A 144179-nucleotide genomic window follows, 5' to 3' on the forward strand; every position below is an offset into this window, starting at 1 on the left:
AACCTGATGCTCCATGGGACCCAATATATTCCTGACTATGTTTGTACAGAGTTGATAATTTCTATTCAAAGAACATTATTGGGTGGAATTAATTTTAGTCAGAATTTGTTTAATACTTACTGTATATACTCCAGTACTCTTCAACTCTAAGATATATGCTATCTCGGATGGGCACGGTGGCTCATGCCTGTAATCCTAGCACTTTGGGAGGCTGAGGTGGGTGGATCACAAGGTCAGGAGATTGAGACTATCCTGGCTAACATGGTGAAACCCCATCTCTACTAAAAATACAAAAAGTTCGCCGGGCATGGTGGTGGGCGCCTGTAGTCCTAGCCACTCAGGAGGCTGAGGCAGGAGAATGGCATAAACCTGGGAGGCGGAGCTTGCAGTGAGCCAAGATCATACCACTGCACTCCAGCCTGGGTGACAGAGTGAGACTCTGTCTCAAAAAAAAAAAAAAGTGTGTAGTATCTCCCCACTCTCTCTCTCCCTCTTGCTCTGGCCATGTGAAGTGTCTTACTTTCTCTTTGGCTTCTGCCATTATTGTAAGTTCTCAGGCCTCCCCAGAAGTAGATGCTGCCATGCTTCCTGTGCAGCCTGCAGGACTGTGAGCCAATTTAACCTCTCTCTCTCTCTTTTTTTTTTTTTTATAAATTACCCAGTCTCAGGTATTTATAGCAGTGCAAGAACTGACTAATACAGAAAATTAGTACCAAAGAATGGGGCATTGCTATAAATATACCTGAAAAATGTGGAAGCAACTTTGGAACTGGGTAACAGGTAGAGGCTGGAAGAGTGTGGAGGGCTAAGAAGACAGGAAGATGAAGAAAAGTTAGCAACTTCCTAGAGACTTGTTAAATTGTTGTTACTGAATGCTCATCATAACTGGCCATCAGAGAAATGCAAATCAAAACCACAATGAGATACCATCTCACACCAGTTAGAATGGCAATCATTAAAAAGTCAGGAAACAACAGGTGCTGGAGAGGATGTGGAGAAATAGGAACACTTTTATACTGTTGGTGGGATTGTAAACTAGTTCAACCATTGTGGAAAACAGTATGGCAATTCCTCAAGGATCTAGAACTGGAAGTACCATATGACCCAGCCATCCCATTACTGGGTATATACCCAAAGGATTACAAATCATGCTGCTATAAAGACACATGCACACGTATGTTTATTGCAGCACTATTCACAATAGCAAAGACTTGGAATCAACCCAAATGTCCATCAGTGACAGACTGGATTAAGAAAATGTGGCACATATACACCATGGAATACTATGCAGCCATAAAAAAGGATGAGTTCGTGTCCTTTGTAGGGACATGGATGCAGCTGGAAACCATCATTCTCAGCAAACTATCACAAGAACAGAAAACCAAACACTGCATGTTCTCACTCATAGGTGGGAACTGAACAATGAGATCACTTGGACTCGGGAAGGGGAACATCACACACCGGGGCCTATCACGGGGAGGGGGACGGGGGGAGGGATTGCATTGGGAGTTATACTTGATGTAAAGGACAAGTTGATGGGTGCTGACGAGTTGATGGGTGCAGCACACCAACATGGCACAAGTATACATATGTAACAAACCTGCATGTTATGCACATGTACCCTAGAACTTAAAGTATAACAACAACAAAAAAAGTGTTGTGACTGAAATGCTGATAATAATATGGACAGTGAAGGCCAGGCTGATAAGGTCTCAGATGGAAATGAGGAACTTACTGGGAATTGGAGCAAAGGTCACTTTTGGTATGCATTAACAAAGAGGTTGGGATTGTGCTCCTGCTCTAGGGATCTGTGGATCTTTGAACATGAGAGAAATAATTTAAATTATCCAGAAGAAGAAATTTCTAAGCAGCAAAGTGTTCAAGATGTAGCCTGGCTGCCTCTAACAACCTAAGCTAAGATGCATGAGCAAAAAACTGACCTGAAACTGGAACTTACATTTAAAAGGAAAGCAGAGTGTAAAAGTTTGGAAAACATGCAGCCCAGCCATGTGGTAGAAAAGAAAACCCATTTTCAGAGGAGGAATTCAAGCAGGCTGCACAAATTTGCGTAACTAAAAGGTAGGCATTTCAGAGAGGTAGTTCCTCCCATCATGGGTCAGAGGCCTAGGAAGGAAGAATGGTTTCATGGGCCAGATTCAGGGCCTCATTGGCCTTTGCAGCCTAGGGACATTGAACATCCCAGTTGCTCCAGCTTCAGCTGTGGCTAAAAGGGGCCCAGGTACAGCTTGGGCCACTGCTTCAGAGAGTGCAAGCCATTAGCTTTGGTGGCTTCCACATGGTAGCAAACCTGTGGGTGTGCAGAGTGCAAGGGTGAGGCTTGGTAGCCTCCAACTAGATTTCAGAAGATGCATGGAAAAGCCTGGAAGTCCAGGCATAATCCTACAGGAGAGGTGGAGCCCTCAAGGAGAACCTCTACCAAGGGAAGTGTGGAGGAGAAATGTGGGATTGGATCCCCAAACAGAGTCCCCATGAAGGCATCGCCTAGTGGATCTCTGAGAAGAGAGCTATCATCTCCAGACCCCAGAATGGTAGATCCACTGGCAGCTTGCAATCCATGCCTGGAAAAGTGATAGGTACTCAATGCCAACCCATGAGAGCAATTGTGGAGGCTGAACCCTGAAAAGCCACAGGAATGAAACTGCCCAAGACCTTGGGAGCCCACTCTTTGCATCAATGTGCCCTGGATGTGAGACATAGAGTCAAAAGAGATTATTTTGGAGTTTTAAGATTTAATGACTGTCTGCTGGATTTCAGACTTGCATGGACCCTGTTGCCCCTTTCTTTTGGTTGATTTCTCCCTTTTGGAATGGGCATATTTACCTAATGCCTCTACACCCATTGTATCTTGGAAGTAACTACTGTGTTTTTTATTTTATAGACTCATAGGTGAAAGGGACTAGGCTTGTCTCTGATGCAACTTTGGATTTTGGAACTTCGAGTTAATGCTGGAATGTGTTAAGTCTTTGGGAACTGTTGGGAAGACATGACTGTATTTCAAAATATGAGAAGGACATGATATTTGGGAGGGGCCAGGGCAGAATGATATATGGGTTGGATCTGTGTCTTTGCCCAAATCTCATGTTGAATTGTAATCTTCAGTGTTGGAGGTGGGGCTTGATGGAAGGTGATTACATGATGAGTGTGAATTTTTCCCTTTAACGCCATTCTCATAATAGAATTACAGTGAGATCTGATTGTCTAAAAGTGTGTAGTACATCCCCATTCTCTTTCCCTCCTGCTCTGGCCATGTGAAGTGCCTCACTTCCACTTTGCCTTCCATCATGACTGTAATTTCCCTGAGGCCTCCCCAGAAGCAAATGCCACCGTGCTTCCTGTCCAGTCTATGGAACCATGAGCCAATTAAACCTCTTTTTTAAGAAAATCAATTACCCAGTCTCAGGTATTTCTTTATAGCAGGGAAAGAACAGACTAATGCATATGTCTTTCTCAGGACTCACATAACTGGTAAAATTTGAAAGTATCCTATTCTATGATGACTAAGATCTTGAGTTTGTAGTCACATCGCTCTGGAATCAAACCTTGTTCTTACTTTTTACTGGGTTTATGATATTGGGCAGGACATTTCTCTGGGCCTTTGTTTCCTGGGCTATAACATGAAGATAATAGCAGCACCTACCTGTAGGGATTTGTAAGGATGCAATGGGATAAGTTATTAATATGTATAGCAATTAGCACAATGGTTGACATATAGTAAGCATTCAGTAAGTGCTATCTACAAGGACTGTAAGTAATTTATTTATTTCTCTATTGAATGCAGGAGGTTATATCAGAGGAGGGAATTCTTGCAAATCAGTGTGACAGTCAAAGTTTAGTAAAATTGGGATCTAGTGATAGTGGTGAAAGAAAAATAAAATGGGAAGAGTTTTGCTTATAAATTCTTTTGAAAAAATAACTCCCAAAATCCCAATATAACTTTCATGGGCTCTTTAAGAAAATAATACCAAACAGTCAGACTATATCTCATGTGATACAGTTCCTTTTGAGGAATTTGATTCTGAAAGGTAAACACCAGGAGGCTGTAATTGGTAAGTGGAAATATTTGAGCAGAAGCTCATGAGAATTACCAGTCTTGGCAAAGAGTACAGTAAAGTAGTTGAAAATTTGGCCTTTGGAATCAGATGCCAGTATTCTCTAATAGTTGTATGACCTTTGCTTATTTCCTCATCTTTAAAATAGAGGTTAAATTGTTGCATAACTCACAGAGTTGTTGGATGAGTAAATAAGGTCATTAGGCAAATCAAAACCACAATGAGATACCATCTCACACCAGTTAGAATGGCAATCATTAAAAAATCAGGAAACAACAGGTGCTGGAGAGGATGTGGAGAAATAGGAACACTTTTACACTGTTGGTGGGACTGTAAACTAATTTAACCAGTGTGGAAGACAGTGTGGCAAGTCCTCAAGGATCTAGAACTAGAAATACCATTTGACCCAGCGATCCCATTACTGGGTATATACCCAAAAGATTACAAATCATGCTGCTATAAAGACACATGCACGCGTATGTTTATTGCAGCACTATTCATAACAGCAAAGACTTGGAATCAACCCAAATGTCCATCAGTGACAGACTGGATTAAGAAAATGTGGCACATATACACCATGGAATACTATGCAGCCATAAAAAAGGATGAGTTTGTGTCCTTTGTAAGGACATGGATGCAGCTGGAAACCATCATTCTCAGCAAACTATCACAAGAACAGAAAACCAAATACTGCATGTTCTCACTCATAGGTGGGAATTGAACAATGAGATCACTTGGACACAGGAAGGGGAACATCACACACTGGGGCCTATTGTGGGGAGGGGACGGGGGGAGGGATCGCGTTAGGAGATATACCTAATGTAAATGACGAGTTAATGGGTACAGCACACCAACATGGCACATGTACACATATGTAACAAACCTGCATGTTGTGCACATGTACCCTAGAATTTAAAGTATAATAATAATAAAAAAATTAAAAAGAAAGAAAAATATAAGGTCACTAGTGGAGGCTCTCAGTACAGTGTCTGGTCCATAAGAAAGATTCAGCCAGTGTTAATTATGTTTAGAAACTGCCAAACTTTGACTTCTGTCTTCCAAACTCTTTTAAGAGGATGAAAATTGAGAAACATTTTCACTAGTTCTAGAATTTCTGTGTATTTATAGATAATCTCACTTGAGCTCCTGTAATGCAGATCATTACTTTCAACTAATAAAATTCACCTTGTATAAATCCACATTTGGTGCTCTTCTCTAGAAACTCTGCTAACTTTTCCAGAAATGCCTTACAGGGAAGAAATTGCCTGATTTTGTGAGCTTCTTACTTGAATATATTCTCTTTCTTTCTAAGCCTATAAACAAGGCAAGTTTCCTATTGTTACCTGAGCTTCTAAGGTAACAGGAAGAAGTGTATTTGTGTAAAGAGGTGGTTAATGCCCTGCCACTAATAAAATGCTCCAGATGTAATTACAGAGGAGGATGCAGTATTTTAAAGGAAAATTGAAAGATAGATTTTTTTTTTTTTGAGACAGCATCTCACTCTGTTGCCCAAGCTGGAGTGCAGTGGTGGTCACAGCTCCCTGCAGCCTTGAACTCCCAGTCTCAAGTAATTCTCCCACCTCAGCTTCCTGAGTAGCTGGAACTATGAGTGCATGCCACCAAACCTGGCTAATATTTTTAAGTTTTGTAGATACAGGGTCTCACTGTGTTGCCCAGGCTGGTCTTGAACTCATGGTCTCAAGTGAGCTTCCTGCCTCAGTTTCCCAAAGTGCTAGGATATTGGTTTGAGCCACCACACCCAACTAATTCTTGTAGTTTTAAAATTTCTTGAACAGATGTTGGTTTTCTTTGAATACAAGTTGATATACCTTTGCTATCTATGTCAGTGAAGACCCTATGAAGTAGATGTGCAGGTGTTTTAGATATTATTTACCATGAGTCGGGTGCTTATAAGGTAGTATAGACATTTATAAACATCTCTAAGCTAGAGACATTTATTTCTTCTGATAGCCCCATGAGATTGATTTTTGAATCTTTATTTTATAGTTAAGGACATTGCAGCTCAGAAAGGTGAAGGAACTGGCCCAAGATCAGTTTCCGGTGAGAGGTAGAGTATGGATACAAACACGTCTTTCTTATTAGGTACTCTTTGCTTTTTTTTTTTTTGCAATACCATAAGGCTTTCCAGTCAAGTAGACTAAATACATGGATTAAGCTATAATGCATGGTCTTGCCTTGATATATATATTTTTTAGATTATGCTAAAAAAATGCTAGTTCTTTTCCCTCCATGGGTGGAAAATATTATCTCCAGAGTAGCACACTGATATTTGCTGATGACCACAAAAAGAAAACTTGTTCTTTAGTTTCATATCACAAAAAATAATGAGCACCATCTCCAGCCCCATTATCCAATTTACCTTGGTTATTTTACCATGAAACATTCTGTGTAAATACTTATTTAGTGAAGCAATACCTTCAATTTTAACTGAAGTACCACTTTTATTTATTCATGTTGACAAAACATCTTCTATAACTGGGTAAAAGAGTTTAAGGCTCTGAACCTTTAAATTTCTTCTACCCTTTGTGATGTGGCTAAATGGAGCTGAATATTTCCTAGATGCCATGAGCTGGTAAAACAGGATGTTTACAGTTACATTGAGACATACAGAAGTAAACTTCATACAGTTTTCTACAACTTAAGTCTGCTTTCATGATGTCCTTATGGAAATTTGATTGCATCATTTATAAGGCTATAAAACTAGGTTTACCAAAATACCTGGGCCATGAAATTCAAGGTAGACATTTTCTATCGGAAGCCTTGTACAATCATATTTGTACTTCAAGGACTTAGTCTGAGACCCCATGCTATTCTTCCACAAAATACAAAGAATCCTGGGCATTATCCCTGTGATACAAACACAGATTGCAGACTTTTTCTCTTATTTGTTACTGTTCACCTTCACAAATACAAAGCCTTGACAAACATAACGTGATTATTTCAAATTCTCTTCACAAATAGTTTAGACCTTTGCATTGCCTGGCAGCCTGGTAAACTGCTCCTAGATTAGCCAACAAAGAAGATAAAAAAGAAAGAAAGAAAGGGGAAAAAAAACAGAGAGGAAAGGCCTGAAGTGCAGTGGCTCAGAGCTTCAATTCTCTGCAGTTTTGCTTTCAGTGTTCATAAAGGTTGGCTCACTCGACTCATCTTTCACTAAGAGAATTAACTTATTGTACCAAAAGATTAGGTTTGGATTTTTTTTCCACTGAGAAGCTCATTAGAGGTTCTAAATATGCCTCTCTTGAGTAGACTCAGTTTAAATTTTTCTGTTAACAAAGACACTTCATCAGTCTTGGCCACCTTTTGAACTCATTCAGTTCAAAACCTCCTCAGTTCAAAAGTACACAGAAGCTGATAATTAGAAATGCACGGTTTTTTTTTTTTTTTTTTGCACTTTCCAGGCATATTTCAGGTCTTTGTTTTCTATTTTTTTAATCATCATTGCCTTCGCATTTTCTTTTTCACTTTTATTTTGTTTTCTCTGCATTTTTTACATCTCTGCTCACCAAATTTTATTAAGAGTAGATAACATGTTGGCGGGGCTTAATGAAACACTGTGCAAAATCTATGGTCTTGTGTAAAATGTAAAGACAGGACTAGTCTGTTACAAGAAAGAGATGGAAATTTTTACAAACCCTAGGATCCCTGGTCTTCCTACAATGATCACAAAAGCTAGAGACAATATTTATTTTTGTTCCCACAGGGCTCACAATACAATGCTTTGTAATTCTTTCATATCTGGTCAATGCTTCCTCATTCTCCAACCTTCTACTGTGTAGATACTCCTTATTTTTAATGTTACCTTTGAACTCCTACTATGAAATACAGTGAGCACCATAAGATAGACTGAGAAATAAAGTATATAAATTGTTGCCTTGATTCCTTTTTTTATTTTGTAAATCACATCAGTCAGAGGAGCACATTGGTTTTACCTTTATAGTGTATCCTAAATCTGACCACCATTTTTGCTACTCATCTGCCTGCATTGGCAATCTAAGCCATCAGCTGTTTTTGCCTATACTACTGAATGTTTCAAATATCTAAATGATTTCCCTTCTTTCATTCCTATTTCCACCCCCATCTAACCAGAGTAAGCTTTTAAAATATAAATTAAATCATATTACTTCTTTGCTCAAAATTCCCCAATTGCTTCTCATTGAACTTGGGTTAAATCCATTCACCTCCACAATTATTCTTGAGGGATCTGTCCCTTGCCTACCACACTGACCATATTTCTTGTATTGAGGGATCTGTCTCTTGCCTACCACATTGACTGTAATTCTAACCATACTCTGACTTCTGTGCTTCAGCCACACTGGCCTGTTTTCTCTAAACATGACGTGCTTACCATTGTGGTTCCCTGTGGCTATAATTGTTCTTCCTGCCAGGGTTTGCTTGGCAGGCTTCCTTTCATTCAGTTCTTCACTTCTTAGAGAGCTTGTCTTAGTTACCTAATCTAAATAAGCTCTTCCTTTTTCCCATCTCTGTTGATTTTCCTTATTCTATTATCATTAATTTTCTTTATAACACTTACCTTCATCTGAAATTATGTATTAATTTATTTCCTTGTTTACTGTTTGCCATATTAAAAAAACAGAATTGTGGGTTTATTCAAGCATTGTACTCATTTGTCTTGTTGATTGCAGTATCCTGTGTCCTGAAAACAGTGCCTGGTACATTGTGCATGCACAATAAATGTTTGTTGCATGAATGAATATCCAAAGAGAGTCATGCATTGAGAAAAAAAAGAAGATATGTGGCATCTCCTACTTAGATCATGAGATCTTTATAAGTTAGCCACATCAGGAAGATACGTTTCAAACAAATCTATGTTATGAACATAAAGATATTTAAATAACTCATCCTCATGTCATTTCAGTAACCGAGAATTTACTGCAGCTTTTCAGCTGCTCAGTGAAATGATTCCCAGAGGCTAAATGTGTAACACATTAAAATAAACATTTTTAAAAAACACCTTGGATGTGTGTATGACAAAAACCACACAGGGCATCTATTTTTAGAGTAATATGTCATGTGATGCTTAATTATTATCTCTGCTTATGCCAGAGAACAAGAAATGTGTCATGACAGTCTCCTGGGTGTTTCCCCTAGGATTTCTTGTCTAAGCTGTAACTCAATTTGGCTTGCACAGCTTAATATGAAATATAAAATAATTGGTGGTTCTATACTTATGAGTCATTCAGGAAAATTAAATGGTAGAAAAGTTGGGGAGAGAAAGAGGAGAACTGAGGTAGAAAAGCTGAATGGTAATAAGTCAGTCACCCAGGAGGATGCCTGAAAATTTTTTGCCCACTTGAAAATTTTAAATGTCTAATTTTCTTTTGTGTGACAAACAGATATTCTATAGTTGTTTGAAAAAGCCTATTTTGCTAGCTGAGGAAGACAAAATCAATGATATAAACTATTTCTGGATCATTGGTTAGGAGTATTATAAGATTTTGCAAGTTATAAAGAATTATCATACTGGTAAAATTTAATTTCCACACCTTGAAAGTCCAGTGATGATTTCTCAGTTTTCAAATGGGGAAACTGAGTCTCAGACAGATAAAGAGATTTGCTTAAATTCAGCATGTAAGAGCCAAGGTGGAATGTGTAGCACACTTAGTTATGCCTGTATGTTTATATCTTATTGTCATTTCTCTTTGACCTCACTTATTAATAAAAGGTCTGATTAGAAGCATCTGTTGGAAGAAGTAATAGTATTTCAATTAGGCTGTATTAGTCTGTTCTCATGATGCTATAAAGAACTGCCCAAAACTAGGTAATTTATAGAGGAAAGAAGTTTAATTGACTCACAGTTCTGCATCACTGAGGGTGGGGGAGTTCAGGAAACTTACAATCATGGCAGAAGGGGAAGCAAACATGTCCTTCTTCACATGATGGTTGGAAGGAGAAGAATGAGAATCAAGCGAAGGGGGAAGCCCCCTTATAAAAACATCAGATCTCATGAGAACTTGCTCACTATCATGAGAATAGCATGGAGGAACTGCCTCCATGATTCAATTCCCTCCCACCGGGACCCTCCCATGAGACATGGGGATTATGGGAACTACAATTCAAGATAAGACTTGGGTGGGGATGCAGCCAAACCATATCATTCTACCACTGGTCCCTCCCAAATCTCATGTCCTCACTTTTCAAAACACAATCATGCCCTTCTAAATGTGTCCCAAAGTCTTAATTCATTCTAGTATTAACCCAAAAGTCCATGTTCAAATTCTTGTCTGAGACAAGGCAAGTCCCTTTTGCCTATGAACCTGTAAATTCAAAATCAAGTCAGTTGCTTCCAAGATACAATGGGGGCACAGGAATTAGGTAAATGTTTCCATTCCAAATGGGAGAAATTAGCCAAAACAAAAGGGCTACACGTTCCATGCAAGTCCAAAATCCAATAAGGCAGTCATTAAATCTTAAACTTCCACAGTGATCTTCTTTGACTCCATGTCTTTGACTCCAGGTCACGCTGATGCAAGAAGTGGACTCCCATGACCTTGTGCAGCTCCACCCCTGTGGCTTTGCAGGGTACAGCCCCCTCCTGGCTGCTTTCATGGGTGGTGTTGAGTGTCTGTGGCTTTTCCAGGCACAGAGTGCAAGCTGTTGGTGGATCTAGCATTCTAGCATCTGGAGGATGGTGGTCCTCTTCTAACAGCTCTACCAGGCAGTGACCCAGTGGGGACTCTGTGGGGGGGGGTCCAATCCCACATTTCCCTTCTGCACTGCCCTAGAAGAGGTTTTCCATGAGGGCTCTGCCCCTGCAGCAGACTTCTGGCTGGACATCCAGACATTTTCACACATCCAATGAAATCTAGGCAGAGGTTCCCAAACCTCAATTCTTGACTTCTGTTCATGCGCAAGCTCAACACCATGTGGAAGCTGCCAGGACTTGGGGCTTGCACCTTCCAAAGCCACAGCCTGAGCTATACCTTTGCCTCTTTTACCCACAGCTGGAGAGACTGGGATGCAGGGCACCAAGTCCTGAGACTACAGAAAGAAGCAAGGCCCTGGGCCTGGCCCAGGAAACCACTTTTTCCTCCTTTTATTAATAAATCAGACCTTTTATTAATAAGTGAGATCAAAGAGAAATGACAATAAGATATAAACATACAGGCATAACTAAGTGTGCTACACATTCCACCTTGGCTCTTACATGCTGAATTTAAGCAAATCTCTTTATCTGTCCAGGCCTGTAGTGGGAGGGGCTGTTGTGAAGGTCTCTGACATGCCACGGAGACTTTACTTTGTCTTGCTGATTAACATTTGACTCCTTCTCTATCGCATCACCAGGATGCACACTTTCCAAAGTTTTACACTCTGTCACCTCTTGAATGCTTTGCTGCTTAGAAATTTCTTCTGCCAGATACCCTAAATTATTTCTCTCAAATTCAAAGTTCCACAGATCTCCAGGGAAGGGGGAATATGCCACCAGTCTCATTGCATAGCAAGAGCTACCATTATTCCAGTTCCCAACAAGTTCCTCATCTCCATTTGAGACTACTTCAGCCTGGACTTCATTGTTCATATCACTATCAGCATTTTGGTCAAAGCCATTCAATAAGTCTCTAGGAAGTTCCAAACTTTTCCACATATTCCTGTCTTCTGAGCCCCCCACATCTCTAGGAAGTTTCAAACTTTCCCACATTTTGCTGTCTTCTTCTGAACCCTCCAAACTGTCCCAACCTCTGCCTGTTATCCAGTTCCAAAGTTGCTTCCACACTTCCAGGTATCTTTATAGCAGTGCCCCACTCTCTGTGGTACCAATTTACTGTGCTTGTCTGTTCTCACACTGCTATAAAGAACTGCCTGAGATTGGATAATTTCTAAAAGAAAGAGGTTTAGTTGATTCACAGTTCCACATGACGGGGGAAGAAGCCTCAGGAAACTTACAATCATGGCAGAAGAAAAAGCAAACATGTCCTTCTTCACATGATGGTTGGGAGGAGAAAAATGAGAGCTGAGCAAAGGGGGAAGCCTCTTATAAAACCATCAGATCTCATGAGAACTTGCTCACTATCACGAGAATAGTATGGGAGAATCCACCCCCAGTGATCAATTACCTCCCACCGGGCCTCTCTCATGACTTGTGGGGATTATGGGAACTACAATTCAAGATTAGATTTGGGTAAGGACACAACCAAACCATATCATAGGCTTTGTATTAAATATGATACCAGTAAACCTATTCTTTCCATAAGCCCTAATTTTTTTTAATCAATATTAAGAAGCAATAATAATGGCTTAGAGCTATACATTCATGTAGTAGAACATTAGTGTTGGAAGGGACTTCTGAGATTTTATTTAACCTCTAATACACAACAGAAGCATCTTCTAGAGTATTTCTATGAGATGGTGGTTCTGGATAGTCCATTTATAGTGTCCACCATTTATTCCCTCTTAAGAACTTCCTTCATATAGGTTGCAGTGTTTGCTGTCTTGTGATCCTAATGTTCTGGTCACAGCTGAGAGGATTATGGCTGGGTAGCTGCTACAAAGGCAACTATTTGGAGAAAGAAATTTGTAAGATGGCCTGGTGAGAGGAACTTAAGAGTGATGCACTGTATTCGATGTTGACAGGACAATTAAATAAGATTATCTAGTCTGGGTGTGGTGGTTCATGCCTGTAGTCCCAGTACTTTGGGAGGCTAAGGTGGGTGGATTGCTTGAGCTCAGTAGTTTGAGACCAGCCTGGGTAACATGGGAAAGCCCTGTTTCTACAAAAAATACAATAATTAGCAGGGTGTGGTGACATGCACTATGGTCCCAGCTACTCAAGAGGCTGAGATAGGAAGATCACTTGAACCTGGGATGTCAAGGCTGCAGTGAGCCTGCACTCCAGCCTGGGTGGCAGAGTGAGACTCTTTCTCAAGAAGCAAAAAAGATTATCTAGCAGGGCATTTTAAAGTAAATCATAGAGAAAAATCAGCAGATAGCAGAGATGTCAGAAGACAAAACACCATAGAAAAAAAAACTGGTGTGGAGAAGTCATGGGGCAGGAGAAGCCTAGAACAGGAGTAGCCATGAGAAGCAAAGACATCAGTTGCTTGTGGGGGAGTTACATTATTTAGAGCAGAAAAGAGAAGTCAGATCTCAAGCGTAGTTGATGCCATTCAGTCAAGACAGCAGTTCTTTGATGACCAAAGATGCTATTGAATTATGGACATCCATACATACACTTCCATTTCTTCTTTAAATTCATCTATGAGATTTCTAATATTTCCTTTTTTACTAATAAATTTTCAGGGTAAGTAAGGTAAGTTAGGTAACTGGACAATGCCTCTTTTCTGTGGCAAGTTCTAAGAAACTATTTAATTTGATTGGATTTTCACTAATTTTCATCAGCCTATTTTCTTCTGAGACAGCTTGTTGAAACATTTTATTTATGTTAAACCTAAACTTAATTCCTTATCATTTGTTAGTCCTCGTCCAGGACTCTAGAGAAATACCAATTAAGTCTACATCTTTATTTTAATGGCGATCTGTTAACTATAGGAACATAAGCATCACATCTTAGATACCCTTAACAATCCTAAACCAGCCATGTATTTATGTCAATTAAAATATTACTTCCAATTTCTCCAGTAATATTATATAACATCATTTCTACAACTTTCAACTTAATTGTCAATGTCTGTTCCTCCTTTTATTTGTCAACATTCTATTTAAAGGCTTAATTCAGAGCCAGACATAAACCTTAACCTCCCTTGATATAGACAGTACACTTCTATTAATTTAGCCTAAGATTTCATTAACCATCAGTTTCATCATCATCTTCTGACTCATGGTAGCCCACCTCCAGGGCATTTAAAAGGCACTCTTGGCCTGAGTTTTGTTCTTGAATAATGGGACTTTAAAAATATCAATGCTAGATTTAAATTTGTCTCTATTAAATTTAGCATTAGTGATTTGGCTCTATTATAGCTTTTTGCTGTCTTTCCAAATTGTGTTCTGTGGAAGATTCATGTCCACAAAGGTAGTAATTACACACACACATTTATACAACACACGCACACATACACATAGTTCCCACTATGTTATAAGTTTGATAAGTTTTAGGGTAAAGAAGGATTTAACAAGTTATATCTGTATAACCTTAGAGCCTAATCTCTAGCTGAGAGAAATAGTGTTGGCTGTTTCTCAAACATTTTATTATGGAACTATTTTGTTGAATGCCTACTAATATTTACAGGAACACAAATACCCTTTTGGCCTTAAACATGTTATTAATCTTCCTGAATCATAGCCTCCTAATCCATAACATGGGGATAATATTTGTCTCATAAGGTTACTGTGAATGTTAAAGGAGATGATGTATTTGAAGCACCTCTTTTAGTGCTTGAACCATATAAAGGGCTCAAACAATGTTTACTCTTATTACTATCTTTTAAGATTTTTATTTCACTATGTGATTTTTCTTGGTATATTTTTATATTTTGTCATCAAAATTTACAAAAAATGCTTATGTACATCTTCATTTTTAAATAAAATTACCAGACCTCTTCTGAATTATTTATTTATTCTTCATATTATGTACTTTTACGTAGAATTATCTTAGTCTCTTATTCAAATACCAAACTAAAATTCCAGTTTACCAGCTAGTTTTGATTAAGTTCAATTCAACAGCTGTTTCTTGAGAATTCTTGTCGTTCACACTGACTTTGGCTTTCTTTTACTATGCCTCATAAATCTTTCCTCTTTTCCATCCTTTTTCTCACTTCTCTCAGTGTCATCACATTGGGTCTAGGGGTTTTTAGATTTTATTGACTGTCTCAACCCAACCTCTAAATCAGACACACAGCTTTTGCCTACTGAGCCTATTGAGATGATGGCTGTTTATAATAGATACTCCAAATGAGAATTCAATCTCAAAATAATATTTTCTGATATTTGCAAATGTTTTTCAGGTTAAAAATTGTTTTGTCTCTTGCTATTTTGCCTGTGGCAGAAATTGAAAGAAGAATTAAAGAAATATATGAAAATGACACCAGGATTAGGAGCATATTTGTAACTTCTCTGTTTCGGTGTGCCCTTTCTTCATGCAAAATAGTAATGCCTCCCCTGTGTCTCTCCACTCAGATGTCTAGGGGTAGTCCCAGAGAATATCCCAGCTGCCTCTTTCACCTGTGATGTGAAGTGACCCAGAAATGGAAAAGACAGGGAAGAATGAGAGCTGGTGGGGGAAAAGATGTGGCTAAGACAGAACATTTGTTTTAGGCATCTGTGTCAGGAATTGGAGCCCATGGGGGACAGAGCTAATACTAAAGATGCTGAACAAATAGAGAGGGTAGAGAGAAAACTATGGCTTTTGCCTTTCTTGCTCTCTGTGTTCCAGCAAACCCCTATCTGTATAATTCAGCTGACATAGAAGCCTAGGAAATGCAGCCCCAAGTAATCCAGACCAGGGAAAGATGAATACATTTGAAGTCAAATAGGTTCAGGACTTAGCACAGAAGTCATTGGCAGGGTACATAGACCATGAGTCCTCAGGTTCCTCATCTATGAATTAGGAATAATAAAAGTACTCGCTCATGATTAAGTAATATTATATACAAAAAGGTTCTGAACAGATCGTGTAACCAGTAATGGTGATACAAATAATATAATAGAGTACCTAGAGCAGACTAAATTTTAATTTTTGTTGTATCAGGCTATTTGTTATTTTGCAGGCTTAATTTTATTAAAATTTGTTACTTGGGAGGTGAAAATGGAATCTTTGAGGCAGAAATTGCATTTATTCTAGGAAGGATTGCCATAGTGAGCCTGGCAGATGCAAGTCATGCATGCATCTACCCATTGCTTTGGGAAGACTGAGTCAGTGAAGTCATCTGAGTGCTGATGTATCACAGAAATGTTGAATCCTACTTAGTAATACAGATTGCATACATTTTAGCTTTATACCTAAAGACTTAGAGACACTCCTTTCCTAAGTCTTGATCTCTTCCACCTTTTGACTAAAATATTTGTTTGTTCTGTGGTGATATGTGGGTCTCTGCATTCAAGTCCTCAAGATTTGGAGGTGAGTCTGAGCACCATCTGAAAGATGTGTTGCTTACCATCTCTCTGTATCAATTCGAAGGTTAAAACAATCAAGTAAGCTAGATAAAGCTTGACGTAATACAGTGCGATGTAATACAACTAAATGTTTGGTACATCTCACATGATTGTTTAAGACTAAGACTGGGAAATGTGCTGTCATATATGATGATTTTCTTTTTGTCTGGCCATGGAGTAAAAAACGGACTGTAAATACAGATAGTGTGTGATTTTCTCTAAAGGAAATGGACATTCCCATTGTCAATGATCTTAAAGCAAGAAAGAAAGCAAGTCTGAAATTAGGATGTAGACTAACCTGCTTCTCTGTCTGAGACTTACAGAATTATGATCAGGACCCTATTATGGAGGGATGCCTGGATATTCCCACTTGTGGGGACAGAGTGGACTCCCTGTGACTTGGAACGTGCCAGATCCTAAGCCTGGAGAGGGAAGTTGGTGAAGATTGGTAGTTCTTTAAGAGTACTTATTTTTTTCTCAGGATACTAAGCTTCAAGCATTGTCAAGCTTTTAATAAATATAGCCCGGGGAATTAAGAACTGAGCCTCATTCCATGTTTTGAAGGCAGGACAGTGCAAACAGCATTTGTTTGAAGACTTCATTTACAAAATAGCAAAGTGAGACCAGTGGGAAAGCTTGAGTTGGGTCTGAAGGTGCTAATCAATCATACCACTCTCTGTGCCAATCTGTCCCAACTAAGAAACAGTCGCAGCAGTAAGACAGGCATGAGAAGATCTACTTCATTGTTATTATATAATGGAGAATGTGTCTTGAATCAAAGGCCAAATACGCTTCTTGCTACCTTCTCTTGAATTGAACTTATATACCTAGGCAGACGCAGAACAACTGGACAGCAGTAAATTTCCTCTAGTGACAGGAACAGAGAGAGAAGAGAGAGAGGTGTAAAGGAAGAAGGAGCTGGAAAGAAGAACATATTCAATCTGCAGGAAGGGAAGGTCCTGAAGTAAGAGAGGAGAAAGGCAAGAATAGATTGGGCTACACATGCTTAGTTTCATCTCCTCAGTGTCAACAAGAAAGGCATTCCTCCAGAGTGAGTCATGGTGGAGAAGAGAAGGCCATCCTCCCAAACTGCTTTCTCTTAGGAGAGGTATGGAAGTTTGTTCTCGATGGGAACTGAAGAGTGGTGGTAATAAGCTGTCCCACTAAACGATAATGATAGTGGGCTTTCTTTCTCCTTACTATTTTGTTGGTATTTCTGAAAACTGCATCCTAAGGACTTTTAGAACTTCACAAAAGCATTCTTGGGGTGGGAGAGCCTGTTGTGTTTTCTCCTAACACTTTGTTTGTTGGAAGAACTCAGGAAAATGTGGCACAAATGTAGAAAGAGGGTATGTTTCAGAGAGTAAACCGAAAAAGAATTTTGACTTACAGATACTATGAAGGAAGAAAACTTTGTTCAGAGACGTGAAGACAAAAATAATCTGGATATAAAATGAACATACTCTAGAGTGCCTCTACTGCAATAAGGAGATGCCAACACGCATTGCTGGTCAGAAAATTTCAGAATCACTGACTTCCGCCTGGAAGCTTTTTGCAGGCAGCCAATTATTCCAAACTTTGTTTTCCTCTAGATGGAATCTTGTCTTCTTTGAGCAAGCCAAAGGGATCATTGGATATTTCTCCACGGCCTGATTATACATACATGGGGGAAGTGATATTTGCGAGTGCTCAGGCTTATTACATTTCCAATTGCTGTTGGTCGGTGGGAGTGTTGTTAAAGAGCTCCAGGAGGTATGACTTTCTTGAACTGGATAAAAAAGCAACAGTCAAAAGTTAGTGGTAAAAACGAAACCACAGAAGGTAAATAGAAAAGCAGAATTTAAACAGCAGCTTAGGAGTCTGAATGACAGACCATTATAATTGGAAGCCCATTTTTTAAAATTGTTTCTGGAGAAGGAAAAAGGCATAGTATCCATCTTTCATTCTAATCATATATATATAAGCATACCTTGGAGATATTGTGGGTTTTGTTCAGGACCACCATGATAAAGCAAGTATCACAATAAAGTGAGTTGCACATTTTTTTTTTGTTTCCCAGAGCATATACAAGTTATATTTATACTTTACTGTAGTCTATTAAGCGTGCAAGAACATTATGTCTAAAAAATGTACTACCTTGATTCAAAAATACTTTATTGTTAAAATGCTAATTATCACATGCAACTTCAACCTGAGTTGTAATGTTCTTGCTGGTGCAGGGTGTTGCCTCAATGTTGATGGCCACTGAGTAATCAGGGTGGTGGTTGCTGAAGGTTGGTGTGGCAGTGGCAGTTTCTTAAAATAAGACAACAATGAAGTTTGCCGCATCAATTGACTCTTCCACTCATAAAAAATTTATCTTTAGCATGTGATGCTGTCTGGCAGCATTTCACCCACAGTAGAATTTCTTTCAAGATTGGAGTCAGGCCTCTCAAATCCTGCCACTGCTTTATCAACTAAATTTATGGAATATTCTAAATCTTCTGCTGTCATTTCAATGATGTTCACAGCATCCTCACCAGGAGTAAATTTCATCTCAAGAAACCACTTTCTTCACTTTTCTAAAAGAAGTAAGTCCTCATCTGTCAAAGTGTTATCATAAGATTGTAGCAATTCACTCTCAACTTCAGGATCCACTTCTAATTCTATTTCTTTTTCTATTTCCATCACATCTGCTGTGACTTCCTTCATTGAAATCTTGAATCCATCTGATATGGTTTGGCTGTGTCCCCACTCAAATCTCATCTTGAACTGTAGCACCCATAATTTCCACATGTTGTGGGAGGGACCCAGTGGAGATCATTGAATCATGGGGCAGTTTCCCCCATACTGTTCTCACAGTAGTGAATAAGTCTCACAAGATCTGGTGGTTTTATAAGGGGTCTCCCCTTTCACTTGGTTCTCATTCTCTCTTCCCTATCACCATGTAAGAAGGGCTTTTTGCTTTCTGTCTTTCTGATTATGACTCCTCCCCAGGCACATGGAACTGTGAGTCAGTTAAACCTCTTTTTCTTTATAAATTACTCAGTCTTGGGTATGGCTTTATCAGCAGTGTGAAAACGGACTGTTACACCATCTAAGTCACCCATGAGGGTTGAAATCAATTTATTTCTAAATCCTGGTCATGTCGACATTTTGACCTTCTCCCGTGAATCATGAATATTCTTAATGGCACCTGGAATAGCGACTCCTTTACAGAAGGTTTCCAATTTTCTTTGCCTAGATACATCAGAGGAATCACCATCTATGGTAGCAACAGCCTTATAAAATATATTTCTTAAATAATAAGACTGGATACTTTGGGAGGCCAAGGCTGGAGGATTGCTTGAGCCCAGGAGTTAAAGACCAGCCTGGGCAACATAGTGATGCCTTGTCTCTAGAAAAAAAAATTTAAATTAGCTCGGTGTGGTGGCAAATGCCTGTAGTTCCAGCGACTCAGAAGGCTGAGGAGAGAGGATAGCATGAGCCTAGGAGGTCAAGGCTGCAGGAGGTTGATAATAATACTTTCGAGTCAAAATTACTTCTTGATCCATAGGCTGCAGAGTGAATATTGTAGTAGCAGACATGGAAAGAACATAAAATTCCTTGTACATTTCCATTAGAGCTCTCGGGTGACCAGGTACATTGTCAAGCAGCAGTAATATTTTCAAAGGAATCTTTTCTTCTGAGCAGCAGATCTTAACAATGAGCTTAAAATATTCAGTAAATCGCTGGGTGCGGTGACTCACATCTGTAATGCCAGCACTTTGGGAGGCCGAGGTAGGCAGATCACCTGAGGCTGGGAGTTTGAGACCAGCCTTACCAACATAGAGAAACCCTGTCTCTACTAAAAATACAAAATTAGCCAGGCATGGTAGCACACACCTGTAATCGCAGCTACTTGGGAGGCTGAGGCACAAGAATCACTTGAACCCAGGAAACAGAGGTTGTGGTGAGCCAAGCTCGTTCCATTGCACTCCAGCCTGGGCAACAAGAGCAAAACTCCATCTCAAAAAAAAAAAAAATCAGTAAATTATGCTATAAACAAATGTGCTGTCATCCAGGCAATGTTGTTTTATTTATAGAGCACAAACAGAATAGATTTAGCAAAATTCTCAAGGGCCCTAGAATTTTTAGTATGGTAAGTGAATACTGGCTTCAAATTAAAGTTACCAACTGTATTAGCTCCAAATAAGAGAGTTGGCCAGTCTTTTGAAGCTTTGAAGCCAGACGCTAACTTCTCCTCTTTAGCTGTAAAGTCCTAGATGGCATCTTCTTCCAGTGAAAGTCTGTTTTACTTCCTTATCATTCATGTTTTGACTGGAGTAGTACTTTTAATTTTCTTCAAGGTATTTTCTTTTATATTTACTACTTGGCTAATTGTTTGGCACAAGATGCCTGGCATTTATCAATCTTGGCCTTCAACATGCCTTCCTCATTAAGCTTAAGTATTTCCTGCTTTTGATTTAAAGTGAGAGACTATTCCTTTCACTTGGACACTTAGAGACCGATGTAGGGTTAATTGGCTGAATTTTGATATTGTTGTGTCTTGGAAAATTGTGGATGCCCAAGGAACTGTTGTGGGAGGGGAGAAATGGCTGGTCAGTGGAGTAGTTAGAATACACACAACATTTATCAATTAAGTTCACCGTCTTACACAGGTACAGTTTGTTTGTGGCACCCCAAAACAATTACAATAGTAACATCAAAGATCAGTGATTGTCCAAGCATGGTGGTGCATACCCTGTGGTCCCAGTTACTCTGGAAGCTGAGGCAGGAGGATCATGTGAGCCCAGGCAGTTGAGGCTGCAGTGAGCCATGCTTGTGCCACTGCACTTCAGCCTGAGTGAGAGAGTGAGACCCTGTCTCAAATTCTCAAAAAAAAAAAAAAAAAGAAAGCAAACAGACAGTAAAAGAAGATCACTGATCACCATAACAGATATAATAATAAAGATAAACTTTGAAATATTGCAAAAGTACCAAAGTATGACACAGAGGCAAGATATAAAGTGAGCACAGTTGTTGTTAAAGAGATGCTGATAGACTCGCTCCATGCAGTTTCCCCAAACCTTCAATTTCTAAGAAATATCTGCAAAGAGCAATAAAGTGAGGAACAATAAAACAAGGTATGCTTGCATGAAGCAACAGCAGCAGCATTTGAATATTGGAGTTGTTTTATCATCAAAAGTTGCTGGAGATGATATTTAACAGCTGTTAAGAGTTGAGTATCTGATTGGACAGATGAGGAAGAATAGTGGCTTCCTAAAGCAAGTGATAAGCTGATATTAAAGACAAGTTAATATTTCGTTTACTATTGTCAAGCTTTCTTAATATTCGCTTTTTGAATAACACCATTATGGAGCTGGCTGGTATAGTAGAAAGAAATGGATTTTCCCATCCTACAGACTTGAATTTTAACCACACTCTGCCCTTCACTATTTCCATGACCTGGAGCAACTTATTTAACTTTCTAAGCTCAGGTTTCCTACTCCATATGATACAGTTAATAAGACCTATCTTATTGGGCTGCTGGGAGGATGATGGGAGAATTCACATATAAAGGGAAAATCAGGGCTTGGCTTTTCCCAGATTCCTTCCTGAGGGCAGATTAGATGGAAGACTGGTTGAATGTTTGAACCATCAGCTGGCAGTCAACCAGCCTGATATTCAAAAGTTTCAAAATCTAGGCTCCAATGGACCACCTAGCAACCCAGACAAATGTTAGAATTTTGGATTCTAGCCAATTGTGTATGTATATGTATGTGCTTGTCAGTCATCTGTGCTACTTTTTAATTAAGGACTTTAACACCAAGAGTCAGAGATAAAGGAAACGTATAGAACTAGTTGAGAGGATTACATAGATTTAGAGAAGATGCTAATCAAATGGAATTGGTGTGAGTTCTACAAACACAGCTTCAAGGGCAGAACATTTTAAATCTACTGTTAACTTGCCTACTTCTGCAGCCTCTTTAGATATTTTAATGGTAAATAATGTTTCTCATGAACACTGAAATATCTCACTCAAGAATTCTGGCAACATTTTGCATACTGTATTGGGCTTAGGACTTTGAACAACTTTCTTTGTGATCAGAAGGTAAAGATATTATTTTCCCCTTCCTATTAGTTATATAGAATGTAAGTTCTTCAGACATTAAAATGACAAGAACCCACAGGCAGAGAAAATGGATGTGGATAAGATCCTTGAAGAGAAAAGTCAAAAGGTCTGATCTCATGACTGTTGGTAAAGACTCTCTTTATAGGATGTGTGTTGTCATGGCACTGGAGAGCAGGGACTGAATTGGGAAGAAATTAAAGACATTACACTGTGGTAAAGGGATTTAGCATATATAAGCAATGGAGAAAAGTATATTTCCTTTATCTGGTCTTGCCATCATACAGCCAGCTTACAGGATGCTGGCAGACATTAGGGAAATGACAAATAGCTAAAGATTCTGTGATTCAGACTGGTCTCCACATTATCTCAGCTATAACTTCAGAGTTGAGAGGGAAATTGGGTGGAAATTGCCCTGGTAATGTTAACAGCTGGAGGTTCTTTGAGAAGAGCAGGGGAGGCACACATACATCAACCACAAACATTTTTGACACACCTAAATGTCAATTCAGCCCATTTGAATATTTACTTAGAAACACTTGTGCACTCAGCCTTCTAATAGATGCTGTAGAGCATATAAAGAAGGTAGATATTACCCCTAACCTAGAGGAAATAAAAGTCAGATATCAAATGCAAACTTTCTTTTTATAGTGAATCTTTTAAAACCTCTGTATGAGAAGCTTCGAGAATCATGCTTAGGAACCTGTAAAGCACAAATTTTTCAAAGACTTATTTTTTAATAATAATTAGTAAAAATATAACTTCATTGATAATAACAGGCAAATAGATTAAAAATATGTATATTACATTTAGAATGTTTCCTCAAACTTCCGTATACTAACTTTATAATTTTTGCCAAACTTCAAATCACCTGTAATACATTTACTTATTATTTAAAACAAGTTATTTCTTTTTATTTAAATTAATTCATTTGAAAAAGAAATGGGAGGCAAGAGAATCGCTTGAACTCAGGAGGTGGAGGTTGCAGTGAGCTGAGATCATGCCACTGCACTCCAGCCCAGGCAACAGTGCCAGACTCCGTCTCAAGAAAAAAAAAAAAGGGGAACTTGAAAAGAAATATTGTTTGCCATAATAAAATATAATTGTAAAAGTAAGTACAATTAAAACAAAATAATGTAATTCAATTCAAGAAAAATACTTCTGCCTGCTGAAGGAAGGCCTGTTACCTACTCTTCCTTTGCTTAAAAGGGAGAATAATAAGTGCTACAAAGTGTGAAAACATACTGGCACCAAATAAGGATTTTCCTTTTTACATAATTACAAGGATTAAAATAAAATTGAAGTAATTTTCATACCATGTGGTTTAATATTATTGAATGCATGTTCAATAGTCATCTGAAATCATCATGTGCCACACTTTGGTATTCACTGCCTTAAGGCTTCCAAGGTCAAGTGTATGTACTTAATTTTGTTTAGACTTACAAGAATAACAACATATTCATTTATTAATCCAGTTTTACAGATGAAGAGACAAAGGCACAAAGAGGTTAAAAGGCACCCATCTGTGTTTAATCAGTGGTAGATATGGACACAAACCCAGATTTTGGAGGAACAAAAGTTGTTTCCCATTATACAATGATTATATTATTATGTTATACACTATTATGTATTATATATTGTGCAGCTATTATTTCATACAACTTTATTATTAATGAACTCAAATAAGTGAGTAATAACAATTACTGAATTTTTTTTATCAAGCTATAGGGAGCTGATTCTTCCATATTTTAATACCCTGATGATAAGCATTTTATTAATTAGAGAAACACTCAGCCTCTGCTAATGGTGTGCTTTAAGAGGGATGTAGTTTGGTAAGTACATTTTATTCATCTGTTTTTGTATATTGTAATAGATATATGGAGAGGAAAGAGATGTGACCCTGGGTGGTAGTATAGAGAATGTACTCCAGTGACCTCAGATTTAGAGCAATGGAAATGGGGTCTCCTAATGTTGAAAAATACAAGGCAACTATAGAGGGAGAAGCAAAGAACTGAAGATAAGATTTAGAAAGACTAAAGATATAAAATGGGTTGCAACTTTTGATAAAGCCAATGATAACCAGAAGACCCTAGTTACATTAGGGTAAGAATCGGATCATCAAATGAATAAACTCAGTGCTGTGGTTTAGAGTGTAAAGTTTGATGGTTGAAGTAGGAGAGAACTCTTTAATCTCTATTTTGCTTTGTCTTTTCTCTTAAAGAGACTGATTTCAACACTAAGCTGTATAGAACAAACACTGATTGGGAGGAACAGAAGATGAAAATGGGATAAAATATTATAAGAGATAATCCTACTGCTAAAAATGAGTTCAAGTTTCATCCTGTGAGCAAATTTAACCCCAGAATATAATATTCTAGTGTGCAAATGAGGACAGTGATATGTGAAGGAGAAAGGGAAAATGGAAAAGAGGAAAATGTAAATGTAGATTCACATTTTAGAGGATAGAAAGATATATGCTGCTATTCAGGACTAGAGAGCTTTAAGTTAACCCTGGACAAGGTCCTAGAATGAACTATTAAAGATATGATTCATAAAAATCTAGAGGAGATCCAGTAAGAGATCACTAAGATTACTTCACAATGGAATAACATCATTTTGTTCTTTAGCAGGAAATAGGGACTGTTAAATGAGTGTATCTGATATTCCACAGGCATTTTGGGAACACTTTCACGATATTTCTGGAGAAATCATGAAGAATGGGTTTAATGCAATAATAAATACCCAGTTGGAAGATGGTTCCTATGTATCCGAACAAGGGCTGCTTAACAAAATGACAGCATTCAAAGAGGAGGTTCTTAATGTTGCTTCCCAGGATTTTTCCATGTTTAAAATTTGTTGCAGGCTAGATCTGCTGGTGATGAAGCTTAGTTTTTGTTTGTCTGAGAAAATCTTTATTTCCCCTTCTTTTATTTTTATTTTTATCTTTTTGAGATGACGTTTCACTCTTGTTGCCCAGGCTGGAGCCTGCCTCGGCCTCCTGAGTAGCTGGGATTACAGGCACCTGTCACCACATCCGGCTAGTTGTTGTATTTTTGGTAGAGATGGGGTTTCACCATATTGGTCAGGCTCGTCTTGAACTCCCAACCTTAGGAGATCCACCTGCCTTGTCCTCCCAAAGTGCTGGGATTACAGGCATAAGCCACCATGCCCTTTTATTTTTTTTTTTTAGATGGGGTCTTGCTCTGTCACCCAGGCTGGAGTTCAATGGCATGATCTTGGCTCACTGCAACCTTCGCCTCCTGGGTTCAAGCGATTCTCCTACCTCAGTCTCCTGAGTAGCTGGGACTACAAACATGTGCCACCATGCCTGGCTAATTTTTGTATTCTTAGTAGAAATGGGGTTTTGTCATGTTGGCCAGGCTGACCTAAACTCCTGACCTCAGGTGATCCGCCAGCCTCAGCCTCCTAAAGTGCTGAGATTACAGGTGTGAGCCACCACACCCGGCTCTCCTTCACTTTGGAAGGACTGTTTGACTGGATATAGAATTCAAGCTTGTTGGGTTTTTTTGCTTTCAAGACTAAATATTTTATGTGACTCTCCTTTTGTTTATATAGTTTCTGATAAGAAGTCTATTTTAATTGCTATGTTCATTCATCTAAGGCAAAGTTTTCTCTCCCTCTAGCTTCTTTCATAACATTCTCTTTATGTTTGGTTTTCTGCAGTTTGTTTTGTTTTTGGTATTTATCTGGCTTGATATTCTCTGATATTCCTGAATTTGTGATGTGGTGTCTGTCATTAATTTTGGAAAGTTTTTAACCATTACTACTTCAGCTATTTCTTTTTCTCTGTTCTCTTTAATTTTTTTCCTTCTGATATTCCAATTACATGTATGTTACACCTTTTAAAAGTGTCTATAGTTCTTAGAGAATACGTTATTTTTTAAAAATTCTTTTTTCTCTTTGCATTTCAGTTTGCTATTGATGATCTTCAGTCTCACTGGTTGTTTTTTCTCAGCTGTTTTTGTTTTTTATTTTGATCATCTGGTTTGCTTCTTAGAGTTTCCATCTCACTGCTTACATTACTCATCTCTTCTTGCATGTTGTCTACTTTTTCTACTAAAACCCTTGACATATTAATTATAGTTATGATATTGCAAATTCCATGTCTGATCATTTCATCATCTGTGTCATAGCTAAGCCTGATTCTCATGATTGCTTCATTTCCTTAGACTGCTTGTGTTTGTTTTTTCTTGGCATGCTTTGTAATTTTTTGTTCAAACCAGACAGGAAAATAGACAAATAGGCAAGTAGGCCTTTATTGTGAAGATTTATGTTAATCTAGCTAAGTGCTGGGCTATGTTTACTGTTTGCTATTGGTATAAGTGTCAGAAGCCTCAAATTCTTCCTTAATTTTGTCTCTCACTTTGACTTTAGGCTTCTCTAAGTACTTCTCAGAATCTCTGTTTTGCAGATTTTTCAACTGTAATCAACTGTCATACAGGAGCACTATTGCTGAGGTGAGAAGGTTCTGGGAGGGAGAAGCATTCCGTAATTTTGTTAAAACTCCATCTTTTGGGGGGCCCATGTTTCTTAACTGTCAGCTGCACAAGTGTTTCTCCAGTGTCATAGCTTTTTAATTTTTCCTTTAGAGGGTACTAGAAGGCTAGAGAAGACAGGAGAGAGAGGAATACCTTTCCTTTCCTTCCTTCTTCCTTCCTTCCTTCCTTCCTTCCTTCCTTCCTTCCTTCCTTCTTCCTTCCTTCCTTCCTTCTGGAATAAGGCCCTGGAAAAGTCCTTCCCCTGCAAAGTAGGCCTTTGTTATGGAGAATTCTCCAAGGGGATTTCATCCTCTTTTCCTGTCAAATCTAGGGGAGGATCTTTCTCACATCCTTACTATGAGAATTTGGTCATGTTCTTGGAGGTGAAGCTCACAAATGTGTGAGGGTACCCTTAGAACTGTGGCCCACCTGAACTTTTTTTCTCACATGAGTCCACACACAGCCTCCAGCAATTTGTCAATATTACCATGTAAGTGCTCCTAGCAATTTAAGGCTCCAGCACCTTCTTTTCCAGGTAAGGAGATCCCAACAGCTTCTTTCCCATGTAAGCAGATCCCAGCTGTGTGTCTCTAGATACACCTGACTCTCCAAATTTGGGCGTAGTGTTTTGCCCTGAAACTTCAGTTATTTGATGGGTCCAAGAAAAGTGATTGTTTTTGTTTATCTAGCTTGTTGTTCTTGTTGTTGTAGGAATGGAAGTGGTGACTTTTCATGTCATTACAGTTATGTGCATCCATGTGAAGAGACCACCACACAGGCTTTGTGTGAGCAATAAAGCTTTTTAATCACCTGTGTGCAGGTGGGCAGAATCCAAAAAAGGAGTCAGCAAAGGGAGATAGGAATCGGTCAGTTTTATGGGATTTGAGGAGGGAGTGGAAAATTAGAATTAAAGGGGGTTGTTCTCTTGCGGGCAGGGGTGGGGGTCACAAGGTGCTCTGTGGGGAACTCCTGAGACTCATTGTCCAGGAGAAGGAATGTCACAAGGTCAACTGATCAGTTAGGGTAGGGCAGGAACAAATCACAATGGTGGAATGTCATCAGTTAAGGTAGGAACTGCCTATTTTCACTTCTTTTGTGGTTCTTCATTTGCTTCAGGCCATCTGGATGTATACACGCAAGTTACAGGGGATATGATGGCTTAGCTTGGGCTCAGAGGCCTGACATTCCTGCCTTCTTATATTAATAAGAAAAACAAAACAAGATAGTGGTGAAGTGTTGGGGTGGCAAAAATTTTGGGGGATGGTATGGAGAGATAATGGGTGATGTTTCTCAGGGCTGCTTCAAGTGGGATTAGGGGCAGCATGGGAATGTAGAGGGGAGATATTAAACTGGAGAAAGATTTTGGGGTAAAGGGTGATATTTTGGGGTTTTAGAAGGAGCATTTGTTGTATAGAATGATTGGTGATGGCCTGGATTCAGTTTTGTATGAGCTGAGAAACTAAACAGAAGACACAAGATCTGAATAAGAGAAGGAGAAAAATAGGTATTAAAGGACTAAGAATTGGGAGGACTCAGGACATCCAATTAGAGAGTGCCCAAAGGGGTTTAGTATAAGTGTTTGCTTGGTTGGCGAGTTTTGGGGCTCTATCCTTGAGTTTTTTTTATGTTGTCATATACCAGGCCAGATTGATTTAGGTAAAAACAACACTCTTCATTTAAAAATATACAGAGTCCTCCTTTTTCAGCAATGAGTAAATCAAGGCCTCGGTGGTTCTGGAGGACAACTGCTGCTGAAGAGTCAACCAGGGCTTGGAGGACAGATAAAGTTTGTGATATATCTGTAATGCTAGCAGAGAAGTCATTATAGAGGCTGTGGAATCTTGTGACAGAGGTTGATATGCCTGGTATTCCAGTTCCAAGTGCAACAGTGGAGGAAGAAAGTCCTAGACCCACCAGTAAAGGGATTACTGGGATGACTTTTTTGTTATGTTGGTGTCATGAAGGGGACAGGCAGTTGTTCATTCCCATCTGCAAACTGGATTTTGGGGGTAAAGAAGACTAGAGTACATGTGCCCATCCAGTTGGCAGGTAGGCACATGTAGGTGGAAGAATCACATAAAAGAAGAGACTTTGTGTCAGGCAGAACTGGAAATGTAAAGTGAAAACGTGAGAGGGTGTACTGAAAGAGGAGTCCTGCACCCAAAGTGCTAGAGCTCCAGCAAGGACAGCAGCCATTACAGGTTGTAATGGGGATTGATGGTGCAGCTCATAGAGGGAGAGTTTTGGTTTTCATGGTGTATGAGAAAGCACATAGTGTCTATGAGTAACCTTTCACTGCTATTCATGGGGCAGGGTATAAGAAAGCAAGAGGAGGGGCTAGGAAGAGATTCAGACAAGCAGAGGGAGGGTAGCCAAGGATGGAGTGAGATGCAGGATAAGTGTCTTCCTAAGCAATAGTGACTGCCAATGTTTTTTAGTTTGTCAATAATGATAGAGGGCTTATCAGTAATGCAAAGTTAGAATACTCCCATCTGTTTGGTAATGTATGTGGCTGGGTTCTGGAGATAGAGTGAAGGAACATTTGGACGGTGGAAGGTTGTCTAAAGGGATTCCAGTAGGCTGATATTGGGAGATGCATAAAGGAGTAGCAACAGGAATAGTTGCTTGTGTCATGAGGGGTCCAAATATTGGGGGAGGGGGTGGAATTGACATAAGGAGAAAGCTGCCTTTCTTTCCTTTTGGAATAAGACTCTGTGACCTGCACATATACATCCAGATGACCTGAAGCAACTGAAGAACCACAAAAGAAGTGAAAATGTTCAGTTTTTGCCTCAACTGACATTCCACCATTGTGATTTGTTCCTGCCCCACCCAAACTGATCAATTGACCTTGTGACATTCCTTCTCCTGGACAAAGAATCTCAGGAGCTCCCCACCAAGCACCTTGTGACTCCCACCTCTGCCCGCAACAGAACAACCCCCTTTAACTCTAATTTTCCACTATCTACCCAAATCCTATAAAACTACCCCACCCCTATCTCCCTTTGCTGACTCCTTGTTTTGGATTCAGCCTGCCTGCACCCAGGTGATTAAAAAGCTTTATTGCTCACACAAAGCCTGTTTGGTAGTCTCTTCACATGGACATGCATAACATTTGGTGTTGAAGACCTGGGACAGGGGACTCCTTCAGGAGACTGGTCCCCTGTCCTTGCCCTCACCCCGTGAGGAGATCCACCTATGACCTCAGGTCCTCAGACCAGCCCAAGGAACATCTCACCAATTTTAAATCAGGTAAGCGGCCTCTTTTTATTCTCTTCTCTAACCTCTCTTGCTAGCCCTCCACCCTTCAAACTCTCCCTTCCTTAATTTTGGTTCCTTTCCCTTTATGGTAGAGACAGAGGAGACATGTTTTATCCATGAACTCAAAAATCTGGCGCTGGTCACGGACTCGGGAAGATAGTCTTCCCTTGGCATTTAATTACTGCGGGGACACCTGCCTTGATCCCTCATGTTGGTGGCAAGTACCACCTTCCCTGGGTGGCAAGTACCACCTCCCCATCCCCCGCCCCCTGCACCACCTCCCCACCCCGCACCATGTCTCTACCTCTCTTTTCTCTAAACTTACCTTTTAACTATGGGCAAACTTCCGCCCTCCATTCCTCTTTTTTCTCCCTTAGCCTGTGTTCTCAAGAATTTAAGACCTCTTCAACTCACACATGACCTAAAACCTAAATGCTTTATTTTCTTCTGCAATACTGCTTGGCCCCAATACAAACTTGACAGTGGTTCTAAATGACCAGAAAATGGCATTTTTGATTTCTCCATCCTATAAGATCCAAATAATTTTTGTCAAAAAATGGGCAAATAGTCTGAGGTGCTTGACGTCCAAGCATTCTTTTACACATTGGTCCCTCCCTAGTCTCTGCTCCCAATGTGACTTGTCCCAAATCTTTCTTCCTTCTCTCCTATCTGTTCCTTCAGTCTCCACCCCAAGCTCTGAGTCCTTTGAATTCTCCTGTTCTATGAACCCATCTGACCTGTCCCCTCCTCCCTAGCTGCTCCTCACCAGGCCAAGCCAGGTCCCAATTCTTCCTCAGCCTCTGCTCCCCCACACTATAATCCTTCTATTGCCTCCCTTCCTCACACCCATTCTGGCTTACAGTTTTGTTCTGCGACTAGCTCTCTCCCACCTGCCCAACAATTTCCTCTTAGCGAGGTGACTGGAGCTGAAGGCATAGTCAAGGTTAATGCTCCTTTTTCTTTATCCAACCTCTCCCAAATCAGTTAGCGTTTAGGCTGTTTTACATCAAGTATAAACACTTAGCCCAGTTCATGGCGTGTTTGGCAAGAACCCATAGGTGCTTTACCACCCTAGACCCAGAGGGGCCGGAAGGCCATCTTATTCTCAATATGCATTTTATTACGCATTCCACTCCTGATTTTAGAAAAAGCTCCAAAAATTAGATTCTGGCCCTCAAGCCCTACAACAGGACTTAATTAACCTCGCCTTCAAGGTGTACAATAATAGAGAAAAGGCAGCCAAGTGGCAATGTATTTCTGAGTTGGAATTACTTGCCTCCACTGTGAGGGAGAGAAACCCTAGCCACATCTCCATCACACAAGAACTTCCAAACACCTAAACTGCAGTGGCCAGGCATTCCTCCAGGACCTCCTTCCCCAGGATCTTGCTTCAAGTGCTGGAAATCTGGCCACTGGGCCAAGGAATGCCCAGCCTGGGATTCCTCTTAAGCTGTGTCCCATCTGTATGGGAACCCACTGGAAACTGGACTGTCTAACTCACCCAGCAGCCACTCCCAGAGCCCCTGGAACTCTGGCCCAAGGCTGTCTGACTGACTCCTTCCCAGATCTTCTCAGGTCAGTGGCTGAAGACTGATGCTGCCTGATCACCTCAGAAGCCTCCTGAATGATCGCAGATGCTTTGGGTAACTCTTACAGTGGATGGTAAGTCCATCTCCTTCTTAATCAATACAGAGGCTACCCATTCCACATTACCTTCTTTTTCAAGAGCCTGTTACCCTTGCCTCCATAACTGTTGTGGATACTGATGCCTAGGCTTCTAAGCCTCTTAAAACTCGCTGACTCTGGTGCCCTGGACAACATTCTTTTATGTACTCCTTTTCAGTTGTCCCCACTCACCCCGCTCCCTTATTAGGTCGAGGCATTTTAACTCAAGTATCTGCTTCCCTGACTATTCTTGGGTTTTGGCACCAAATGTCATGTCTGTCTGTGTGAAGAGAGTCTACCAACAGGCTTTGTGTTACTCTCTTCACATGGATGTGCATGACATTTACATATCAGACCTGAAACTGGAAGTCCTCAATTCTTCTATGTTTAACATTTATGAATTGTCTAGGTGAAGATGTAAAGAATTTGGTCAGCCAGTTGAAGATGAATTAAACCAATAAGAACAGTGACAATATAAGGTGGCAGGTTTGTGATACTATTAAACTGGGCAATGACATGAATTTAACCAAATGTATCATATGAAGGATAACTTTAAGTTCCTGCTTTGGTTTCAAAACATACCTTTCATGGATAGGAAAGAGGAGTGGATCCTTTTTTTTTTTTTTTTTTTTGAGACGGAGTCTGGCTCTGCCGCCCAGGCTGGAGTGCAGTGGCCAGCTCTCAGCTCACTGCAAGCTCCGCAGGAGTGGATCCTTAATGATGACATTCATGGAAACAATGTGGGGCTCTGAGTCATCATTTTTATTATCGTGAGTCAACAGTGGGGATCAGCTTCCAATATAATTAAAGCATCAGTTTGCCAAAGTGCTTGTGTCAGAGGTATGTGAACCAGAGCAACTGTATCTTAAATAGGAGCTGGGTAAAATGAGGCTGAAATTTACTGGGCTGCATTCCCAGACCTTTAGATCTTTAAGGCTTTCTAAGTCACAGGATAAGATAGGAGGTCAGCACAAAATACAGGTCATAAAGACCTTGCTGATAAAACAGGTTGCAGGAAAGGGGCTGGCCAAAACCCACCAAAAGTAAAATCGCTATGAGAATGACCTCTGGTCGTCTTCACTACTACACTCCCACCAGAGCCATGACAGTTTATAAATGCCACGGCAACATCAGGAAGTTACCCTATATGGTCTAAAAAGAGGAGGCATGAATAATCCACCCCTTGTTTAGCATATCATCAAGAAATAACCATAAAAATAGACAACCTGCAGCCCTCAGGGCTGCTTTGACTATGGAGCAACGTTGTTTTATTCCTTTACTTTCTTTTTTTTTTTTTTCTTTTTTGAGACAGAGTCTCGCTCTGTCGCCCAGGCTGGAGTGCAGTGGCCTGATCTCAGCTCACTGCAAGCTCCACCTCCTGGGTTCACGCCATTCTCCTGCCTCAGCCTCCCGAGTAGCTGGGACTACAGGCGCCCACCACACACCCGGCTAATTTTTTGTATTTTTAGTAGAGACAGGGTTTCACTGTGTTAGCCAGGATGGTCTCAATCTCCAGACCTCGTGATCTGCCCACCTCAGCCTTCCAAAGTGCTGGGATTACAGGTGTGAGCCACCGCGCCCAGCCTATTCCTTAACTTTCTTAATAAATGTGCTTTCACTTTGCCCTGAGGACTTGCCCTGAATTCTTTCTTGCGAGAAATTCAATAATCCTCTCTTAGGGTCTGGATTGGGACCCCTGTCCTGTAACACTTATAGGTATTAAACAAGAAAAAGACCCAATCTCAAATACACTGGGTTAAACTTCTTTCTTTAATGAAGAACTTCTTAGAAACTTTCATTGCTCAATTTCATCCATGCTTTTTCAAGTGAATAAAGAACCTGTATTATTTTTCAAATTTATTTGACCATAAATCTGTTTTGGAATTCTTGTTCTGGAATTTAACAATTGTGAAAACACTAGGCAAGACACTCTGAGGATCTTAGTTAGATTATTTATAGAGTAGAAATAATGATTCCTATTTCACAGTCTTGCTGTGAATATTAAATAAGGATAAGGTTAAAAACACGCCATAATGCTGGGCAAATAAGCAGTTCTGAGTAGATGTTGGTCGGTTTTTTTTTTTTAAGTTTTTTTTTCTATTGATTTCTGGACAAAATCTTTAAAAGGATATTTAGGAATGAGTCTGACTTATTTAGTAACTGGTATGATTTGGGCATTTACCAATGAAAAAGGACATTGATTCAGGAACAACCCCTTGGTTATTGGTCATAATGATGTCAGGAGGGTCCCAAGTGATGGGCACTTGGTGAGAGAATTAGAACTATGGCTTTTTATCAACTTTAGTAAAACCATTTCCATATTTTAATTCACATTATATCTATCCCAGTATATATCTGTCCACTATCAGCTTTGTATATAGGCAAATAAGAGTATGTTCAGAGAAGAATATTAAACAGGGTGAAGACACTCACTATAAAGTATATGAGGATCTGTTAAAGGAAGCAGAGATGTTTATTCCAGAAAGGAGAAGACTTGGGGGAAGGGGGTTGGCATGAAAGCTGTCTTCAAATATCTGTCTTCAAATATCTGATTGTCAGGTGGAAGACAGGCTAGACTCATTCTGTGTGTCTCCAAAGGGTTCAATCAAGAACAATCAACGTGTGAAAGCTTTAGAGCATGAAAGTTCAACTCTACACAAGTAAAAGTTTTCAGAACTCAGAGTAGTTCAAAGAATAGCTGCCCCCATCAAGTGCTGAATTCCCCATTACTTTAAGATGTTCAAAAAGGCAATAGTCAAATGCCTGGAATGGATGTTGTAGAGAAGATACAATTATCAGATAGTCAGTTTTATAGACTCAACTCAAAGATCCCTTAGTCCCTGAGCATCTTTGTTTCTATGACCAAAAGGTGGCGGTCCTTAGTGGTAATTCTCCCATTTCTGTAAACTGTATGCATTATGTTGAGTTTATTTGCATCTTTAGCCATAAAAAAGAGAGCTAAGAACTATATAAATTAACTAGCAAGACAAGCTGCTGGTAAATTAGAACACGAGTTGAGAACTTCTTCATTTGTCAGGGCTATTAATCCAAAGAGAGACAAATAAAAACAGTTCACTATCACAGAGGAGTACGCAACTCAAACCTGAGGTCAGTTTATTTTTTAAGGAGAGTTTTAAAATGCTGACATTTGCCTTAATTCTACACATAAACACATTTTAGTTACATATTAATACTAGTTACTTTAGTAAAGAAGGAACCAAAGTAGCATAAGAAAGACTCAGAGACATACAGAGAAAGAAGGATGAGAGAAACCTAGAAAAAGGAAGGAAGCAGGCAGAGGGAAGTTCTCTTTTATTTTCCTGACTCCCTTGACTAATCTTCTTGCCTTCACTGCTGCCTCATTAAATTTTCCACCTCTATGAAGTCTGGGTCTTTCATCTATAAAAGGAAGCAGATGGGTGTGATACTTTGTTTATTCATTCAACAAACATTTATGAAGTACAAACTTGGTAAGCAGGCACTGTCCTAGCTATCTATGTGTGATGAAAAGACACAGGTCTTTGCTCACCCTCAGCTTCTCTAAGCCCATGTCATGTCAATGACAAGACGTCTGTGATCCCGGGCTGCCAGGTGTTGCCTTTGAATAGCTCACGATTGCCTTCAGCCTGAAATGATTTGCTTCAATCATCGCAAATGAATGGCTGGTTGTGAAAGGGCTGTGAAACCTGGAACACGCCATCTGCATGCATATTATTATTATCCGAAAGTCTGTGCAGAAGGAGCATGGGGGCTTAGACATGGGAAAGAAAACAAATCACTTTTGAATTGCCACGAATTTTTTCTTAGGAATGACTGTGAGTTCTGATTCCTGCCATTCTCTTACTCCTTTTCCTCTTTTCCCTCAGGATTTTGGATGGAAAAAGTGGCAAGTTGCTCCTTAAAATTTGTTACAAAAGTCTGCCCTAGGCATGGATTTTATTCTTAGGTATAAAATCTCATGAGAACATAGCCTGGGAGATGCTACCCATTAAATGATATTTCTTATTGTAGATGGTAAAAATGAGCTGTAACCTTTAGGCTTTCTGCTGTATGTTATTAATTTCCCTCAAAACTGGCCTTTTATAGAGGTTGTGATAATATAAAAAAAGAAGCAGAGACCATCCTGATTCAGATTAACTAAAACAACACCACCCACACACACACACACACACACACACACACACACACACACACAATGGTAGAATGCATCAGAAAGAGAGTCAGTGACTGCCATATTAATTACCTTTTCTCCTGGGGCTACCACTAAACAGGAAAGCACTGTAGAAAACTTGGCCTCTTATATGGAAGAGGTCTATGTGATTTGGTGAGACAGTGAATTTTGCTATATTTTTAATGAAGTACAGATTTGTGTTTAGGAGCATAGGCTCTGAAGCTGGACTTCTTTGATTCAAATCCTGGCTTTGTCCATTTCTATATAGATGACTTAGGCAAGGTGCTCAAACTTTCTGTGCTTCAATTTTCTCATTTATAAAATGATGAGAATAAGAGTACATGCCTCAAAAAGTTGTTGTAAAGATTAAAGCGTTATTGTATGAAAAGCTCTTTGACCAACGCTTGAAATATAATAAGTGCTAGATGTGTGTGTTATTATTATTAGTTATTCCTAGTTTATTGTCACAAGGCTTTAAGTTCTTAAGTAATATGAATGAAAAAAGTTTTGTCTTCCAAGAGAGTTGCTTTCATTTATCTCTGTTTGGGTTGAAAATTGCAAACTATAGCATTGCTTATTAGGATTTGTACAAGAATCACCTAAGTGCTTATTTATAATGCACATTTTGGGCTGGGTGTAGTGGCTCAAGCCTGTAATCCCAGCACTTTGGGAGGCCGAGGCGGGCAGATCACGAGGTCAGGAGATGGAGACCATGTTGGCCAACACGGTGAAACCCTATCTCTACTAAAAATACAAAAGCATTAGCCGGGCATAGTGGCAGGCGCCTGTAGTCCCAGCTACTCGGAGGCTGAGGCAGGAGAATGGCGTGAACCCGGGAGGCGGAGCTTGGAGTGAGCCGAGATCGTGCCACTGCACTCCAGCCTGGGCGACAGAGCAAGACTCCGTCTCAAAAAAAAAAAAAAAAAAATGCACATTTTGGTCTGCAACAAAATCAAGAATATCTGGGAGGGTAATCTAGAAATGTGTATTTTAAATGAGGTGCCCAGAAGATCCTGAGGCAAATTGGAGTTTGAAGACAACGGAGTAAAGCAAGCATGGCCGGTATTAGCTTAATCACAGCAACAAGTCAATTTCTGGAGGGTATATTATACAACAGCCACTGGGCTCTTGGGATATAATCTTATTAAATCCTCACAAGAGGCCTCTGAGGGCAGATGCTATTATGAACTGAGTTTTTCAGATCAGAAATTGTGGCTTTCACAATATCTGGGTTAAATGATTTGCTCAAGATCTGCTGGTGAGGGGCGCATCAGGAATGGAATTGGGTTTACCTTTTCAGAATTGGTATTCCTAAACATTCTGAACATTTTACATCCTGTGTGAATCCAAGCTCCTCCTCTGTTGAGGCTTTCTGTTTTGGGGAACGTGACGCATAATATTCACCTCCCAGTTAGTCAAAGATGACACAGATCCACCTCCACATGAGTAATACATTAGCCAATGTATATCTTCCTGAGCAGGGGCTGTCCGCAAACAGCCAGGAGGGTGGGTGAAGAGCAAAGGCTGGGAGAACCATCTTCTGTTTGGTCGTGGTTTATTTCATTTTCTAACATCAACTCTGCCAGTAGGGGGCGTCTGCTAAATCCACATCCCAATTCTACACCGTAGGAAACTCGATCCTTAGACTCTGAATCCCTAATATATTTTTTTAAACAGATAGAAACAGATTTATACAGGAAGAATGGAAAAGAGGGCAAGGAATATGTTCAGATAAATGTACTGTCACACTATAATGCTGGAAACCTCTAATTATTGCCAACTCAAAGCATATTTATATAACATAAACCATGAACCAGGTGCTATGCTTGTCTACGCTGGAATGCAAGAATGAATCACACAAAGTCTGCAAAGACCTGACAACATATTAATAAGTAGTGCTGTTACTATTAGTCAGCTCTCACTAGGTGTCAGGCACTGTACCAGATGATCTACACATATTTTGTCATGCAATTTAATCCTTTTAAAAACTCCACAAGGTAGGCATTTTCCAGATGCCCTGAGGCTCTGAAATTTTTAAAAATTGCCTAAGTTCAGGTAGCTTTTCAGTGGCAGAACTGAGATTTAATTTGAGGTTTTTCTATTGCAATATAAGCTTTTCTGGTAACAAAGTAAGACAATTGCTTAAATAATAATGGAAGGCCAAATAATGAGTATCATTAAAACAACATAAAGATAAATTACTAAGAGGGCTCAAAGAAAAGTACAAGTAGAGCCTTTGGGTAAAAGTGTCATGAAGTACATAGTAGAGGTTGTAACGTATGAGCTGGGCCTTGAAATGTGGCCCTGGCTTTGGTAGAGACGGTGAGAAGGATCCTAGGTGATTGTGAGGAGGCAGATATTCCAGACATGAGGAAATAATAAGCCAAGACATGGAAATGGAAACCATGTTTGGAGATACAAAAGAGTTCACTGTGGCAAGAGTAGAATAAAGGGACTGGGCAATTTGGGTGATAAACCTAAATGGTAGTTAGATCCTGTTATAAGGAGTTTGTACTTAATATGACAAGCAATGGTGGAAAGGAAAAAGCTGAGTTTTTAAGTGTGTCTATGTGTGTGTGTGTGTGTGCGTGTGGTGGGGGGGAAATTTGGACAAGTAGAGAATCTTTAAAAAATTTGTTTTAATCAAACACTATGAACCAGATAATGTGCTATCAGATTTATGATAATATCTTAATTATTTTTTCTGCCCATGTTTAGAAACTTGCTGTCACAATATATGAATCTGGTGGTAGTGGGAATGATGGATGGAGGTGGGGAGAAGGGGATTAGAGATCGAAAGTGGGAGACCAGTTGGATGACTATTACAATGGTGCAGACGAGCAATTCTGAGAGCTTCCATTTCAGTTATTGGGTAGAACCCACTGAGTGTGCTGCTCTTCCCACGTTTCTCTGAGTGGCATGACTCCTGAAGAGCATTTCTTGTCTGGCTTCAAGTTCTTGGGGGTGAGTAAGCTAATTATGGAGCATAGGTTTAAAAATCATTGTTCTCCCATCCAAAATGTCAGTAGAATCTGCACAGCTGTCCAATGTTCCTTTCTTGGATTCAACACAAAAGCTTGACAAGAGATCCTGATATATCTGCATTTATTTCACTCAGGGAGAGTGTATGAATTTTTCCTACTTACCCTGAGACAAAGTTTACTCAGCTAAATTTTCAAAGATATCCTAGGAGAAATTGTATTTGTTCATAGTCACATTACTATCACTTTCTTACAAAGCAGGCTCACAGCAGACTTGCTTTCTCTTTTTTTTCCTTAAGGAAAAATGTGTTTAATTATTTTCTTGCCTTTCTCCTCTGAAAAACAACATGTTGCCTTAACTCCTAGTGACATTCAAAATAGTTTGGGAGGAATGACGCTGACAGTGATATCACTTTCCTACAGTTCTGCTTCCCCAGGCGGACTGAAAATGCTTTCAAACGACCAAAGAGCGTGTATGCATATATAATTCAAAATTCTCTTTCTGTGGTTTTATAAATACCCACACAAATTCCATTTCTATCTATTTAACACTTATGGAGTCTCCATGAATAGAGAAACCATTCTTTCTATTTAAAATGCATCAAGAAATATCCCATTGTAAGTAAAACAGAATTATAATTGCCTAGCTAAAAGCTATAGAGAGCCCAGTCCACTGGGGACACTCCTTTATCCATTTAGGATGATATACTCTTAATATTATGACCAAGAGAGTGAGATGATTTTATTTTATGGGAATTTAGCCTTTCTTACGTGTACAATTGCTCTGCAACAGTTTAAAATACAATTCATTCTCTACCTGCATGGATTCTTGTGAGAGACGGATCTATAGGTCAAGGTCTACGGAGTCACCCCACTATTTTATATTCTCGTAGGGTCAGTTGCTACCAAGTCCATGCATTGGGATGTTTGTGGTGGTCACAGGCCGGTGCTCACACACGAACCTCAATCAGAGATGAGAAGGTGAAGCCGTGTTACTTGCCTGGGTGTGTATTATTAGAGGGAATAGATGCCACTCGCCATTGTTTTCAGTGACCCCTGACCACAAGCCATTCTAAAGGGTGCCAGTGACTGAAGCTTTCCCCAGGACTACAGCAAGGAACAGGACTGAGATCATATTAGGTGTGAACTCCACATCAATGGGCCAGTGTTAGGAGCAGGCGCATCTCTGCAGCTACCCTGCTTCTTACTCAGTAAAAAGAGCTCTTAAGTAATCTAACCCTAGACCATCTCAGAATTCAAATTTTAGAATTTGGCTTGTAAAAAGATTCATGAATATGTAGATGAGACATGTGTATCTTATTCCTTCAGGAGACTTTCCTTCTCAAATAGCAATAAAAATAATATCATGTATCCACAGGTCTCTACCATCTGCCAGTCCTGTGCTAGGTACCTTGTGCCTATTAACTTTCATTGTTTTGCTGCAAGGCGTGTGTCATCAGCCCTTTGAAAAGAAGAAGAAATGAGTCAGGTGGGTAAAGTGACTTTCCAAAGTTACATGACTAGGAGTAATAATAATAGTAATTAACAGTAGTAGTAAGAATAACACAATCAAAACACATATTGAAAGAACACCTACTATGCCACATTGTGCTAAATGCTTTCCCTGGACTAATTCATTTCATTTTTACAGCGGTCCTAAGAAGTATATCATATTATTATCCACCTGTAACAGATGAGGGATCTGAGTTTGTTAATGTTGTGGGCATCTGCTTCCTTTCAGTTTGTTTATTTTGTTTGTTTGCCTTACAGTCTCTCATTTTCTATGCCCGTTTTCCTGCTCAGGGGTGGACACTGTCCTAGACCTGGACAACTGGAATATTCTATCCTTTGTAGTCACAGCATCTGGCACGGGGATTAACTCATATCCCAAACTAGCTCAGTCCAGGGACTTGGGCTGCAATTAATGAGAAAGAAAGGCTCCTTTCTTTTGAATCACTAGTTATCTTGATAATGTAAGCTTAGGGATGCCAGAGGAATATTTGCCATGACCTAGGGAGAACCTACTTGAGAAAAATCCAATATAAAAGAAAGTAGAACAATGAGAGTGGTGAGAGAGAAAGACAGACAGAGAAGGAGAAAGAGAGAGAACCTCCCAGAAGCCAGATTAAGTCCCATTTCTGTTTAATCTGTTTTGGATTAAATCTCTTTCACTGTCAACCAATGAAACATTGTGTGTGTATATATATATATATATAAAAGGGACACCAAGGATGGGATGCAGATTACAGACCCAAGGATGGGGCTGGCTCATTAGAGGCGCAATGGGAAGCGGTACAAATTCACCCATCCCTACTTCTGAAAGCTGACCGTAATTACTATAAACGGTCTTCGGGAATCTTGATTCAAACCACTTCCTACTGAAGGTTAAATTTTAGAGACTTGTTGGAAAAATATCAGGATGCTGGAGGGTTTGTGATTTTCTTATACCTTTTATAAACTGTTACAAGTAAGTTTCAGTCAAACCTGGACTGTCAGAAAGCTGAGAGAAAAAACACAACCTTGCAAAGAGAGGTGTTTTCAGTGAACAGAAAGCAATCCAAGATAGCTGAGATTCAAAAATACATATCCTGTAAAAGATTGGAAAAGCTAAATTTTCTGGCCTTTGCCAGTCCATGAAAATGAAGGCAGAGGCCAGGCAAGGTGGCTCACGCCTGTAATTCCAGCACTTTGGGAGGCCGGGACAGGCAGACCACAAGGACAGGAGTTTGAGACCAGCCTGACCAACATGGTGAAACCCTGTCTCTACTAAAAATACAAAAATTAGCTGGGTGTGGTGGTGTGCACATGTAATTTCAGCTACTCAGCAGGCTGAGAGGCAGGAGAACTGCTTGAACCTGGGAGGCAAAGGTTGCAGTGAGCCGAGATCGTGCCACTGCACTCCAGCCTGGGCGACAGAGTGTGACTCTGTCTCAAAAAAAAAAAAAAAAAAAAAAAAAAAAGAAAAGAAAAGAAAAGAAAATGAACGCAGAGAAGCTGGAAACCAGTAATTAGTTTCTTATTACTACTGTAACAAATTACCACAAATTTAGTGACTTAAAAGCAGTACCACCCCATTCAGTTCTGGAGGTGAGAAGTCTAAAATCGAGGTGTTGGCAGGGCTGCATGCCACACAGAGGTTTCAGAGGAGTACATTTCCTTGCCTTTTTCAGCTTCTAGAGCAAAGCTTGTCCAACTCATGGCCTGCAGGCTGCATGCAGCCCAGGACGACTTTGAATGTGACCCAACACAGATTCATAAATTTTCTTAAAACATAAAATTTTTCATGATTTTTTTTTCTCTATCTCATCAGCTAGCATTAGTGTATTTTATGTGTGCCCAAGACAATCTTTCTTCTTCCAATGTGTCCCAGGGAAGCCACAAGATTGGACACGCCTGTTCCAGAGGCTGCTCATATTTGTTAGCACATGACCACTTCTTGAATTACTACAGCATCTTGCTTCCGTGTCACATTTTCTACTACTGTCTTTGACCTTCCTGCCTCCCTCTTGTTAGAACTCTTATGATTATTACATTGGATCCCATCCTATAATCCAGGATAATCTCCCATCCTTAATTTAATTAATCCCATTTGCAAAGTCCCTTTTACCAGGTAAGGTAACAATTCACAGGTTCTGGGGACTAGGATGTGGACATCTTTGAGGGTGGTCATCATTTAGCCTATAAGTCAGCTAGAGCCATTAGGGACCCTCAGATCCACCCAGGTACCTCCTAAAATGCACTTTCTTTGTGATCAAAAAAGACCAGTTACCTGGTACATTGTTTAAATCTTTGTTTTTGTTTTGTTTTGAGATGGAGTCTCATTGTGTCACCCAGGCTGGAGTGCAGTGGCACAATCTCAGCTCACTGCAACCTCCATCTCCCAGGTTCAAGCGATTCTCTCCTCTCAGTCTCCTGAGTAGTTGGGACTACAGTCACATACCACCACGCCCAGCTGAATTTTGTATTTTTAGTAGAGGTGGGGTTTCACCATGTTGGCCAGGTTGGTCTTGAACTCCTGACCTCAGGTGATCCACACAGCTTGGCCTCCCAAACTGTTGGGATTACAGGTGTGAGCCATGGCACCTGGCCTTGTTTAAATCTTTGGATCCAAAAAAGTACAAAGCCACTTCTGAACTTACCAGTCAAATTAGCTATTGAGTTCAGAGTCTATGATTCTTTGAACTAAGTTTCTGTAATCTCTAACCCAAATGTGCCTGATTTGTATACTTGCCCAAGGTCATACAGGAGCAGGCTAAGACTCTCCTCTTTACCTTATGAGGGTCACTGATGAGAATGCTTGTTTGTCCACTATTCTTTTTTTTTTTGAGATGGAGTCTCGCTCTGTCACCCAGGCTGGAGTGCAGTGGCGGGATCTCAGCTCACTGCAAGCTCCGCCTCCCGGGTTCACGCCATTCTCCTGCCTCAGCCTCCCAAGTAGCTGGGACTACAGGCGCCCGCCACCTCGCCCGGCTAGTTTTTTATATTTTTAGTAGAGACGGGGTTTCACCGTGTTAGCCAGGATGATCTCGATCTCCTGACCTTGTGATCCGCCCGTCTCGGCCTCCCAAAGTGCTGGGATTACAGGCTTCAGCCACCGCGCCCGGCCGCGTTTGTCCACTATTCGAAGGGGACTCTTAACTGTCAATTAGTACTCTCCCTCCCAGTCTCCACTTCTGCTCCTCTTGGCCACAGGGTCCTATGTTCAGGACTATACTCTCCTCTTATCCTCACCAAATACTCAGCCTATTTATTTCAGTGCTTTTCTTTAAAATGGTATTCACTGGATCACTGGAAGGCCACGCTGCAGATGCTAGAACCACAGAGATATACCTTTCCTAAAGTATAAAAAATATTTTATCTTTAGAGGGAGAATAGATAATTCTCCCCTCCCCCGCCTCCAACATTGAAAAGCATGCTTCTTATAAGATGCAGTTAAATTTTGAAATTCTGTTACATTAAATCCTTAATACTCATGAGCTACCCATAGACTTCACTATTGGTTTCCTGGGATAAACCATTATTTACTTCAGGAATCTGTATAATCAGAATGGCAGTCATTATTCCACTCTTGGCATAAAAGTAAAAGCAAAGCATGAACATCGCACAGGATAATCAATTTAATCTGATTTATACCAGGTGGCAGGCAATTATTGTTTTGTGAAATAAAATATATGGCTGTTGATTGATTTTATTGTGTTATGATAGTCTGTATTTCTGTAGCAGTTCACTTTAGCTGGGATGTCCCTTCAATTTGGAATTTTAATCCATGAAGTGAACCAGTTGGGGTGATCCTGTCTCCTCAGGCTTGTTTAGGGTTGCACATTCCCTGGGGCTTTGCTCCATTCCTTATAGAAGATTCTGTGGGTTATTGGTAGGATTGTGACTGTTGCATGTCAGTCTGACTAGGCTAAACTACATTTCCTTGAATTTTCTTCCCTGAATGTTTCCTGAAAAAGACACGTGAGCCAAATGAACATTGTTCTGTGAACTTGGTGGGGCAGAAGTGAAGCAGCTATTTTGTAGCTGGCACACACTGCTGCCCGTCTGCTGTCTCACCTGGTGCATGGGCAGCAGCTGGGCCTGCAACTGTTCCACCTCCCTGGATCTTCCTCCAGCTTCTATGATTCCTGGGCCCAGCTTCTTTGGGAGGGCATTCCATTTGCTAAGGTCAGAGGCACTGAGAGCCGACACAGGTTTCAGTTTGCCCCTGTGTGTCCAGCTTACACCTGGGAATGCAGTTTATTCTTGCTCCCCACCTTTATGTTTCTATCCATCTTCCCTTCCCAACTTTCTGCCCTGCAGACTTCAGGCTCCAGCATCAGATGCAACAGCAAACATATAGAGGCAGCTTCACTGGCACCCACTATTGTGTAAAGTCAAATCCCTTCTGATTGATCAATCAGTTGATCGATTGATAGATGGATTGTTCCATCTCTTAGTGGTTCTACCTTTCTGTTTCAACCCTAATTGGAACAATACCCCTGTCCCAACTGTGTAAGTCAATGTTTGTATAAGATTGACTTCAAGCTGCCAGGATCAATGTTTTCCTTTTAAATGTATTTCTTGTTTTTATTCAGTACTCTGTGACCATGTCTTAGCCATAACATTAGTTTGTGGCTTTTCACATATGATTAAGATTAAAGATCAAGATTTTATGACTTTTCCCCAAATCCTGATTCTGGACCTAAGATAGCCTTAACACAAAGCATTTGGCGTTGGACAAAGGGAATGTGAATATTTACATAATTTTATTTTGATTCTTTACATTCTTATATGAAGATCTTTTCATTATCTTTTTTTGACTTTAGATTTAATAATGGCTACATTTGTACAATGTCCTTTAGCATTAAGAATAATAACTAGGGGCCAGATGTGGTGGCTCACACCTGTAATCCCAGCATTTTGGGAGGCCAAGGCAGGCGGTACACCTGAGGCCAGGAGTTTGAGATGAGCCTGACCAACATGGAGAAACCTCGTCTCTACTAAAAATACAAAAATTAGATAGGTGCCGTGGTGCACACCTGTAATCCCAGCTACTCAGGAGGCTGAGGCAGGAGAATCTCTTGAACCCAGGAGGTGGAGGTTGCAGTGAGCCGAAATCATGCCACTGTACTCCAGCCTGGGTGACAAGAGCAAAACTCCATCTCAAAAAAATAAAAAAAGGATAATAACTAAGGAAAAAGCCACATGATCCAGTAAACTACATAAAACAGTCATGTTTCATACAGTGAACATTCTGCAATTGTATTTGAAGTCAGGATCATAGGGCAAACTCTCACATACTTTCTAAGTCATAGGTTGTTACAAATAATGGGGGACAACTTACCTCGTTATGAACAAAATAGCCTATGTTTTATCTAGTAAATAGACTCATCTTGTTGCTAAATGTGTCTCATGTTGCCGTCTACTTGTAGGAAAAAATAATACACATTACAAACCATTTACCTGAACTCCGTTATTCCCTAGGGCAGCATAAGAACGTGTTTTTAAATAAAGGTAAACACACGGTTAGCCAAGGCTGACAGAACTCTGGATCATTTCTCTATCTTTCCAAATCTGAAATAATTTTAAGGCCATAAAAAATGTCAGAACATGGTTTTAGAAAGAAGGCAATCCAAAAATAAAGACACAAATTTCCATAAAAGCTAGGCTATAGGTATGAGGTGCGTGTTGCCATGGGGTGATAGAAGTCTAGGAGTAGGAGAGACTCTCTCCTGTGAATGAATCTGAACTCTCTCAACTTTGCTATGTCCCTGGATTGAGGTACTTGGCAGCCCCAAGGGAGTTGGGAGTGGTTGGAGGCATGTCCTTTGGAGCTAATGTATTTCTATACTTCTGTGTGTATTGCAGGGCATTTGGTTGAATTAGTGCCACTTCCTGCCCTAAGGATCTCACAATCTAGTATGTCCCTGTTTGTTCCTAGGCTTGGTCTTAGTTTCTGCATTCTCCCATATGATTCTACTCAAGATTTTCTCAGCAGTAAGTTTGCTACTTGAATTTCTTGGGAGGACACTCCCACAACAGGGTCCTCAGCAGCTGCAGTGTGTCTCTGGGGCAGGTCTTGAGACTGCCTTAGGCTCTCTGCTGCTCTCTCGTGGCCACAACTGCCTCTACTGCCAAGGTGCTAATGCTGAACTCCTGTGGGATCTCTGGTCCGAGGAAACATCTGCACACAGGCCAGGGATGGTGCTTAGCTTCATCTGTGCTGCAAGCTCTCATCAGTAGGCTTGCTGGCTCTGTGACCTTACTAGCTGAGCTCCTTAATCTCTCTGCACTTCATTTTTCTAGTCTATAAAATGGAGATAACAACAGCACCTACCTCGGAAGACTGTTATGAAGATTAAATGTATTACTGTTTATGAGTCAATTAGGACAGTAACTTGCACATAGTAAGTGTGATAGGAGTGTTTGTTAAAACAGTTAAACAATCAAACAAACATAGAATTCGTGTGCTGACTAGAGAAGGGTTGGTGATGACGAGGGAGGGAGATCTAGGATCTACTAGAGATGTCTTCCAAGGACAAGGGAGAGGGGATTATCCAAGAATGAGGGGTTGTCCCTGACATAGACCCCAGTGGACTCAGCCCTAGACACAATTTTAAAGGTGATACACTTATTACAACTCTCCAACACCTATTCTTTTTCTCTTTAAAAATGATCTGAAATTTATTCTCTTGGGGATAAAATTTATTATATATAATATATATAATTCTTGTTATATATGTGTATATATATAATTGTGTGTGTGTGTTTGTTTGTGTGTGTGTGTATATATATATAATTATTTTTATTGCGTGCTATTTTTTCAAGTCAGATGCCTAGAGCTGGGGACACATGTAAGCAAGTTAAAATGGCCCCTGGCCTGATGAAGCTTAGATTGTAGTTGGTAAAACAGACATTACAGAGATAATTGTGCAGTTGCTTATTTAGTTACAACCATGAAGAATACTCTGAAGGGCAAAGACAATGTGTAACAGAGTCCTGTCCTAATCCTGTGGGTTAGAGATAGTGTAAAGAGATGATATTTAAGCTTAAAAACAGAACTTAGGGGAGCTAGTTAGCCCAGGGGCTTGGGATTAAGGAAGAGAAGGGCATTTCACAGAGAAGGAGCTGTGTGGGCAAAGGCTCTGGAACCATTTTGTACTATGAGAAATCCAAAAAAGAAAAAGACTTAAAAAGGAAGGGGTGGTCAGTAGCAGTCATTTAACATAATCGCCTTTTTCTCCCAAGGGCAGATTGCATTGGCCCTCTACATTTTACCAGCATCATGCAATATCAATATGGAATAGAGAGAATTCTAATTCTGATTGGAGGAGGAGAAAACTTCATGGCGATAATTTTATTAGGGTTTTAAAGGATCGGTTGGGCTTCAGTGGACATAAACTAGAGGTCAAGAAGCTGTAGACTAAGTAAATGACTCTGAAATTATAAAACTTTTGGTATTAGCAAGTTGGTAGAATTTGTTTTTTTCTTAGGTCCCCTCTCCAGCCCGCTGAAAGCACACTGTGAAATCTGCAGCCAGAACCATTTACAGTAACGCTGTCCTGTTTATAGGTTTTTTGATAAGCTGTTTTTATTTTTTATTAAATAAAAAACGATGCCATTGTCCTTTACAAAATAGCTGAGGTTTTACTTGAACAAAATCTGTTTGGAAATGTTAAGCTGGTTACACAGAACTAATATGCCTCAAGGTGGTCATTCTCTCTGGATTAAAGCTGTGGGACAATTGTGGCTCCTGTTACAGGGAAAATTACAATGGGCCATTATGAAAAGGGACAAAAATCTCTGTTCCCAGAGGGGGACTGACAAGCTGAAAGTCCCTCTCTACATGCCAACACAAAAGCCTGATTGCTTCAGATTGTTTGTTTATGTAAATCAAAAGGGTGCCTTTAACTCTGCCAGGGGACTGGCAAGCAACAAAGAAGGTGGTGATTGGCTGGATTCTTGCTCATGGCTCCTGGCAGATCTCACAAATCCTCTTGCTTTTGCTCTAAGCTCTGTCTGGATACTTTTAGGAAAAGAACCGTGTTATTATGTACAAAAGTGAATAATTTGTGCTCTTAGAGTAGGGGTTGGAACTATAGGACTTGAAGGCAAGAGCAGATATCTTATCAAGGATCTACTCACTCAGTTTCCCTAAAACTCTCTCCAAATCAGATTCAACCGCACATCATGACAGATACATTTACCCAGGCTGAATGTAATGGGGATAAACCACCTGAATACGGTCAACAAACAATCACTAAAATTAGTGAGGAACTGACTGATGTGGACCGCCCCCTGCCACACTACAGGGTAGAACCCAGTCTCGAAGGTGCACCCAGCAAAGGAAATCAGGAGGAAAGAAGAAAATTACAAGGGAACATGCTGCTCAACTCATCCATGGAGGAGAAAATTCTAAAAGGTAAAGTATTTCCCTTCTCCTTAATTTTCTTGTTTTGACTTATACATTTGCCCTGGATTTTTTTTTTCTTGATAAACTATTATAAGAATGAGCTGGACACCCCAAAAATGTACCTTTTTTTCTACTATGCATAGCATAAGGACTAAACCTCTCCCTCTGGTGAAATCCAGGCTTGTCTATTTGACAGCTCTGTGACCCCAGACAACTTTCTGTCTCCCGAAGCCTGAGTTTTTTCGCTAGAAGAAGATAGAATACTAGTAATAATACCTACAAGTGTAGGGTAAGTATTGGCTAAATGTTCACTACTGTTATTTATTATGATAATGGGCAGCCCCACTATTATTTGAACAAAGAGAATTCAAAATTTTTAATTTTCCTCCTAAATATACCTGAAGTCTGAATTTATGGTTCTATATCTTATAGATATAAATATCTTACATAAATATTAAAGGAGAGATTACCAATCAATGAAGTGATCATTAAGTAAATAAATTGAATTGATAAAGAATGAATCTGAAGAGTCAAATAGTAATTTTTAGTGATCAGATTTAAGATTAAAGACATCTACCTAGAGTTTAAATTGATAACTTATTAACCATTGAACAGTAAATATTTTAAATGTTAAAATACTAATTTCATATTTTTTTCTAGAAAACTCAGAAGAGAAATTCTTTATTGTTCATAAGGCTATCACAGATCTTTCTCTCCAAGAAACAAGTGCTGATGAAATGACATTCAGAGAAGGTAACAAGAACTACAGTTTTGTACACAGAAATTGTTTGACTGAATATGGATGACAGTTTTTCCATGAAATGTTGCATGAGTGTGGCTTTGACAAAGCAATCCAGGCAATGACTTCAAATTTTCAAAGCTGCTGTAGGCAGATAAGAGAGTATAAACTTACCTGTGGGTTCCACCTTATAAAGCATTCCAGACTGTTCAAGGCTGAGGCTGCACAGATTGGCATAGCTGATTGGCATGCCAACGTGATGTCTATCTCTTAAGTTAGTCCACTGAGTCAACCCTACTTTTTGATTTGGTGTGTCCAAATCTGTGTGTGCACCTTGTGAAATGTAAATGTTTCAAAAACAGGTCTTTCCTAAAAGTCAACAATTAACATACAGGTTTATTTATTTATTTATTTATTGAGACAGAGTTTCACTCTTGTTGCCCAGACTGGAGTGTAATGGTGCAATCTCGGTTCACTGCAACCTCTGCCTCCCGGGTTCAAGGAATTCTCCTGCCTCAGCCTCCTGAGTAACTGGGATTACAGGTGCCCCCACCACGCCCAGCTAATTTTTTTTTTTTTGTATTTTTAGTAGACATGGAGTTTCACCATGTTGGCCAGGCTGGTCTTGAACTCCTGACCTCAGTTGATCCACCTGCCTTGGCCTCCCAAAGTGCTGGGGTTATAGGTGTGAGTCACTGTGCCCGACCAACATACAGTTTAAAGTAATCTCATGAAATGATTTACTTTATAGGCCTCTAATGTAAGTACAAAATTGTTAATTACTTCATGTCAAAGAAAAACAGGGTGATAATGTTAATTTTAATTGTGTTCTTTAAGATAATGGAAGAATAAAAGAAACACTAAAGTGCTTATGTTAAATTTTAAATAAACTTAATAGACTAAGAGACACAAAATCCTTTAGATTTTTCTTCTAAGAAGATACCTACATTTAAACAGTTTCCAAATAAAGTGTAGGATAAAATCTATTAATTAATCATTTCTTTCCTCTCTTGCAGCCATACACATCTTATGTCAAATTGAAGTCAGCTTGCTAAACCTAACCAATTTAGCTTTGTTAGGACTTTAACAGGCAAAATATTGAAGAGACTATTGGTTGAAATATTAGAACATCACATAAAATAGTAGACGTCAAGGAGGACAGGAATGTGATTGGCAATTTCCTACATCTGCTCCCTTTGCCTGAACACCTCTCATACTATGTCTGATTAGCAATGTATCACCACTTAAGGAAATATGTAGCAAGCAATAGCCAGTGTCAAGCTGTTACATTACCAGAGATAATTTGTAAGACTTAAGACTCCACAATGTGAACTAAATAACCTATTTGCCCTAATTTTTCTTCTTCCAATGTAACAAGCTCTCAGAGGAAGAATCTCAACCTTCTATCATCTAGAGCACCTTTCAAATGTTTGATCAGGAGTCCATTGCAGATAACAGTTGTCTAGATCTTTTATTTTCATCAAATGGAGAATGAAAGCAGTCTGTAGTTTTCAGCTAGATGGTCTTGCTGGTTAAGTTTTCCCTCAATGAATCCTTTGCGGTTTGACGGAGTATGTTTTTCCTCTATAATAGAGGCACAGATTTTGGTGTCTTTTATCTTCACAGTGGCAAACAGCTATAAAATCTTCAAAAAGAATGTTACTGGATTAAAACATATAAAGATGCTAAAAATATTGAGGAAAAACTATAAATTCAAGGAGTAATTTTATATGTGACAATCTCATGCCTGAGTCATGAATATAAACAAAATATCACTTACTTTGCTTCTTGTGGAAAACAAAATAAAACAAAACAAAGCATAAGATTATAGCAAACATTCTAATGTGTATTTATGGATAAAGTTAGGAACATTGACAGGACACTAGCGACCTGGGAGCAGCTGTGTGTAACAAATTAGGGTGATCACCCATTTTTACTTCTATCTCTGTAAGTTTACTATGTATTCCCTAGAGTGAGAAAACAACAAAAAAATAAAAAGAGAACTAAACACCTTGGATGAAAATGGACTTGTGAACATCTTTCAGAGAGAGTAGAATATTGTGGAGGAAAAAAACAAAGAGGAACATTGCCTCTCACCTTACTTATAGACTCTCATGGTGTCAAAAGAAAATGGTGAACTCGGGCCTGACAAAGGGTGTAACCCAGACAGATTTCTGAGTTGTGTTCACCACAGACTGAAACTTCCCACAGAAGCCTTGCAGGGGTGAAGGCTCAGAGAACAACCTTAGCTTCCTTATAATTAATTCTTACCAAGTTCAATAAATATTGTTGAGGGTATATGCTGGTATGATCTAGCTGTTTGAAAAGTGACCAGACATGGACAGTCATCATTTTCAGTATTGGAAACAAGGATTTTTTTCTTTCTGAAAATTTTCCTTGAGGTGTGAGTGTGTATATGTGTGTGTTTGTGCGCATGTGTGTGTATGTGTGAGAGAGAGATAAGTCCAAACATTTCATTTTACATGTGCACATATCCAGTTGTGACTGGCTAGATAAGATTTTTTTTTTTAAGTGTGTCTCAGGGAATATGAGTCTCACTAAATATAGTAGTCCACAACAGAGTTCCACAGACAAATAAAGTTAGGTTGTTGACTTTCTTACAGATTTAAAATACTCATTAACATTTCGAAGGCTTGTAAAAATTCTGAAGATGCTTATTTAACTGTATTTAATGCAGTGTTTTCGAAATTACTTTGACTGTGTAGCCTTTGGTGCAAAACATATTGGTAACCCACAGAATCATATCCCATAAAACACATGTTGGTAAGTGATTAGCAAGAAAAATTATTTGGAGAATAACAGACTAATGGCTGGGTATTTTGGAATCTCTACACATCTCATCTACCAATTGATTTTGCTACAGGGCATCAGTGGGAGAAGATTCCTTTGAGTGGCAGTAACAAGGAAACAAGAAGACAGGAGAGGATTACTGAGCAACCTCTTGAAGAGGAAGAAGATGAGGACAGGAAGAACAAAGGTCACCAGGCAGCTGAAATTGAATGGCTGGGATTTCGAAAACCTAGCCAAGCTGACATGTTACATTCTAAACATGAAGAGGAGCAGAAGGTTTGGGATGAAGAAATTAATGATGATGATGATGATGATGATAATTGTAATGATGACAAAGATGAAGTTCGAGTGATAGAATTTAAGAAAAAACATGAAGAGGTTTCTCAATTTAAAGAGGAAGGTGATGCAAGTGAGGACTCCCCACTGAGCAGTGCCAGTTCCCAAGCTGTGACACCTGATGAGCAGCCAATCTTAGGGAAGAAGAGCGATATCTCCAGAAATGCTTATTCCAGATACAATACAATATCCTATCGGAAAATCAGAAAGGGAAATACCAAGCAAAGAATTGACGAATTCGAGTCTATGATGCATTTATAAACTAACTGGAACTGAAAAAGTCTCATGCCCACTAAAGGAAAAGCTAATTCTATTGTCCCAGGGTGCATATTTCTATGCCTTTTTTGAGTTATCACCTGGGGGGAGGTGGAAGTTGACTCTCTTTTTCACTATAGAATAATGTGGAAATAACTCTAGATAAAATTCAGTCTGATAACCTCAAATCAAAAAGCTTTAAATTCATTCTTGGGCGTTTGTCTTTTAAAACTTCACTAATATAGCATTGTGTGATCAGCACTAAGCAGTCAGTCCCCTGGGGGAATCTGGCATAATTTGGCTATCAGTGTAGCAACGCTTGGAAAGGTGGTCATCAAATGAGACTATTTGAGGGGACTATTTGAAATGATTCCTGTGTTTCTTTTGGTGTCTTCCTTTGTACATTGGAGTGATGGAAAGTCTGGTATTAAAACCTTTCTTACTTTTAAACATGGTTTTACAGACTCTGGCAATAAGCCTTCCAAAATTCTGCGCCTTTTCTATTATCACCAAACAAGATTTTAAGTGGCTTTCCTTGGCATCTACAGAGAGAAAATTCTATAGCCCTCCTTCCTAGGTGTTACCATTCACTGAATCTTCTCACAGAGGGAGATGAGCAATTGTCAGTCAGGAGAATTCTGTTTGCTAAATGTTGCCTTTATGCTTTCAAACTGAATTAAACCCATTGTGAGGTTGACACTGGGAGGGGCTAGAAGATTGGTGGGCAGCAGACTAAAGAGTTATGTTGGATAGTTTTATTTCTGTGGCTGAAAATAAAATCTTGTCTAGCACAGTTAAAGTCATTAAAAATAAAAATGACAGCTTTAGCACAATTTTAAGAAAATGCCCCTCTCTATTACCACATTTTCTCTTATTAACAGTATCTCAGAATAATTTTCTTTCCTTAGAAACCTGAGACAACGCTAGTCATAACTGTACTAGTTACTATGAAAATGGAAATAATTATCTTAGAATATTTTCAAAGTAGAGCGTGAGCATGTATTTTTAGTGAGAGAGCTCTGATAGTTGTTGGGAATATATAATTTACTGGACCTCAGCCCAAATCAAGATGCTTAAAATTGTACTTGTGGAGCTTCACTCAAACCAATGTGTCAAATAACGTATTGAATATTTATGAAAAGAGAGACTATATTTATATTCTTAGATAGTTTGTTCCACAATTTTTCATTTCATGCTTCCATATATATTACCCTGAACTTTCTGTCACCACAGATAAAGATTTTGTTTTGCCCTGCAAATAAAAAGACAATTCCTTATTGTCTGAATGTAATACAGTCTTCATTGTACTATTCAACCCTTTGTTTATTTATTTTTCATTTTGTGAAAAACTCTGGGTTAGTCCTCTTGGATGACTGCTTATTTATGTGTAACATAAATCCCACATATTCTAATGACAACTTCTTTAATCCTTCTGGGTCATATATTATATTTCTATAGTATCACATACTATTATTTAGTTGTTTACAAGACTCAAATTTGAATTCAAGATTACAGTGCTCCTTTTATTCTTTCAAACAGATACCATATAAAAGTTCTGTTACCCTAATTCTATACAACCTATAGATTTCATGTGTTACAATGTCAGTTTCCAGAATAAAAGTGAGGGAAATCAGGTCTTTATTGGTAAAGTTAGGGAGATTGATGCAATAGGACAATTTCCAGTTTAGTTTAGATCATCTAATTTTTCTGCCTGGACAACCTGTTTTCTGGGTTACTGATAACCCCTGTAATTTTCTACTGAATTTCAAAACCTGTTATGTGTTATCTATCACATAACAGGACTGTGTTTTTAACCTACTGTCAAGAGCCTGTATTTTGAGTTATTTCAACAGAAATGATGGATTCCTGTAGAAGTAGAGGTGGGTGACCTATGGTTATGTGGCACAGCAAAGCAAGTAGCTCTTATGGGACTCTAATATCTGCTAACACTAGTCCTCTTAGCTCTGTGCTCTCACCAGACAATGAATGAACTATGAAATATTTAGTCTACAGAAACTATTTTAGGGTGTGTTTAGTTGGTAAATGCTTCATGTTCATGGATGATGCAATGTTTTTGCAAAAAAAAAAAAACCCTGAAACTACTCTTTGGCTTAGTGTCCATGGCCCTATACCGCCATCTTACATGAAAGCCACAGAGTTAAGCGACCTTAGGTAATATAATGGTGATGGTTGGCCATTTGAGTCTTTGTAACCTAGGAAACACAAAGGTCTGATTCAGATAGTGTGGGGGATTTTTAACATATTTGAAACTCAGGGGGAACATGATTAATAACACAAACTGTTAGCTACACATGAAGGTTTACTTGAGCTTTTGTGATTCAAAGTTCAGGGGTGGTAAGGACTCTAAAACCAGGGAAGAGGGAGAATTAATTTATTCTGCAAATGCTGGTATTTCTTATGTGACGTTTTGTTTGCCTTTGTTGCTAGATGAACAGAAACTAATAATAGCTCTATTTCTCTGCCAATATAAAATCTACCTTTCATATAATGCTACATTGAAGGCACAGAATTTGCTAGCATCTCTCTCCCCCTACCTACCTATCTATCTACAATTTAAATAAAGAACTGCTGTGCATGACTTACTCTCAATAAAAGTTTGTCTCTTTATTTCTGGTTTCTAGACTTTATTTTCTTTAGCTGCCTTTTAAACTTTAGAAAGAATCCTTGTATATCAGCAGCTACTAAGATAATTAATGAATTCCTCTTCAGAAATCAAGAGAACACTTTATTTTAATTCATTTGCATTATTTATTTCAAAAGGGTCTTAAAATGATTGTATATAAAATTGTAAAAAGGATTTCTGGTAGGTAGATATGTAATATACATGAAAAATTTTTATTATTTTTTAAGGAACTGAGATACTGTTTAAGATGCATCTTAACACGAACAACTTGAAAAAAATCTCTGTAATCATCAAAGTAATACATTTAAACTATGCTGACATTTTCATAGTAATTGTTTCTGCATATTTACATGGGATAGTACTTTTGGCACATTTTCAAATGGAGAACAGACATTTAAGTTTTTCAATGTGATAGGGAAAACATTTATAATAAGTAATAATAGAAAATTATGGAGAAGGATAAAGCACCAGAGTATAATAAAGAAGAAATATGTTTGACAGTATGAGAAAGGCAACCACTTCTCTTAAAACTTGAACTTTCATCACTCTAAAAACCAATAGGATTGTAAAATGCAATGTTAAAAACTATATTTGCCAACATTAAAATATCAGACAGAAACATAACACAATGAATACGGGTTTCTGATAACCCGTACAATATTCTACTTAACTTCAAAACACAGTATTGTTTAAAGACAATGAAAATGTGTACATAGTTCACGAAGAACATGAGATAACTTAGCCAGGCAATCAATACAAACACAATGACTTGGGTAGCAGTAAACAGTTGAAGTCACTCAGAACACGGCAAACTACAAAAGCAAATGATGATCTCTAGTAGCTAACTGCCAGCACAGGAGAATTTTGGAAATGAATTTAGAAAATAATTTGGATGTTTACCTAGAATTACATACTTGATTCCTTCTTTATAATAACTTCAGTTGGTCAGATGCAGAAAAAATGTACTTAAAGATGTTGAATTCCAACATCTTTTATACTCCATAGTTTTAGTTTTATTCTCCCCTTAGCAAACGTTTTCAGGCAATCCTTAACACAATTCACTTATTTAATCTTTGGCTTCTCTTGTTTTTAAGCTAATATGTATAAAACTAGCAAATTTGGGGTAGTTGTTTGAAGCAGAAGATGTGTGTAATCTTCAACTAAATAACAAGCACCCTGATAACTGAGAATTTGATTATTCCTTCAAGTTTGGAAAACGGTATCCAGAGTGAAATTTCACTTGAGATACTTTTGTACAGAAGGTCAGATGCAGACAAAGCTATACACCTGAAAGAGTTAAAAATATCCAAAAACATTTAATTTTCTTTACGTTGTGAGTAGAAACTCTTGATATTTCTTTCTTCCAGATCAAAGCATCAACAAATATTTAGATACATATATATATACACATCTACACACATACAGTATATTTACAAAAATTGCTGTTTTTGAATGGTCACTTAAAAATCTATTCATGCTATCAAAAATTTTAATTTAACATCTAATATAAAGGCTTTATTATATAGATACTTATGACCAATATCCTTAAACTGGTAAATATCTGTCAATCAATAATAAAACAGAAAGCTCTTGTTTTCAAAGAAATTATTTATTATTTATTTGATGGCAACTCATTATTAGAAACTCAGCATAATAGAAGTTGCTGTATTTGCTGGAAAATGAGAATTTTCCCTTGTGTTTTGTGTTTTTACAAAGCAAAGATTCACATAAACTTGCAAAGGGACCCTAATTGAAATGATAACTATTGTTCCATTAGGTTGAAAACAGAAGCATTAATTCTGTTTAGTGTGATGTCATTTTTTTTCTTTCTTTGAGGTACAGACACCACCAACACCTGGAATACCATCCATTAAGCCTTATTAGGGATATATAATACTTCATATGGCTTATTCAAAACTGTCAAAAAATAAATATTTTGTACAATATCTCTGGCTAATATTATTTTTTCTAATTGTAAGGCATATTGTCTTGTAGCAACTATTGAGTAACCCGTGCAAAAGTTGTTGCAAAAGCACAGCAGTGACAACCTACACGATGAGTAGAAATAAAAAGTCATGGTTTGTGTTTTAAAGGACTCCAACTTTTTAACTTTTTATTTCTATTCAAGATGAGCAATCTGCTAGCTTTGTTTAAAGGTTGGAGGAATCAAGAGTTGGTAATATTAATACAGGAGTCATTAAAAATTTATTGTAGGCCATTAGAAAGGGTAAAATAGTTCTCGGTGAATTTTTCCTTTAATAAAAAGCAGCCCCCAAACCATTTGTTTTCTAACAAAAAGCAGCCTGAAAAGTTAAGTTGCAATCATAGATATGCAAGCTAGAGGCTCGCATATGTAAAGCTAGTAGCTGTACCTGGAAGCCAGGCACATTCAATATGGTGATTCCTGCTCCCTTTTCCTTGTCACCAGGTGTGTGGGTGTCATGGTGCCAGTCAAGTAAAGCCACGTGTGCAAGGTCATGGTGACAGCCAGGTAGAAGCTGCGTTTGCATAATAAAAGATTAGTGTGGGAGGGCCAGTCTTTTCACTGGCTATGTAAATAGTACACCTGGTTAAACCAATCCCCTGGGCTCTATGTAAATCAATCACCACCTCCTCAAGCCTCTGTATAAAATCCATCAAATCTTGCCCCAAACCTGGAAAACCCTCTCTTGAGCAACTCGCTTTCTCAACATGTGTAAGCTTTCTTGCTCTCTTCTTCTTTATCTATTAAACTTTCCACTCCTAGACCCACTCCTCGTGTGTCTGTGTCCTGAATTCTTTCTTGGCATGAGACAATGAACCATGGGTATTTCCCCAGACAATGGAGCTGTATCAATATTATTCACGGAGGAAGAACCTTCCACATGTCCACTTCTTTCTCTCATATTTGGTCCAGGAGATGAAAAAGAATAGCTTCTGCATGAAGTCAAAGAGACAGATCACAGCAAAACATGTGGGGGTAGCCATGGTTATACCTACCCATCAATTGGTTACCACAGAGAGACCTAGTTTCTTTTTTCTGTTTATACAATATCCAAAAGAGACCAAAGACGTTTAATTCAATCTCATTTCAATACTGTGGCATCAGTAATCTGAGACCGAGAAACTTTTAAATGCACCCACCTGAGATGACAGCCTTATATAAAGAAGAAAATTAATTATACAGCAGCATGGTATAGTGAGAGAAATGTTTTTTAGAGCCAGATAAAATGGAAATGGGGCTTTATCTCTTAGTTGTGGGATGACCTTGGGCAATTTACCAAATTCTTCATCTGTATATGGGAGTTATCCTTCTTCTTCGTATAACAGGGAGAACGAGACTCACTTTGTGAGTTGTACCCATCAGTGAGATGGGACATATATAGTGCCTACACAAATAGTGCCTACACATACTCAATGATAATTAGGTCCTTTCTTTTTCCCCATCACCCATTGTCATTTTTTCATTTTTAATCCAAGATTTTGGGGCTTTCTTCTGAGGTTAAAATTCTTCTTTTTCTTCTTCTTTTTTTTTTCTAGATGGAGTCTTGCTCTGCTCTAGGCTGTAGTGCAGTGGCGCGATCTCGGCTCACTGCAACCTCCACCTCCTGGGTTCAAGCAATTCTCCTGCCTCAGCCTCCCAAGTAGCTGGGATTACGGGCGTCCACCACCATGCCCAGCTAATTTTTGTATTTTTAGTAGAGATGGGGTTTCACCATGTTACCCAGGCTGGTCTTGAACTCCTGACCTCATGATCCACCCACCTTGGCCTCCTAAAATGCTGGGATTACAGGCGTGAGCCACTGTGCCAGGTTGGTAAAATTTCTTTCTTGTATTCTGAATACAGGAATTCAATCAGAGATGTTAAAACAAAGAAAGATGGTACTCTCTGGTATGTTTAAACCTCATTCTATTGCATGAGTGCCCACTAAAAATAATTACAAGCCATTCATGAAATCAAGGTTGGTTGGGAATATTGGACTCCTATACACTGTAAATGGTATCTTTGCCCCTCTTCAGTCCCAAACTAACACTAGAAGCAAGATGTTTTAATATCTAAGAGAATGTTTCCAAATTAGTGTGGTGAAGCTAATAATGCATTGTGATCATGGCACATGGTGGTTTGCTGTGAGTGACAGCTGAGGGGATGTCAGCAAGCAGTATTAAGCAAATTTGATGCTGGTGATAAAACACGGTTGCACCAACAACAGCTGTGTCAGTTTACAAGAGAGTAGGGCAGAAGCGCTGGGTAACTATTGAAAAAGAGAAAGAAATTGTGCAAACTGAAAAGTCTCAGAAACACTTAGATGGCTTGGTAAGTTGGTTAGTCCTGGCTAATACTATCAAGACCACCCTTGTATTTAAGGTAACAAGATGCATAGACTTTTTTTTTTTTTTTTTTTTTAAAGAAAATGACCTAAATTAATTCAGGGAAAGATCTGTAGCTCCTATAACACAGTCTCCTATTGAAGAATTCAGTACTGATTAGTACCTGTCTCATCCAAAGGTTTATCATTAGAAGTACCAGAAGATCGAGTAGCATTTATACCTTTATTCCAGTCTCCTGAAAAAAATTTAGAAGGTTCTGCTTGAGAAAATGTTGGTAGTGGATTTCATAATAAATCAATACACTCAAGTTTAGGCCCATATAGATTCCCAACTAGTGATCAGTTCCTTGCTTCTTAGAGTAACTGAGCGAATATATGACAAAAGCAATGTATAAAATTCTATCCAAGAACAAATTTGTGATGTTTGAAAACAATCCTTTATTATATTGACAATATAGATTTAAATATAGCTTTATATAATAAGTTGGTCAAGGTAAAGTCAGAAAGGATGTGAACTGAGAGGACTGCAGAAGGTTCTGTTAAGGAAAAAAATCCAACTTCCTTTAGATGATAGACCCAAAGATGAGTGTATTCAAAACACAATTCATTTTTTTTTTTTTCAGAACAGAGTTGACTTCTTTGTGGAAAGTATTTTTGGATAAAAAGAGAGCCTATATACCCAGGGCAAAAAACCTCTCAGCATTTTTTAGTTACATGAAGAATTACATGAGGCACCTAGCATATTCAGTTTGTCACTAACTCAATTAGTCTTTTGGCAACTGACTTGTGTCCCCCCACCCCCCTTGCCCCATATGGCTCTGTTTTGAAAAGAATTACAGTCATGCATCATTTAATGACACAAATACATTCTGAGAAATGTGTCATTAGGCAATTTCATCATTATGTGAACATCAGAGTGTACTTACACAAACCTAGATGGTGTAGGTAGCCAACTACACCCCTAGGTTATATGGAATCCCTGTTGCTTCTAGGCTACAAACTTGTACATGTTACTGTATTGAATACTGTAGGCTATTGTAACACCATGGTGAGTATTTGTGTATCTAAACATATCTAAACATAGAAAAGGTAGAGTAAAGATACCATACTATTAATATAATCTTTTGGGACCAATGTCAAATACGTGGTTCACTGTTGACTAAAACATCATTATGTGTCATATAACTGTATCTCATTTTCTAGTCATTCTCTTACTCATCTGCAATTTTCAATTATTTGAAGAAAACATATTAAATATGTTACAAATGTGCAGAAATAGGTCTTTTCCCCATTCTTATAGTTTTGCTTTTACATTAATTCACTGGAAGTTAAAATTAAATGTTAAACTAGAAGTCAGAACGAAATATATCTAGTTTCACCATCATCTCAACTGAACAAAGGTTTACCTTTTTTTAAGAAAAAAACATAATAACAAGAATATAGTATGGTTGTCCTCCAGGGACCCAATCCCAGCAAAGAAATTTGTGTACCTCTTTCTAAGGAATTCTGTGAAGCAGATTTGTTCAGGCCAGTGACCTGAGGCAGCAGAATGAGCCCTGTCTCTGGAAACCTGAAATCTAATCTTGATTCTTTGACTGACTTGCCTGGGTTTGAAGATTTTTAGGTAATTTGTCCTCTCAGCATCAGTTCTCTAAATGAAATAAATGCAAAGGCTATCCTGATTTCTAAGGCCTCTTCTGGTATGCCAAAGTATTGGTATACTTAAGATTAGAGGCTTTATTTGGATGAAATCAGTATTTAATTTCCCCAAATTTTCAGTGTTTTCACTGGGTCCACACTGAGGGCTTTACTCTTTTTTCCTTCATAGAGATACCAGATCCCATTCCTTCTTTGGTTAAGTCCAGGGGAAATTTTTCTTAACTCTCTTCCTAAGACTTGTTTACCTCATTTCTTTCCTGTTTCATGATGTTTCCTTCACTTTACTTTCCCTCTGAAATATTTTAGAGCCCATTTTTAGCATATTTCATTCCTGTGACTGCTACTATATCTAAAGTTGTATTTTATTATTTTTATATAAAAGAAACTTTCAGCAGCTCTATTTCTGCTTTACTCATTTCAACTCCTCTTACTTGGCCCTGCACTAGAGTGCATTCAATGCTTAAATGCATTTTTGGTTACTACAGTGTGTTATAATCCAGCCTTTTTTCATTGCCTTAGAAAAAAATCCACATGAATCTAGGAAGTTGTTGGTATCACAAATCTTTAACATTGTAGTTTTAAAAGCACAAAATGAGCTGAAACAGTGTTCATCCCTAGAAGTAAATAAGCATTTGAAGCCCTCTTCTTCCTCACTTAAATTTTTTCCACTGATTCAGATTGGGAAAAACCATTATGTAATTTAGATCAAAATGCTGCCATCAAGCAGGGCTACCGGCAGTAGATCAATACCATTTCAAACTGTTAGGTAAGTATGCATGTAGTCTGGAGGGATTTCACAAACATGATAGCTGTGGACATCTGAGGTCTTCTAGCCATAAGAACTCAAGAAAGTTTTGTTTGATGAAAAAATCCCCAAATAAAGGATTAAATTAAGTTCTTGTTGATCATTCCTACTTGTGGGCCAGAAGAGCTGATTATTATCAAACACAGTCATTGGGAATACCCTCATGCTTTCTCAAGTCCTTCTGTCTTCATTTCCGGTTACCTGTTAGCTTCATAGGGAAATTGGCAGGATGAGTTCTAGCACAGGGTGGAAAGCAGGCAATTCAAAAGTCCACCCAGTTCTGAAGAAGGACTTCAGTCCAATGTTGGACTGTTTTCCTGAGTTATCTTTTGGTATTCCAAATATTGTGATTTATAAAAAATCTTCCATTCAAATTCTATTAAAATCGAAAATTTAAACCACCTCTGAGAAATATAGTTACCAAGTTCAGTGTTATTTTCACAGTATTTAATGCATTTACTATATAAAAACATCAGTTCCATTTCAGGCTTCATAATATTTTTCAAATTTCCACTTTTGATATGGCTTCACTGGGTCACAGACAGCTACTTTCAGGATCTTTTGAGAAAAATTTCCTTCCAAGCATAATAATTGCTGATTGTTTTCAAAAACAATGTGATTCACCTGGAGAGAAAGAGGATCTGGGAATGAGGTTGAATTTGATAACTGCAATATAAAGAAATGAAAACCAATTTAACAAAACTGACAGGCAGTTATATTTTTGATTTTTAAGAACTCTTCTGAACTAAATTATTAACATAAACACAGACTTTGAAAAGTATTAAATTTGTCTCTGTCTCAGACTAAGTAATCATCCTCCTCCAAGCTCTAAGACTTTTAAGTCCTCAGGAGGCAAAAGAAAATTTTTTTGATGATATGGCTGAGAACTATATACTCTTTAAAGAGAAAACATTACTGATGACATTTATTGGATTTGATAGATGATAACTACTCCATTGACGGTAAAGAAAAAATACATACCGTAACAAAAAGTTAATTAATTTTTAAAGTAGGTGTCTTTGTGAATCTGGATTACAAAATTCTGGAAGTGATGTATTTTATTTATGAGCTCTTTACCATAATCTCTGACAATTCATAGTAACTGATGTCCAAAATCCAGATTAGGAAAAGTCAGCAGCATTAAAGAAAGTTCTATTATTGCTTAATATTTAGTGAATATCCTAGAAACGGTAGATAAATTACATAGAACTTACTAATGGCTTATATATTTTTTTCATCTATAAATTCTCTCAATTACTTATGACTATGACAAAGACGATCTTAATTACACATGTTGTTTTTAAACCTTAGTAAGTTATCAAAAAGGGATGACTTTCATAATAATTATTTTAAAGATTGTTCCTACAAAAGTATCATCACCCTTGCAGGATTTTGGAAACATGATGCTTGAATATTGTCAAGGATTTGTAAAGAAGTCTCATTTTATACTTCTCTTGTTGTTTAAGACTTACATGTACTGGGGGACCTAGGAGGTATAGCATGAAAACTACTGAAAAACTGAAAAAAGAAGAAAGCTGATCACCAAGCCACTAATCTCCAGGACATTCGGTAACATCAAAAGGGAAACCCAAGACAGAAGGCAGCTGTGTCAAATGTCACAAAGTCATAGGTACAAACAAGGTAGGGAAAAGGTTTTTTTCCTATTTTTTTTCCAATTTCCTATTTTTTTTTTTTCCAATTTTTGCTTTCTTAACTAAATTACCTCCTTTACCAAATCAGCTTACCGCTTAAGAGAAATTGCTATGCTTGAACACTTTCCCAAGATTCAATTCTGGAGATGAAGAATGTGTTTTAGTTCTCGTTCTTATTCATATTCTCTCTCTCTTACTCACTTTCTCTCTTTCTCTCCTTATCCCACTCCCCCTTTCTCCTTCCCTCCCTCCTGACTTTGGCACAGGGAGAAGGTAAGATGTAAGTTATTCACTACACTGCATGTATATGGATTTCCTAACACTATGCAAAAATAAAATTAGCAGCATATATACTAATAATTCCTAATCTTTCTGAATAACTCAACAATAACCATTATTACTACAGAGAAAAAAACTGTCCAGAAAGAATTGAAATACAACAGAGAGGATCTAATGGGAGAAAGGCTGGAGAACACATTACTCAGGCCCCAGTCTTGGCCCTGAGCAGGAAGAAAAATGTTGAGAACAGTCATTGGCTGTGTTGTTAGAAGGAACGGAGGTACCTCAAGGAAGAAAAGGTGCTTACTTTAGGGATAGCCCTGGGCAAACTGAGAGTCTCTAAATACCCAAATATTTACTGTAGACAGTAGATTTGGTGGCTACCTGCTAGAGAGATGGTAGAAAATTTAAGAAGGCAGTTCTGAGACTATTCTCGCCAACCTTAAGCTCCTACACCAAGGCTTATGACTCCATATTCTGTTAAAATGTAATTGGGAAAAATGGAGAGGACTTTGAGAATGAATACAGTAGACCAGGAATGTTCTGGTAAATAGAACAAAGGGACCTTCAGAAAAGTATCCCTGATCCAGTAACATCTTCCGATTTCTGTGGTATAAATACTCCCAATATGGCCAGTTTCAAGCTACCAATGTGGTATGATTGAATGCAAAGTTGGCAAGGGTGCACACAAGCGGCTCCAGCGAGCTGGTGAAAGCTGGGACCAGCAGACCGTTAGAAGTCCCGGTCTGTGGGTACCGCAGGGGATGAAAAAGTCTCCTTCTATGGAAAGGGGACAGAATGAGGAACCAGATTCATTCTACAGTGCAGGACTTGTAGGAGACATGCAGCTTCCTGTGCTGCCCGTATCCTCTCCTTCTAAGCATTTCTGATAACGAGTGGGGACCAATTCTAGTCTTTAAGCCTGACTTTTGGTGTTGTCGATTGACTGAAGCAAATGATAGCAATGTAACTACAATAACTTGGTGACTTCTATTTAAAATAACTCATTTGAAATAAATTTTGAAAAAGAAAAAAAAAAGGACTTGTCAACTTTCAAAAGATACCCATGTATATCTATGAGTGAGCTTTTACATAATCCCATTGTCACAAACACACAAAACTTCTGACTGAGGCAGCTGATAATGAAAATTTTATGTCCTATTTGATCAAAAGTCATATTTGTGGTAAAGAAGAGGTACCAGTCTTTTGCTTACCAGTTCTGGATGAAAGACTGATGTTGATTTATGCAGCCATTTTAGCCCTTTGTTTCTGTTATCACAAGGGTGCAGGCTTACGCCTCCTTTATCTGGGGTGGGGGCTATACACCATTCTCCACATTTAATAAGTCTTAACCAGGTGTAATTAAATTGTTGAAGCTGTGGGGGAAATGAATAAAGGGTCACTTTAGGCAGCAGACACAGGCAGGGGCTTTGTCAAACATTTTTGTTAGCAATAGTTAAGGATATAGGAACTATGATCTGACATTTTAGATTCAAGTCCTGGTATTATCATTTGTAATTCTGATAGTATGGGCATATTATTTACCCTGTCTAATCTTATTTTTCTAATTTTTAAGTTGGATAGCGATTGTATCTATCTCAGAGGGTTGGGGTAATGACTATCAAGTGTTTAGCACTCAATAAGCCTTCAATAAATGTTAGTTACAATAATAAAAATTATTTAGTGCAATTAGTTCTGTCTGCATATGGATGTCATTTCAGTGTTCTGAATCCCAAACAAGCCTGGTGCTTAAAGAATTGGAATGTTCAGTCTACCACATGATTAAGGTTCTAAACCACGGGTGGCTACAGGGAGATAACAGTCACAGCCCTAAATTTCTTGGGTGGATTTTTGACGCTTCCTTGTATGAAACTATCATAAAGGCTTTGTCCAATTGTAGAAAAGGTGAAAGTCTTTCTTTGCTACTAGCACGAGGAATCATCAGGTTGCTACCAGGTTGGCATCCCCCAGTTCATAGAAACTGCTCTTGGAGAAGTTGCCAGTGTCTAAATAAGCACCAATTCAGGTAATGAAACTACGTTTTTAATCCTTAAATATTTTTCTTCAGTTGTTTACAACATGCTGCTTCAGTTGTTTACATCATGCTGCCTGCTCAATTTACTCTAATGCTCTGGGTCTGTGGGAAATTTATTGTTTTGTACTAACATAAATATATTTGAAAAAATAGGCTTCTGGTAAATATCTAAATACCTTTACCTCATGAATCATTTGTATTGTAACTGAAGTTTAACTTTGATTATCAGGTTAGATCAAAGTCATTGTGTTGGAACTTGACATTGGAATGGTGGTCCTTGGACCAACATCCATATCACCTGGGAGCTAGTTAGAAGTGCTGAGTCTCAACCACATCATGGACCTACTGATTCAGAATCTGCAGTGTAACAAACTCCCTAGGTGATTTGTGTGAACATTAACATGTAGGAAGCATGGAAGTATGATATAATATAAGGAAGTTATGTGCTACTAAGAGAAGCTAGATATTACCTTGGAAAAATATGTCTCAACTGCTTAAAAGGTTAATAACTAAGGAGACATTTTAGGTAGAAGGTAAAGGGACAGAATTGGATGATTCAGTCTAAGGGTCTTATTCTTTTTGAGCCTTTTTGGATGAACGTTGTAGTCATTGGCTTGGTATTAAGTCTCATTAATTCTGCCGAAAATGAGTTAACCTCCTCCACATTTCTTTATTTTTTATTACCCAAGCAAACCATGAGAGGCAGAAGCTAAAAATGAGCCACAAGACTAAAAGGGAGCTGGGGCTTTGTGGAAGGTGAAGGCTGAATAATTTATACTTTTGCCTCCCAGCATCCAATTGAGAAAGACTCAATGGTCATCAAAAATAGAACTTGGGTTTTCAGATAAAATACTGCCTACTCCGGCACAAAAAGTCCCTGCAATGATCATTCCTCCCCCCAAAAAATGCATTATTTAATACTTTTCCTTTTATATAGTGTGAAATAACTGTGGTTTTGTTTTTACAATTTATGACTTTATTTCCTCTTTGTTAGTAAGTGAAAGTTATTTCTTTTAATGGGTTTTAACACTTTTTCACTTCCCTTTGACTCCTTTCTTTCCTAATTAAAAAAGAGTGGCCTTGGCTTCAGGTTTACAATTCATAGCCAAATATAGCAACAGAGTTACCTTTTCTTCTAGTAGCAGCTTTGAGTGAAGAGGTAGAGATGGGATGCACCAAAAAATATAAACAGTATCTTGAAGTCAAAACAAAGATGTAAGACTTGACAAGCCTAGATTACCATTGCAAAATAATCTCTGTACCAAAGAACAATCTGCAATTTTGGGAACTGATTTCTACTCATGAATCCATTTTCCTCTGAGTCTTACTTGCCACTGAAACCAATAACTGTTTCCACAAACACAGAACTGTTAGGGAATATATGTTAGAGAGGGAAGTGTAATCACTCAGAGCTCACCTCCAGCACTGTGGAAGGAGTCTCTATTCCCTGCTTCCTGGCCCTACTCCCTTTACTAACCATTTCGCTCTGAGTTTGTGGAGTTTTCCTATAGAAGTTTCTACCATGGATCATGGATTTGGTTATTTCCATTATTCCCTTAAAATGCGGGAGAATGAGGGGAAAGGGGAATGGAATCAGAGAAGAAGACCGCTTCCTTAGAATGATTATTTAGAAATATGTTCTCTCTTTAGTATCTTTATCTATGTTATGCATTTTTTACATTTTTATCTTTATTATTATTACAGCAAACATTTACAGAGCACTAAGCATTAGGTATTGTTCTGCAGGCTTCATATGTATTACCTAACTCCAACCTCACACCAGTTCTAGAAGTAGGCATGATTATCACTACCATTTACCCAAAGGTTAATGAATCTGCAGAAGTTAACACACTTTGGCAAGTGATGGTGCCAGGACTGTATTCATTCTGGATCCAGTGAGTTGACTGCAGGACTCACATCTTTATTCCCTCAGTCACTGTCTTTGTGTTTAGTGGTGGATTCTCTAATTACAAAGAAATTTAGAACATTATTTTTCTATTGGGGAAAGATGAATTTCTCAATTGAGCAATGAATGTGTCATATCCTGCACCTGTCAGCTACCATGAGATAGAAAACAGTTTAGCATACCTCTTTGCTCCCATCGCAATCTTCGAGAATGACTGTAGTGTTTTCTATGGAAATGCATTTACCCAAAGCCACATTAATAAGCTAAAAAGCAAAATACGAAACAGGAATTAAAAAAACAATTTAAAGTAGAACAAGACATTCAGACACATTTAGAAAATACAGAATATAAAACTATAATAGGTTAAAAGATAGTTAATAGCTTAGCATTACTTAGCACTATCCAGTTTTATTTGTTGCTGTCTCTAACAGAGACATAATGTAATCTTGTAATAGTACAGCTTCAATCTGTTAATTTTGGCCTGTGATCAGCCATAGAGCCAATACACAGAAGCTTTTAATTAACCCTTGCCTGGAATGCTAAATAACAAATGAGCAAAGGTGGCAAGAAAAGTAGTTATTTTCTGGTCTTAAGTTTATCTAATGCAGATACTAAAAGTCAATGCACATATAAGAGTTATGAGCTATGTTCCCTGACTGACCCCTTCAAGCCTTTTGACTGCTTAAGCACTGAATCATAGATAAATTGAGTCCTTCAAAGAACAGCAGATTCCAGCTGATTCCCTGTCAGAATCTCCTTAATGACTCAAGCAAGCTACAATTCATTATAGGAAAGTCACAAAAGCTAATCTAGAGCCAAGCATAAAGGCACTTTCTGGCAGGCCCCCAGGTTTTTAATGGATTTACAGGGTCAAATATGGAGGTAGCTTTCTTTAAGTCACCATTTATTGCAGAAAAATGTTGATTTCCCTTCCTCCTTTGACATCCTGGGAAGGGCTAACAAAATGATGGGTTAACAGTGCAACTTAGGGTTTTCAGATTTCTAGAACAGCTGTGCAGAGCTGAATCTATATGACATGTCCTGGGAAAGCCTCCTGAGCTGGGAGGAGCTGAAGTCTTTGTTGCCAGGGACACTATTTGTGCCCTTCCTGTTCTACGATGCCTAACAACGAGCTCTAACTCAGGGTGCTGCACTGATGGTGGCTGGATTCTCACAGAGTTGCCAGACTTCATAAAAGGGGGCTCAGTACATTGGTCCTCACTTTTACATGCTTAGCTTAGTGGACAAGAAAGTAAAGGACATCTTCAGGGATCAGAATACGCAGAAAAAATTAAAGGCTACAGGGAAACATGCAAAGGTTGGCAAGAAAGACTTGCTCCCTCATATGGATGGAAGAAAAACAGAGGCATGGGTAAGGCAAAAAGCTGGAATTCAGGTCTTCCATGTAACAGCGGAAAAACAGACCTTCAGCTGAATGCTGCACTAGGAAAAACAATTTGCCCATTAGCACAGGGAGAAAACAAGGAAGCTGGATTCTCCCTGAGAATCTGAAACTTTACACCAGCCTTCATTTGGGTTTGAGATGAATATTTACACCACCTGCCTTGGACAGGAACCATCACAGACTTTCAAGGCATAGAAACAAACGCTAAAAATAGTACCAGGTTGATAATGACTTCTGAGGTGCCTGGCACGGACAGAAACAAAGCAACTGTGGAAGGATGGCATCTCTATCAAAAATCCTCAGAGAAAGCTCTATTCGCAATTTAAAATGACAAATATGGGAGGAGACAGCTCGCTGTTAGTAAATGTGGGCATCACAAGGCACAGAAGGATTTAGTGCCCCCTAGTCCCAGCCCTGAACTTCAGAGAAGAAGGTGAATAGAAAGACGTGACGGTAGAATAATCTCGGGGCTTAAAAGAAGGAAAGCATGCTGCAGTTGCTCTCTGTACTTCAGCAGAGATAAATATTATATAAGCTCCTATATTTGTGGATCATGCAGAAATATTCTATCTTCAAACAAATTTGGAAAATGCAGGTTTCCACAGAGCTGAACAGGTGGTTCTACTCCAGAACTTCTCAAAATCTTCAGGGTGTTTATGTTCAGCTTGCTGCTCAGAATGTTGTACGAATGTTTCTCAAACGTACTTGACCATGGAACTCTGAGACAGCACAAGTAACATTGGTCAGGACAGTGTTTAAGAACCCCCCGGTTAACTGATATTTGTGTTTATTTTATATAATCCCTCCAAGAACCGAAAAGCATTGGAAGGAAAGATAAAATTTTCTGTCCCTTACATGCCCCTCTCTCACTTGACCTGAAGATTTTTTTTTTCCCTTCTTCTTAGAAATTACCAAGGAAACTATTTAATTGCGGTTTTTGCCATTGAAGGAACTTTCACACCAAACTAATACTTTTCTTCTTATAGACATCGTCTCTGAAGTGTTTTGGACTTGTTATTCTTCATTTCATTATTAACCATTTTTAGAATTTTTCCTTTTTATTTAAAAATAATTGATCCATGTTTTTACTGTAAACCATTTTAATCTTTAAAACAATCAGGCAGTGTATAAATGTCAAATTATCCATGTTGTATTATTTCACTTTCCAATTTAGGAAGTAGACATTCCCCGTAATTTATGACAGAATTGTTAAACATTAGGCTATTTGCCAGCAGTTTAATCCAGTGTAAAAATACATTATTGCTGAGATTCTTTTATTAGCTTCAAATATTTTCGTTTCAATAAGAAAATATTTCTTCTTATTACAAAAACCATGAACTTTCACTGGATTTAAATTCCTACACGTGGAGGTTGAAAAAAGGGAAACAGAGCTATAGACTGTTTGCCAGCAGTTTAATCCAGTGTAAAAATACATTATTGGTGAGATTATTAGCTTCAGATATTGTTGGTTCAGTAAGAAAGTATTTGTTCTTATTACAAAACACAAAACTTTCACTGGATTCAAATACCTACGTGTGAAGGTTGAAAGAAGGGAAACGGAGCAAGATACAAAAAGAAGTTGTGGAGTTTATTTTCTTGGAAATTTCCAGGATTATCTATCTAAAGTAATGATCTACTTAATATGCTCCAAATTACCTGGAGAAAGGTCCTAATTTTTTAAAAATGGTAATAACGCTCCCTGCTGGTTGCTTCAGAAGGGAGCAAACTACATCTTCACTGAAATTTGTTTAAGGAAACAACAAAGGAAAATAGGAAGAATTTGTTAAAATCAGTTTTTAAACTACTTGCTGCATTTTGATATGTTATAGCGGAGGCATCAGCAGAAGGCTGTTTCATTAGGAGAGCTCTTCAGAAATTTCGTAGGAACTCACACAAGTTAGCCTAACAGTGGAGCCAAAACGTAGTTTTCTAGTGCCCTCTGGTGGTTAAAGTTCAGTATTACTCTTACTGAGATTGTGCTGTTGGAATGGGAAAAATTACAATAGTGGGAATTCTTTTTTTTTTTTTCTGCTCAGGGGTTGAAATTAAAAATTGTAAATTTACTTTACAGTTATATTTGACATGTTGTCACTTGAACAGTGTGTATATAAATCCAAAATGTCTGATAAGTTACCAGGTTGAGCCACCTAAATTAGCTGCCATTCTATTTGGACCTATAAAAATGGCAATTTTATAATACAGTACATTACCTAAAAACAGGTCGCATACACTTATTTATCAGTTGAATTTTGTGAAAAACAGAACCTTTTTTTTTTTTTTTAACAGAACCATTTTTTAAGACTAGTTTTCTGTCTCTCATAGCTTTCCTGGATTTCCCTAATACTTTCAAGGGGAGTATTATAATAAGTTTTTGCTATCAGGAGAATTTCCAGATAGAAAGCATGGTATAACCCACCCTCTAGAAGAACTGAAAAAATTTGGCCTAAAAGGGCAGGATAACTAATGGTCACATTTTAAAATAATGTCTTGGATGAAGAAAAAGGAAGCTGAAATAAAACAAAAACACTGGGGATAGTTATAAGTCAAATCAAATTGGAAATAAAAGATTAGAAATAAGCATGAATGGCGAAGAACCCCAGCTGAAGGCTTGGCTAATCATATTTAAACCCACGTGTCTTACCATCCTCTTCAAATGCAGCTTCACTCCTAGCATGGGTTTGAAATGGCTTTTCCCCAGCTTTTCCTCTTCCTTGATGTTTTCTTAGGCTTGCACTCTGGCCACCTTATCTGGCTTAGCTTCTTCCCTTTGGATACCATCTCTCATGTCCTGGAATGTTATCTGCTATTCTCTGATATTTTCTGTTATTTTAAGTCCCTCTTTGAAATCTTTACAAACCCTAATTAAATCTTATCACCCCCTTGCTTAACTCTGCTCAGTAACTTCCCACTACTTTCAGAAGAAAGAAGGAAGTAAGGAAGGAAAGAAAGAAAATCCTTACTTTGGTTACAAGGACCTGTGTGATCTGGCTCCTTCCTTCCCCTTCACCTTCATCTGATGCCATTCTTCCCTCCTTCACACCCTGACAACAACATTCGTCTTCTTTCCAGTGCTTGGATGGAGAACACTCACCTGTCTGAGGGCTTTACATGACCTTCACCCTCTGCCTAGCACTCTTCTTTGGAGTTTTGCTGACTAACACTTAGTGTTTTCGGCCTGAGTTACAAAGTCTCCTTCTCAGAGAGGATTTCTCGACCACTCTAACTGGGAATTCATCAACTGTGGCCGGCTCCCTAAATGAAGGCTATTATATTTTGTATTTACACTTGACTTGCTTATTTGTTTATATCTTTCTTCCCTACCCAAATTAAGCTCCACAAGGAAGGGATCAAGTCTGCTTCGTTCATCGCCCTGTAATCCAAGTCTGAAATACTCCCAGATCTATAGATACTCAATAGATATCTGTTGAGTTAATCAATGAACATGACCACTTGGTAGCCTTCCTTAAGTTTACCTATATTAAATTCTCAGCTATGCTTTGTCCCATCTATGATCATACTTGGTGTTTATTTATGATGTAATTATTCATTCTTTCCACACATTTTTGAAAGAGATTTTGTGTTTTGTTTTTATGGAGTAAGATTTTAAGTTGTCACTTGAACTTACCACACCACTAGCTCTCACAATGGGAGCCTTTAAGTCAGGAAAGACATTCTCCAAGTACCATTTGAAACTTTTGCACTTCAGTTTCTTTCGCAGCTCCCTTTGCTGGGTGAGGTTGCCAACATCTAGCCCTTGGTCGATGAGGTGGTCTCCATGGCCATAGAACAGCTCCTTATACTCATCCAACCAGACCTCAGCAACCCGCACCAAGTTCCGCTCTACTGTCTTCATCCGGTCTTTGGGGAAGGAATACGGATTGTCATTTCTGAATATATGGCCCACTCGGGAGCAGGGAATGATCTCAATTTCACCACCACACATCCACACCTGGAAGAATTTGATGATAAGCATCAATTATCAAATGATTATCCACAGATTATGGGCACTTAACAATGACAAGAAACCACCTGGCTGGCGACCTGGTTTCCCCCTACCTGAAGTAATATTCAACTTCAAAAACACTGTTGCAATAGAAAATCAAACTCAACAGGCTTATTTAATTTTGTGTATTGCTGTGGATCATTTTAGGATTAGTGAAATGTAGTTTTTTCATTTCCTAACCTGCAATGTAAGTTTTTTTTTAATTAGTAAATAAATCTTCACAGAATCCCATTTTGTAAAATATGAGTTACTGTTTTGGTTGAATCAGGAAAAGAAGTGTAGATGTCCATTTGTTCACATTCCCCTACTCTCATTTTGGGAGGAACCAAAAGGCTTGTGGTACACAACTCAAAACCATTTTTCTTGATCAGCAGCTCCAAAATTACACCCTTTTACCTACATACAGAACACCCACCCAATAGGAAAGCAATTACTTTTTGGATACTCTCTACTACTGCTGTTGCCAAGGCTTTCTCAGAAGTTAATTGGTGATTGTATAATAGATGGTATAAAGTATCCAAAGGAGCTGTACTATGAGCACACTTGACCTGTCGGTGACCTGCTTTAGAGGTATTTTTACCTCCTTCTGTCATTTGTGTTCTCCAAGATGATCCAATACAGATTGAGTCTATTCCTTCCAACATACTAGACAGATGTCCCAGAAGAGTTATTCTGTATCACGTATGACTCCCACAGCATTTACTCTGAGTGGCAGAAAGTCATTTCCCCCATATTTACAAGCAGAAATGGTGTTGTGAAAGACTAGGGAATGCTAATAAATTTCACAACAGCAATTGATTCCTCCAAATTCAATCTGAGATATGAAAAAATTAATCCAGAGACCCTAAAATTTCTGTGAAATTTCCTCTTAGTGGCAGTCACATATCTGATTATAGTAGTAAAATCAAACCATTTAAATTAACTCATTATTGTAAAGAAAATTTGGGAAACACCTGGTAATACCTTGAATGAGAGCTCCATATTTTCCCCACCCCAAACATCAAGGCCAGGGTCGTATGTTCCAAGTTCAAAAAAGTAACTTTTGTCAATAGAAAATAATCCACCAGCCATGACAGGGCACCTACAAAAAGAAAAGTTTGTTTTTTAAACTTGCATTTCATGAAAGTTCTACTTTTAGAGTTGGTCCTCTGTACATTTGTACTGGAGGTAGAAGGCTTTTCAGAATAGCTATCTGATGCAGGGAAGCCCTGGGACGGAGTCACAAATAGGGCTTAAATGATGCCATCCCTCGATCATTGTGGCAGAGCTTGATCAGGTTCAGCAAAGATGTATCCTGGAACTAGTATTATTTGCCCTTTATACTGTGACACAAAGTGTCCAGGAATGTTGTTTTTAACACTTATTCAGGGCTAAGGGAGTATCAGGCACTATCGTAAGTATTATATACATACCAGCCCAGACTTCACAAAAAATCCTGTGAGTGTGTGTGATTATTAAGAATCTGCAACACTGGGCCGGGCGCAGTGGCTCAAGCCTGTAATCCCAGCACTTTGGGAGGCTGAGACGGGCGGATCACGAGGTCAGGAGATCGAGACCATCCTGGCTAACATGGTGAAACCCCGTCTTTACTAAAAAATACAAAAAACTAGCCGGGCGAGGTGGCGGGCGCCTGTAGTCCCAGCTACTCGGGAGGCTGAGGCAGGAGAATGGCGTAAACCCGGGAGGCGGAGCTTGCAGTGAGCTGAGATCTGGCCACTGCACTCCAGCCTGGGTGACAGAGCGAGATTCCGTCTCAAAAAAAAAAAAAAAAAAAAAAAAAGAATCTGCAACACTGGATGTGAGGGCGATCTGGCTGCGACATCTGTCACCCCATTGATTGCCAGGGTTGATTCGGCTGATCCGGCTGGCCAGGCAGGTGTCCCCTTCCTCCCTCACTTCTCCGTGTGCGTCCCTCCCGGAAGCTGCGCTCTCGGTGGAAGAGGACGACCATCCCCGACAGAGGAGGGCCGGTCTTCCCTCAAGGGTATATAAGCTGCTGCGCTCCCTGCTAGAACCTCCAAGTAAGCTCTCAGGAACTGGCAACACAGAGAAGGTAAGAAACTTTCCCAAGGACAGTTGACACCTTGGATTTGCTCTGGGCGGTCTGAGGGGACGCTGTGCCGCTGACTCCACTGTACTGCCTCTCAGCGGTTACCGGAAGGAAGGCCGTGAGTGTGAGTTATCCAGGTTCTGGGTATTTTGAACAAAGAATTAAACAAAACACTAACAAAGGAACGAAACACATGAACGAAGCAGCACAAGCAGGGATTTATTAAAGCGAGAAAGCGCTCCACAGGGTGGGAGTGGGCCGGAGCAAACGGGTTACAAAGTTTTCTGAGTTTCGAGTACTCCTTTCGAGGTCCCTATCGGCTGCCCCTTATCTGGGTGAAGGATTTGGTTGACTAATGAAAGGCTGAGGTGAATCGGCGCCCTATGCAGATGAAGGGAAGGTCCCTGCTTGGCCAGTCCAAGGCACCCTCCCTTTCCGTCTGAGACGTGGTGGAAGGGGAGGGCTGTAGGGAGAGTAGCCTTTGATCCTTTTTTACTCGGGTGTGGGGAAATGGAATTTTCCTTCTGGTTTAGCTTTAGGAGGTGGGTGTTAATCGGCCTTCGATCCCCTGCCCCTAGACCCAGGTGTTTTCCTTTTGATCTGGCTTTGGGAAGTCAGCAGGAACTGGTCTTAGATTCCCTGCCCTCCAGACCTTGGTGTTTTTCCTTGATTGGACTTCAGGAAGTCAGCATGAGTTGGCCTCAAGGTTCTTGCCTCCAGACCCTATTCTCCTGCCTCACAACCACACACAAACTTTACCGACAGCATGTTATATGGCAAGCACCTTTCAAAGCACTTTATGTATTATCTGATTCAGTTCTTAAAACAATCTAAGTAGCAGCTACTTTTATGAGTCTTCATGTAAAAATGAGGAAACAGAGGCTCAAGATGATAAGTAGGCTTTTTAAGCTCATACCACTTCTCAGTAGTAGAGTGGAGATCCAAACTGTCTCCAGAGCCTTCACTAATAATATTGATCATGGAGAATAGAAACTACATTTTAGTCAGCAGTTAGCGAAGACTGGAATCACTTCCTATGGTGGTCACCACTCAGCCAGCTGAAGTAGTTTCTGTGGAGAGTCTGCTCTGTGCTTAGCGTATACAGTGATCTCAAGGGGGAGGTAATTCCTGTCCCACACCTCTCTCCCCTCTGCCACCATTTATGTTCATGTTCTTTCTGCACTCCAATTTTCCTACTAGTCTATCCAGAATGCATTCTCTTCCTAACATTATGTTGAATGTAGTCTGAACTCAACCACTGTATTGCCCTCAACATGAGAGTTTGGAAAAAGCAGAGGTTCTTTAGGTGTAGGTTCAGAATAAGAGTGTTAAATCCGGGTAGTTCTGGGTTTGAGTCTCAAATTCTTCTTTCATTAACTGTGTATCTCTAGGAAAATTACTTAATGCTTTTAATTCTCAATTTCCTCATCTCTTTAAGGTGAATACTTCCACCTTCCTCCTAGAGTTAGGAAGAGAGTTAGGTGCCTGGCACAGAGTACTTAATAAATGGTAGAACCTTCACTTCTTTGCTTGGTGGAACAATTCTGAAGGTATCACAACTGGCAAGGAAGGTGGTATGACTGATTGAGGGGTAAGTTTGGGGAAAACATGCTTCAATGCACAGTCTGGGCTTGGCTTTCTCTTGGGGCTGGCTTGCTTGTGTCTGCTTAAGTGGTGACTACAACAGGGAAAATTTAAGCTCCCTGCTGCTCTTTCTGTGGCTGGCTGAATGCTTGTCCTGCAGGCCTAGATTCTGAAGAAGTAATGGAGGCCTCCACTTCAGCTTCAGGTCTAAGCTGTGTTCTTTAATGCAGTTTCTCGGGAATAAAAGCCCAAACTTGAATTCATATCCAGCTTCTGAATCGATTTTTAAATTTATTCATAGAATTTGGCACTTTTCTCATGGAAGGGTAGGATTAGTCTGTAAAAGAAAATCCTAACCATTGCTATCATTAGCATGATATTTTATTACTATTATTTACTTTTAATTTGTACTTATGTTTACTTTAATATTACATGTGTTTATATAGTATGTATGCAGCACATTTTGCTAGTTTGTGTTTCTTAGGTTGCAAATCCTAGGGGACAGGATAGCATTAGTGAATTTTTGTGTGTTCAGCCCCGAGTAAGGTACGAATGACCAGTGAAGAATTCGTTTTGGAAACAAATTTCTCAGGAATATTGTGTTTGCTTTGGTAATCTATTGGCTAGAACTGTGATTCTTAATGTTCTATAGAATAATAAGCTGTTTTGTAGAATTTTTTATGCTTTTACGAAAAGATATATGACTGCTTTCTAGTCTTAAATTTCACACACTTACCTTATTACATCAGTTTCTTTAATTCTGTTTTTTGCAATGACATCTGGAGGCATTGTTCTCCAACCAAAGTTCATGGGCCACACAAAGATGCCTCTTTGAAAGTTGTCCACTGTCATGTAACTAATCCAGGAAGAAAAAAACCGAAGTGTTATCTGGGATTATATAAATCTTTATGTACTTTAGCAATTTGGTTTCATGACGTAGTCAAATGAATGAAACAAGTGCTTATGATGATTTTAGAGCACCACCTTTTAATAATAGTTCAAGAACATTTACAAGTACAATTTGCTTTAGTAACTAATTGGCTTGATTATTTGTGCTTAACTTATACTTTTATTTTAACACTATTCTGGCCAGTTTTGAAGAAAAAAAGGTACAAGGGCAACTTAGAAGCACATACACGTTTCCCACAGAAATAAGAACTAAACTTGAGGTAAATAAATATTTGTGGGTTCAGCTAAATATAAAGGGGAAAAAACAGATAATAAGTATTAGGATTTATTGTTATTTAGAGTTAAGAATTTGTAGTGACCAGATAGATTATTGCATCAGCAGACTCTGATCCCAAGATATCGACCATGCTTTTCCATTTATTTAAGTAAACTATGTATGTTTTAGATTTTCAAAAAACGCACATATTGGGCATATACTCAGCACTTTCTGCTGCTTGTGTTTAAAGATGTGCTTAGAAGTATCTTGTGGAATGTGTCAATATTACCTCATATCCTTATCATTGATGACTTCGATTACTGGACAGGCCACTTTCTTTCTACTTAAATATACTCTTTCCAGAAGAGGTTCCAACCAACCAACGTTACATTCCACATGAGAATCTAAAAATGTCAACACATCACCTAGAGAGCCAAAAACACAAAAATCTTTGAAAATACAATATATTGAATGTGTGTACTTCATGTTCAAAGGTATTGATGATTGCTCCAGAAATGTGGCTGTAAATGCAGTAATCTTTTTTTTTTTTTTCTGTATTCGTAGTCAGCATAATTTCATTTCATACTGAAATGAGAGAAACTTTGCTCCTAGGAGTCCTGTGGTGCAAACATAATTTATGTTTGGAAAAAATTGATAAGCCATTTAGAATGGGTAAAATAATCTGAAAAGAATACTTGGTATTAAAGGTAGTTGCTAAAGTCCCCTCTAAGAGAGTGTGCCCATTAATGCTGGGGATGCAGGATTTGGGACTTTGTTTTTAAGAAGCAGAGAGACTGAGATGACAAGTTTGTCCTTAGGAATGATGAAGAGGAAAAATTACTTCACACAATAGGGATGAAAGAGATTAAAGTGGACGAACCGGCAAGGCTAGGAGGTACTAGAAAAGAGTTATAGGAGACGGGAGTGGGGAATGGGAGGTTGCTGATTAATGGCTATGGAGTTTTATTTTTGCAAGGTAAAAAGAGTCATGTAGACTGCACATCATTGTGAACGTATGTAACACTATGGGCCTGTACACTTAAAAATGGTTAAGATGGTCCATTTTTATATTCTATGTATTTTACACAATTTTTAAAAAGACTTAAGAGGAAGAAAAAAAAAAAAGGAAAAGAAAGTTGGAGACCAGAAGTAATATTAAGAACTCTTTTTTTCCCTGTTAGTTGTGTGAAGTAACACTCTTTCCCTCCCCAGTGAAACCTCAGTAGCATCTACATTGCTCCAGAGGATCTTATACAAGTGAAGTATGTGTATGTGTGTGTGTGGTGTGCTGTGTGTGTGAGAGAGTGTAACAATCTAGGAAATAAGCTCCTGGTCCAGATCCTATGTGTGATCTTTCAGGCCCAACCACAGGTAAAACAAAGGCTCTACCTAGCGGGGCTCATGGGGGAAACCTGCTTTCTCACTCAGACTTGGTGCCCAGCCAGTGTGTTGAAGTCTCTAAAGGGAGTTGTGGTCCAGGACTCAGACCCTCCACTCGGCTGCAGGACTTGCTCTTCTGCCTGTCTGCATTCCTAACCCAGGTGCCTCCATTCAGGCCAAAACCTCTGCCAGGACCACTTTATTGGAGAGGGAATGGGTCTCGAAGACACTTTGCTCAACTCGGACTCACTATTCAGTGCTTTCCCACTCCTAGCCTTTCCTTTTCTTACTCTGGATCCCAGGGCCACATAACAGAAGGACCCTTTTGTGCTGGGTTCCTTGGGCAGGCAGTGAGCTGCCCCTCTTGTCTGCTCTGCTCTGACCCACCACGCAGCAACATTCCAGGGGGAAAAATGGAACCCAGGAGGAGTCAATGCCTTCTCCTCTTCAGCCTCCTGCTGATACTGTTGCAGTAAGGGATTAAGGCTTGACTACTGCTTTCATTTTGGTTTATCATTTTAATTGACTACTTTGATACCTGGATGCTCAGCTCAGCTCTTGACATACCTATAAGAACAACCATCATCTAAGTGCTTGTTCTATGCCAGCCTCCATTCTAAACATTCTTCATGGATGTTTTATGTCGTCCTTACAACAACCCTGTAGTATAGAACTAATTTTTATTCCCACTTAAGAGACAAGGAAACTAAAGAACAAAGACCTTAGGTACTTTTCTATGGTTGCACAGCTAACAAACAGCAATGTGATATTAGAAAACAAGTAGCTCATTCCATAGATTACGTCCCTTAAAAAGTGCTAGAAGGAGGCAGAGCTTTGGGTATGGGAAGGCTTAGAGAACAAAATGAGGACAGTTATCTAGATGATAGATCATTATCACTGAAATCTGCAAACTACCTCTCAATTAATGGAATTTAGCATCATATTAATTACTTGGTTAACAATGGCATTTTTGCATCAGGGTAAGGTATTGGTGTGGAGTGTTCTTGAGGAGTCTGTTTAGTGAAACCATCTGTGAGAGGCAACTCCCTCACCATGTAGTCTTCTGTTCTTGGAGATAGCAGTTTCATCTCCTGACCAGGCTGGAAGGGTCCTATTTTCAGGGCATTAATGCTTGTTTGACAATGACAGAGTATTGTCCCCTGCATGGTCTGAATGTGTGTGTCAATCCAAAATTCATATTTTGAAACCTAACCCTAAGGTGATAGTATTAGGAGGTGGCGCCTTTGTGATAAGATCATGAGGGTAGAGCCTTCTTAAGTAGGATTAGTGCCCATATGAAAGAGGCTGGAGAGTTTTTGTGAGCCCCTTTTGCCCTTCCACCATGTAAGGTCACAGCAACAAGGTGCCACCTTTGAAGCAGACAGTGAGCTGTCACTAGACACCGAATCTGCTAGTGCCTTGATCTTGGACTTCCCAGCCTCCAAAACTGTGATCAATAAATATATGCTATTTATAAATTATCTAGTGTAAGGCATTTTGTTATAGCAGCCCAAAAGGACTAAGCCATCTCCTAAGGGTGTCCTTTGGGGATAGCACTTTTGGGACAACCCTCTCCCTGGTCATGGGAAGACTCACAGGGTCATGTAGGTGTATGAAGCATGGCCTGCTAAAGTGCACTTGGCTAGTGGTATACAATGGGGTAAAAAAAAAGATTCCTGGCCAGGCGTGGTGGCTCATGCCTGTAATCTTAGCACTTTGGGAGGCCGAGATGGTAGGATCATGAAGCTGAGAGATCAAGGCCATCCTGGCCAACATGGTGAAACCCCATCTCTACTAAAAATACAAAAATCAGCTGGGTGTGTGTGTGTGTGCCTGTAGCCCTAGCTATTCAGGAGGCTGGGGCAGGAAAATCACTTGAACCCGGGAGGTGGAGGTTGCAGTGAGCAGAGATGGCGGCACTGCACGCCAGCCTGGTGACACAGCGAGACTCCATCTCAAAAACAAAAAACAAAAAAACAAAAACAAAAAATAAGATTTCTACTTGTGGTCCATTCAGACCTAGAGTTTAAAGAGCAGTGTTTACTACACCACCTGTCCCTATCCCCATAGCAGCCTTATGAAGTCAAAGGGGCCTGGATTATCTTTCTCAGTCCCTAGTGGCAGCAGGATGGGTCCCCAAACCTACATTCACTTCCCACCTGGCCCAGATCCCTATGAAAATTCTCATTCATTTGCTGCCAGGACCTAAGGGAAGCAGCATCTGCTCAAAACACAGTCTGGAATTTTATATTGTTTTATTTTGGGGAAGAGGAGAATCCTCCCATGCATGCATGCTATTGCTCTACTTTCAGACATTTTGTTTTAAAATAAGATCTTAGGACTATGTTAGGTGAGAAAACAGGGAGCTCTCTGTGTAGCTGACTCTTGGTGGGATTTGTGGTTGGCGTGGTTATTGTCTATGGACATTGTATACACTGTTCCTGATTTGGAGAGGCTGAGAAGCACAGTTAAATAAGCATAGCATTAAAGTTACATACAAGAGCCTTCAATCCGAGCTCTGCTTTTCCTAGCCAGTTTAGATAAGTTACTTAACCTTTTTGAGCTTTGCCCTGTAAAGATATTTCTAAGATCTACCTGATACCTAAATTCTTTAAAAATGGCTAGTATAATTTACAGTCAGAATAATCAACCCAATCACTTAAAATTTTTAAATTGACACATAATAATTGTATATATTTATGGGGTACATAGTGATATTTGATACATAAAATGTGTAGTGATCAAATCAGGGTAATTAGCATATCAATCACCTCAAACATTTATCATTTATCTGTATTGGGAACATTCAAAATCCTATCTGATAGCTACTTGAAAACATACAATAAACTATTATTAACTATAGTGACCCTATAGTGCTATAGAGCACTAGATTTGGAAAGGGTAGGGGAGAGGGAATATAGGGAGAGGTTGGTTAAAGAATATAAAATTTTAGTCCAATCTTGATTGCTACCTGGTAGGATTTTCTTTTTTCTAAGGATAGGTCACAATAATACTGGATTGTTTACAGATGGGTTTCATTTGTAGCTTAAAAATTTGGAGGGTGGGGGGCAACATAAAACTGTTCAATATGCCAAACGGTTTTGGGTCCTTGTTGAGCATGGACCCCCACTTATATCCAGTGTACCAGCCTGGAATATTGCTGCAGAACCAGTTAATGCTGGATGGTTATGTCAAGGGTTCCTCGAGAGATGTTGGCTTGGCATGCCATTTAATTTTACATAATGCCTCCTAAGTAATGCTAAGGAAACAATTTTTACCTGCAGCAGATACAAGTTATAAAAGTTTGCAGAAAGATGTCTACTGTTGCTTTTTAGGAGAGGAGTTTGCTAGGAGTTAGATGCCACCTGTCCAGTTACTTGAAGCTAGCCAAGTGATTATTTAGAATGCTCATAGAAATGTCAGGAATTTTGCTAAACGCCATGTCATGAAGGAAATGAAAACCTAATATTTACTTCGACTCTCTACTGCCTGACTGTAACTCCTCTTGGCAGGGCAGTAAATCACTTGGTCTGTTCCATACGAGGAAGGAATGTGGGTGATCTACTTGTTCCCTGATATCTCATTTACTGCATCTTTTTAATTCTGTTGGCTTCATATAGTGAGCAGTTCTTAGAGATCCATTGCTCCGGCCTACCTGTTAAATTTTGAAATCCTACTTGGGCCTCTCAACCTCCTCATTCACAGCAAGCAACTGATTGGACCTAATCTTTTTGCCTGAAATAGATTCAGATGAAGAACTAACATGCCCTGGAAACAGAATGCATAGTAGACATCGCTAACGGTAAGGCAGATCAGTGCTTGGTCCCTTATTATTTTGCAGATGCTTGCAGACTTTCAGAGAGCCTCTTGCAGACCTTCAGAGAGCCTTATAATACCATGGGACCAAAATAGGCCATCTGACTTCTATTTTTGCATGTCTTTGGATCTCTGGATCTCACCCTTGCCTGTTAATTCCCTTTTGAGTCCTAAAGGGCAAATCTTTAGGGAACAGTTGCGCCAAGGCCTGTCAGATTCTGGACTCGGATTCTTATCTTTAAACTCCTTGTTTGGTGAGGCATCCTACAGAAAATTTTTGTCTGCTGTCTTTGCTGACCTCTGATTTACAGGAACTCTTCAGGAGGCCCTTAGTCTCTTATTTATCTCTACTCTTGAGAGCTGTGGCACACCCAGGGGAGTTTGAGAGGACCCACCCTGCCTGCCATCTCTGCTCAATGCCAGTCTCTGAATTACATTCTCTGCTAAAACTGATCCTGCATTGCCTTGAATTCCCCACAGGGGACAGGTGTACTTCCTGGCATTGGATGTATCCCTGGGCAAGGATACATCGAGACACACCTTTCTTCTTTCCAAACTCTCAGGTACCCAAGCTCCACTAATGCTGCTCAAAGTGTAGGTCACAGACCCTGCTGTCTACAGGGAGATAGCAATAGAAATTGAGAACAGATATTTTGAAACTTTATAGCAATTTGCCAAATTTATAAATTTATTATTTACTGTTTTTATATACATGTAGATACATGTGCATATATATATATATATATATTGAGACAGAGTTTTGCTCTTGTTGCCCAGGCTAGAGTGCAGTGGTGTGATATCACCTCACTGCAACCTCCACCTCCTGGGTTCAAGACATTCTCCACCTTAGCCTCTTGAGTAGCTGGGATTACAGGCACCCACCACCACTCCTGGCTAATTTTTTGTATTTTTAGTAGAGACAGGGTTTTGCCATGTTGGGTCTCGAACTCCTGACTTCAGGTGATCTGCCTGCCTCAGCCTTCCAAAGTGCTGGGATTATAGGTGGGAGCCACTGCACCTAGCCATATATATTTTATATATAATAAAAATGGGTTTGTGTTTTATATATCTACTTTCCTTTTTGAGTAATTAATATTTGTTATAATTTACAAAGGGGTAGGTCAATAAAAAACTGGAAATTAGGGGAAAAAAGTCCTTTTCAGATAGTTTGGGAAGCATCACTCTACTAGGCAGTGGCAAGCAATTAAGATACACCTAGCTGGGGTTTTTCAAACTGAGAGCTGTAGATCCTCTTAGTGAATCAATCACCAAATCAATTTATTGAGATTGGCCAGGATCTAAAAAATAAATAACATAGAAAAGAAGACATTAGAATCTATTCCACATGTTATTTGATAAAACGTCTACTGTTGTTATATGTGTGATTACACATATAGTGAATTGTGATGAAAAATTTATTTCTACACAAGTCATCATCAAAATGGTTTGAAAGTTACTGAGCTAATATTCTCAAGGGTGTTAATGAATCTGAATTTACATTCAGATTTGCTAAATTCAAAGAAATTACTTTATGGATGTAACTGCAAACACTTGAGCAAGCAGTTGCAACTGCTTTAATCAAGCTCATAACACCCCTTTTAAGACACGCCACCCATGTCATCTAATAGTTTGGACTGTGTTGGAGGCCATTACTAGCATACTCTGTGCTCCATGCAGGCAGAGAGAACATTTTTAAATAATCCATATTTGGTTCTGTATTCTACTTTCTGCACGTGAATATCTAATTTTCATCTCAAATTTATATGGACAAAGTCAAAACTCAACTGCAATTCCAAACCTGCTCCTCCAATTTTGAGCCTACCACCCACCAAGCTGTTCAGATACCAGTCCTAGGGTTTGTTTCTGATTGTTCTCATTCTTATTCTCTTCACATCCTATCTGATGGCAAGTCCTATACGTTCCATGTGCACAATCCATGATGAAGCTGACCATTTCTCCCATTTACCCTGGCACCTCCCTGGTACTTGGACAACTAAAATAGCCTCCTAACTGGTCTCCCTGCTTCCTTTTTCATCTTCCTAATATCCGTTATCTACACAGTGGCCAGAATGAACTTTCAAAATGTACATCAGACAGTTTTGTTCCCATTTAACATTCTTCACTGGCTTCACCTTATACTGAGAGTAATGCCTACAATCTTTAAGTGATGCACAAAACTTTAGAAAAAGTTGCTTTTTTCTTTCCCCCCAAATGAATCTTTTATGACTCTCCCCGTGGTCAGCACCCATGAGCCCAAATGAACTTATTTCTTTACCTTGAATATGCTAAGCTCATTTCTTCATTAGGACATTTGTACTTCTTGTTCCATTTGCTTGGGAATAGTCTTCACCTAGACCTCAGCTCAAAAGTTACCTACTTAAACTAGTTCTTGAGTATCCTATTTGTACATCATTTATAGATAATTACTTTACAAAGGAAATTAAGCATGGAATGCCATTAGATTTTTCTGAATGCAGTCTCTCATCAAGAATCTTAACTGTCACTGCAATGCCAATTTTGGTGTGATGTATTTGTTGTTCACTTAAAATTTCCTCTACAAAGAGAAGACATTTGTTAGCAAACCAATGAAATGAGAAGAGCTTCAAACATGGGGTCCAGTTACGAGAAAATTAAACTCACGTAAGCAGATAATTTCCCATCAGAACATGCTTGAATTTAAGCTGGTGAAGAACTGTAAAAGCAGGGCGTACAGGACCAGAGTAGTGACTAAGTGTCTAGAGGCCTCAAGGTGTAGTAGATAAGAGGATGGCCTCTGGAGTCAGGGCATTCAGGTGCCAGCTTTGGATTTACCACTGACTAGATGGGGGAGCTTGCATAAGGCACAGCCTCACTGCACCTCTATATTCTCATATGTAGAATGAGGATGTGATTGTACCCATCTCATAGAGTTATTGTGAGGATTCAATCAGTTAATATATGAAGTATTCAGAATGGCACCTAGCATATAAGTCAGCTAGTATCACAGGGCACAGATCCTTCCTTAGAAACTTATGAGCGTGAACCCAAATGTTTGATGTTGTTTTTAGAATACTCATAAAATAGACTCACTTCTTATTCACTCACCAACACCTGCACACTAAATAACGGAGAGGAAAAGAAGGTATATGGCCTTTGGGGAAGGCGGAAAGAACCTAGGAAGAACAGACATGGGTCAGAGAAGAGAGGGGTGAGGATTGTAGAATTAAAACTTTATGAAATCTTGAAATACTGATTGGTCAGGTCAAAAAGGCGCAGGCTTGAAGAAGCTCCTAGTGACCAAATTTGGGACAATTGGAGCACCAACAAGAATAATGGTGATATAATACACATTTAACTTCTAAGCCATAAATCCATATTGGTGAGGGGATGAGAGGGAGGGGAGAGGGAGATTGAGGGGGAAGGGAGGAAGAGTTAGAAAACAGGAGAGGGAGAGATAGAGATTTTTTCCTTACACATGAGTGCCAGCTAAATAAAAAAGAATGAATTATAGAAAAGCAATTTTTCAGTCCTCAGTGTAATAATTGATTTAAGCAAGGATCATCAATGGATACTAAAAACCATTGGGTAAAACATTGTAAGGAAAACAGAATATTCTCATGGGTTAATGTATCATTTCACAAATTACGTCTTACTATCAAAGTAAAGATCTAGCTGTCAACATCTTAACTAACTTCTCAAAGTTAGTATCAACAATACTGGTGATATTATGTTATATTATATACCTCTTGATGGGATGTATACCATTTCTATCACCTATGTAGTAACATTCTATATAATATTTTCACTCCAAAAACATCCTGCAGGTAACAAGAGGAAATCGAAAATTTCAGAACATGGTCAGTTGTACCAAACAAATGGCATGAACTTAAAATACATACACACACACACACACACACACACACATACAAATGTTTAAGCAAAGTGTGAGGAGTTGACTATTCTAGACTAAGAAGACCAAACTATCAAATGCAGGGTATGAAACTTAATTAGTTCCTGAATTTAAAAAAAAATTTTGCGGCCTGTAATCCCAGCATTTTGGGAGGCTGAGGCAGGCAGATCACGATGTCAGGAGATCAAGACCATCCTGGCTAATGTGGTGAAACCCCATCTCCATTAAAAATACAAAAAATTAGCCAGGCATGGTGGCAGGTGCCTGTAGTCCCAGCTACTTGGGATGCTGAGGCAGGAGAATGGCCTGAACCTGGGAGGCGGAGCTTGCAGTGAGCTGAGATGGCGCCACTGCACTCCAGCCTGGGCGTCAGAGCGAGACTCCGTCAAAAAAACAAAAACAAACAAAAAAATCCAAAAACAAAAACATTTTGGGAACAATGATAAAACTTGAAAAGAGCATATAGTAGGTATTATATTTAGTTATGAAAGCTGTGTTTATTTAAGAGAATGCTCCTGTTCTTCAGAGATGCCTACTGAGGTCCTTAGGGGTGCAGTATGATGATGTCTGTAACTTCTTTTTCAAAGGTTCAGGAAAAAGATGTATATACAATAGGTGTCTATGTGTGTTTATGATAGGACACATATTATAAAAACTTTAAAACTGATGGAACTAAGTGATGCATATATAGGCATCATTGTGCTGGTCTTTCACATTTTCTGTATGTTTGAGAAACATTTTAAATAAAAACAAAATGTAACACACACAAAAAATGAGTAGCTTCTTACCCGTTGCATTCTGTGCTCCTGCCAGCCTGGCCCTTATTAAGCCATGTCTCTCTTTGAGATGAAGAATCCGAACTTTTGGAAACTGGGACATGTATTTATCCAAATTATCTTTTAGGTAGTCTATATCAGAGTAAAGATAAACCAGAAACACTTGAATTAGCTAAGTCTGGATAGTATCAGAAGTGCCTTCCCAAAGTCAAATGCCAAAAACTATGACATTATCATCATCACTGAATTTTATTCCTTGGGTCATAATTTTATTTTCTGATGTCATTTTCTTGGAAGGATTCTGTCTGGTTTCAATATTCAAAGCTGTCTGATTTTTCAAACCCCAAATCTTTGTTTTCACTGTTGCAAGGTGATATAGTGGCGGGAACACCTTTCTGAGTATTTGTCAAGGTGGGGGAAGATTTGCCTTAAAATAAATGTAGCCCAGGCTTCTGCACAATTCTGTTTCTACTCTCAGCCCCACCTCTTGCAAAAGCCCTTTCCGTGACCCAAGGAAGAGGCTAAACAATGTGTGCAAATAAGACCCTTTCATTTCCTACTCTGACATCCCCTTCCATTATACTTTTTCTCTCTTATCAGATGGCTATGGAGGGATCCAGCTAAAGGAACAGTTTTCTGGGGGCTTTATGAGCCATGTTTATGTGACTTACAGTCACTTCTGTATGTAATTAAGCTATTGACAGCTATCCTAGGTCAGAATGGCTTCCAGAAAACTTTCTAAGAAAGTTTTTCTTAGGACCCTGAAAACTGAATAAGCTTCAGGTCCCACAGAATTTGGACCTACCCCTCATGAAGTGACTCTTATCTACTTTCTAATTGGGTGCTATTTTTGTTTATGCTTTCAAGGCCACATTTTATGTTTTTCAGCCAAGTTTTCTCTGTCATCCCACAGTTTCTTGAGCTCAATGTGATTATGGTAGAAACTCTGAAGCTAAAGAAACTTCCCGTGTTGCTGTGGTCACAGCTCAAGGCTAAGGCTTAGCTTAAGGCTAAGTATATTAGCATTGCCAAGTCTTTGCTATTTTCTAAACTTTTCTGAAAAATGGGTTCCATTTTGGGAATTTGTAATGTGGCTGTCAGACTACCTACATACATAAGTTATTTGACAACCCAAAGAGTGAGATTCTTCACTGTAATAAACAAAAATGAATGTAAAGGTGGATTCTTCTTTTGAACTTTGTTGGAATTACCTCATCTCTCTTGTCCTATTGGCAATTTGTCTTCTTAACACCTAACTGAACACATCATATGCCTTGCTCTCAAGGAAGAAGCCATAAGACCTCAATTTCTTTGCCTTCCATAAAGTCCAACTGTAACTCTAGTTATTACCAGTAGGCAAGGCCTCCCTTTAATTGTGATTCCATTAAAAGGGATTTATGCAATTATAGAGGACATCTAAACTCCAGTACGTCAAAGTACCCATCTCCAAGGAGCCATAGTTAGAAGATCGTTCCAACATGGTAGGAGAGTTACAACTGAGACAACTAACTGAACAGAGCTCCAAATGACTTTTGATGTCCACACATGCTTAGACTTATGTCTCTGAGGCTCCACGTAAAACAATGCAGTTGTACAATGTTTATGCTTCATCAAATTATCCTGTAATTTTGCCATCCAAACTGCTACTAAACTTTGCTTCCACCAAACTTTGACATTTCAAGAGATAGCCCGAGTAGTTTTCTTACCTTTGGTGCTGAAGTCATCTACCAGCAGAATCTCCTTGATGAGGTATGGAGGAGAGCGATTGAGTACACTGTGAACAGATCTCAGGAGAGTGGACCACACTTCATCCACAAAGCACATGATGACACTGGTGGTTGGGAGGTTATTGTGAACTAGCTGCTCTGTACATCTGGGCCGGAATATAAGCAGATCACAAGAGATGTGCTAAGGAGATCCACAAGATAGTTTTAAAAGTCACAGAGTGTGATGGTGTGCATGTACACACACAGTCTGTCATCGATCTGTCTGGTCTATCAATCATCTATTTATATATACCAATGATGATTTTATTATTTATCATGTGCCTTTTCTTGAGGAGGGGTACATGCAAAATAAAAAAAGCAGAAGGATTACCTGTAACAGTGGTTGTTATAAAAGGACTAGAGATGCAAGACATGAGAATGTCCCATGGAGACATCACACTGCGGTGGAAAGGACATGGGCTTTACAGGTAGTTAGACTCTATTTTAAATCTCATGGCCAATATTTCTCAGGTCTTTAACCATTAATGCCTTCTTTAACTTATCTGTGCCTCAGTTTCCTCATCTGCAGAATGAGGTAATAAATGGTTCTTATTCAATAGAGTTTTGTAGCCTAGTGATAATGTACATACAAAGCCTAGCAGGGTTCCTGGCACAGGAATTTATGAAATGGTAGTTACTGCTATCATTACTAGTTTATATGTTAGAAGATAGCATTCTGACTTATTTAATGTTCCCAAGTAGTTTATGATTGCCTTTCCAACTGGTCATCTGCCAAGTGCCACGGGATCTATTCTTTTCTCCCATTCTGCTTGTATATGTACTTATGGCATAATATATATGTGCCAAATAATTAAACTCTTTTTAGCTTCCCTATCTGGGGCTCCCTTGCTGATACTCTGCTACAGAATAGCCACAGCTGAAAAACCATTTTGCTGGCATAGGAATGCAATCCAGGCTACAGTGGGAGTTAGTATTCAGGTGGGTTGCAACTGGCCTGGGTTTTTTCCCATGCCCTGCAGAATACACTGCCTCACTGCTGGCATTCTTTCATCCCCTGCCTGTGCCATTCTTCATAGGCAGTGTCCAGTGGAACCTCACAAAATGTATTTGCCGTCTTACTAACACAGCTACTGTCAGTAATGTGATCATTAATGATGATGATCATAAACATTATAAGCATTCCATATTATTTCAATGTCGACCTCAAATTACCAGCATCTCTTTCCCTTTTTATTGGTGAATAATCAAAATCATGGAAAGACTAGTCTGTGATTCTACTGTTAGTAAATGGCAGAGCTGGGATATGAACACTGATCCAGTCTGGCTCCAAAAGTAACCATTGAGGAAGCCTTAGATCCACAAGAATAGAAGCAGATGGCAGTAGATGCAGCATTTTGTGAGAGCTGGCACTTCTGCCAAATAACATGGTTACACTTTACTTATTCCATAAATAAAAAATAGGTAAGAGCAAAAACCATAGTAAAGCAAATCACATTTGCATGGCACTCTAGTGTTGCCAGAGTGCTATTCTGTACATAATTGAATTCGGTCTTCATGACAACTGCTTGAAATACATATTATTATACACTTCTTCAAATAGAGCAAACTAAATCTTGGGAAGTTAAATGACTTACCCACATCATCCATCTAGAAAGGATATATAAGGAAATGTGAACAAATAATGTTTTCACTTTACTGCTGGTTTTTCTGTAGGAGAATAGGTTTTGGAAATAGATATGTGCTCAAATATCAGTTTTTCTAATTACGGATTTAGAACAGCTTTACTACTTCTTTGAACCTCAATTTGCCAACTACAAAGCTGAAATTAAACATGTACCTGTAAGATTACATATAAATATTATGTAAAGCTCATCTAATATATATCTGACACATAGGGAGTACTTAAGAAATGGTAGACAAATCCAGCTATGCTTCATAATATCAATGGTTTCCTAAATGGTTGTTTATCATAATAATTGACAAAGCCTTAGAAAAACATAAATATCCAATATTCAGCCCCAGAAAATAAATGTACAAGGTTTGCAGAGGGCCCGAGAATCCATGTCTTAAAATACAAACAAATAAAACAAAATGCAAAGAAACCAACCAACCAACAAACAAAAGAACGACTCACAAATCATTGATTGGTGAGTTTAAGAACTTGAGCTCAAGATAAAGTTAATTTATTCTTATTATTTGAGGCTAATATTAAAAAAATAAATTGAGGGCTGATAGGGGCATGTCCTAAATGTTCAAGTGACACAGAATTAAAATAACACATTTTGATTCAGTATCTTGATGTAGTGATTAGGTATCTAATGCTAACTTAAAACAGCAGACTGTCTAAACTAATATTAGTCTACACAAAGGATCCATGCATTGGCATTTCTGAATAATATGAGAAGATATTCCTCTCTTCACTTAAGAGCTTTAGCAGTTTACTTTGGTTGCCATAACAAATTACTGAAAATTCTGCTTAACAGTTCCTTCCTGAATGTATCTATTCATTCAGGATTTTTTACTCTGAACAGAAAGAAGATAACAGTCTGCATCCTCAACATTTTGCTTGGTACTCTCCTCAGCTAAATATCCGAGTTCATCATTGGCAAGTTCTGCTAATTTTCACATGACTATAGGACACAATTAAGCCAAGCTCACTGCCACTATGTAACACGGATCATTTTTCCTCCATTTCTCAATCATGTGCTCTGTATTTCCTTCTAAGCTTGTACCAGAAGTACTTACAATGCTCATATTTTTGCCAACATTCTGCTCAAGATAGCATACATATTTTCAAAGATGGCTGATAGAAGCTTGCTTGCTTTCTGTTTTTTTCTGAAACAGAGTCTTGCTGTGTTGCCCAGGCAGGAGTGCAATGGCGCAATCTCGATAGAAGCTTTCTCTACTATGCTGCTCACTTCCTTCTGAGCCCTCACCAACAGCGTACTTGATATCCATATTTCTACCATCAGTGACTTCAGGGCATTCTAGGTTTTTTCTATGATGCTTCACAGAATTCTTCCAGCCTCTACCTATTACCTAATTCCTTGGTGTATTAGGCCATTTTTGTGTTGCTCTAAAGAAATCCACCTGGCCGGGTAGCAATTTGGGAGGCCGAGGCAGGCGGATCACTTGAGGTCAGGAGTTCGAGACCAGCGTGGCCAACATGGTGAAATCCAGTCTCTACTAAAAATACAAAAATTAGCTGGGTATGGTAGCAGGTGCCTGTAATCCCAGCTATTTGGGAGGCTGAGGCAGGGAGAATTGTTTGAATGCTGGAGGTGGAGGTTGTAGTGTGTAGTGAGCTGAGATCATACCACTACACTCCAGCCTGGGTGACAGAGTGAGACTCCATCTATAAAAAAAAAAAAAAAAAAGAAATACCCGAGACTAGCTAATTTACAAAGAAAAGAGGTTTAATTGGCTCACGGTTCTGCAGGCTGTACAGGAAGCATGGCTCTGGCATGTGCTCAGCTCCTGGTGAAGCCTCAGGGAGCTTTTACCCATGGCAGAAGACAAAGCGGGAGCAGGCATGTCATGTGACAGAGCAAGCAAGAGTCAGCAAGGTGAGGTCTCCCACCCTTTTAAACAACCAAATCTTGTGTGAACTGAAGGAGAACTCACATATCACCAAGGCGATGGCACTAAGTCATTCATTACAGATCTGCCTCTGTGATCCAGTACCTCCCACCAAGTCTCACCTCCAACACTGGAGATCACATTTCAACATGAGATTTGAAGAGGACAAACATCCAAACCATATCGCTTGGCTATTCCTTAGATGATACTTCTGTATTTTGGGGTATTTGTTATAGCAGCACCTCACTCCTTGATACCAAATTTATATTAGTTTCTTCTGACTACCATGACAAATTACCACAAACTTGGTAACATATTCTGTCACATTTCTGGGGGCCAGAATTCTAAAACCAAGATGTCAGTAGGGCCTCACTCCCTCCACAAGCTGTAGGGGAGATTCAGTTCCTTGCCTCTTATAGTTTCTGCTGGCAATCCTTCACTTGTTATGTCACTCAAATCTCTCTCTCTGTCTTCACATCACTTTCTCCTCTGTGTCTCTCTGGGTGAAACCTCTACCTGGCTCTCTTTTTTATAAAAGTGTTTATACATGTGATTTAGGGCATTTGGGGCCTATCTGGGTAATTCAGGGTAAATGTCTCCTCTCAAGATCCTTCATCACATCTCTTGCTTCAAAAGGTAATAGTTACTCTTTTTCCAGGTGAGGTAATAATCACAGGTTCTGACAATTAGGAAGTAAATATAGTTTTGGAGAACCATGTCTTTTAGACTGACACAAGGGCTTATTGAGTTAAGGCAAGAAATAGGCTGGGTGAGGTAGCTCATGCCTGTAATCCCAGTGCTTTGGGAGGCCAAGGCAGGCGGATCACTTGAGGTCAGGAGTTCAAGATCAGCCTGACCAACATGGAGAAACCCCATCTCTACTAAAAAATACAAAAAATTGAGGTCTGCTTCAAGATGGCCAAGTAGGAAGAGCTCCGGTCTGCAGCTCCCAGAGTGACTGACACAGAAGACGGGTGATTTCTGCATTTCCAACTGAGGTACCTGGTTCATCTCATTGGGGCTGGTTGGACAGTGGGTGCAGCCCACGGAGGGTGAACTGAAGCAGGGTGGAGCATTGCCTCACCTGGGAAGTGCAAGGAGTCTGGGGATTTCCCTTTCTTAGCCAAGGGAAGCTGTGACAGATTGTACCTGAAAAAATGGGACACTTCCGCCCAAATACTGTGCTTTTCCCACTGTCTTAGCAACCGGCAGACCAGGAGATTCTCTCCTGTGCCTGGCTCGGTGGGTCCCACACCCACGGAGCCTTGCTCACTGCTAGTGCAGCAGTATGAAATTAAACTGGGAGGCAGCAGCCTGGCTGGGGGAGGGATGTCCACCATTGCTGAGGCTTGCATAGGTAAACAAAGCAGTGGGGAAGCTCAAACTGGGTGGAGCCCACTGCAGCTCAGCAAGGCCTACTGCCTCTGTAGACTTCACCTTTGTGAGCAGGGCATAGGTGAACAAAAGGCAGCAGACAACTTCTGCAGACTTAAACGTCCCTGTCTGACAGCTCTGAAAAGAGCAGTGGTTCTCCCAGCACAACATTTGAGCTCTGAAAACGGACAGACTGCCTCCTCAAGTGGGTCCCTGATCCCTGTATAGCCTAACTGGGAGACACCTCCCAGTAGGGGCTGACAGACACCTCATATAGGCGGGTGTCCCTCTGGGACGAAGCTTCCAGAGGAAAGATCAGGCAGCAATATTTGCTGTTCTGTAGCCTCCACTGTTGATACCCAGTCAAACAGGGTATGGAGTGGACCTCCAGCAAACTCCAACAGATCTGCAGCTGAGGGACCTGACTGTTAGAAGGAAAACTAACAAACAGAAAGGAATAGCATCAACATCAACAAAAAGGACATCTACACTAAAACTCCATCTGTAGGTCACCAACATCAAAGACCAAAGGTAGATAAAACCACAAAGATGGGGAGAAACCAGGGCAGAAAAGCTGAAAACTCTAAAAACCAGAGTGCCTCTTCTCCTCCAAAGGATTGCAGCTCCTTGCCAGCAATGGAACAAAGCTGGATGGAGAATGACTTGGACAAGTTGACAGAAGTAGGCCTCAGAAGGTCAGTAATAACAAACTTCAATGAGCTAAAGGAGCATGTTCAAACCCATCACAAGGAAGCGAAAAACCTTGAAGAAAGGCTAGATGAATGACTGACTAGAACAGTGTAGAGAAGACCTTAAATGACCTGATGGAGCTGAAAACCTGATGGGCAAGAGAACTTTGTGATGCATGCACAAGCTTCAATAGCCGATTCAATCAAGTGGAAGAAAGGGTATCAGTGATTGAATATCAAATGAATGAAATGAAGTGAGAAGAGAAGTTTAGAGAAAAAAGAGTAAAAAGAAATGAATAAATCCTACAAGAAATATGGGACTATGTGAAAAGACCAAATCTACATCTGACTGGTGTACCTGAAAGTGATGGGGAGAATGGAACCAAGTTGGAAAACACTCTTCAAGATATTATCCAGGAGAACGTCCCTAACCTAGCAAGGCAGGCCAACATTCAAATTCAGGAAATACAGAGAACACCACAAAGATACTCCTTGAGAAGAGCAACCCCAAGATACATAATTGTCAGATTCACCAAGGTTGAAATGAAGGAGAAATGTTAAGGGCAGCCAGAGAGAAAGGTCGTGTTACCCACAAAGGGAAACTCATCAGACTAACAGTAGATTTTTTGGCAGAAACTCTACAAGCCAGAAGAGAGTGGGGTCCAATATTCAACATTCTGAAAGAAAAGAATTTTCAACCCAGAATTTCATATACAGCCAAACTAAGCTTCATGAGTGAAGGAGAAATGAAATCCTTTACAGACAAGAAAATGCTGAGAGATTTTGTCAACACCAGGCCTGCCTTACAAGAGCTCCTGAAGGACGCAATCAACATGGAAAGAAACAACCCATACCAGCCGCTGCAAAGCAGGTCAAATTGTAAAGACCACTGATGCTATGAAGAAACTGCATCAATTAATGGGCAAAAGAACCAGCTAACATCATAATGACAGGATCAAATTCAAACATAACAATATTAACCTTAGTGTAAATGGGCTAAATGCCCCAGTGAAAATATACAGACTGGCAAATTGGATAGAGTCAAGACCCATCAGTGTGCTGTATTCAGGAGACCCATCTCATGTGCAGAGACACACATAGGCTCAAAATAAAGGGATGGAGGAAGATCTACCAAGCAAATGGAAAACAAAGAAAAAGCAGAGGTTGCAATCCTAGTCTCTGATAAAACAGACTTTAAACCAACAAAGATCAAAAGAGACAAAGAAGGCCATTACATAATGGTAAAGGAATCAATTCAACAAGAAGAGCTAACTATCCTAAATATATATGCACCCAATAGAGGAGTACCCAGATTCATAAAGCAAGTCCTTAGAGACCTACAAAGAGACTTAGACTCCCACACAATAATAATGGGAGACTTTGACACCCCACTGTCAATATTAGACAGATCAATGAGACAGAAGGTTAACAGGGATATCCAGGACTTGAACTCAGCTCTGCACCAAGCAGACCAAATAGACATCTACAGAATTCTCTACCCCAAATCAACAGAATATTCATTCTTCATAGCACAGCATCACACTTATTCTAAAATTGACCACATAATTGGAAGTAAAGCACTCCTCAACAAATGTAAAATAACAGAAATCACAACAAACTGTCTCTCAGAACACAGTGTAATCAAATTAGAACTCAGGATGAAGGAATTCACTAAAAACCACACAACTACATGGAAACTGAACAACCTGCTCCTGAATGACTACTGAGTAAATAACGAAATGAAGGCAGAAATAAAGATGTTCTTTGAAACCAATGAGAACAAAGACAGAACATACCAGAATCTCTGGGACACATTTAAAACAGTGTGTAGAGGGAAATTTGTAACACTAAATGCCCACAAGAGAAAGCAGGAAAGATCTAAAATCAACACCCTAACATCACAAATTAAAAGAACTAGAGAAGCAAGGCCAAACACATTCAAAAGCTAGCAGAAGGCAAGAAATTACTAAGATCAGAGGAGAACTAAAAGAGCTAGAGACACAAAAAACCCTTCAAAAAATCAATGAGTCCAGGAGCGGGTTTTTTGAAAAGATCAACAAAATTGATAGACTGCTAGCAAGACTAATAAAGAAGAAAAGAGAGAAGAATCAAATAGACACAATAAAAAATGATATCACCACTGATACCACAGAAATGCAAACTACTATCAGAGAACACTATAAACACCTCTACTCAAATAAACTAGAAAATCTAGAAGAAATGGATAAATTCCTGGACACACACCCTCCCAAGACTAAACCAGGAAGAAGTTGAATCTCTGAATAGACCAATAACAGGCACTGAAATTGAGGCAATAATTAATAGCCTACCAAACAAAAAAATCCAGGACCAGACAGATTCACAGTCAAATTCTACCAGAGGTACAAAGAGGAGCTGGTACTATTCCTTCTCAAACTTCCAATCAATACAAAAAGTGGGAATCTTCCCTAACTCATTTTATGGGGCCAGCATCGTCCTGATATCAAAGCCTGGCAGAGACACAACAAAAAAAGAGAATGTTAGACCAATATCCCTGATGAACATCGATGCAAAAATCCTCAATAAAATACTGGCAAACCAGAATCCAGCAGCACATCAAAAAGCTTATCCACCATGATCAAGTCAGCTTCACCCTTGGGATGCAAGGCTGGTTCAACATACACAAATAAATAAACGTAATCCATCATATAAACAACCAAAGACAAAAACCACCTGATTATCTCAATAGATGCAGAAAAGGCCTTCAACAAAATTCAGCAGCCCTTCATGCTAAAATCTCTTAATAAACTAGGTATTGATGGAACGTATCTCAAAATAATAAGAGTTATTTATGACAAACCCACAGCCAATATCATACTGAATTGGTAAAAACTGTAATCATTCCCTTTGAAAACTGGCACAAGACAAGGATGCTGTCTCTCACCATTACTATTCAACATAGTGTTGGAAATTCTGGCCATGGTAATCAGGAAAGAGAAAGAAATAAAGGGTATTCAATTAGGAAAAGAGGAAGTCAAATTGTCCCTGTTTGCAGATGACATGATTGTATATTTAGAAAACCCCCTCACCTCAGCCCAAAATCTCCTTAAGCCTATCAGCAACTTCAGCAAAGTCTCAGGATACAAAATCAATGTGCAGAAATTACAAGCATTCTTATACATGAATAACAGAGAACCAAATTCCTATACAGGAATAACAGAGAGCCAAATCATGAGTGAACTCCCATTCACAATTGCTACAAAGAGAATAAAATACCTAGGAATCCAACTTACAAGGGATGTGGAGGACCTCTTCAAGGAGAAATACAAACCACTGCTCAATGAAATAAAAGAGGACACAAATAAATGCAAGAACATTTCATGCTCATGGATAGGAAGGATCAAAATAGTGAAAATGGCCATACTGCCCAAGGTAATTTATAGATTCAATGCCATCCCCATCAAGCAACCTATGACTTTCTTCACAGAATTGGAAAAAACTCCTTTAAAGTCCATATGGAACCAAAAAAGAGCCCACATTGCCAAGACACTCCTAAGCAAAAAGAATAAAGCTAGAGGCATTACGCTACCTCTCTTCAAACTATACTACAAGGCCACAGTAACTGAAACAGCATGGAACTGGTACCAAAACAGATACATAGACCAATGGAAAAGAACAGAGGCCTCAGGAATAACACCATACGTCTACAACCATCTGATCTTCAATAAACCTGACAAAAACAAGAAATGGGGAAAGAATTCCCTATTTAATAAATGGTGCTGGGAAAACTGGCGAGCCATATGTAGAAAGCTGAAACTGGATCCCTTCCTTACACCTTATACAAAAATTAATTCAAGATGGATTAAAGACTTAAATGTTAGACCTAAAACCATAAAAACCCTAGAAGAAAACCTAGGCAATACCATTCAGGACATAGGCATGGGCAAGGACTTAATGACTAAAACACAAAAGCAACGGCAACAAAGTCAAAATAGACAAATGGGATATAATTAAACTAAAGAGCTTCTGCCTGGCAAAAGAAACAACCATCAGAGTGAACATGCAACTTACAGAATGGGAGAAAATTTTTGCAATCTACTCATCTGACAAAGGACTCATATCCAGAATCTTCAAATAACTCAAACAAACTTACAAGAAAAAAAAAAACCCCATCAAAAAGTGGGCAAAGGATATGAACAGACATTTCTCCAAGGAAGATGTTTATGCAGCCAACAGACACATGAAAAAATATTCATCATCACTGGTCATCAGAGAAATGGAAATCAAAACCACAAGAGATACCATCTCACGCCAGTTAGAATGATGATCATTAAAAAGTCAGGAAACAACAGATGCTGGAGAGGATGTGGACAAATAGGAATGCTTTTACATTGTTGGTGGGAGTGTAAATTAGTTCAACCAGTGTGGAAGACAGTGTGGCAAGTCCTCAAGGATCTAGAACTAGAAATACCATTTGACCCAGCGATCCCATTACCAGCTATATACCCAAAGGATTATAAATCATGCTACTATAAAGACACATGCACATGTATGTTTATTGCGGCACTATTAACGATAGTAAAGACTGGAACCAACCCAAATGTCCATCAATGATAGACTGGATTAAGAAAATGTGGCACATATACACCATGGAATACTATACAGCCTTAAAAAAAGGATGAGTTCATGTCCTTTGCAGGGACATGGATGAAGCTGGAAACCATCATTCTCAGCAAACTATCGCAAGGACAAAAATCCAAACACTACATGTTCTCATTCATAGGTAGGAATTGAACAATGAGAACACTTGGACACAGGGCGGGGAACACACACTGCGGCCTGTTGTGGGGTGGGGGGCTGGAGTAGGGATAGCATTAGGAGAAACACCTAATGTAAATGACGAGTTGAGGGGTGCAGCAAACCAACATAAACCTGCACATTGGACACATGTACCCTACAACTTAAAGTACAAAAAAAAATTACAAAAAATTACCCGGGAATGGTGGCAGGCACCTGTAATCCCAGCTACCTGGGAGGCTAAGGCAGGAGAATTGCTTGAAGCCGGGGGGCAGAGGGTGCAGTGAGCTGAGATCGTGCCATTGCACTGCAGCCTTGGCAACAAGAGTGAAATTCTGTCTCAAAAACAAAAACAAAACAAACAAACAAACAAAAAGCAAGAAATATGATGTTTTCAAATAAAAATTTAAAATGGTTTCTCTACCCCTCAACAAAAGGTAGATTTATTTTGAATTTACAGAATTGTTAGTCATGCTGTTTTTTTTTTCCCCCCTAAATTTGAAGCTTCTTTGTAGTTTTAGGAATTTGCACATTGAAGTCCATGAAAGTGTTAATTGGTGGTACCAAATTATGAACTATTGTATTGAAACTCAATTTTAGAAAAGAAAGATAATCAGAGAAAAAAGAAGGAAGAATATAAATTGAGGAGCTTCCAAGAAGTACATAAAAAATTGGTCTATTTGGTTGCATGATTACGAACAATTCCAACAATTAAAGGACAATTTTTGGAACTGGACAAACTTTAAACTCTGAAATGTTTTTCATAAGGCAAAAGAGGAAACATCTCCAAAATAAGATTCTAATTCTCAGAATCTCTTGTGGTGAACATTAAAGACCATAGTGATGAGACTAAAGTTTCCCAACGAGAGATTGGTGGGGCGAGAGCACAATGAACTACAAAGTAAAAGGTAAATGAACAATGAAACACCATCTCATACCACTTAGAACAGCAGTTGTTAAAAAGTCAGAAAACAACGGTTGCTGGCAAGGCTATGAAGAAAAGAGAATGCTTATACACTTCCATACTGTTGGTAGGAATGTAGTTCCTACCAATTACTTTATGCACTGTACAAGGCAGTTTGGAGATACCTCAAAGAAGTTAACATAGAACTACCATTTGAGCAAGCAATCTAATTACTAGGTATATATCCAAATGAAAAAAGTTGTTCTACCAAAACAATTCAGCACTATTCACAATAGCAAAGACATGCAATCAACCTAGGTGCCCCCAATGGTGGATTGGATAAAGAAAATATGATACATATATACCATGGAATCCTATGAAGCCATAAAAAAGAATAAAATCATTTCCTTAGCAGAAATATGAATGCAGCTGGAGGACATTATCCTTAGCAAATTAACAGAGGACTAGAAAACCAAATATCATATGTTCTCACTTGTAAGTGGGAGCTAAGCATTGGGTACTCATAGACATAAAGATGGCAACGATAGGCACTGGGGACTACTAGAGAGGGTAAGGAAGGAGGGGCAAAGGTTGAAAAACTGATTGTTGGGTACTATGCTCAGTACCTGGGTGACAGAATCATTTGTAATCCTAAACCTCAGCAGAATGCAATATACCCATGTAACAAACCTGCACATGCACTCCCTGAATCTAAAATGTTGAAATTATTTAAAAAAGGAGTAAAACGTAAATGAGGGAAAGGATAGTATTTTACAGACAATTTTGGGAGAAAACCTAGAAAAGAAAGAAATAGGAGGGTACATAGGTGGGATACAAGGAAAATTTGTCAACCCTGTTCTCCCTTCCTCTCTTGAGTAGAAATGGACAGAATCATTTTTATGAGCATCAGAGAAGGTACAGATAGAACTAAGAGTTGAAAAAAATATCAGTAATTGATAGGATTATCAATGAAGCAAGGTCTCCTTATGTTAACCCACCTTACAGTGGCAGTTGATGCAATTAACAAGTCTAGCTTCTTTTGGCCACTCTCCATTTTTTAATTTTTTGTCCCATGAGACACTACACTCTCCTAGTTTTCACCCATCACTCACTGGCTTTTCACCTTCAGTTTCCTTCTCAGCTTTCCTTTCCTCTTAAGAAACACAAGATTCTCAGAGCTGGGTCTGGGGCTTTGTTTTCTTCTATGTATGATATGACTGTATGAGCCCATTGTGCCCACAGTTTTAAGTGTGATAATATCTTCCTAGTTTATATCCAGGTCAGCTTTCCCATCAGAACTGCAGACTTACCTTACATCCAAACAACTTTTGAACATCTCCTCTGCATGTCTCACAGGCATCTCACTCATAATGTGTCTGAAATAGAAACCTTGACTTCACCCCACTCAACCCAACTAGCTCCTTTGCATTTCCCTCATAATGGCATCACCGTCCACCTTGCTGCAGAAATATGGATTCTCGTCTAGAATTCAACCTCTTCCTGACCATAAATATAATCAATCCATCAACTTCTATTCTGTGTATTGCCAACAAATATCTCAACTCTAACATCTTTATACCTCCACAGTTGCCTCCCTTGGCTCTTGAGCATCCATTCCCTTTCTCCAGGATTATTGCTGGAGTCCTGTAATGGGACACTACTTCCATGGTTTGTCAGATCAACACCACTCTCCTGTCTAAAATCCTCAGTCAATTTCTATGGGACAAAGTGAAAAGGAAAAAAAAAAAATCCACATTCTTTAGTTTATAGGACCCCTGCTCACCTTTCCAACTGCCTGTCATTCCACTCTCCCTTCACACACTCCACCTTGGCCTTCTTTCAGTTCCTTGAAGAATGCTCCAGCTTTTGTTATTTGCTTAACTTCTAGCATTTTTGCTACCCTTCCCATATCTTCGTGGCTGGCTGCTTCTGTTCATTTAGTTCCTATATTAAATATTCCCTTCACAGAGATGCCGTCTCTGACTACCCTCTCAAAATTTAGGTATTCTTTTATTATTCCCTATTGCAGTCACTTGTGTTTCTGTCATAGCATTCATTTATCAATCTTATTTCCTTATCTTCTGCATCCAAAATTTTCTGAGGGCGGGACAAATCTGCCTTGCTTACTGCAGTACCACAAGCTTCCAGCACAATTACACAATAAATATTTGATAAATATGTATTGAATGCATGAATGGATGGATGGAGATGAGATGGAGCTTAAATTTAAAGCAAAATAGTGGAAGAAATATTTCCCTTTGAGATAGAAAGTACAAAAAGGGGGTAATGTATACAAATATATTTATGCACATGGGATGAGAAGTAGAAAATAGTCGTAGCTCATACTGGAGGAAAGGTTATCTGTTAATGTAATAAGCTAGGGGCTTGAGGAGAATGGGGAATATTTTGGACAGATACTATGGGCAATGGGAGAGAATACTAGCCAGCTAGCTAGGATTTCAGATGGGCAGTGAGCGCTTTTCTGAAACTGGAAATACCAAAATTTTATGAAATTTCAATATATGATTTGCTCCACCAGTGCCTGCCAGCCTGAGTGTAAGAAGAGATAAAGCAAATTGCTGGATTAATATGAGTCTAAGGGACATCAAAGCACATGAGGTAGAAAGAGAATGGGTAGTGAGGTTTGAGGGGACTGTGTAAGGTGGTTGAATATTCCGGGATGAGCTCTGAGTCAGGGAAAGAGGAAGTAAAGCTAAGAGAAGTATAATAGCCTGAGTGAAAGGGAGGGTACAGAAGAAAACAGCTAGAGCCTATGACTTCCTCATCTCTGATTTTAGAATATAAATTAATGAGAAATGCATATTTCACACTTAAATTTTTTTAACGGTATTTGGTGCTGAAAAAAATCTAATCAATTCTAAATAGAAAGGGTCAATTACACAAATTCTGCATAAATCAACAAGCCCAGCTGTGAAGTCCTGAGAGTTGCTTTATGGTTAAAATTTGGTTGATCTTAGAAACATCCAGTGACAAAAGAAATTGTATGAGAAGGAGTTAACTAAGCAGGCTCATGCAAATGACTCTTCCTATATTTTAAATTAGTAGAGTTTTTGTCTTTTTTAGAAGGAAGTTCTAAAAAGTGCTAGACAGTCTGAAATTGGAGGTAAGAAAAACTCTCAGAAATTTGAGAGATTTGGGGAAGGCACCTCTAATCACCAAATATCTAATCCTCCATTCCCCCAATGTGTCATAGTGCCTTAATTTCACCATTTGTACCCTACATGAGTAGATCATGAGAGATTGCACTAGATGCTAATATCCCAACAAATAAGTAGCACCTCTGCCAATTGTTGACAAATATATATCTTAGATGTGTTTAAAGAATTACAATGAAGAAAATTCTGTGGAAGATTATATGGTACAGATCATATTAGTGCCTGGTAAAAGCAGTATTATAGGATGCCAAAGAGGGACCCAGAAAGAGATGCCAGAGATTTCCAATACAAAGTTTCAGGGTGTGCCTTGCTTTGGGGTCACTGACATGTCAAGGCACTCTAACATTTACAGAGGCCTGTTCTCCTGCATTACTAAACAGATTAAACATGCTTCCGGGCATCTAGAAAAACTAGTGTGCTTGTTTCATTCAAAGGAACAGTGGGAAACCCCAGCAAAGTTTTCAGCATTTTAAACTCTTACTCCAGTCTTTCATACTGGAAGAAAGGTTACTTGCTATTGTAATAGGGTAGGGTCTTGAGGAGAATGGAGAATATTCTGGACAGACACTACGTCATCTAGTTGGCATAGGTTGTAAAAACCATTTCAAGTTATCCTACACCAACTTAATTCAAGCAAGTTTCCTTTATTCCAATTTTCCCTTAATTTCTGCCTATATCGTGGGAGGAGGAATTGCTGCTAAAGTCTAATTTGATTGCCAGATATTTCTAGGTTTGTAACTTTTTTAAGGCTAGGAAATCACATTTATATTCTATATGCCTATTTATTAAACAGATTAGGTATTTAGAGTCTACTGGTCCCATGCTATACTTAAAAATTAATCTAATCTGCTTTATCTGGGGAGAATCTGTGCTTAGATTACTGTAGCCAATCCAAGTTCTAAAAACAAATGGGCCTCTAATGTGGGGAGTTTCACTATCCTACACTTAGCTGACATACTACTGTGGTGGACAGAAAGACCCTGGACTTGAGAAAGATGACGAGGGACTAAGTTTTCTGTTCATTCTAGCATTTATTGGCCCTATGGCCATGGGCAAGTGAGTTAGGCTCCTAGAACCTTAGTTTCCTCACTTTTAGGATGAAGATTACAATGCCTTCATCACAGAACGGTGATGAAGATTTGATGAGATAATGGATGTAAAAATATTTTGTAAGCTTCATGCTGAAAAACTCAGGTGAGAACCTACGATGACCCATAATGCAAATACACACATTTTGACGGAGCACACCGCCCTTTTCTGAGGCAGTCCTTTAATCTGAATCTGTCAAGTGCTCAATCATTTATCGAGAGACCCAGAAAGTGATGCATCCCACCCTCCTGCCTTCTGTGTGCTGAATGCTGAGCCACTAACCTGATTTGAATGTAGCCTATCAAATAGAGAAGGTTTTAAATCCTAAGATTGAGAGAATGATAACATTCTCTCATTTCTATGAATTTTTCATTTTATTCCGAGACAGTCAAGATGTACTATGTGGGTCAAGTCTCAGGCTTCACAGGTTTGAACAGAAGGTCAAGGAGAATATTTTCTTGACTTCTATTTGCAATTCAACTACTGCCTTGATGTGAGCCTTCAGGGGCCTTCACTCCCCAAGCGCTGGTATCTCAGGAACATCAGGAGGAGAACTGAGCACACAGCTGAAGAGCTCTGCCTGGAATTGTATTATTTTCTCCCAGACCTTAGAACTGTTGGGGCTGCTAGCCCTCTCACTGATAAGACGGTACAGCGATATAAAAATTGTACTTTCACGTTTTGTTCTTTCTAGGGTAGACTATCCGTGACATTCAGTCAAAATCACCTGGCTACTGACTCAGAAAATTTAAGTCACACTCATCACTTCTACTCCAAAGTTCTCAGCCAACTGCGGCCATGGTTGCCGTGGTAAATGTAGAGTCATCAAAGTGACAGGACTCAGGCTTAGAAATATAAGCCACCAGCATCAACATTCACCACTTCAACAATAGTCTATTTTGAGCAGGAAGCTGTCACAGTGAAATTGGGATGGCAGGGAGAAGAGGAGGAGGTGGTGTGATGTGACAGAAATAGTACTAGGTGGGGATGTTCTGTCTTTCCTGCTGTGTATGACCTTGGGCAAGTCATTTTTCTCCTGGAACCTTCTCTGTAACGTAAAGGACTAGATCAGATAACTTTCAAATCTTCACCTAGTATTAACATTCTGTGGTTTTCTATGCAACTTTAGCATTTACCTGTAAGTGCTTTCCTTTGGGTCATAAGACCCCCAAGAAAAGGCAAATTAAATTGTTATTTCTATGGTTTTAAATCCCTTAACGATTTCCCACTGGCCCTTAGAAGAGCCTGAACAAGGTCCTGAGTGATCTGGACTCTACTCTAATTTACATCCTCATTGCTCTCCTGCAACCCATGTCAGATTTCCTCAGTTTCTCAATGGATCATCCTTTTTACTGTTTTCTCCATTTCTCTGACTCTCTACTCTTTCAGGTTGCAGCTCAAACATTTCTGTCTCTCCCAGTTCAGGTTTAGCCTTTTATCTCCTTTTTCCCAATAGTCCCCTGTGTTTCTGCATCACATTTTGCTGTACATGCCTTGAAGTCTATGACCATGCTCTGATGCCATACTGCGCAGTAGCAGTCCTGAGAGATTTGTTCACTGCAGGGCTGTGTTATGGCCCAGTTTTAAAGAATCACCTTTGCTTAGTGCTGTATAGGAAATGGTTTTCTGTATTTTTTTTCTCTGATGAGGTACATGTCATGCAAACTTAACTCCCCTCATGCATCTCTTACCCATGTATAAGGAAGAGAGGTGTTTTAATTTCTGCCAAAGTCATATGACTATAAGGAAACAAAGGAAGGAGGAGCTGTCACCTGTGGAAAGAATTAAAAATTGGGAAATTTTCTTTTGAATTCCAAATTTGCTATTAGCTTGCTGGGACAGTGGATAAATCATTTATTCTTTTACAGTCTCACCCTTCTCAACTGTAAAACATATGAAAGTTAATATCTCATAGCGTTACTATGAGGATTGCTTAGAATACACACACATATGCAAACGTAAGTCTACATGCACACATATATGCATACACACACATCACTGACTGAAACAAAACTGAGCACTTCTTTTGTATGTGAAGCTGAGCAGTGGAGGGATTCCCCTTTATGCACAGGGCCTTGGCAAGTCAAGGAGAGGTGCAGGTGATGACGGTCACTACATGGGGAGAGTTGCTGGGGGTGGAGAGGGCACCAGACTGGTGCAGTGGAATTATTACTGAGTGAGGAAGAATCAGAAAACTAGAGGTTGGGTCCCAACATTGGCACTTGTGAGCTGGGAGGCCTTGGGCAAGTTACATTACCATTTGCTCTCTTTCCCCCTCTTATCTGTTAATAAAGAGATGAAACACGTTGCTAATCTGGCATGGCCACAAGGATCAGATGAAATAATATGCCTGAAGGATGAAAGGCCTCAACTGCCCGGCATGGTGCACCGCTCCTGATTGATAGGCAATGAGCAAATATCATGTGCAATGAAATGAACTGCCACTGTCTGAAATATCTGCTATTACCTGAAACCTCAGCTTCCTCTGTAAGTCTCAGTTTTTCTATAGATAAAGCCGGGATGATGATAGTATCTACCTTGAGGAATTGTTTTAAGGATTAAATGAGAAGGCAAGTTGTGAAGACCTTTGTAAACACTGTTTCCTCACATTGCTGCTTCTCACACTTGTCCATATTGTCAACATTTTAGAAGCAAGGCCAATTGAGAAGGTACATGAGTTTGGTATGATATAGCTGTTTTTCCAGGAGACTCTAAAAAGCTCCTTTCATTTCGAAAGCAAACAACAAAATACAGCTTCTAAACATTGCTATTTTCTCTGAATTTTCTGAACCTTGAGCAAAAAAGTTGTTTCTCTCTTGAGAAGCTCTGTTCTGATTGGATCAGCCAGAAAAGCCCAATAGGAAGTTATTTTCAGGGCCAAGAGTACCAGGGCAATATTACAGTAAAAGTTTGATATATTATGCTGATGGTTAAATTGGGCCTTGTGTTCAGTATATGGAAAAGTATACTTCTTTCAAATTCCTGCATTTATTAACTACTCTCTCCCAGGAGTGTTTCTAGGACTTTCACAGTATTTAGGAGGAAAAGTCAGGAATTTGCTGTAACATTTCTCAGTTTTAAAATCATTAGGCACTGTTTAGCTGTTTTCTTCTCTTTGAACTAGAGGCAGAATTGTGCTTTCCATTCTTCTCTGATCTTTGTTGTCTTTGTTACTCCCTTTGTTATAAGGAGAGTGGGATAAAGAAAAGTATTCAAAGGCCCAGGTCATTGTCCCTTGGCCGTATTTCACCTTCATTATGTTACAGTCTAGTCTGAACCTTTTAACAAGTTTTCCTTTTTATTTCCTGATCTCCTACATGACTTTTGAGTGAAATAGAGCACTGTGCCCTAACACACAAACACATGCATATCTTCACAAATGCACGCACGTGCCCACAAAAATGAACACATACACACTATTCAAAAGGTACCACTGCATTGCTTTTACCCATAGAGGTGAAAGCAGGAAGTAAATCCTTTTGAATTCATCTTGTGAGGTTTTTTTTTTCCCTGCCTCCAATTAGTTTCTCAAGGAGATCTCATAGCTTCTCCAATGAATTTTAATTAATATTCTCCAATCGCTATTAGTCACAAAAGCATGGTTCATTTCATCAATTAAGATTTGTATGCCATGTAAAAATTAAAAATTTAAATTTAATTTAACTTTAAAGTTTCTTTTTTTCTCTCAGCCTGATAAACTTAGAAGCTCAAAGTTTGGGAGGATACCTGATCACTTTATTTTCTCTCTTCTGTATCCTCCTGCTCCTCCCCTTCCTCCTACAGTAACTCATCAGTTATAGTTTCTAACCCTACTAGGATCAAAATTAGGGTTCCAGAAAGTTTTTCTTTCCCCTCAGTAATGTAGATTGGTTTGTGGCAAATGCATGGTGCTATCTTTTGCTTTTCAAATGGGCCAAAAAAAACTTTCTTTAGCTGTGTAGGAAGGAATCAAATTATTGGTTGACAGTCCTGGCTCTGGGCTAAGAGAATAAAGACCCATTTTAATTGCTTTATTGAGGGGCTTGCCAGAGTTTTGTAGGGAAAGCAAAGCATTAAATTAAGCAATTGAGTAACATTATGAGGACACAGCAGTGGCAGACAAGCACGCCAGAATTCTTATTGTACTTTAAAAACTGAATGCTGGCAGCAAAAATTCCTTTGAGTCATTTTTCTCTAAATTCAGATTCAGGAAGTGCACTCTTAAAATAAGTTCATTTTTGGAGTTCCATCTTAACTATAGCTTCAGGCCAAAAGACAGACTTCTTCAAGTAGAATTGCCCTGCACAGGATCACATTTTAGCAAAACCTGTGTTTACCATATGTATGTGCATGTGTGGTGTGTATGTATGAGTATGTGCGTTGATTGTTACTGACAGAAACAAACTTCAATAATTAGGAGCAAGAACTGAAAGGATTAGCTTTTAATTAAAAAAAGATTAAATATGGAACTTTAACTGTCAAAAAAGCATTTTATTTCAAGCAAATTTTATAGGCAAAATTTCTAGGCAACAATGAAGTTGTATTTTACATGCTGACATAAAACATTCTTGTAAATAAAATAGGCTTTCCTCTCTTGAAAGCCAAAACATTAAAATTAAGAACAAAAACAATAACAAAAATATAAAATAAGGAATAAACACAAATTCATGAATAGATCATAGTGTTAAACAGAATGTATTTGCCTTAAATCAGATTTTAATATATTCCATATATTCATAATGAAAAATTAAGAAGTCATTAATAATTTATAAATAGACTTGTTGCAGGTTTCATTTGAATTGCTACCTTTTGATTATTTTTAAGGTAGTATCAGTGTTCAAAAATCATTTCAGAGAAACAAATTCAGAGAAACAAATTTTAAATTCATACCGTGTAAACCTGTTGTTTCTGAATGCACAGCACTGTGATCAGTGCTAAAGGAGTACGAAATAAAGCTAAAGACACAGTTTCCTTCAGAAGCTTATAATTTCACTAAGGAGACAAAACAGACACAGTAAAGAGTGTTTCAGTAACTAGGATGTCTGTGTACACTAAGAATAATTGCAATTTAGAGGTCACAGCCACCTCATGGTCCAGGTGGAGGGAAGCCACAGTTGAATTTTGAGTACTGTTGGATTAGAATGTGTGCAAGAGAATGGTGAGGATGGAGGGAGGCTGTGGGAAGGGACCAGTGAATGAAAACCTCAGTGGATGGTTACAACCATAACGGGTGGAGAAGAGCAAAGAGATTAGCTTTTCTCTTTTTTTTTTTTTGAGATGGAGTCTCGCTCTGTCACCCAGGCTGGAGTTCAGTGGCCGGATCTCAGCTCACTGCAAGCTCCACCTCCCGGGTTCCCGCCATTCTCCTGCCTCAGCCTCCCGAGTAGCTGGGACTACAGGCGCCCGCCACCTTGCCCGGCTAGTTTTTTGTATTTTTTAGTAGAGACGGGGTTTCACCGTGTTAGCCAGGATGGTCTCGATCTCCTGACCTCGTGATCCGCCCGTCTCAGCCTCCCAAAGTGCTGGGATTACAGGCTTTAGCCACCGCGCCTAATTAGCTTTTCTCATGCTGAGGGCCCAGCTTGGAGAAAATGTCATGTGCGGGGTGCTATTGCTATACCACAAAGGGGAGAAACATGGGCAGACAGAAAAGGACAGTGTGAGAAACCCTGAGAACAGAAAGGAGTTCTTGTGCTTTAGAAAAGAGGTGTGAAATTGCATCTTAACATTTTAGCAGTGGTCCTTTGGGACTCAAGAGAAAAAGGAGGAAAGAGCAGGTTTGGAAAAGAGAATCTGATTTTAGAACTAGAGTAAGAGAAGTTGTCCTGGAAAATCCCTGCCTGTCTCCTCTGCTTTTGTTGTTGTCGTTGTTTTCTGCGACAAGGTCTTATTCTGTCACCTAGGCTATTGTGCAGTGGCACAATCTTGGTTCACTGCAACCTCGACCTCTCAGGCTCAAGTGATCCTCCCTCCTCAGCCTCCTGAGTGGCTGAGACTACAGGCATGCACCACCACCCTTGGGTAATTTTTAAATTTTTTGTAGTGATGAGGTCTCACTATATTGCCCAGGCTGATCTCAAACTCCTGGGCTCAAGGAATTCTCCAATCGTGGCCTCCCAAAGTGCTGAGATTACAGGTGTGAGCCACTATGCCTGTCCTCTACTTCTTAATGGTAACTTCACCCTAGCACATCAGCTAATTCATCTTTAAATGATGTTAACTACTGACTAGTTATTATCTTCACTGGGGGAAGTTGAATTTAAATGATTATACCAAATCTGTGTGTGTGTTTTTTGTTGTTGTTGTTTTTTACATTTTTTGGTGCATTCTGTATTCAATGAGCAGTAGTGATATGCCAGTTATGTGTTAATTCATCTATAACAGTGGATTTTGGGGAAATGAATAGGTCAATAAGGAAGATATTCTCCAAAACTCTCAAATTTTAAAGGTTGCAGTAGGATGCTACTTCAGCTAATTTTAAGGTAGCCCTCTTGTGTTCTTATAGTTGTTTCTGTCTCTCTTTCACACACACATACTCATTTTCTTATTCTGTTTTATAACAATTTCCCCTTATGCTGACTCTGAAAACTTATTATCTTAAAAAATCTTGTTGCGTGCGTTCCTGTAAGCAGCTACCTCAAACACATTTTGAGCAAGGCTGAAAATAAATAAATCCAAAGTGAAAAAAGAAAAAAAAAAAAAAACACTCCAAATCTTGCCAACCTGATGAATCAAATGTTTTTTGATCGTATTTTCTTTAACCGTTATCTGCATGAATACATAATTTACACATATTTATAGTCAGGGTGTTTGGATAAAAGAACAACAAATGATTTATCCTCTTTCAAAGAAGAGGGCTACAAAAGGACTGAAAAATACTTTGGGAGGCCCCAGGTCCAGGATCCCTGGTGGTAGACTCCTGAGTGGAGCGTAGCATCCGCCAGGCAGCTTGAGAACACGCCTATATTTAGCCAAGGTGGGTTATGTGATAAGAGGGAGGAGGCCTGGCCACATGCTCTCTGACTCATCCTTTCAAGCACACGTGTCAGTTTTTCTTACAGTTGGGACAACCTCCTTCAGAAGACAGAGGACAGAGCCTGACTGTAACTTTTCTGGGCTGCAATGCTCACCTTCTACAGACCAAAGTATAGAAACTAGAAAGCACTGGGAGCCACTGAGCCTTCAGTGAGCCACACTGGTGATAACATTGTTATTACTTGCTTTGGGCACCCCCACCCCGCCCCATATGTGCCTTTTCTCTGGTCTGGAACTGGAGCTTGTGCTTCTGTGCAGTGTCTAATTCCTCCCCAGACTCCCTAGTAGCCTGCTGGGTCAATAAGGGCATGTTAAAATGAAACTGCTTTAACAGCTACTTCATTTCCCTGCACTTTCTGTTCACAGCTAGCATGTGTAATCCTGTGATACACAGGACTTTAGATTATAGCTGGGCCAACATAATTTTTAGGATCCTTTTTGAGGGGAGATTGGCAAGAGATGGAGAAGAATGCAGAATAATTTTGAGCATGAATTTTAATCATTTATCTACAATGACTAGCTTTGTGACCACAGGCAATCTAGCATCCCAAGGCCTCAGTTTCCTCATCTTTGAGTATGTCTGTGTCCTCCTCAAGGCTGTGATTATCACCAGGGTGAGAAGTGCGAATGGCACAGTGCTTGACCTAAGCAGTGCATGGCTGATAGCCATTTGCTGATGGCTAAGAGATGGAAAATGACCTGGTTGTAGCCGAGGTCACAATGAAGAGACTCTTCTTTCTAATATGGATAAAGCTTCCCCTGTATCTGTCTTCCTCCTAGTAACGCTGACTAAAATGTAATGCTGACTACCTAGATCACAAAGAAGAATTTTCTACAGAAGCCACAAGGCCATTGTTTACATGCCACATGTGCTAAGTCTCAATCTTGACATTCCCCAATCCAACTTCCTGGCAAATATTGTTTGACTCAGGGAACTGAGTTAACAGATATTGAAATACGGCTATTGAGTACCTTCACTTATCAGTGGGCCAAGAAAAAAAATGCCAGGAACCTAATTATATTTGAATCAGATTAAGTATCTATGCTTTGATCTACGTCTGGTGATATGGGAATTTAACTTTTCTGAAGTTCCTGAAGGTCCACTGGGCAGCTTTAGAACTGCATTACTTTGAGAAAGTGTTGTAATTTCTGAGCACCCTTGCCAGCTTGTTAATTTGAACCATAATGCCAGCCTCCTCCTTTCCAGGGCTCATATGGAGTTCATCTATGTGTATGCAGGATCTTTGTAAATAGTGAATGTCTACAAATAGAAGTGATTATTATCATGCTTTTTATACCTCCTGTAGGTGTTTGCTGGTATGGACTGATTGACTTTTTCCAACATTATTATTCCTATGTAACTGATCTCCTGAAATGTCTACCATCTTCATCTATAAAAGACATTAAATTTTAGGGAGTAAAGTCACTTCTCTTGCTATCCTGGTTATCATTACTCATGATTAGGCAGAATTCTGCTGGCTGAGATATGATTCCAGGGAGGCCTAGAAGAGTCCTTCTGTGTGCTTCTTTCCCAAATATATTCCTGACAAACTTGCTAATAATGAAAAGCTCCAAAATTGGGAATTCACTTCATTGTCACTATTCTAATGGAATTACACTTTAAGCTCTACCATTTATATATACGTTATTATGAACTGAGTTCATCTAATCATTTTAATAGGTTTTCAACAGAGAGAAGGAAATTGAACATGAGCTAATGGTGGGGACCAAAGTCTCAGAGAATGAGAACTCTGCAACTGCTGATATGAGAATTTTTCTCTGTGTAGTTGGTGAAATATTTGAATGATATCCAATGATTAATGTTTCTTTAATTCTCTAGGTGACCAAAAACCACACGGAATTATCTAGCAATAAATCCTCTCTATATAAGAACCAAAGCACTTGGGGTTGAGGAAAGAGAAGATAAATAGGTCTTACCCAGCTGGTCTGGTGTCTTCAATGGCTCTATCCACTGGGATCAAATCGCTAAGGTAGACATTGAAGTTCCCTTCTTTCCATCTTCTTTCTGCCTCCTTCTCCTTTCCATGGGGGACAACTACAGGACGCCCAAACTGCCCTGGAGCTTTGGGGTCCCTTGGAGAAAATGTCACATCAATTCTTAACACCTGGTGCATTCCACTGTCTTCAGGTAAAAGGGCTTTTGTATGACTCTGGTTGTATTCTGTAGAGGGGGCTTTGGCAGTTATGTTGATTTTTGCTGGCTCTAGCCCTCCAGCTAAGGCATGGTTAGTTTGGGACAGTGGTACTCTATGTGGAGCAAGTGAAGAGAAAGACATTTCACTTCTATTCCTGGAAATGTGTTTACCTTGGCTTTTACCCAATACTTTAGGAAATATAGTTTTGGTTTTAGAATTGGAGACCTCCTTGGGGTCTGCCTTTTGCTCTTCTTCTTTGGTTATAACCACAACACGGCTTTCAGAGAAATTGAGTTTCTTCCCATGAACCCCTCTAGCTCCATCATCCTTTGACAAACTTCCCAAAGGTGTCTCATTAATAGATTGCTTCCTTAAGCGATTTGAATTGACAATGAACTTAAGAAAAGGAAGACTTGTATTGGCCTTGTGTTTATTTGCATTGACTTCTTTGCTCTGAGACTTAGTTTTGTTTAAGGACATGGCTTCCCCAGACTTCGGCTCTGCTGTGCTGGCAGGGTGTGCCCTCTCTTTTGCTACTGCCTGTGATCGCTTCTTTGGTCTGTCAGTACTAAGACTGATGGTCACATTCAAGTCCCTTTCAGCTGCTAGTTTTGATGTGTCACTGCTGTGACTGTGACTCTTCAGGGGCTCCTGTTTTAAACTGACACGTCCCATGTGTGCTGATATTTTGACTAATGGAGTTCCTTTTGCTGCTGTGAATGAGGTTTTTGGAGCCCCCTGAGCTGTCATTTGCTTTGGTGTCCCCTGGTGAGAGGAGGCTTCAGGGTTGGTGCCTCTCCCTTCTGTCTTCTGCTTGTTAGGAGGCACAGGGAGGGTCTGCAGATGTGCAGGATGCCACAACGGTACAACCTTGCCCCTTCCCAGGGCATTCTGCGTTTTTCTTTCCCTCTGGGTTTGGTCCAAGTCCACTTCAACCTTGAGTACACTCTTCTCAGTTTTTCTAAAGTTCTCTTTGCCCCGTGCCTCTTTCCCATGTCCCCTTAGGGGAGGTTTCATCTCTTTTATGCTGCTGTAAAAAATTTTCACTTGGTCTGGCTGGACTCTGAATCCTATCCGCTCCCTCCTCACAATGTCTTCCTTGATGACCCGAGTGTTGATCTCATTGAATGAGAGGCGGAGAGCTGCCATGTCAAAGAGCAGCCAGATGACAGAAGCTACAAAGATAAATGCCAAGACTCGCCCACTTCCTCGGAAAAACTTTCGGATCCTGTTCATGGTACAAAGCTTTCCCTAGCAGCCTGCCCTCCCTTAGTCTGCTTACCTTGAGTGGAGAGGGAGCTGAAGTAGCAGCAGCAGCAGCAGCAGCAGAGTTGCCAGAAAGTGACCCCCTCCCCTGAACACAGCAGGAAGCAGCAGTCCAAGGGGAAAGCTCAGCTCCTACCGCTTGTCAGTCTCTGCCTGCGTGGCATTTCATAGCAGAGCATCTGTGCCTGCTTGGCTGGCCCTAGCTAAGTTCTGGTAAACACTGGCCTTAGGTTACTCCAGGAAAAGTTGATTCCAGTCACCGAACAGTTCAACATATTACTTGTCTTGTCTCCGGGAGCCCATGTCCACCTTCCTACAAGCCCAAGAAAAGGTGGGGGCCAGATTGAGGCTGCTGTTTCTCTCCTCCCCGTTCTCCGTCTGCACGCTGTAACTCAACACCACTTCTCATAAGGAAAACATTTCATGCCATTACCCAGAAAACTTCATTCAGCTCTCACCTTCTGTGTTATGTGAGAGCGTGTGTGTTTTAAGGGCAATTAAAGAGAAAAAAAAGCTATCTAACTTGGAGGGCATGTGTTCCTGGTTTGTAACCCCACCTACCCCACTCCTGCTCATTAACCCTGTTGTACCCAGGTGCCAATGCTCTGCCTGAGGAATTTATCACTGAAGTTAATATTTCAGCTTTAAGACATAACAGCTTAAAGAAGGGGCCCAGTATATCCTCACTTCCAGAGATGTATATGTTTAGTTATTTAGACCATTCCTTCAGGGGGTTTCAATGTATTTCTTTATAAGCCAACTATTTTTTTTTTCACTAATCCATCTGTTTTTATTATTACATTCAATTAAGAATAAACTTAATTTGTCATATTGCTATAAAAGTTTCTGAACACTTTGTTATGGCCTGAATATTTATGTTCACCCCAAATTCATACGTTGAAACCTAGTCATAAATGTGATAGTATTAGGGGGTAGGGCTTCTGAAGATGATTTGATTATAAGGATAGAGCCCTCATGAATGGAATCAGCACCCTTACAAAAGAGGCCCTATGGCCTTGCCATTCCACAACGTGAGGACATAATGAGAAGGTGCCATCTATGAACCAGGAAATGGGCCTTCACCACTCAACAAATCTGCTGGTGGCTTGATTTCTGACTTCCCAGTCTCCAGAATGTGAGAAATGAATTTCTGTTGTTTATGAGTCACTTAGTCTGCGTTATTTTTCTAGAGTAACCTGAACACACTTACTCTCAGTTTCAGTACTTATCTCGTCGTGAGCCAGCTAGAAAGAGTTTGAGCCACACCAGGACTTGGACCAGATTTTGAGTGATGCTGGTTGTCTGGTAGGATAGTGGCTCCCCCACAGGCTTTTCATTAGAACCACTTGGAAGAAGATTCCCCCAAACTCAGATCAATTGATGAGAGAGGAGACGGAGATGACAGTTGGGTTGATATTTTTTTTGTGTGTGTATATATATATATGATATATTTTTTTTGTGTGTATATATATATATATATATATAGATAGATAGATATATATATATTTTTTAACAGAACTTCCCAGGTCTTTCAAATGTGCAGCTAAAGTTGAGAAACACTGGTCTAGAAAAAAAGTCTCTTTTTTTTTTTTTTTTTTTTGTTTTTGAACATTGCCCATGAGACGTTTAATTTTAGGTGTCTACTTGACTGGGCTAAGGAATACCCAGAGAACCAGTAAAGCATTATTTTTAGGTATATCTGTGATTGGTATTTCCAGAAGAGATTGGTATTTGACTCAGTGCACTGAGCACGCAGGAGATGCCCTCACCCAATGTGGGCAGGCACCACTAATTGGTTGAGGGCCCAGATAGAATAAAAGGCAGGGGAAAGGTGGATTCTTTCTCTCTTAATGAGATGGGACATCTTTCTTTTCTGCCTTTGGACAGGAACTTTAGGTTCTCTGGCTTTGGCCTCTGGGGCTTGCACCAGTCTGCCCCCACAACTCCTACATCCTCCTCTAGGTTCTCAGGCCTTTGGCTTCAGACTGAGAGTGATGTTATTGGCTTCCTTGGTTCACAGGCCTTTGGACTCGGAATCTGCCATGTTACTGGCTTTTCTGGTTCTCCAGCTTGCAGGTGGCCTGGCCTGAGGTTTCTCAGCCTCCATAACCATGTGAGTCCATTCCTCTAATAAGCTGCTGCTCATTTATCCATCTCTATGAATCCTATTGGTTCTGTTTCTCCAAAAAATCCTGGCCAATACAGTCTACAACTTGTGTAACATTCCTTCCCTGACAAATAAAGTACAGTCTAATAAAAACTATGCATTTCATAACAACCAAATCAACATGTACATTTTGACATTGCCAAATAGAGTCCATTTGACTCTATGGACATTGTCCATAGAGTTTGAGAAGCACTGCTCAAGACCACTGTCCATCTCTCCGAGGAACTCTGAGTGATTTGTAGACAATGCTGCCATTCATTACTCTAGTGTGGGGAGGGTCTAGCTTCCATGCTTTGAGGTAAACTTAGGTTTCCAGTGACTTGAGAGGGGAAGGAGAGATTTCAAATTCTTTATACATATGCATTGCTTTCTACAGCTTTTGGCCTTTGCCCCATGGGAAGAAATGCAGATAAATGCAGCTACCGTAGCATGTTTGTTGAATGTCTGATTCTCTTTTCTGTTCAGTGCCTGCGCACTTCGACTTGGAATATCCACATGGATGGCAGCATCAATGACTCAACTATTTCCTGTGTGCATCCCTGTCTCAATTTGTCCATCTTTCCAATACATATTGCTTACATTCCACAGCTCAGGCCATGTGTTGGGTGTTGAGGGACACTAAATAAAAGGATATAGTTCTTGTGCTTGAGGACCTCACAGTTTATTGATTGACACAGACAAGTAGAAACATATTATATGTTACAATATGCAATAAATAATTTGGGAGAAATAATATCCTGGATTCTATGGGACGGAGCTTAGTTTTGGGAGGCAGGGATGATTTTGAATAAGCTATTCTTAGACTTGAAAAATGAATAAGAGAATAGTTATCTTTGCCCATATTGTAGTCTGAGAAAAGAAATATTAGATGGTAAAAGGCACATAAATTAGCAAAAGCATAGAAATGAAGAGAGAGCATAGTACCTTAGGAGAATCACAAGTTTTTGAGATCTAGCACGACTGGAAACACAGGCCTTAGTGTTTTTCTGCATACATGTATGTGCATGTGTATATGTATATACATACGTGTATTTATTTTATATATATATATAACTATATATATCCCTTAAAACTCCCATCAGTAGAATGCCACCAGCAAAAAACAGCACACATCTTTAGCATCCACAATCTAAAATAAAGTGAGAATTTTTTTAGCATCATGGATAAATGATTTGCATTGCAATATTGTTTTAAGCATTTTATATATATATCTCAATCACTTGGCTAAGTTCTTTCCATTGACTATCTCACTCAATCCTCACAAGAATCTAATGGGAAAGAGAAAATTACAATATGCATTTTGTAGTCAGTAAATGAAACCTTAGAGAGGTAAAGCAACTTCCAGTAGAGATTGGAGGAGTTGGGTCTTGAATACGTGACTGTAGTCCCTGTGCTTCAATATCACACAGTACTGCTTCTCTAGCTGTGTGACCTTGCAGGACAGTTAATTTTATGTGGTTGCTGAGCAATAAAAAAAATTCTGCTTTGCAGGTTAATGTGAGAATATTTACAAATGGTTAGCCACTGCCATTCGTATTGTTGCTAATACTTTGCTGTAATAGGAGTGTTGGGTGCATGTGGGAGGCAATGTACCCAGCTCTTCCCAGAAAACAAGTAGAAAACTAGTGACTAACATGATTCTGGCAATGGCGAAGAAACATATCTGAGTATTTTATTTTATTCTTGCCATTCTTATTTTCTCTAATTATAGATTTAACAAGACTATTGTTCACTGAGAACTCCCTACATGCCCCAAACATGAAATAGGTGACATTGTCTCTGCCCCTAACAACCTTAAAACTCCCCTCAGTAGAACGCCACCAGCAAAAAACATAGCACACATCTTTAGCATCCACATTCCAGAATAAAGTGAGAATTTTTTTAGCATCATGGAAAAATGGTTTGCATTACAATATTGTTTTAAACATGAAAATAGAATGCTTTAAAATTATTTTACCCTGCATGATTCAGTCTTGTCCAGCCACCATCCCACCCCAAATGGCAGTTGGAATTACTCAAATGTCTTTTAGGAAAGTCAACACTTGTTACATTCTATGCCTGATAGTTTAAAACACTGCTTGAAATATATTCTTGTTTCCATATAAATGTTATCAAAGAGTACTGATTTCTTTTTATCCCTCTCTGGTTTGTCCTTACAATCAAAACACAAATTACTTGCAATAGGAGAGCAACATGTTAAGGAAATTAAAAGGGAATCTTGGCTTATCTATTATGGGTAAAGCAACATATTAACTCTGGCTTAGTCTTCAGTCTATCTGACATACAATTCAGAATGAGATGTGAAGAGTAGGTAAGAGAGTAAGTAAACGTTGATTAAATATCCTAGAAATAGAGGAGTAGATTGGTTGTCAGACCTGGTCTCAAGTACTGACTTGGCCACTAATAGCCATATGACCTTGGATGTGTCACACATGGAAAAGCTTGTGTAAGGTTCTCTTCCCAGCCTCTTCCTGGTCTTTTCCCTTGTAAGTTAATGATAATCTGTGATGATGGCAGAAGTTGGTTATAAGCCATACCACTGATTCAACGCTATGGGTCTTCAGGGACTCAGTAACAATTTCTATGGCCCCCATAGCTATACAGCTCTCTCCTTTTTCTTCTTTTCTGACACACATGCTGTTTCACATCTTAGATCAATGAATTTTATAGGTAAAAGGAATAAAAAAAGAAAAGGATATTAGGAAATTCTACCTTTTCATCAACACACATATTGCCCAACACATGACCTTTATATATTGGTAAATGATGGTGCTTCTAAAATTTTAGTTGTATTAATTTCCATGTTATCAGCAGGAAACTAAATATGCAAGTTGGTTGGTTATTTGAGGTACCCCACAGTTAGGAAGCCTGGCTTGTCATCCCAAGTGGTAGAATGCAAGTACCTTTGGCTGGTCAAATTTTTCAAGAATCTGCACGTACTTAGTTGGAGATGATATCCGTCTGAAAATCTGGAGTTATGAATTATCCTTGGAAGACATTTGGAGGGGTTATTCCAATTATCAGTCTCACTCCAGTTGATACAAAAAATTTAAAAACAGATTTTAGTTTCTTCTTCTGTAAAACAGGTATAATAGTAGGAGGACTTGCCCTCTACTCTATTTGGTTGTTCTCAGGATAATCATATCAATAGCAACCATTCATTGGGAATTTACTAAGGGCCTGCCACTAGTCACTTGACATTATCTCATTTAATCCTCAACATTTATTTTCACAGACTAGATCATAAACTGTTCAGTAAAACTGATCTGCATAAAGTTAGTGTGAAAAGTATATTTGTGTAATATTCTCATGGCAAATATCTTTGAATCGTCCTCATTGTTAATCAAGTAGGAGCTCAGTAAACACTGTTTTATATCTAGCCTTAAATCTCCCAGATGGGAATACAGAATCTTAGAAACATCAGTTACAGCTCTCTGGTTGTGCATCTAGCATTACTTTCTCTGGGTATTTGAAAGTTTCTTGACTATGTGAGTATATCCTGAGTAAATAATATTTGTTTTATTTTATGATATTCACTCAACTACTCACTCCTAAGTAAAAAGAAAGATGTAAAAGGAAAATTAACTTAAATGTATATTTTACAGAGAATAATGATTATCCATAGATGCATTACTTAATTTCTTTTCCCTAGATTTATATGAGCTATAATTGACTAATAAAATTATATATATTAAATATTTAAGGTGTACAACATGACTTTTGATAACCTTATACATTGTGGTATGATTGCCTCAATGCAGCAGATCTCCATTATCTCACATAATTATCTTTTTTTGTGTGTGGTGAGAACATTTAAGATCTACTCTCTTTGCATGTTTCAAGTATACAATATATTATTATCAACTATGGTCATCATGCTGTACATTAGCTCTCCAGAACTTACTAATCCTGTATAACTGAAACTTTGTAGTCTTTGACCAATATCTTCCAACTTTCTCCATCCCCCAACCCGCAGTAACCACCATCCACCATTCTACTCTCTACTTCTATGAGTTCAATTTTTTAGCTTCTGCATATGAGTGAGATCATGAAGTGTTTGTCTTTCTATGCCTGGCTTAGTTCACTTAGTGTAATGTCCTCCAGGTTCATCTACAGTGTTGCAAATGATAGGATTTTCTTCTTTCTTTGAGGTGAAATAACATTCTTCTCTCCCTCTCTCTCTCTCTCTGTGTGTGTGTGTGAGTGTGTGATGTATATATGTTTGTATGTTGCACTTTCTTTATTCATTCGTCTGTTGATGGACACTTAGGTGAATTCCATGTGTAGGCTATTGTGCATAATGCTGCAATGAACATGAGACTGCAGCTATCTCTTCAAGGTACTGATTTAATTTCCTCTGGATATATAGCCAGAAGTGTGATTGCTGGGTCATATGGTAATTCTATTTTTTCATTTTTTTGAGGAAACTACACACTGTTTTCCATAATGGTTGTACTAATTTACGTTCCCACCCTCAGTGTACAAGTGTTCCTCTTTCTCTACATCCTTATGAAACTTATCTTTTATCTTTTTTATCATAGTCATTGTAAAATGTATGAGGTGATATCTTATAGTGGTTTTGATTTGCACTTCCTTGCTGATTAGTGATGTTAAGCATTTTAAAGATATACCTGTTGGCCATTTGTATGTCTTCTTTTGAAAAAGGTCTACTTTTTTTTTTGCCTATTTTTAAATCCAGTTGCTTTCTTGATACTGAGTTAAGCTCTTTGTCAATCAGTAGGAGTGCAAGAAACATGGTTATATATTTGAGATATTAACTCCTTATCAGATGTATGGTTTACACATATAGTCTGTCATCCATAGGTTGTCTTTTCACTCTGTTGATTGTTTTCTTGGCTGTTCAGAAACTTTTTAGTTTCCTGCAGTCTCATTTGTCTATTTTTGTTTTAGTTATCTGTGCTTTCGGAGTTGCAAATAATCACCACTCAGACTAATGTCAAGAAGATTTTTCTCTATGTTTACTTTTAGTAGTTTTACACTTTTAGGTCTTCTGTTTAGGTCTTTAATCAATGTTGAGTTGATTTTTTACCACAAAGAAATTAAGCAAACAAGCCTATTTACAATAGCAGAAAAATACTTAGGAATAAGTTGTTTTTTAACCAAGGAGATGAAAGCATTTTTAATGAAGAAGGTGAAATATTTGTGTACTGAAAACTATAAAATATTGATGAAAGAAATTGAAGACATGAACAAACGGAAACATATACTGTGTTCACAGATTGAAATAATTAATATTGTTAAAATGTTCATACAAACCAAAGTCATCTATAAATTCAATAAAATGTCTATCAAAATTCTACTGGCGTTTTTCACAGACATAGAAAAAAAATCCTAAAATTTGTATGGAACCATAAAAGATATTGATTAGTCAAAAAAATCTTGAGAAAGAAAAAGCTAGAGGCATCACAGTACCTGACTTCAAAAGTATACTACCAAGTTATAGCAATCAAAATACTATAATACTGTCTTGAGACAAGCCTGGGCAACAGTATGAGACCCCCATCTCTACAAAATATTAGCAGGGCATGGTGGTGCACCTCTATGGTCCTAGCTGCTCAGGAGGCAGAGGTAGGAGGATCTCTTGAACTCAAGAGGTTGAGGTTTCAGTGAACCGAGTTTGTACTGCTGTACTCCAGCTTGGGTGACAGAACAAGACTCTGTGTCAAGAAAAAAAAAAAATGTGTATATATATATGATACTGTCATAAAATCAGACACATAGACCAATGGCACAGAATAGAGAGCCCAGAAATAAATCCACAAGTTTACAATCAGTTGTTCTTTGACAAAACAGCCAAGAATGTGTAAAATGGAAAAGGTAGTTTCTTCAATAAATGGTGTTGGAAAAATTGGATATCCACATGGAAAGTTAATTTCAACTTATTGGGACTTTGAACATGCACAATCCTGTGAAACAAATCCATAAAAGGAAAGAAAAGTTTTAAAATCATATACTAAAAGGCAGGCATTGTTGCAATATCAACAGGTAGACTAAAAATACAAATGGAAACATTATTCCATTTTAACTAATTCTTCCAATGAAGATGAAGAGTTACAACTTCTGGCAGTCATTATACGTTGGTGTATGTCTCTATTTAAATAAAATTTGGAAGCTGATGACCTTATTTCCTAAGACCAAGAGAATCAGGATACTCTTTAGACATTTGTTATTGAAAAGGGTTGCCTATATTAGTCATAAATCAGAACTGATTAAGCCTAAGTTTAAAAAAAAAAACAAGAACCCTATCATTCAAAGACAATGTATTGTGTTTAGACCTCAGTTTTCATTGATTTTTGAGTAGTGAGGCTAAGCCAACATTTGTGCTATACTACTTTATAGTAGTATAGCCAATTTTTACTTAAAAAATATTTTAGTTTAATTAGGAAAAATTTTATGAATTTAAAAGAAAAACATTAATTGAGTATCTTCCTTCACCAAAGAACTGTGCTAGTTATTAAAACGAAGACAGCGTGTGGGTTCCTGAAGGACAAATTGTCAGTGAGCCCAAAACTGGCAACTCATAATCTTAGTTAACTGAGTGATTAGTATTGGTTAATTATAGATTTGGGTCTAAAAAGAGAAAATAGCTCAGGGTGGCTCTGTAAGAACTTCAATAACTTAAACAGGAAAGGTAGGGGGAACAATGATAGTTTGAGAGACAAGAAAAGTTCAAATTTAAATATATTGTATTTGAAATACATGAAGATTTTGTAACTAGGTGTATATTTAAAAAATACTTATGGAGTACTGACCACATACTAGACTAGGCCCTGTGCTAAGCTTTGGGAAAATAAAGAAGCCAAAGCCCATAATTTAGTGTAGTTGTCTTCATTTGTGTGTGTGTCCATCAAACATTTCATGAGGAAGGGTTACTAAAATATAGGTTCCGACGTTCTCCCCTCAGAGATTTTGAGGTTGGGTGTAGGGCCTAGCACTCTGGATTTTAACTGGAGTAGATAATGATTCTGATAGAGTTGGACCACCAACCAACCATACATTGAGGCTCACAGGTTCAGCGGCAGAAGCATATTAATATCAAAATAAGAAAACTGGAATAGCTTATTTGTAGGGGTGTTTGGAAAAGTGTCCTGGGGGTAATGACTGAGTGTTAATTCCTCTTATGGATAGGGAAAGGATAATTTAGGAAGAGCAGTCTATGCAGAGGTAAAAGCAGGCTCAAAACATTGAGGGAGGAAGGCATGAGAATAACATGAATGGATAATTAAGATTTGTTTGATAGTACTAGATTTTACAGTAGATTGGCAAGCAATGAGGTAAAGATTGTTGGCTGAGCTTTGGTTGTATTTGTTCAAGATTTTGGATTTTTACTGTTCAAAGAGTAGAAGCTTTTTAAAGTTGGAGTGTTATACTCGCAGGGTTTTGGATAGAGAGCGGGTGAGTGTATGAAGAATAAACTGGTAGTAAGCAAGCTGCAGGATGGGAGACCAATTAACATAAGTGCTACATATTTACTGCCCTTCTTTCAAGCAGTCTAATCACACATGGAATAAAATCTGAGCTTTAATTGTACGTGTTAATCTATTTAGAAGATATTTTTCTAGATCAAGTGGGAAGACTGGAAGCAGTTCCATTTCTACCAATAGAGTGGGTCTTCATTAAAGACACGGTCTCTTAGAGTACACATAAAGCACAAATATACAAAGCTATGCCCTCTGTTTCTAAACCTAAGGTGTGTTTAACTTTTAGGAAACTGCCAAAATGTCCCCAAAGTGCTTGTATCATTTCATATTCCCACTGACACTTCCCCACATTTTCACTAACACTTAACTTTTTAATTGTAGTCATTTTTGTGGGTATATGGTGGTATCCATTTGTGTTTTAATTTACATTTCTCTAATGACTAATAATTTTGAACAGCTTTTTCTGTGCTTATTTGCCATCTGTCTACATTCTTTGGTGAATTATCTCTTCAAATTTTTGATCCATTTGTTAATGGATTGGTTTTCTTATCATTTAGGGACACAAAGAAACCTTTAAGGATGATAGATATGTCTACTATCTTCATCCTGGTGATGGTTTCAAAGGTATGAACACAGTATCAAAATGTATTCGATTGCACACCCTAGAAATGTGCACTTTCTTGTGTATATATTATACCTAAATAAAGCTGTATTTTAAAAAAAATCTAAGGAAAGAATAAGGATAATTCCTGGACCAAAGAAAGAGTGCCGTGTCTTAGTTTCTTACCATTCCAGGCAGGAAAAAAGTGGGCGATGCCATTATTACAGATTGTAGATTCTCAAGAAATGAGGCCCCTACTTCTGTGGTACTAAGGAGGAGCTTCAGTTCTGGTCTCCACAAGGTCAGTACAGAGTCTCTGGTTTGTGCAGCGCTGCCTTAGGCTGTTAAAGAGAGTAGACCATTGTGTGCTCCCTGGATGGGCCCAGCCAGATGCCCTTCTCACTCTGTACCCCGGGCACAAAGTACCCATCAATTCTTTAAAATATTTACATGGAAGCCGGTCTCAAACTTAGAGTTCATCCCATTGCCTCTACATTCAAATTGTTATGTTATCATTGAGTTGTATAACATTTAAAAGCAAGGCCTATAGGCTTTAATTACAGTATTGTTTGAAGAAAATCTTTATAAAATATGATATTTGTGGAGCAGAGTTGGGTAGGAGCTCCAGACTCCAGGTCCAGAGTCAAGATTGTGCCAGGGGCTCTTTCTAAGAATGATGGTGAGGGCTTTTGGAGAGGATGTGGAGAAATAGGAACATTTTTACACTGTTGGTGGGATTGTAAACTAGTTCAACCATTATGGAAAACAGTATGGCAATTCCTCAAGGATCTAGAACTAGATGTACCATATGACCCAGCCATCCCACTACTGGGTATATACCCAAAGGATTATAAATTATTCTACTACAAAGACACATGCACACGTATGTTTATTGCGGCACTATTCACAATAGCAAAGACTTGGAATCAACCCAGATGTCCATCTGTGACAGACTGGATTAAGAAAATGTGGCACATATACACCATGGAATACTATGCAGCCATAAAAAAGGATGAGTTTGCGTCCTTTGTAGGGACATGGATGCAGCTGGAAACCATCATTCTTAGCAAACTATCACAAGAAGAGAAAACCAAACACTGCATGTTCTCACTCATAGGTGGGAACTGAACAATGAGGAAACTTGGACTCGGGAAGGGGAACATCACACACTGGGGCCTATCATGGGGAGGGGGGAGGGGGGAGGGATTGCATTGGGAAGTTATACCTGATATAAATGATGACTTGATGGGTGCTGACGAGTTGATGGGTGCAGCACACCAACATGGCACAAGTATACATATGTAACAAACCTGCACGTTATGCACATGTACCCTAGAACTTAAAGTATAATAAAAAAAAAAAAAAAAAAGAGAGAGTGGATACGGCCTAATCAGATAAAAGTGTGTCCCCAGAGGAGACAGGAAATGAGTTTACAAACACAGGCTGATAATTTAAGTGTAAAAAAAGATTAGAGACACCTTCTGTTTTGAAATTGTACCAGTTCCAGGACAGATAAAAAGGAGTGGAAGAAAGCAAAGTTCAGAGTTCGGACCTGGTGACTTCTGATTTTCTCAGAGAAGTACAAGATAGACCAGTGGTGAACAGTGAAGAGTTGAGGGTGAGTGGTGTCAAAAAGCAACACTGTAACAAATTTAGTTTAAAGATTTAACAGGAATTGAGGCAGCATCTCCTCCACAAATTTAGAAAAGGTGCTCTGATGGGCATGGTAGAACAGTTGGTTTTTATAAGACAGTCTAAGCAGGACCAAACATATAGCATAATACAAAAAGCAGATGGGTGAGCATCAGGTTACTTTGCTTGTGGGGTTAAAAGATAGGATGTTTCCTGACTCTACCAGCTAAAACTGGCCTGTTTGGGTACTCAGCAATGGTCTTTCTCTCCTGATTTCTTGAAAGGCAAAATAAACAACTTTTTTAGTTTGGTACCAAGGAACTTTAGCACGAATGACTCCATTTTGATGTGGTCTGTTGGGGCCTAGTTCAGGAGCTCTGTCCAAATCAATGGCCTCATATAAATTTTATTTAACAGTGGGTAGGAGGTGGATGCATTTGGTAAAGTTTGGAATCAGCTGTTAAGAGGAGAGAGAAATGTACTACCTCAGAACAAGAGTAAGGATTTCTCAGAGAGCTTCGAGAGTCCTGCTGGCATTTTAACCAATGCCTCCAAGCAAGGAGAAAACACAATGAGTGACAGTAGAACAAAGAAGGCATGTGGACACTCCCACAGCATTCCTGAGACAGAGTGACCAAAGGTGACAGGGAAGCAGATATGGAGTAATGATTTCTGACAAATGTGGAAAGAAGGGGATATCATGAAAGGATTTTAGAAAGTGGAATTGCCATATCTAAAAGCATTAGGAGAAATTCTACAGGCTAGAATAAAAAGAAGGCACTAGAGATTTTTGTTGTTTGTTTTATTTGTAGAAAGAGACATTCTTTAATGGCTGCAGGCATGTTAGGACTTTGCCCTTTGAAAATCTATTAGTAATGATATAAAAATCTTTCCTTTGTCTCTTTTGGCAGAAGCTGAATTAAATCTTCAGCCACTCTCTGAATCACTCATTTGAAAGTTTCAGTGATTCATATGCAAAGCTTGAGTTAAGAGAACAAAGACCTGGGCGAGTTTCTGTAGGGCTTGGTCTGAGCAAAGTGGTCATGCAGAACAACAGGAGTGCTGGGTCGCCGAACTTTGGCCCTAACAACCTCCATCTGAGCAGCGACCTCTATCCAACTTACTGCTGCCCTGCAGCCTCCCAGGTGCTGCCCTGGGAATGCCCTCAGAATGGGTCATGTCATCTGATCCTGACTCTCCTTCCTCTTCTCATCCATCCCCCTGAAATGATCCTATCCTCTTTATGGCCTCCATTATAGCAAAGAAAAGAGAAGGAAGAAGAGAGGAGTAGAAAAAGAAGTCTTATGGGAGGAGCAGACAGCAGACAGCAGGTGCTATGGAGGGCATTTGAGGGCTCTTTTCATGTGCTGCTAAGAAGTGGGATGAAATGAAAATCTTTTTGAAAAAGCTGGAAGCTGTTTCAGATCTACCCCTACCCTGCTCCCCACCAACTCAATTCCTGCTCCAGGGGAAAGTGCAAAATAACTTTCTGTGGGATGAAATGATGACAATGACTTTGGGATCCAATAACATTATAATAACCTGGAAATAACCCTTCCATCTGAGGCTTGCAAAGGCACTGAACTGTGAAACTCAGACTACGGTCAGAGAAATGAAAGAGACTTGAACTCAGGGCCCTTTGGACATTTCCTTCAATATCAAAGAAAAGTTTTTATTTCTCTCCTCTGAAAATAGGGTAGGAAATGGGTAAGTGATAAACAGAGAAAAAGGCAGAAGCAATACCTAATTAGAAATCAAACTAAGAGAGGAGAAGAAAAATGGGTTTAGATTCGTGTCAGGTTGGGTTATTCCAGGCTCTCAACTTCTTTGCTGCTATCACATACTTTGAGAGGTATTCAGGTCTTGTGATGCCGAGTGCTTGATTGTTTTTCTTACTCTTGGAAGCTGAGGATTAATACTCAGGGCTGGACGCACAGGAAAAAAGGGTGTGTTAAGCATCCACTCCTGGTTAAGCTAAAAAATGTACATAGAACTTGAAAGCACCCAACTCATTTCCAGAGGGATGAAATAAGCCTGAAAATAGGTGAGCTCTGATTGTATTGGGGCTGGCCTGGAAGCACACAAGAAAGGAGCACTTTAAAGAGAAGGAGAGAGGAGCAATGTGCATATTTTACATGGATGTACACATTTGTGTCTACATATTATATACAAATGTACAAACTCCATGTGTACTTCATGTTTGTGTGTGCATATTCATATTTATACACCTGTGTATATGCAGAGTTCGCATAACATACCCACACAAATACACATCAGAGGTGCTGACTTTGAGGTCTGTAAGAAAAAATTTACTACTCAGGAAGAAATGAAACAGGCCTTTTGAGGACATTGGCCATATACTACCAGGTATTCAGGTATTCTACTTTTTGGAGGGCAGATCATATGTTTTGCATATGTTTATTTTGGGTAGGAGGAGACTCAGGAGCAACATAATAACTGCTTCAAAATTTTAGAGGAATATCATGTGGAAGAAGGGTTTAACTCATTCCATATGCTTCCAGAAGAGAGAACTGAGACTGAAGCATAGCAGATTTCTGTTCTAAATGAGGATGACTTTCTAACAATTAGTACTAAACAAAAGACACGTGGATTTCTTCTAAAAGTGGTTAATGATATGACTGCTCTTGTAAATGACATGTGGCAGAGGATGAATGGCCATCTGTCATAGAAACTGTAGGGGGTATTCTTCCATTCGGCAGGGGTTTGGACCACAGCATTAACTGGACCAACTCCATTCTGAAATTCAACGGTTCTCTGAAATACGTAAACAAGTTTTGAAGCAAGGTAAGTCAGATAATGGTTTTGGTTTACTGATTGCTTTTACTTCATTCAGTGACTTAGGAGCAGATAACTCCTAACTCAATAGTTCCTATAGATACCTTTTTTTTTTTTTTGCCTTCTGTTTGATTTCTATTCTTCCCTCTTTCCTCTTTACCTTTAATTTTTGTGTTTCTATTATCTTTTCCTTTTCTTTTCTTCTTCCTCCCCATGCCCTCTAGATATAAGGGATGGAGTTGAGGCAATGTTTGTCAAGAAAGCAACGAGTAAGAAAAAAGAATAGAGAAAGGAAAACTTTGAACTCAGTTAACTTTTGTATTTTCACTTCGAATCTTGGCTGTGTGTATGTGAATACGTATACGTATACTGGATTGTGTGTGTGTGTGTGTGAGAGAGAGAGAGAGAGACAGAGAGAGAGAGAGAGAGAGAAAGAGAGAGAGAGAATGTGTGAGTAGACCCTCAGATGTTTGGAAATACTGGAGGTTAGGTACCACTTCTTGTTGTCACGATGCCTAGGGGGTGCTAGTCGTAATTAATGGCAGAAGGGGAGGAATGCTCTATGTCCAGCAATATGCATGTCAGTGCCATCCAATAATGTATTATACTACCTTACATAACAGAGTCACATTGAGGAACACTAGGCAAAGGCTGTGGAGACAGACTGTCTGAGTTTGAATCCTGGTTCTGCCATTTTTAGCTTTAGTGAGGAACAGACATCATATATGACAATAGTCCCATAAAATTATAATGAAGCTGAAAAATTCCTATTGCCTAGTGATATTACAGCCATCTTAACTTCATAGCTCAATGAATTACTCATGTGTTTGTGGGGATGCTGGGGTAAACAAACCTACTGCGCCGCCAGTCATATAAAATTTTGGACAAATACTTTAAGCTTCTTGGGTGTTTGTTTTCTCATCTGTAATATGAAGGGTAACAAGAGCACCGACCTCACATTATTGTCAGAATTAAATGAATTAGTATGAGTCAATTGTAGCACATGTAATTACGTACAGTACATAATACTTGATAATAATAATAAATGATTATGTTTCTGGTTTATGTATTCACTGTAGTAAATTTATATTTACTATAATTTATTATTGTATTTACTATACCATATGTTTTATCATCATTTTAGAGTGTACTTCTACTCATTAAAAAAAGTTAACTGTAAAACAGTCTCAGGTGGGTCCTTCAGGAGGAGTTCCAGAAGGCATTGTTATCACAGGAGATAAAAGCTTCATGTGTGTTCTTACCCCTGAAAACCTTCCTCTGGGTTAAGACATGGTTGTGGAGGATGGTGATGTGGGTGATCCTGACTCTGTGTAAGCCTAGGCTAATGTGTGTGTTGTGTCTTAGTTTTTAACAAAAAAGTTTGCAAAGTAAGCCATAAAAAATTTTGAAAATAGAAAGAAGCCTGTAGAATAAGCATATAAAGAAAGAAAATATTTTTGTACAGTTGTGCAATGTGTTTATGTTTTAAGCTAAGTGTTATTACAAAAAGATCAAAAAGTTAAAAAATTAATAAAGTTAAAAAGTTACAGTAAGCTAAGGTTAATTTATTATTGAAGAAATTTAAAAATAAATTTGGTGTAGCCTAAGTGTACAGTATCTATGAAGTCTATAGTAGTGTACAGCAACAGCCTAGGTCTTCATATTCACTCATAATTCAGTCACCGACTCACACAGAACAACTTCCAGTCCTGCAAGCTCCATTCCTGGCAAGCACCCCATGCAGGTGTACCATTTGTTTTTTATCTTTTATACAGTATTTTTACGGTACCATTTCTATCTTAGATGTATTTAGATATACAAATACTTATCATTGTGTTACAACTGTCTACAATATTCAGTATAGTCACATACCATATAGGATTGTAGCCAGAAGCAATAGGCTATGCCATATAGCCTAGGTGTGTAGTAGGCTATACCATCTTAGTTCATGTAAATACACTGTATGATATTTACACGATGACAAAATCACCTAAAAGTACATTTCTCAGGACGTATCTCTGTTGTTAAATAACACACAACTTTATACCCAACCATTCCCCTAATCCACATACACCACGGACAGATGCATTTGTAATAATAAAATGTAAGTCCTAGGATATTTGTCACATGTATTTGCTTAATAAGTAGGCACAACAAATGCATTTACAATATGTGGGAGGCTATGGAATTTTGAGAACGTTTTTTCTTTAATTCCTTGTGCTTGATAAGGTTCAAACTTCATACAACAGACCATTCTTAATCCTACATTAATACTGAATATTGTTTTATCTTTTAAAAGATTGATTTAGTAAGCAATTCAAGATTTTGCCACAATCCAAGTACATAATCACAGACTGTAATGATCATTCTGTCATAAGTCAGTTCTAAAAGGCACATCTGATTAAATGGAATCTGTTAAAACATTGTAATTCCATAGAAATTGCTTTTAGAAAAAATCACCAACATTAGCTTGTTTACTTTTCATTTTTAATTTATTTTATGAAAACAGAGTCAAGATTCTTCATAATAGTGTGTGCTTTGGTATGATGAACAATATTTCCAATTGATTTTGTCCCATCTGTTTAAATAATTTCTCTTTCCCATTTGACCAACTCATTTGGAGGGAAATGCAAGTACATATGCAACATGTGGACAGAACCATATGATTCCCCCATGATATGATTATTAAATTTTTCTGCTAATACATATGGAGAAGTGTTAAACTTTTTCCTGCCATTCGTGGACACATTTGTTGATGAACATCTGGCACATGTAAACTGCATGTGCTGGATACCATAAATTACATGGAAAGGCAGGAGACATCTCCCAGTTTATTAAAATATGTATACTCATGCATTTTTCACTATTTGTTCTAAGGATTAAAGTACTTCATATGGGTCAAGTGCTTAGAAAAGCTCAGATGCATAAGTCATATTCGGAAAATGTCAGCTATGATTTTGATTTTCCTGAAATGACTGGGAATGGGATATTAGGACTCGTATTACAGGTTAGTATCTCAGAGTCTTAATATGTCTTAATAAGTTTTTAGGGAACTGGAATTAGTACTCAAAAGTCCCATGGAGAAGAAGGAGATGTCTTATAATTTATTAACCCTTTTCCCGTTTGCCCCGAGAATACTTGCTGGCAGAGCTTATGGCTGCAGCATTTACCCTAAGACAGCTTTGCCGTGAAATATCTCAGTTTACTTATTGTTTTTGCATCATTTTAATGTATCGACTTTGGACACAAAAGACATCATTCTATTTACAGCATTCTGTTTTTAGTAGTGGTATTTCCATTTACAAAATATAGTAATTCTTGATTGTGGAAAATGTCAAATCCTAGAAAACGTAGCATTCCTATGTGTGATGTTAACATTGTTCACGAACAGTTGTTGGCCGAAGATTCATTTGATGAATCTGAGTTTTCTGAAATAGATGATTCTGATGATTCAGACGATTCTGATGTTAGTTCTGTTTAGAAATAACTCCAAGAACAGTTTTTATATTTTACTTTCACATCGAAAATCAGTCAGATTTGCTTCAGCCTCAAAGAGCATGTTTATGTAAAATTAAATGAGCGCTGGCAGAGAGCTGCACTTTTTTGTTTCTAAACAGGAAGAGGGCTAAAATATGAGTGCTCAACTTACCACTTTGCTGCAGGATATTGATACTGGGGGAGGCTATGCATATTTGGAGACAGGGAATACATTGGTATTCTGTATTTTCTACTCAAGTTTGCCGTGAACCTAAAAATTCTCTAAAAAGTAAAATTTATTAAGGACTCAGAAAAATACTATTGGCATTATAAGATAATAATCATAATAATATCTGAGAAAGTCAGGGTCCATAAAAACAAACTTTAAATTACAGCCTTTCTCTCATTTATAGTCCTACCCACAACACCAATAGGTGGGTTACCAGAATTTGACTTTATGAGGAATTTCATTTATCCATTTGTGTTTGTCTGCCTTTGAGGTAGCTCAGCCTGGAAAACAAAGCTGACAGTCCTTTGTGGCGGTGTGATTGGCCTACTCAGGATACTACTGACTTGCCTAAAGTGCTCCTGTTACATTAGTTTATACAGTAATGGTCTGGGTTATTTTCTTCTGATCTGCATTATTTTCTCTTGTCTTAATTCTTTTGTGTTTTGTGTATTAAAGATTTATCACATAAAAAATAGGAGTACTCACCACCCATTTATTCCTTGTTATCAAAGACACAAAAGCATTGAATAGAGAACTACGTTTGTAAAAAGTTCTGTCCAGGAAGGCATGTTGTAAATAGAATGATGTCTTTTGTGTCCAAAGCTGATACATTAAAATGATGCAAAAACAGTAAGTAAACTGAAATATTTCACTGCAAAGCTGTCTTAGTAGGGTAAATGCTGCAGCCACAAGCTCTGCCAGCAAGTATTCTCGGGGCAAACGGGAAAAGGGTTAATAAATTGTAAGACATCTTCTTCTTCTCCATGGGACTTCTGAGTACTAATTCTAATTCCCTAAGGTAATAAAAAGTAGAGTTTGAGACAACCAAATCTTAAACTCAAATCTCAACCCCATTATTTTCTTGTGATGTGTCTAAGGCACCCCAGTATCTTCACTCAGCTTTAGTTTCCTCACTTGCAAGTTATGGACTTTAAGCCTATTTTGTTAGAGTTGTGAAAACAGGAGATGAAGACGGTAAAATCACTTAACTCAGTTTTGGGTATATAGTAGATGCTTATAAAATGTTAGGTAGCAACTAACAGCCATGGCTATTACTATCTTTATGCTGACATTATTTTTAATTTTTTGATTTTTAATTTTTGTAGGTAGGTACACAGCAGGTGTATATATTTGTGAAGTACATGAGATATTTTAATACAGGCATGCACTGTGAAATCATCACATTACGGAGAATGGAGTATCCATGCCCTCAGGCATTTATCCTTTGTGTTACAAACATCACGATTACACTCTTTTAGTTATTTTTAAATATACGGTTGAGTTATTGACTACAGTCACACTGTCGTGCTATTGAATACTAGGTCTTATTCATTCTTCCTAATTAATTTTTATACCCATTATATGTTGAAATTTTTGATAAATGCATACTATTAAAGCATTGTCATTTGTTTTCAATTACAATATTATGAAGTAGTGCCTACAGCAAAAATAGCAATGAAAAGATTGAGGACTAGGCCCAATGATTTGCTATACAGTTAGCAGATACAAACCTAACCTACAGTGTTCAACAATATAAGCTACAGACTTTAGGGACAAGATACAAGAACGCCCTATGTGACTGAAATGTACACAAAACTGCTCAGCATGCATGGAATTAGTGTGTGTTTGAAAGTTTCCCCAAAGTAACAACATGGGTTTGTGATTTGGATATAGGTAACAAATGAGTGTTAGGTGTGTGTATATGTATGTGTGAATGCTCCTTAATTTATAATTAGAAGGAGCAAGGCTAAAGTGTAATACAAATAAATTACAAACCAGGACATTTATTTAACAACTATTAATGGCACATGTTATGTGACAGATACTGCGGTATATGCTACAAGTAGAGGTGTGGAAATTTGTAAGACATAGTCCTTAAAATCAAGTTTTTTTTTAGGCCAATAAACCAGCACTTACAACACAGATACACGATAAATGCTATAGAGAATTTTATGCCACAACTAATAATGTACAAAGAAGGACATCTGCTTTGCTTGAAAAGATCAGGGGAAATGGAAATGACTCTAGGAAAGAATAATAAAGATTAAATAACAGCTATCCAGGAAGACAAAAAGATTGGGCATTCTAGTCAGAAGGAATTGTGTGTGCAAAGGCAGAGACTTAAGAAAATATGGGTATGTGATAGGGCAGGGAAATGCAAGAAATAAGCCTAAAGGGGTAAAAAGGGACCAGATCATCACATTGTTTGTATAGGATATTACAAAGCACAAGAAGAGGCCCACCAATCAGCAGTAGCAGGAAGAAATTTATCAGTTGCCCCTATAAGTTAGTGAACTAAACATTTCAAGGGCTCTGTATCATTTGGGTTTTTATTACAGGTTCTCTTTTACAAGTTCTTCTTTCCCTATCCTAACCCTCCTCCCCGAGGGAGTCCACACATTGTGACCACACTGATTGTATATTTGTGTGCTCCATGTGGGGCACAGACTCCTTAGAAGTGGAATTTTTGGTGGGAGAAGAGAGCTTGTATTTGCGTAATGCAGTGGAAGATCTATTGGTGAGCTGATAGATCTCACCAATAGATCTTCAGCTTGTTCTGCAAAATGATCCTGGAGCCCCCTCACCCACCAAATAACAACTTTACTTTGATATCTAACTTGATTTTCCCATTTCTTACATTTATTTCGGGAATTAAGAACGCTTATGATGTCTTCCTGTGTCTCAAGTCTCTCCCCGCTGTGATTTCTGATCTGAGATGACTGTTCTTGCATGATTGGGTTCCCCATGCTGGGTTTCCCCAATCCTTCTCAACCTTTCATGACAACCCCTAGCTGAAATTATCCTGTATACCTTAATGATGAGTTAGATTATCTGACCAGTTAATTTACTCTCAGATACTAATGGCTTACCATGGCTCAATTGATTGACCTTTTCCAAGAGGAAGATGATCGTACTTCATGTTTTCATCATTATATTTCCATTGCCTCACTTTTCTTACTATACCCAATTTATGTTCTTTGCAGTATTATATGTGTATTTGTGAATCCTTTTCAATGTTTTCCTTTTTTTATTTTTTGAAACAAAACTACTGAAATAAAGAATGGGCAAAATGCAATACTGTTACTATTGAAGGGTACTTTAATGCTGAAGCTAAAGATGGGCCTTCATGGTGAAATGGTATGAAAGTAGGCTGACTTAGGTGACATTTTGAGCAGAGGAGTCTTTGGTCTCTCAAGTTACATAGCCCAAGGATGTTACTAATTTTGATACACCAAGGAAGTTCTTTGCTAAAATTCAGTTGTTCTCATCCTTTTAAATTTTAACGGTTTGCTTAAAAGAGTTATCAGGGCCACCATAACACTGGACAAACCAGCAATCTCTACTGCAGTGTAGCAATGTTCCAGTATGTCTACAATATTAACTGCAATTATTGAATTCTTGATTTTGTCACTCTTCTTACCCTTTCTCCTTTTAGATATAACGTTTACTGTCTTGACCATGAGTTTGAAAGGGATAGTTCCCTTGACCCTTCACGGGACTTGAGAAGGGGGTGGCTCATTTACTCAGCCCACTGTTCTTAGCCCCTCATGGGAGTGGGAGCATGCAGGTGAGTGAGTGCAGGCGGCAAGACGAGTGCTTCTGGTCACTGGCAGGAGTAGAATTTTGTGCTACCCGACAGCAGCATCTGGGGAGTATCCTTGACCCCTGGAGGAACAGAGGGCACGTGTTTCAGTGTGCTCTTTTAGATTTGCCACCCATGGATGGCTTACGTGTTTAATAGCTCAGAGTGACAGCCCTCTGTATCCCGAGCTCTTGTTTGGCATCCAAGAAGAATCAGGTGACACGAATGAATTGAAGATGATAAATATGGAGGATTTATTGCTGATGAAAATGGCTCTCAGTGTGATGGGGAGCTGGAAAGGGGAAAGAGTAGGAAGTTGGTCTTCCCCTGGAGTTTGGCCATCCCCAGCCAAACTCTTCTCCAAAGTCCCCCCATCAAGCCGTCCCTCTGAAGTCAAGCTGCTCCTCTCTGACATCCTGCTACTTCTCTTCTCTCCTCCTCTGCTACTCCACTGCCAGTGGAGCAGGGGGTTTTTATGGATGCCGGATGGGGGGCAGGCCAGGCCAGGGTAGTTTTGGAAAAGACAACATTCAGGTGTTGAAAGACAACATTCAACATTCTTGAAAAACAAGAATGCATGTTCTTACTTTGGGCTGCAGGTCCAGGCTTGATGCTGGGGCTTCACTAGGGACCCTGCCCTTCTCTGCCTAGTATTTCCCTGCCTCCCGTCCATATTAATTTCATATATCCTCACCAGGCATAGCTCTTAGGTGAAATGCATTGCATAATTCCAGCAGGCACCATTATTCTTTGAGAAGTATTATTATACTTAATGTTTTCATCATTATATTTCCAAAGGTATTCTTATACCTTCGGAGTTGTGCAATACTGCAGCTTTGCACATGTGTAAGCACACAATCTTTTTCTGACTTGGCTTGGTGGTTACTCTGTGCTTCCTTAACCTGTGATTTTCACCATCTCCTTATAGTGATGTTCATCTCAATGTTCATTTTGACAAACTACAGTAACATTGTCCAAATTAACCAGAATAAAACGAGATTTTCTTCTTGATTTAAAGTCTGTTTTAGCATTGAATCTTAGAGAATGGGACTGGGTGGGTGGAGAATGCTATGACCATTTGTGCTTTGATAATTTTGCCCTGATTACATGCTCTTATTTATAGCAAAAGTAAATTTTACCTGTAGAGTAAAAGCTATTTATATTAGTTTTAAAATCTTTTGGGGAGCATGATCCTGCTTGCAGTCAGAGAATTTATACACTAGGATATCAGCATTACCACTGATGATCATAAACACTTTAAGTTAAGATACATGGTCTCTTGTTCTCTTTGTGTTACATAAAATACTGGGTCACCATTTTGATTTTCCCTCAATCATTAGCTATAGGAGTTTTCTGGCAACCCCGAATAATTTGTCTTGTTCTGTATTGTCACTACTTTGAAGAGTATCTCAACACTTAAATCAGAAACTCTTCATTTACGAATGTTGAAAGTATAGCACTTTATGCTATTTTAAATAAGTTAGAGTGGTACGGACTTAACTAGTCAACTTGTCCACACAAAAGTCACTATCTTCTCAAGGGAGGAAGTGCTGTTCAAATAGGAACATGTGTATTTGCAGATAAACTCGGTCTAGTTTATAGTGCTTGGGGTAGGAATGTTTAGCCAGGCTAATAAAATACTTTTCAGGTTCAGGTCAAGAGCACAAAGTTTAAAAGTATAGAATGTTGTCTTGGGAACTCTGTGTGAGAAGCTATGGATGATCAGCTATCCAGATGAGCTGTGACAAAGAGTGGACTTCATTATTTCTTTTCTTTTCTTTTTTTTTTAATTGTACTTTAAGTTCTAGGGTACATGTGCACAACGTGCAGGTTTGTTACATAGGTATACATTTGCCATGTTGGTTTGCTGCACCCATCAACTCATCATTTACATTAGCTATTTCTCCTAATGCTATCCCTCCCCTAGCAGCCCACCCCCTAACAGGCCCCAGTGTGTGATGTTCCCCTCCCTGAAAGAACTTCATGATTTCTAAAAGCTTCCACCATCTCTTCCAAAAATAGCTTTATTTTTTAAATGAAAAGACAGTGACATAATAACTAATTGCTTTGGAAATTTAATTTAGAGATCATTATATTGGCAAAAATGAGTACATATATTTTTTTCCTCTTAAAAGATCTTCTTGTTTCATTTTAATATATAATAGCTACCTTATTTGGTGTCAGGATGTTCCAGGTTGTTCTGAAGCCAGTTTTAAGCCTCTAGTCTCTGTGTATTCTACCACTAAAGAAGAGAATAATTTAACAGTAGATTATTTCATGATTCCCTAAGTATCTGAAGTATTTTTCTTCCTTTTTCTCTTTTCCATTCATCCATTCACAGTACTATGTACCTGGTACCATGGCAAATGCTGGGAATATCAAAATGGAATAAGTTAGTGTCCTGGCTATACAGAAGTTCTTTAACAGTGGGGAAAGTAGACATATAAATACACTTAAATAAATACCAAGAAAAGTGAGCATGAAAGGGCTCAGGGGAACTGCTGAGGAAGGAGAGGTGAACTGTGTCTCAATGGTTGACTTTGCCTTTCTGCTTACTCTGTGACCAAGAACTCCTTTATCATCCTTGATTGTGAATTGGCCACAGGGCTTAACTTTACTTTTTCCGAGAGTTCTTCTCTAGCTTTATAAATTCTGGCTTCCAACACGTCATCCTCTAGCATCTGTTTACTGTCTGAAGTTCAGAAATTAGCATACAGAATGCAGTGGTCTAGCTATTACTTGCTTAACTGAGACACTTAAAACAAATATTGAGTAGACTGAGTAGACTGAACTTATTAATTCAATTACCAAAAAATATAGAATACTACTGAAGAGTTAAAGCTTTTGATAAAATGTATAATTCTAAGAAGTCATGCTCCCACTCTTCATGTCTGCACATAAAGCATGAACTCAAATGTCAATGGTTGGGTTTGAATCTTGGCTATGACATTTTGGAATTGAGTGACTTTGGGCAAGCTGTCATTGGGTTTTTGTGAAAAAGAAATAAGACAGTGCATAAAGGATACAGCACATTACTGGTCATATAGTAAATGTTCAATAATCATTGGCTACTATTACATCCTAATTGGCATCATCCTAATCTTGCTCCTGCTGCTAAAAGATAGTACTTTTTCTTAGGAATGGACTGAAGCATTTACTTAAGTGATGTGATTTGAAGGAACAATGGAAAGAAACATCAAACATATTATTTCACAAGTCTACAATATCTTGAAGTCCTAATGACTGTTATTTAATAAATTATTAATTCTGAAGTTTTCCTCACATTTGGTATTCTAATACATTTATGTCCTTACATGCAGAGAAAAAAGAAAATTGGCTTGACTCAAGGTACCTCGTCCAACCTTCTTTGACATAATTGACAACTGTGGCCATTGGAGGAGATAATCCTAAAGGGCACTAAAAACAACTTCACCTATTTTACAACTTTATGAAAAGTTGGATATATTTGCCTCTACTATTTCACATGGTAGTCATTAGGTCTAATGCAAAAAACCAAGGGCATCAACCAAAAAATACAATTTAGATGGTTTTCCAGTTTCCTGATGTGTATGTCTTCTCAAAGTTGACAAAGATGATGCAGCCTGTGGGAATGTATTGCTTCAGAATGCATTAATTTTTCTTTTACATACTATAGGCACAAAGTGATGATGGTTGAGATATATCCAATCCATCATTTTGCTGAGAAAAAACATTGGATAATATATAAAAAAGAAACATTTACTTGAATTCTTTTGAATTGAAACAAGATAGAGAGAAAGCCGAGCAAAGTGGTTGAAAACAGAGGTGAGGCTGAGTTCAGTGAGGCAGTGGTTAGAGATTATTTTCCCCTGGAATTGCTAAATTTAGAAAGAGGCCACAGTGAGGCTAACCCGCTGAGAAGAACTTTAGACATCCTCGCTCAGAAAGGTGGAAGATTAGAATATATAGAAGGGAGGGTAAGAGACACAAGGAATACAGTGAGAAGGGCTAACATACGTTTAATCAAAATCTAAGAGGAGAGAAGAAAAAAATGGGGCAGAAGCAACTGATAAAAGATGGTAAGCCAAAGATTTGAGAAGCCCTACAAACTCCAAGCAATACAAGGAAAAAGAAAAGAACACTTAAGAAATTTTTAAAAAAGAGAAAAAATCCAGAAAAAGATGAAAAAAAAATTTTTTTAATGTAGCTGAAGAAGAAATGCTGGTTATCTTCAAAGAAGCAATAATTAGACTGACGGCTGAATTCTCCAAAAACAACAACAAAACAAAATAAAAAACAAACCAGAAAGCAATGGAATTCTTTAAAGTATTAAAATGAAAACAACTGCTGACAAAAAATTCCATAGTTGATGAAAATATCTTTCAGAAGAGCATCTTCAGAAAACAAAAATAGGCCAAGAAAATTATGACCCGTAGACTCACATTCACACTAAAAAAAAAAAAAAAAAAGTCAAGAGTGTTCTTCAGGGAAAATAGAAGAAAAATAAATCTAAATTGAAGCTTTGAGATTCAGAAAAGAACAAGGAACCATAAAAATGGTAAAATTCTAAAATGTGTGTAAATCTAAATGGAAACTGACTGCATAATACACTAGTAATAATAATGATGTCTTACAAAGTTTAAAATACAAATAATTAACATTAAATAAAAATGGCATATAATATGGGGTTTAGGCACTTGAATTAAAACGTTGCAAGTTTTTTACTTTGTTTGGAAGAAGGTGAATGTATCAAGTTGGACTTAAATTTGTCAAGAATGTACATTGCAATTTCTAGAGTAAGCACAGAAAAGTAAACATACGTAAAAATTTCATATTGATGAATGGGAAAGCAAGAATAAAAAAATCATCAATCCTTTAGGAGAAATTAAAACACTTGCACACTGTTGATGGGAATGTATAGTGGTGAAGTTGTTATGGAAAGCAGTATGCCTGTTCCTCAAAAAACCAGAATTGCCATAAGACTCAGCAATTCTATCTATGGATATATACTCCAAGAGGATTTAATACAGGATCTATAAATGATATTTGTACATCAATATTCATGGCACCTATTCACATTAACTAAAACATGGAAGCAATCTAAGAGTCCATTGACAGATGAAAGGATAAGAAAAATGTGGTATATATGTACAATGGAATATTATTCAGTCTTAAAAAGAAAGGAAATTCTGACACATGCTATAATAAGAATGAACCTCAAGGACATTATACTAAGTGAAATAAACCAATCACAAAAAAGACAAATTCTGTATGATTCCACTTATATTAGGTACCTAGAATAGTGAAAATCATAGATACTAAAAGTAGAATGGTGGTTGTAAGGGCATAGGGGGAGGAGAGCAGAAAAGTTATTATTTAATGGGCATAGAGTTTTAGTTCTGCAAGATACGAGTTCTGGAGATGGATAGTGATGATGGTTGCACAACTATGTGAATGTACTTAAGTACATTAACTGTACACTTAAAATGATTATGATGGTAAGTGTTATGATACATGTATTTACCATAACAAAAATTTAAAGAAATGAATAAATCAATGCACTTGAAAGTAAAGTGTGAGAAAAAGAATAATAGAATGGGCAAAACAAACAGAAAAACAATTAGTAAAATAATATACTTGAACCATGAATATCAGTACTTGCATTAAATATAAAGAGATTAATATATCAATTAAAAATATTTTCAGATGATATGCTGTTTACAAGAGACACACTATTATAGACTATGATTCAAATATTTCAAAGGAATGTAAACATACAGCAGGTTACTGAACTACAATACAGTTGAGCAAGAAATCAGCCACAGAAAAATAACCAGAAGTAGCATACTTCCAAGTAACTCATGAGTTAAGAAAAAAAAATCACAATGAAAAATAGAAAATGTATACATAAATGATAAAAGTACTGCACATCAAAACTTGTGAGATGTAGCTAAAGCTGTGTTTGGAGAGAAATGTACAGTTTGAAATAGATATATTGAAAAAGTAAAAAAGCTAATAATCAGTGAAGTAAACATCTAACTTAATACAAGATAAAGATAACATATTAGTCCTAATAAAAATAGAAAACAGTAAAAACTAAAACAAATCTGAAAATAATATAATAGAAAACACTCATAAAAATAAAGATTGGCTGGGTGGAGTGACTCACACCTGTAATCCTAGAACTTTGGGAGGCTGAGGCAGGTGGATCACCTGAGGTCAGAAGTTCGAGACCAGCCTGACCAACATGGTGAAACCCCATCTCTACTAAAAATGCAAATGTTAGCCGGGTGGCATGTGCCTATAG

General features: G+C 38.7%; 2 protein-coding genes across 2 annotated transcripts; one reads left to right on the top strand and one right to left on the bottom strand.

Moving 5' to 3' along the window:
- The first annotated feature begins 48193 nt into the window (after positions 1-48193).
- ERMN (ermin) lies at positions 48194-55489 on the top strand. Its single transcript, XM_033231435.1, has 3 exons — positions 48194-48729; positions 49381-49473; positions 52344-55489. The coding sequence occupies exons 1-3, from the start codon at positions 48498-48500 to the stop codon at positions 52865-52867; spliced, it is 849 nt and encodes a 282-aa protein (XP_033087326.1). The 5' UTR covers positions 48194-48497; the 3' UTR covers positions 52868-55489.
- A 127-nt stretch (positions 55490-55616) lies between these two features.
- On the bottom strand, positions 55617-116462 carry GALNT5 (polypeptide N-acetylgalactosaminyltransferase 5). The gene is made up of 10 exons (XM_033231436.1): positions 114483-116462; positions 89923-90089; positions 88229-88348; positions 78645-78780; positions 77927-78046; positions 74520-74637; positions 73179-73502; positions 68331-68411; positions 65422-65583; positions 55617-62900 (listed from the first exon to the last, which is right to left on the bottom strand). The coding sequence occupies exons 1-10, from the start codon at positions 115934-115936 to the stop codon at positions 62760-62762; spliced, it is 2823 nt and encodes a 940-aa protein (XP_033087327.1). The 5' UTR covers positions 115937-116462; the 3' UTR covers positions 55617-62759.
- Positions 116463-144179: the final 27717 nt, after the last annotated feature.

Source organism: Trachypithecus francoisi, unplaced genomic scaffold (genome assembly GCF_009764315.1).
Source record: "Trachypithecus francoisi isolate TF-2019V2 unplaced genomic scaffold, Tfra_2.0 Lachesis_group13, whole genome shotgun sequence".
NCBI lineage: Eukaryota > Metazoa > Chordata > Mammalia > Primates > Cercopithecidae > Trachypithecus > Trachypithecus francoisi.

Bases quoted from the DNA above. Each gene is read 5' to 3' on its own strand.
- ERMN (XM_033231435.1), top strand. From the start codon at position 48,498: ATGACAGATACATTTACCCAGGCTGAATGTAATGGGGATAAACCACCT. The intron at 48,730-49,380 runs GTAAAGTATTTC...ATTTTTTTCTAG, and splicing joins GGAGGAGAAAATTCTAAAAG to AAAACTCAGAAGAGAAATTC. The intron at 49,474-52,343 runs GTAACAAGAACT...ATTTTGCTACAG, and splicing joins TGAAATGACATTCAGAGAAG to GGCATCAGTGGGAGAAGATT.
- GALNT5 (XM_033231436.1), bottom strand. From the start codon at position 115,936: ATGAACAGGATCCGAAAGTTTTTCCGAGGAAGTGGGCGAGTCTTGGCA. The intron at 68,412-73,178 runs GTAAGTTCAAGT...TTTGCTTTTTAG, and splicing joins TTGTGAGAGCTAGTGGTGTG to CTTATTAATGTGGCTTTGGG. The intron at 65,584-68,330 runs GTATGCTAAACT...TTTCCCCCACAG, and splicing joins ATTGCGATGGGAGCAAAGAG to CTTCAACAATTTAATTACAC.